General features: G+C 40.7%; 4 protein-coding genes across 12 annotated transcripts in view; 3 read left to right on the forward strand and 1 right to left on the reverse strand.

Moving 5' to 3' along the window:
• The first annotated feature begins 1,477 nt into the window (after positions 1 to 1,477).
• Positions 1,478 to 61,503, forward strand: APC (APC regulator of WNT signaling pathway). Of its 7 annotated transcripts, none has more exons than XM_054397943.1 (15): positions 1,478 to 1,612; positions 11,316 to 11,400; positions 17,148 to 17,349; positions 28,550 to 28,658; positions 32,801 to 32,914; positions 36,199 to 36,282; positions 43,203 to 43,307; positions 46,261 to 46,359; positions 48,806 to 49,184; positions 50,270 to 50,416; positions 51,215 to 51,360; positions 52,630 to 52,707; positions 53,467 to 53,583; positions 54,259 to 54,473; positions 54,906 to 61,503. In XM_054397943.1, the coding sequence occupies exons 1-15, from the start codon at positions 1,478 to 1,480 to the stop codon at positions 61,468 to 61,470; spliced, it is 8,580 nt and encodes a 2,859-aa protein (XP_054253918.1). In that variant the 3' UTR covers positions 61,471 to 61,503. The 7 variants fall into 7 exon arrangements, with proteins under 7 accessions (XP_054253918.1, XP_054253920.1, XP_054253923.1 ...); XM_054397945.1 differs by having other exon boundaries at positions 50,270 to 50,365; positions 51,221 to 51,360; XM_054397948.1 differs by having other exon boundaries at positions 49,109 to 49,184.
• A 12,318-nt stretch (positions 61,504 to 73,821) lies between these two features.
• Positions 73,822 to 80,884, forward strand: SRP19 (signal recognition particle 19). Of its 2 annotated transcripts, XM_054397891.1 has the most exons (5): positions 73,822 to 74,018; positions 75,566 to 75,641; positions 76,600 to 76,671; positions 79,192 to 79,303; positions 80,284 to 80,884. In XM_054397891.1, exons 1-5 carry the CDS (start codon positions 73,975 to 73,977, stop codon positions 80,415 to 80,417), a joined length of 438 nt encoding a protein of 145 aa, XP_054253866.1. In that variant the 5' UTR covers positions 73,822 to 73,974; the 3' UTR covers positions 80,418 to 80,884. The 2 variants fall into 2 exon arrangements, with proteins under 2 accessions (XP_054253866.1, XP_054253867.1); XM_054397892.1 differs by lacking the exon at positions 76,600 to 76,671.
• Positions 80,885 to 91,759: 10,875 nt separating this feature from the next.
• REEP5 (receptor accessory protein 5) lies at positions 91,760 to 115,896 on the reverse strand. The gene is made up of 5 exons (XM_054397453.1): positions 115,742 to 115,896; positions 115,381 to 115,474; positions 98,983 to 99,121; positions 95,373 to 95,541; positions 91,760 to 94,000 (listed from the first exon to the last, which is right to left on the reverse strand). The coding sequence occupies exons 1-5, from the start codon at positions 115,857 to 115,859 to the stop codon at positions 93,951 to 93,953; spliced, it is 570 nt and encodes a 189-aa protein (XP_054253428.1). The 5' UTR covers positions 115,860 to 115,896; the 3' UTR covers positions 91,760 to 93,950.
• A 15,309-nt stretch (positions 115,897 to 131,205) lies between these two features.
• Positions 131,206 to 144,179, forward strand: part of DCP2 (decapping mRNA 2) — a 19,034-nt gene continuing 6,060 nt past the window's right edge. For both annotated transcript variants that reach the window (XM_054397787.1, XM_054397788.1), the window contains exons 1-4: positions 131,206 to 131,288; positions 137,469 to 137,620; positions 138,860 to 138,987; positions 139,286 to 139,384. In XM_054397787.1, coding sequence (XP_054253762.1) covers positions 131,236 to 131,288; positions 137,469 to 137,620; positions 138,860 to 138,987; positions 139,286 to 139,384 — 432 coding nt within the window. In that variant the 5' untranslated portion in view covers positions 131,206 to 131,235. The remainder of the gene's footprint in view (positions 131,289 to 137,468; positions 137,621 to 138,859; positions 138,988 to 139,285; positions 139,385 to 144,179) is intronic.

A 144,179-nucleotide genomic window follows, 5' to 3' on the forward strand; every position in this document is an offset into this window, starting at 1 on the left:
ACCTGCTGGAGAGAATCCAACGAGAGCCAGGAGGACGATCAAGGGACTTGAACACCTACCCTGTGAAGAGAGACTGAGAAACCAGGAGCTGTACAGTCTTCAGAAGACTGAGAGGGAATCTGATCAATGTCTATAAATATCTGAGGGGTGGGTGTCAAGTGGAGGGGGCCAATCTCTTTTTGGTGGTGTGCAGTGATAAGAAACAATGGATACAAACTTGAACACAGAAGGTTTCACCTTGACATGACAGGAAACTTCTGTACAGTGAGGGTGACGGAGCACTGGAACAAACTGCCCAGAGAGGCTGTGGAGTCTGCTTCTATTGAGACTTTCAAACCTTTCTGGATGCATTGCTGTGTGGACTACTGTGCTTTGGCAGGGAGGTTGAACCTGATGATCTCTTGAGGTCTCTTCCAACCTGTAATATACTGTTGACACTGTGTGTTTTTTTGGTTGTTTTTTTTTTTTTTTTTTGTATTTTTTTTTTTGTTTTTTGCAAAAGACTTCATTATTAGTACATTTGATGGTTTTTTTCCCCTTAAAATTCTTCAATATGTACTGTCTTTCGTACAACACATAGTTTAGTGTGTATTTTTCCTAGGAATTTTGATCTTCTGTGCCTGTCTTCCATTTCATAAAACAAGGATGCAGTTGGTGTCTCTATATATGGTTGGTAGTGATTTTTATCGATCCAAAACTGATTACAGTGTGGTCTGTTATTGGCATAGTTTCTCAGTGTTAGAATTGAACTGTGAATAGTAAGGATGCTTTCGTATAATCTAGTGATTTTCTTACATCTGTTCTTGCTTCCCTTAGTACCTAGTGCAGCTGTTAATGACATTTTTTCAATTGCTTACTCACAGCATCATTTTGTTTGGAAAAGAATCATCAGTCCATGCATTGAGTCCAACCTTTATCTACCTGTACCAAGTCCAGTGCTAAGATGTGTCCCTCTGCACTACGTTTCTGTGATCTCTCCTCTCAGGATGGTCCTTGACTGTTACATCACCCACAGGTTCTTCCTGTTTGGAAACAGGAGGTCTTGTAGGGCACATTTCCTAGTGGCTCCCTCATGAGCTGTGTCAGGAAGTTCTTCTAACACAAACTCTAGGAACCTCTGGGATTGCTCCCTCTCTGCTGTACTTCACTTCTAGCAGGCATCTGGGAAGTTGAAGTCCCTCACATGAGCAGTGACTAGTTAGTGTTCATGAGACTTCTCCCAGGTGCCTAAAGAATATTTTGTCTATCTCTTCATGTGTATCAAATGGAAGCCAACTGAAAAAAAGATTTTGAACTGGCATTACTTTTAGGCATGAAGAGTTTGGTTTAATGGATTTAAATTAATTCTTTGGAAAATTGGGTGGTAAATAGGAAAGAGGGAGGTATAATTTTACAATTCAATGAATTTGCCCTTTTTTTACCTCCTATAATGTTTAATATATTCTCTTCCTTTTTTTAGGGCTGAGGGTGGCCCAGGATGGCCGCAGCTTCATATGATCAGTTGTTAAAGCAAGTTGAGGCATTAAAGATGGAGAACTCCAACCTTCGGCAAGAGCTAGAGGATAACTCCAATCACCTAACAAAACTGGAAACAGAGGCATCTAATATGAAGGTATTGCAGGCTTTATGCCTGTATGTATCAGCATTTCTGTTGCTGTCTTCTGTGTCACAGACTGGTAGTTGCTCAACAAGTTTGTGTACTTTCAAGAGTCAGTCGTTTTCCGGGCTGTGTAAGTGAAAGCCATCAAATATACTTAGTGAAGAATTCCACCTTTTTTTTAATCTAAATTTGGAAATTAAACTACTTCAAAAGAGTTTTTAAGAAGCAGCTTCTGAGTTTTGTATCTTCTTTTCCGGTGTGTCATGATAAGCACTTTGCTTTTAGCACTGTTGTACTTACCAGCAAATAAGTAGAGTCTGCTGACATAATTTGACAAATCAAGTATCGTTCAGCTCTTGAAAACACAGGAGAGCCTGGAGGTTCTCAGCTTTTTAAGTAAGGCTAAAATTTTTTCATTTTCTGCATTCTTCTTCATTATCAGTTAACTTCCCAAATGGAAAAGTTCATTTTAAAATAAGGCCACAAGTTCTCCAGCCTCTTCCAGAGGCTAGAGTCATGCTTAATGATTTCACCCAGGTCTGCCCATCTGCTGTTTATTGGCTAGGTCTAGGCCTTCAAAGCCACCTATCCGAGAGGAAACCCTATGCTCAGATGGAATTTATATGGATTTTCATGCATAGGAAGACACAGTTGCATCTCTATGACACTGAATAAAGCAGAATTTTACAGGCATTTTAGCAGCATTAATGTAGAGCTTTCTTTAAGCTGACAAATCCTGCTGCTTTTTGCTAATAGCTAGCAAAACCAGACTTTTTGGTATCTCAGTTAATACAGCTCAGAAATTGTTAGTGTCTTTGTATGTACTGCTGTATATGTCAGGTGTATTCTAGACATTAACATTTGTATGTCCGTCTCCTTGCTTTCCAATCTTTGTATCACAAGACATGATATATAACTAATTATATTTTTTAAGTATGGTAATCTAATGAGTGAAGCAATTAAAAATACTTCAAACTGAAGTTGCTTTTCTTCCATCCTGTAGGTTGGGCCTTGTATATTCACTCTAAGAAAAAAAATACTTCCTGTGTTTGGAGTCATTACTTACAGTACTTGAACGAACCACAGATTTTTCAGTACATTTTAATTTTCACATTGCAGTGTAAAATTAAAATGGCATTTTATCCTAAATTGAAATTAAATTATAGTCCTTTACAACAATGTTGTGAAAGGGATTATTAATTACCCTTACAATGGGTATACTATGGGGCAATTGATCTCAGGCCAATAAATGCCCTTAAGTGAGGGTACACTGTGAACCCTATCTTAAACAAGCATAATGGCTTACGTATCAAATACAGTGGTTTATATTTAAGCATAGTGACTTACAATACCATACTCACTATCTGACCAGTGTATAGAACCACACAAACCATGTAGCAGTGAACAAAGTGTTAGCATAAAACACTGTAGAGAGCAGCATATGCTCTGAGCCCAATATCGTGGTACTCTTTCAATTATCCACCCCCTGACTGGTGATGGGTGTATCTCCGGTATGACACTGACTTAATCAAAATGTCCATGGGGTTTTTAATTTCTTCATTTCCCTCCCCCTGGATGTAAATGGGTTTCTATCACTGAGAGTCATCGTTCCTCAATATCGAGGTGAGGGAGGTTCTTCTCGCATGCCAAGCATGGCTAGTGAAGCTGAAGCAGGAGAGTAAACTCAGCTCTGGCTTCCATCAAGGCTTCTTCCACGAAGCTGTTTTTCCCGGCTGCCGTTCTGATTCAAAATTCAAAGTACTATTCTTTTGACTTGAGACTCCTTTAAACATCTTGTGAACTGCTCTGGCGTTCCCAGGGCAATGCATTCCTGGTACCAGTCCACCGGTGAGGGATCAGAGCTTTCAGGGTGGCTCTGTGAATTTGTTTCCCCTCAGCTACTGGAATGGCTGGAGCAACTGAGGTGTCATCTGCGGACCCTTTCTGCACAGTATCAGTTCCTCCCCAGGCCGGGGCACAGTACAGCAGCCAGGGACATCTGAGAGCAAAGCACTTCCTGTGTCTCACCAGGCGGTGCTGTCATTTGGTGGCTGGTGTGCGCCTCAAAATGGCGTCTCTCACTGGGACTGTGTTTCACAGAGGCATTTTCAAACTTACAGTTTGCAATTTTTTCCTGGGAGCTCATTCTTGGGCAGCAGATGCGCTTACAATTTTTTTCTGGCTCCTCTGCGCTGCGGCGGGTTGTAGTCTCTTTTCTCACTGCCAGCGCAGCTTGGCTTTCTCGCAGGTTACGGCGGACAGGCTCTGATATCAGCTCACAGCTTGAATTTTCGTTGGATTTCAGGAGCGCTTTTCTTTTAGGACCGTGGCGATTTTGTGGACTAAATTCGCGTGGTGCGGGGCTGGATTCATAAGCTGAATCAGTGGAGTTGTTATTCTGGACCGGCTTATTCCTCGGTTTGTGGCAGTTTCTCTGCGAGCCGGGTCTTTGTGTCAGGTTGAGCTCTGTGTGGGCTGCATGCACGCTTTTCCCTTTTGAAACACACAGCATGGAGAATTTCGTGACTGTTGCAGGAGGGCGTCTTTGCATTCTCCAATCAGCAGCGGGTGAGTCGATTTCCTTTCACGTGACGGTAAGGCTACTTTTTGTGTTTTATTTTCACTGGTGCCTTGCACAAGCGAGTTCAGTACATTGTCAGCAGAGTCCCTTTTACGCGGCTGGTCGATCATAGCGACTGGTGGGGGGAAAGTAGCCTCTCTCGGTGTGGTCTCTGTGCCACTTTTGCTTTCCGTTTCAGGCAGCACAGTGTGAGACAAAAGTGGTTTAAAATCTTTTTCTCATGGCTGCTCTGCTGGGGCAGGGTCAAAATTGCTTTCTACCTTTGCGCATCCTCTTAAGGATGCATTTGCCTTAATCTGCAGCTCTAATAATTTGAAAAGCCTTTGCTTCTGAGTCTCCATAATTTCTCAGTCTCTTTCCAGATGAAAAATCCTTTCATCATAATTTTTAAATTCCTCTAGCATCTCTACCATGCATGTGTCCATTATTATAGCATGTACTTTGCTAGATTCGCTGGCACTCTCAGTGAGTTTCTGAGAAATGTGTTCTGGATTTTTGCAATTTTTCTTTGCCCAATCCAATCTCAAGATGTGTTTGGAAAGAGCTGAAGCCTCAGCTTTGACTTGACATGAATGTGAAGAATGGTATGGGTATGATCTTGGACTCTGATTGGAGTCTGTTGGTGAAGTTTGGTGGAGATCGTTTCAGGATTCTCTTTAGTCAGGAGATAATTTTAGTTTTGCAAACTTGCGGAGGAAGTGGTGTAATTCGACTAAGAGACACAGCATGGTTTATATGGTTCCAGTGCTGTAATTAGGGATAGTTACAAGAAAAGTGATTAGAAGAATTACAACTGTGGAAACTGAAAACTCTTTGGCTACCATATAAACTATTAAATATTTTGGAAAAAACAATCCATTGGGGTCATGTAAGTGTCACAGAGCCCTAGCAGCCCCTCCCACCAAGTAATGTCCCAGATATTAATGTAAGAGCAGGGGTGGCAGTGGGGAAAACAAGCTGTGGTTCTGTGGTGGAAATCACTGTTCTTGCACTATGAATTTTAATCTGTGGGCTAGTGCAGAAGCATCTCACAGTGATTCTTTGCACCGTTAATCATAGAGTCATTGAGGTTGGAAAAAGCCTATGAGATCAAGTTTAACCTTCTACCCTACACGTGCATGACAATAGGACCATCATAGAATCACAGAATGTTAGGGGGATTGGAAGGGACTTCAAAAGATCATGTAGTCCAACCCCTCTGCCAGAGCAGAATCACCTAGGGTAGGTCACACAGGAAATTATCCAGTTGAATTATGAATGCCTCCAGAGAAGGAACAAGACTCCACAACCTCTCTGGGTAACCTGTTTCAATGTTCTGTCACCTTCACAATGAAAAAGTCTTGTTTTTCCTTAACGTGTGTGCTTTTGTCTCCTCTTCTGCCTTACATACTTTAATTGGTTATGTAATCTAATAGTTAGAAAGGGCATTTTAAAGACAACATTGTATCCTTAAAGAAATTTATTTTGGAAGTAGTTTCATCCACTTTTTGTCCTTGTCCATCTTCCAAAACTGGAGATAAGAACTGAGCAAGCAGTCTTGTTCCCATGATGGCCCTTGTTTGTCCTTACCTTTTGCAGGACAAGCAGCTTTCCGTCTATTCTTCTTTTTCTGTATAGAGGTGACCAATACTGTCACAGACTGGTTCTCTGCTGCAGCCATGTGTTGTGGTTGTTGGGAGGAATATTATTTAATTACCCTCACAACAATAAATAATAAACGATATGGCCAATGGGTATAAAAATAGTAACCCTTTATTAATGAAATATGCCAAAACTCGTTAAAAGGATCGTTGTACGGTTGGAAGATATATTTACAATGGAAATACGCGGTCTTAGGGCAACTACACGCTATTCTATGCAAATCAGGAGGCAACAACTTGGAAAGAGAAAGTCCCGAAGAGCAGATAGTGCTTGATTACATTGGGGGGAGGCTCAATAAGAACCATTAAACCCAAAGGGCAGTGAATTAGTTACTCACAGCTAGTTTTACCCACACAGGGATGCTGCTGCTGCTGCTGTGTTAGCTTTGGGGTGCTCTTGTAAGGCACAGCACGGCAGATTGCTGGCAAGAAGAGTTTACCGTGTGGTCCCTGGCTTATCTGGCTTCAGCGGACGGCGGGCAGTTAACAACGCTCTTCGCAATGGGTGCTGGCTTGGTTTCTCAGTAAACTGAGGCATGGCATGATTCTGGTGGCAAGGGGAAGCAGGCTAGGTTTGTGGCTTCCAGGCTTGTGGCTTCTCTGGCTTGCATGTGTATGGCTTGTAGCTTTATCCCAGGCTCTGGACCAGGCACTTGAGCAGGGCAGCTCGAGGCAGCTTCTACAAGACAGGTCCAAGTAGGCTTGAAGCAAGGCAAGGTTTTAGCAGGCTTGAGCAAAGCAAGGCAAGGCAAGGGTGACTATATACTTGTATACTTTGTATATACTTGTGTATATACAAAATGCCAGAGGTCAATTGGTCCAATGGGACACTGAAGTTAATGCATAGCTGCCCAATGAAAAGGTGTTCTGCCAGGCTATAACCATAAAAGGCAGAAGCAAGGACCTTGTATCTGAGAGAGCAGTGGTCAGCTTACATGCTCTTACCCCAGATAAACATCTTGTTTACCAGACAGGCAGGAGTCCTGTGCCCTTAGTTCTTTTCCTGCGTTGCCCTGTTTTCCTGCAGGAGGGAGGGGAGAGAAAGGAACACTGTCTAGACATCTTAAGGCCTGTCTAGGTTTGTACTGGGCCATGTCATGGCCCTACCGTAACACCTTGTTGCTGGCCCAGAGACCTTCTCTTGCTCCTGAGCACTCTGAACACTGATGAGAAGGGCTTGATAGGCATGTGCCAGCCCCCAGCACACTGCAATGATTTTTTTTCTCTCAGGAACTCCCAGGCTGACAACAAACTTTCTCCAAACGTTTTGCCAGCTTGTCAGAATTTTGCAGTTGCTCAGGGGTGAAATTCCAAACCGCTGGAGAACTCCACTGCCCTAAGAATTTACTCATACGTTCCCATACACCCTGCCAGTCATAAGTATCCAGCACTAGGGCAGATCTCTCAGTGATATTCTTGAGAAAGTCCTGTATTGTTCTGAACAAAATCTGGCCTGCTGGTATTCAGCACAGGAACATCAGAGCTGTAAGCCATTCCTCTCAAATAAAGCTCGTCACCAGACGGAATATATAGAAAATGCCTGCCCATCGGGGCCAGCTGCCTGCAGAAAGCAGATACATATACATAGTTATAGTGAACACTGCACAGGAATAAAACCACATAAAACTCTCTTAATAAGCTTCAAGCCTTAATTAAATCCTCTTGTTACCTCTCTTTCATTATCTCAATCTTTTTGTCTCCTGATGAAATCTGACTGTCTTAGGACAGCTGCTTTTTTTTGCCCCATCTTGGGCACCCAGAAGAATGTAATGGGTTAACGCAAGGGTTAACCTGTCTGTTCCCCCAACACAGAAGTGAGGGAATAAAGAACACACAAAAAAGCAAACCTCTGCATTGAGACAAAAAAATGGGATAAGACTTTACTGAATAAATGAGGTAACGTGCCTATTTGCAGAAAAAGCACATTGGAAAAGCAGCAGCATGCAGAAGCAAGAGAAGCTAAACACCCAAGCCAGGGAGCTTCTCCTTCACCCCTTCCTGTCCTACTGCCATCTTACTGGAAGAGAGCCAACACCCAAAACTCCAGAACTCAAAAGTAGGAACCAGAACAGGAAGCCTCCCGTGTTACATAGCCTCCATAATATTTTGTTCCAGCTGGCACTTTCCTTTTTGAAACTGGCATGAGGCATGAATAGCAGCAGACTAAAATTCAACCTATGACAGCAGGTGATCACATTTTATTTTAACTCACCATACACCCTTTTATGGTCATACAATCTTCTTAGCTACCATTTCTTGGTATTTAACCTTGAAAACCTACTTTACACTTACTAGCTGTTTATCATCCCCAGTGTTTAATAATCCTTATTGTAAAGCACAGAAGGTGCTAGGAGGTATTTTTGTAACAGGCATGAGGAATTTTATTTCAATATATCATGGCAAGTTAGGTGCTTGAACTTTGAAGCCTGTTCAGCATGTTCACAGAGACCTCTGATATATAGATCTTAACAGAGACCTCTGATATATAGATCTTAACAATTATGTTACGTGTTGTATACATAAGCAGTCTGTATTATCTATCTTTATATGAGGTTCTGCAAGCAGAAATTCCTTTCTTGTGGAGAAGTGTAGCTTACAAGAGTTCTTTTAAGGAACCATTTGAGTAGGAGGTAAGCAATATTGGCACTGATGAGTGTGCTTGCATTTATAAAATGAGTTCAGTAATATCCTCTGTCAGAGACTCCTGAAGAACCCAAGTTGATTTAGGAAGGTTGTTTCATTACTATGCAGCTTTGAGGTAGAAAAGGAAGAGCAGAAGAAACACTCAGGTGTTTTTTATTCTACCACTAGTATGCTGGTGAGATTTCTGATGAGGCCTCTGTTTTTTCAACATAATCATGTTATCTGAAAGAAGAATAATGAGATTTAAAAGTTCAGTGTGGTAAAAATTAACATGAAGTGTGGAAACCTGCAGAAGAATTTTACACTGTTGAGTGGTGGAATTGAATACACAGCAAGTAAAATTCAGTGCTCTGAAGTATTAAACAATCGTGATGGGAAACTGCCCTACCTCTATATACCTAATGAGACATTCTGAATTAGCATGGCAAACATAGAAAGAGGTTTTAGAAGTGGAGCAAAGGAGAGAGTGTGGCAGTAGCAACCATAGCCATGGCTGAAGAAGAAATCCAAAGAAACTGTGGTAGAGTCTCTTTGGATTTCTTCTTCACTGTCTTTTAAGGTGCACGCTGCACCTGTGAGGGTGCAGTAGGCAGTGATGAGGTTGCACTGAGACTCGAACAGGAAATGTGTGTCTTCATGTAACTTTTAAAAATTATTGTTCAAATTGTTAATATTTTTAATTAAATGATTAGATAATTGTTGTGGTTTATGGTTGAGCTTTTTGGTTTGTTTTTAGAAAAATCTGATCTTGTTTGGGAACTCTGCAGAAAGTATTAGTAAGATCTAAGCAGAGCCACCAGAAATCTCTGGCCACCTGAAAAATAGCATGATTCCCAGTCCATCAGTTCCTGTGTTCCTGGAGAATACTTTTAGTGAATAATTTCAGGAAGGAACTTCTGGTGAAAATTAGTACTTTGTCCGTTGGGACTGAAATACTTCTTAACTTTAAAAAATGCTGCATGAGATGGCACTAGGAGAACTTTGTTACATCAAAAAGTGATAGGTTTGGGGCAATGATTTTTGGTTTTGTTTTGTTGTTGGTTTGGTTTTTCTGTTCATTTGGGGTTTTTTAGGAAAACAGAGTTATAGGTTACTGTATAGAGGTCCAGAGAATTTTAATAATTTAGGGTAGCTAATGTGATCACATAGTTACCTTAACAATTTATATAAAGCAGTTGCAAAGTATCATAATCATCTTGTGATATCAGTACTGTGCTGCTATGAAGCTGTGGACAAATACATTATCATTTTTACTGTATTCTTTGATTCTGGCATTTGTTTTTTTTTCTCATCAACCTAATTCTGTCAGCTTTTTGGAGAAGTATCTTGTCTACCTGGATACAGAGGGTAATGAAAGAAACTTCTTCGTCTAAGTTTCTATTAGCAGCAGTTGAACATAAATGTTTTGCCTCCTTAATTGATGTGTCACCGACTGGTGAGGACCTTCTAGTGTGCTTTCCATTGCTCATTGCTATGCAAGTAGTGTACCTCATAAAGTGGTGCCTGTATGGAATCTGCCTGTGTCCTAGCATTATCTCCGTGCATTTTCCAGCCAACTCTAATGAATCAACTTAATTTTTTCTTTACTGATTTTTGGTGTGTTGGCCAGTGTGGCCAGAGTTAAGGTTGGTTTTTTTTATTGTTTGTACTCTTGGCTTTTAGGAGTTACTTTGTGGTACTATATGCTTGGTTGACTTAACAGAGTTTGTTTTTCTTCTCTAGATTTTTTTTTTTTTTTACCTGTCTGGCACACAGTAGAGGCATTATCTTGATTTCTTTGATACTTCATTGAATTTTGTTGTGGCCCAACTTTAGGAGCAAGAACATCAATTAGAATAGTCAGTGAAGGAAAATGTAGAAGGAGCTAGAAGTGGTTGAAGAACTGCTAAAGGTGCAGTAGCAAATGAGGAGTTTGTGTAATAAGTTTTCTGCTTTTGTGGGAGGGAACTAGTGAATAGAAAACAGAAAACCATTATGATACAGAAAAGGCATTCACTAGCTTACATTTAAATTTCTACCTGAATTTAGGCCACTGAGCATTAGGGACCTGGGGGCTTACAGGCCCTTTTTACTGTAGTAGTCATTGTATACTGTGAATCTCTTTGTGCATTAGAAGACTGTTCTTTCAGCTGTATAATTTTATCATAGTTTCAATAGCGTATGGCACTATTCTTGGTTTTGAAGCTTAAGCTGCACGAGGGAGTCCTAAATGTCTTGCTTGTAGGTGTGATGATGTTAGAAGTCATGGCCAAATAATACGATGCTATGAAGGGATCCTAAGTCCTTTCCTCATAGATGTGGTGGTGATTTAGCATTGGTGGTGTAGCGGTAGTAGTAATAAGAGTAATATGATTATCTTTGCTGGTTTACAATGATGCTAAGGCCCGAAGAAAGTAACGCCTAGGGTTTACTTATGCTGTAGTATCTTCGAGATTTAAAAAGTGTGGTATTCAAGATACTTTTGTAACTAGTAGTTATATGTCCAAATTTTATTTTTACAAAGCAACTTTGGATAGACAAATGGAGAAATTTTAACTGATTTTTCTATGCTTTCATTTCTACGTCTGTAAATTAAGAGATAACTGGTACTCACTTTGAGAAGAACTTCTAAATAAGATGAACTGGCAGAGAGGGTGAGTTACTCAGGATGAACTTTACTGCAAGACAGTGCTTGAGGAAATACTGCAGCATATGTTTGATGACAGTTAAAGTTACGACACTGCATCACTGCTCACATGAAATACAATTTACATCAATGTCTGAATTAGCTGTGTAAGTCTAATTTTCCACTCAAGGTTAAAATGTGGTCTGTTTTTGTAAGGATTTCCTAATTAAGCTTAATTTCTTACAGGAAGTGCTGAAACAGCTACAGGGAAGTATTGAAGATGAAGCAATGGCATCTTCTGGACAAATTGACTTACTGGAACGACTTAAAGGTAAACCTAGAATAATGTTCTGAGAGGCTTGTTTGTTTATCAGTTGTTTTTCCTTTTGGATAAAATTTTGTACCTTGGCTGCATCTTCTTTCCAGGGCTGTCTTTGATGATTAGGCATAGTCTCAGTATCTATTGGTTTTGCTAAGCATTTTAAGACACATTCTCAAAAGAAAGTGTGTTTCTATGCTGCCTTTGTGTTTTGCTACTGTTACTTTAGGGCTTCATATTAATATATGATACAACTTGCATTTTTTTCCTTTCTTCAGAAAAAAACACATTTGTTTAATGATGGATTAGTTCCTGTGGTAGTTTTAGGCTGTGTCTAGAAAATTTTCCACAGATCTGAACAGAAAGTAGTAGAATGTAAATTAATCACTATTGGGTGTAAAAGGGAAAATAACAGTAAGTTCTAAAGAATCCCATTGGATAGGTAACAGACATAAAACATAGATCTGTAAACGATCTTTCTCTCTTTTTGGCTTCCTCACTCTGGGAGACACTAACTTGTGCTTCTGCTTGGCTTTGCTGACCTTGTCTGTGTTCTTTGTTGTGGCTGAGTATCTTAACATGCAACTCTCTGCTCTTGTGCCTTGTGTACAGGGCAGGGGGTAGAGGGAAGGGAGCAGAGAAGGGAAAGCTACTAGGAGCCCCCCTGGTTTGTCCATGGGGGTTCTTGTGCTGTTTATAAATAGCAAATACTTGCAAGTATTGTAAATATTGTATATTTTGTTCATATTCATTGCATTTCCAATTTAGATTGTAGTTTTGCTTGTAAATACGGCTTCATCTGCTTCCATCTGAGCTGGTCTGGCAATTTAATGCTGGGGAGGAATTTTCAACTCCCCACATTACAATCCATTGGCTGCCCAACACAAGGCAAGGAAGCAAAAATGAAGCTACATTGGGTTTTGTGGCATTTGGTACACTCTGTCTTAAGTGTGATGCTTTATAAATGGTTTGTTTCAACACTGATTGATCAGTAGGTACGTTGTACATAAGCTGTTGCTTTGGTTTAGATACAAGTTAAGAAGGTTTGGTGATTACTGCCTTGGATTTGTTGATTTGGGGGGTTATAGCAATGTGACTGGGAGTGTTCCTCCTGAGTTTTTTGAATTTAGCATTCCTGTAATTGAAAGTTACCTAGGTGATTTGAATCTTAAGATGGTCTGTTCACTATGCCTAAATTTGTTATTTGTGGTGGTAATAATAGGTCTCTTGATAGCATTGTGCTGAGAGAAATGTGCTGCTAACTGCTCTGTCTCTAACCAGAGGAAAAGACATAAGAGATCTGGGTCTAATGCAGGCAGTTCGAGTAGTGAGGAAGACATGGAGGCAGGAGAAGCTGCAGCGTCAGGCAGTCTATAACTATTTTGGGAATCACTGGTGGATCTCAAGAGTTAACTAAGATGCAGGTTGACATAAGTTTAACTGGGAAAGAGAGGAAGCAACTGTATAAATTGAAGTTGTCTATTAGACCTGAACTCTCAGATGAATCTGCAGTTGTGGGGCAACATGAGGTAGAGGATGTGAAACTGCCAGTTGCTTCTCAGACTGTGCATCACAGGCAATACAGAACCAACCGTGACTCTTTGGTGCCCATTCATAACTTGGTTTGTCAATTGGAAGGTCAGAATGTCAGCAGCAAAACTCATTCACCTTTCAACAGTCCAATTTGGCCTGTGCAAAAGCCAAATGGAGAGTGGCGTCTGACAGTTGACTTCCATACCCTGAATGAAGTAACTCCACCCATGAGTGCAGCTGTACCGGACATGATGAAACTCCAGTATGAGCTGGAATTCAAGGAATCCTAATGGTATGCTACCATAGACATTGCTAATGCTTTCTTCTCTATTCCCATAGCAGAGGAATGCAGGCCTCAGTTTGCTTTCAGCTGGAGAAGGGTACAGCATGCATTTAATTGTTTGCCTCAAGGGTGGAAACACAGTTCAACAATTTGTCATGCAGTGAACCATGATGCTTTGGAGAAAGGTGGAGCCCCAGAACACATTCAATTCATTGATGACATCATCGTGTGGGGTAAAACTGCTGAGGAAGGCTTCAAGAAAGGTAACAAAATAATTGACATTTTGTTAAAAGCCAGTTTCACCATTAAGCGAGACAAGGTGAAAGGACCTGCCAGAGAAATCCAGTTTCTGGGAGTGCGGTGGCAGGATGGTCACCGTCATATTCCAATGGATGTGATAGACAATGTCTCTACCATGGCAAATCCCATAAATAAGAAAGTTCTACATTTCTGAGGTACAGTGGGATTTTGGAGACTGCACATTCCTGGATACAATCAGATTGTTAAATCTCTTTATGATGTGACTTTTGAGAGAAACAATTTCCAGTGGGGTCCTGAGCAACAAGCAGCCTTTGACCAGATAAAGCAAGAAGTAGTCCATACAATGGGTTTGGGAGCTGTTCAAACTGGTCCAGACATTAAGAACATTCTATATATGGCTGCAAGTGAGAATGATCCAACTTGGTGCTTACGGCAGCGAGCTCCAGGTGAGACACATGGAAGTCCACTTGGTTTCTGGAGTCATGGCTACAAAGGCTCAGAGGCAAATTATACTCCAACAGAGAAAGAGATACTAGCTGCTTGTGAAGGAGTAAAAGCTGCTTCTGAAGTAACTGGAACCGAGTCAGAACTTCTTCTAGCTCCCAGATTACCAGTTTTGAATTGGATGTTCAAAGGTAAAGGTTCTTCACCACATCATGTGACAGGTGCCACATGGTCTAAGTGGATGGCTCTGATAACATGGCGAGCTCGAATGGGAAATCTTGAGAGACCTGGTCTGGTGGAACTGGTCACACATTGTCCAGAAGGCACTGACTGCACAAAACCTCCAGAGGAGAAAGTAACTCGTGCTGAGGAATCTCCTCCTTTCTGATGATGAAAAGAAATATCCTTTGTTCACAGATGGTTCCTGTCATCTTGTTGGAAACAAGCGGAGATGGAAGTCTGCACTGTGGAGTCCAACAGGCAGAATTGCAGAGGCAAAAGATGGAGAAGGTGAATCCAGCCAGTTCGCAGAGGTAAAAGCTGTCCAGCTCGCTCTCGATGTAGCTGAACAAGAGAGATACCCAGTGCTTTATCTCTACACTGATTCATGGATGGTAGCCAACGCTTTGTGGGGTTGGCTACAGGACTGGAAAAAGAAGGGATGGCAGAGGAAAATCCTATTTGGGCTGCTGATCTGTGGCAACACATTGCTACTCGCATTGAAAGGAGAATTCCAGTGAAATGAGACACATTCATGCTCACATACCTAAGAGTAAAGCTACTGAGGAACATCAACACAACCATCAGGCAGATTTGGCTGCAGAAGTTTCTCAAGTAGATAGGAACTGTGACCTTGATCTTGAATGGGAACACCGAGGTGAGCTCTTTTTAGCTTGGTGGTCTCGTGATGCATCAGGACATCAAGGCAGAGATGCAACCTACCGATGGGCTCATGACAGATCAGTTGACATTTCCATGGATTCTATCACACAAGTCATACATGACTGTGACATTTGTGCTGCTATTAAGCAGACAAAGTGAAGCAAGCCCTGGTGGTACGGTGAATGATGGTCTAAGTATGGTGAAGCATGGCAGATTGATTCCATCACTCTACTTCATTCTTGATCTGGTAAACAATGTGTGCTGACTATGGTAGAGGTGAGCACTGGATGTTTGGAAACTTACCCAGTTCCCCATGCTACTGAACATAACACCATTATTGGTTTGGAGAGACAAATCCTATGGAGATACAGTAATCCAGAGGGAATTGAGTTAGACAAGAACTCATTTCAAAAACATCTCGTAAAAATCTGGGCCAAAGAATACGGCATCAAGTGAATATACCACATTCCCTACTATGCACCAGCTTCAGGGAAAATTGAACGTTACAGCAGTTTGCTGAAAACCACTCTGAAAGCCATGGGGGATGGAACTTTGAAAAACTGGGAGAAATATCTAGCACAAGTAACCTGGTTGGTAAATAGTAGAGGTTCTGTAAATCGAGCTGGACTTGCACAATCAGATTTGTTCCAGAAGGCAGAAGGTGATAAAGTTTCTGTTATTTGAGAAAAGCATCTGTTAGGGAAAATTGTTTGGGTATTTTCTCCTTCAGGAGAGGCCAAGCCTATCAGAGGGGTGGTTTCTGCTGAAGGTCCTGGTCACACTTACTGAATAATGCAAGAGAATGGTGAAATTCAGTGTATTCCACAACGAAATTTAACTTTAGCTGAGAAAGTTTAAATTCAGAGTGAATAGTACAAGCTGTTAGGAGTTTCTGTTTTCAGGTACAACACTGCACCCAAAAGAAGAATCTGTGAGGAATCTATGGTGCACAAACCCTGAGTCACCTGACAGTCCCTATCCTTTTGTTCATCTCGTATATGAAGATACAAACTGTTCTCTTATTTCCTGTTTTTTGAACTTTTGAATCATTTACATCTGATATAGCTGGAATGGAAGATGAACTGAAAATTTGAACTTTATTTACTCATTACTGTAGATATTGTTTTGGATTACATGGATAGTATTAGCAACCAATAAAATTATTTAGAAGGGGTTGGATTGTGGTAGTCTTAGGCTGTGCCTAGAAAATTTTCCACAGATCTTGAACAGAAAATAGTAGAAAGTAAATTAACCACTATTGGGTGTAAAAAGGAAAATAACAGTAAGTTCTAAAGAATCCCACTGGATAGGTAACAGACATAAAACATAGATCTGTAAACGATCTTTCTCTCTTTTTGGCTTCCTCACTCTGGGAGACACTAACTTGTGCTTCTGCTTGGCTTTGCTGACCTTGTCTGTGTTCTTTGTTGTGGCTGAGTATCTTAACACGCAACTCTCTTCTCTTTCTCTTGTCCCTTGTGTACGGGGTGAGTACAGGGAAGAGAGCAGAGAAGGGGAACCCTCTGGTTTGTCCATGGGGGTTCTTGTGCTGTTTATAAATAGCAAATACTTGCAAGTATTGTAAATATTGTATATTTTGTTCATATTCATTGCATTTCCAATTTAGATTGTAGTTTTGCTTGTAAATACAGCTTCATCTGCTTCCATCTGAGCTGGTCTGGCAATTTAACGTTGGGGAGAGTTTTCAACCCACCACAGTTCCATTGATTTTCTAAACTTGTTTGCATGCCCTGCCCTCTCTGTTTCATTTTACAGAAATTGTATCTGCCATGCTGCAAATTGATGCCCCCTTCTCTAGAGCATGTGTTGGAGTGTGTGCCCATCCCATTGTATGGGATGTGCAAAACAAGCCCAGACTCTCTATAAATCCATTATTTCTACCACTGAACCAAAAATATCATAGGAGATGGCTACATTTAGGGGCCCTGTGACTAAGAGTCGTCAGGATTTCTGTAACAGTGAAGCATCTGCAGGAAGGATCTCTGAGAAGCTATTTGGAAGTGGGCCACCAGAACAATACATAACAATTAATGCAAAACTCTGCCCATTTCTTAAGCCTCTGGAAAAGAGCCAAGCAGGCTCATGTGGGGAGACTGTTCTGATTGTCAGGATTACAGTTTGGCCATCTGCTCAGATTACTTTTGCTCTCGAAGTGTACTGTTAAGATTGGGTTTGTTCCTGTTACATTCTTCTGTGGATTTCCATACAAAACGCATCCATCAAAAAATCACGAATTTGTTCAGGAAATAAGGAATTTAAATAGAAATTTTAGATTATATTTTAAATTTGTGCTATTGAACTTCGGCTTTGAAAATGTCTACTTTTTATTGTCTAGAACTGAACTTGGAAAGCAGTAACTTCCCTGGCGTGAAGTTAAGGCCTAAGGTGTCCATGCGTTCATATGGGAGCCGAGAAGGGTCCATGTCAAGCCGTTCAGGAGAGTGCAGTCCTGTTACCATGGGATCATTTCCAAGAAGAGGATTTATGAATGGAAGCAGGGAGAGCACTGGTTATTTAGAAGAGCTAGAAAAAGAAAGGTAATTTTCATTGTTTATACATCCAGTATCAACAGACTTCAGTTTTAATGTAAAAGTTTACTGACGCACTGAGTATTCAGCTATCATACATACGGTTTTGAGATCAGTGGTGCATTTATCTTGACAGTTCAGGAAATCAGGAATCTGTACACTGAAAAATAAAACAAATGTTAAATACATCATGCAGTTTCTACTGCTTCTTCATATAGGTATTTCTTCATTCACTTTGCTGAAAATTATTTTGATCTGCAGATTGTCAACATCTGAAATATATTTAGAGAGAGAGCATGGAGCATCTCAAACACCTCCATTATCACTTCACCACTGTTGATACATGCTGGTAACACTTGGTGCAATCCTTGTATTTTTTTGCATGGCAGGTTCATCAGTTACTTGCTATTAGCAGACATTTACCTAGTGATTCTGCTCTCAGCAAAAATGTCAACTAAGCAAAAGTATTTGTATTTTCCAGATGTTGTTCCCATCTGATGTTTTGTATTGACAAAATCATGGAATTTCTGTTCTTGGAAGGTAGTGGTATCCATTTAATAGGCCTTGCATTTATGTTTCAAGTGAACTCCAGGTCACTTGGAACAAGTGGTATTAGTTTATAGCAGCTGGAGTTCTTCAAGGTGATTAGCACATCTGATTTATGATCTGTGATTTTTTTCCCACTGTCATTCTAAGATGATTCTAAGATGATAGTTCTTCAGACATGTCAGCAATAAAGACAGCTTAGACAGTGAGCTGGTCTTTATTGCAAATAACGTAAAAAATACGGATAAAGATACCGTCATTTCAGATGGTCTTAGGCTTAGGCAGTGTTACTCTCATAGCTGATGGGCTGAAGATTTGTGCGGGGTAGATGATCTGTATTGTAGAAGCATTGCCAGATCGCATCTGACATCATTATTAGTGAAATGGTGAATAATCTAAATGGCCTGTAAGAGTACAAGTGTACTGTTCCAAAGGACATGTAGGGTATTAATGTGAACCCAGGGAAGCCAAATGGGATAGGGAGGTGTATGACCATGCATCTCAAATCACTACCATTTCTGAAAGAAAACTAACCACTTGTTTCCCTGTACTTTGTCACTGAACTTGTTTGGCATACTTACTAAGCTTCTGTGTTTCTATGTATAAAAACATGATATTTGCTGATAGAATTAAAACAGACTTTCAGAGATCTTGTGGAATTTGACAAGCATCAAAATATTAACATTATGTAGAAGAAAAGCATTTTTTCAAAACCTGCAACAGGAGCCATTTCCACTCAGTATCTTACCACACTGGCATAAAATATGCTGCTTCTGTGCAACAATGTTTGAGCAAGGATCAAATAATGGTATTAAGTTTGTGTGAATTTGACAAACTCATAACATATTAATTAATGTACTAGATGTTTGTTAATGTACAGATGTTTATTAAAGTAAAAAAGAAAAATTGGTAAAATTTGGTTTGTTTTGGAAAAACATTCAGCTTACCTAAAAGTGATCAGAGTGGAAGAGAATTAATCAGTTGATTTATTTACTGGAATGAAGATGAAATTGTCTATTTCTTATTTGCTTAGCTTATCTCTAATTTCAAAGCCAAAAGAAAAGATAAAAAAAAAAGGGGGGTGTATAATTTTAGGTTGCCAGTTTCAAATACACTGTTCATTAAATGTCTCCTGCTTTTTCTTTGGCTATTTCCAGATATATTTGGTAAGACACAACAAAACTTTTCAAAGTACGCTGCAGGTTACTTTTGTGTTGGTTTTCCTTTTGTAAACTTAGTAATCTCACCTTTGTGAGTTCTGTAATGTACCACTAAGAATGAACATCTTGTAATGATGTTTTTAATGAAAGTGTTTGTATGCCATGTTTATTCCTAGTGGTTTATGCCACTCTTTTTTTTCCTTTTTTTCTGTTGGTTTTTTTTTTATTAATGGTGATTTTGAACATTTTTGCTGTCTCATGACTTCTTTTCCCCCCCCCTACACTTACTTTCCTTTGGCTGACAGTACAACTTACCTGTGTCTTTACAGCATCTAGGAGCAGTGTTTCATGTTCAAGTTTTTACTTTATCACCTACCAGCTGAAGTGGAAGTATCAATTATAAGTGTAACTTTAATAGTTTAAGTAGCGTAACATAGTTTGTTTCCCGTCTGCCATTTAGCTGGGAATGACACTGAAAATATGTCAAAAAGAATAAACAAGTTTTCCACATTTATTCAACACATGTTTTTTGAGGTCTTCAAAAATACATTACAGAAGTCTTTCAAAATTACCCTTCAGAAAAGCAGTTCAAGTTAGAAAATTTTTAACTCCAAAATAGTAAAGTTTGCTTCTTTTGCCACACTGCATTCTCACTTGACAATGTATGTCAGATAACAGGATTTGCTCTGATGCTGTAGAAGGCCTGGTGTAAACCATTTTGAAATATGAATAGCTGTGCTGGATTTTTCCATGAACTTTTCCATGATCAGTAATAGCTCTTCCACCTTAAATGCTTTCTTAACCTCAAGGTTTCAGAAGGCTGAGAGTACATCTCTTTCTGGTTGGCCGAGTATCCAACAGTAATGTAAATACAAGGAGCAGCTTATCAGACAGATCTGCATTGACTTGCAGCTTATTTTCAAGCAAACTCAAGTGCAACCTGCTGTAATTGTATCAGCTCTTCAGGCTTTGTGCTGAGAGACATTAAGGACATTGTTAAAACCTAAATTGTCATGGAGCAGTGATATCAAAGAAGGCATTGCAAAGAAACAAACATGATACTATTAAATTAAATTTGCCCTTGAGTGTTTAAGGAACACTCATGGTTCCTTAGTTTTATTGCTTCTAGCATCTGTTGTACGTACCGAAACAGACTCACAGAAATTGAGTACTCTGCATTTTACAAGAGGAACTTAATCACATATTCACTTAGCTGAAAATAATCGCTCTGATTTCTGCTACCAGTTATTTGACACCCAGAGGCAAAATAAGTCAGTCCTTTCACACTTGCGAATACTCACGTCATAAAAATACTTTTTATAAGGATTGCAATAATTACGCTTTTGCAAATTTGATTTCACAAATGGGACACAAACAGTGCATAGGCACACAAAGCTGTAAAATGGAAGCCATGCAGAATACTTGGGTGAACAGAGACCAGGCATCAGGTAAAAGACTGAAAAAATTACTTTCCTTAGGGGCATTCCCCAAGAACCATCTATTTACTCTGTTTAAAGGATTTAAGGGACTGGCAAGAATTCCATCCTTGTGGCTGAAGAATTATTGTTTCCCTTTAATCTTTCTACAGTTACCTGCAACAGTATTGCAGTTGTTTATATGGCTTTTCATTGGTGTTGATTGTAAACTTTTCTGATGTAAAAGCTGTCCAGTAAATGACTTCATGTGCAGTCTCAACATTCTTAAGACAGTTCTATTTCAATGTAACTACTGAAGCAAATCTGGAAATTCATGTCATTCTATTGTGTTTTAAAAACATTCAGCAATTAAATGTGCATAGATTTTTTTCAGTCTTCTGCAGTTCAAGTCACAGAGTCACAGAATGGTAGGGGTTGGAAAGAACCTCTGAGAGATCCTGTAGATTTTCCATTTGAAGACTGATCAGATCACTTGCATTGGGTGTGGAGTATAACTATTAAGTCATCAAAACTGGTTTGAAGCAATTATGTCAGGAGCTAAGTCAAACAGATCCTTCAAAATACAGTGGGATTTAATTCTTGTCTGTGAAGTTGTCATGTGGACAGATTATCTTCATCTTAAATATTAACTGGGATTCATTATTGAAGTAGTCAGGGGAAAATTGTATTTTTGTTGTATGCTGTGGTTTGTTCCTTAATTACTTAAAAGTAATTATCCATAATATGTTTGTGTACTTTATAAAGGTTAATATGGCTCAGACCACAACCTGTGTTTAGAGAGAGGTGTGCAGAAGTAAAGGGATAGGATATAATACTGGCCAAACTTGTATGTATATTTTGTCTTCTGGCTAACTGTTGATTTTAGCATTTTCTTAATGAACAATTATTAAAAATTCAAAAGAAGAATACTCACAGAAAGGTTGTATAAGAATCTAGTAAACCTGTATTTAAAAACAAAACAAACAAACAAACAAGAAAGCCAGAAAGAGTGACTTTTCTGTATACTCCCAGTAGCCAGATGTTACCTCAAAATTTTAATACATATTTTGGAAAAGTGTAACAACACTATATAATTATATTGATAACATTTACAAATATAGAAATGTAATTCATGAAGGATTGATATGTAAAATTTCTACTGTATTTTTTCTTCATAGTCTGCATATGTTAATCTTAACTTTCTCATATATACTACTCACATATGCAGTATGTATGTGCTACCCATTTAAAATGTTTTAAACAACTATAAATGTATTCTGTCTGTAACAGAATAATGAAAATACTCTTAATGTATTTTTCATACTTGTACAAATGGATTTTGTGTGCTTTACCTAAAGTTTGGTATGAGTGATACCCATACCCATCTGCACAGGCAGATGAGGTAATTTAACTCAGTAATGTGATGCAGGCGTGTAATATCCAGGCCTTTTCTTAAATGTAGTTTGGTGCGTTGTAGGAGATTGTCCAGGACATGGACTCAATATGAGTTGAAGTCCTGCTCAGCCAAAGTCAAGACAGAGACCCAATATGAGTTCAGGATCTTGCCCATTTATTAATAAAAGACACAGGCTTTTATAGTATTACATGCTGTCCACGTGAATAACATTATCTCGCTATTGGCTAACATACATTGTTCATGCACCCGTTACTGTACGCTGATTGGAATATGGTATCAGCAATGTTTTTCTGCCTTGCAGCTTCAACACCTGGCTTCATCTCCTGTTTACTGCTCTGCCAAGCTTTCTCTTATCAGCCTCTCAAGGACATGTCAGCCTGTTTATAGTTAGTATAGCTTGGATTGTGCAACTCATGGCCTTTTATCTTCTGGCCATTTCTCTACAATTCCTCTGTCTCCTTTTTGCACAAGCCAAGCCTAATTGGTAATGCAAGACAATAAGCATTTTATACACAACAAAGCACAACTAAGGCATAGCAGACCAATTAACACTATTGCTAATATTAAGAGTCCAGTCTGCACTAACCCTTTCAGCCAAATGCTCAGGCCCAGCCAAACATTTAATCCAAAGTAGACCGATGTCTTGACCAATGCCCTTTTGAGAGTGGGCAATTAATCGCTGAATTTCTTTATGAACAGATTTAGAGTGATCTTGCAGATCCATACAACATAATCCTTCAAATTCATCACACCCATATTCATGAGCTCACTAGTGGCGTTCACCTGCTTGACTACCAGCAAGCTAGTCTTCCTAAATTTGATGTGTTGCAGCTGCTTTGGGATCTGCAAGGCCACTGTTGCAGTCAGCATCCAAAGGATGATGAAGGCACCAGTCAAACCCATCTTGCTGGGAGCTTATGCAGTCCAAAACTTATTGAGACACAAGCATATCCTCCACCCCAGGTTATTAATTCACAGGGATCCGACCACTGACCTGTTTCTAGATCCCAAACTTTTACTTTGACACCTGGTGGCACTACAGTGGTGGTGGTCAAAGAATTGAAATGATGCATCATTGGTGTTTCCTGGGAATCATTCGAGAACTGCAAAAGGTTTAAAACATACATAGCTTTGTTTGACCGGGCCTCTGGAGAATCTCCTGCCATTCCCCCTCTTTGTTTTTGTAAAAGTTGCTTCAATATGCCATGTAGGGGAATGGGGAATAATGGGAACATGAGTGATAGCCCACAATTGCAATAACGAATTAACTTTACCAGATAGGTAGGCTGGGCCATTTGTCTGTTCCTGGGTAAACATTGCTTAACTATAACATTTTGGTGACTTAACATATAAATGCACGTAAACATATTCCCTAATTACATTACATTAAGGCATTGAGGCATTCAGTCCTGAATGAGATGTTTCCTCGGGGGACACTCATGCAGTCAGCTTCAGATCGACTCTTCTGATCTAAGTTAAACAGGCACTGTGGTCAGACTCAGTGGTCAGCTGATTGTCAGCTTCACAGGCACTGCTGTTTGTCCCATCCTTTGAGTCTTGCGCTGGGCTTTGCCATGCTGGTATAAGGCAAAACCTGTAGGTAGGAAAAGATGAATCCCTTTCCTAGCCCTGAGGTTTCCCTAGGGTAAACCTCTGTATCAAAAAAAAGGGGGAAAGGTTTTTTTTTTTTTGGTCGCTTTTCATATTCTTATAATCCTTAAAACCTTTATAAACACAAAAAACCAAAACAACACTCTATAACTTTCCTAAAATAAACTCCTAAGTCCTGCTAATACCAAAAAAGATCCTAAAAACGTAAAAAACTACATGAGAATTAAACCATCAATGTAATGTGCAAGAAAAACAACAAAAAAAGATAATGTGCGCTTTTCAAAATGAAAACTTATTTACAATATATATAGAGCTCTTTTTGAAATTTGCCAGCAGACTCAAAAAAAAAAAGGAAGGTTCGAACCAGAAAAAAGAAAAGAAAAACCTTAACCTATAAACTTATAAACCCAGTAACACTTACACGGTGTTATGCTTATTGATTAGGAAAAATACTTTAACACAACCACTAAAAACTTATAAGCAAACATCATTTCCTATAACAACATACCTTATTACAAGTATCAGATTTGTCATATAAGTGCTTATTGTGAAAACACAATTACAAACACTAAAATAATAAATTTCCCAAATCCCTTGCAATCAGAAATAATGATAAAAACAATACATATATATCAAGTTCGCATGAAATGGCAAGATACCTTTCTTAAGAAAACTTAACACTGTTACTTTAAAATCAGAACACAGGTTTCTGCAGACTGTCAACAGCTGCAAAACAAGGGAGTGAGATAAGGAGGGAGGGGGGAAGGATGGGAATGAAGGGAAAAAGGGGGGAAGGAGGGAGGGAGGATGGGGGTCAGAAGGAGGGATTTGGGGGGGAAGGCACTTTTTTTTTTTTTTTTTTTTGACTCTGTAGAATTCCTTTAATTGCTGCTAACTACAAGTCTTTAAAAGATTTGGAAAAACCACAAAACTGCCAGCTGTTAGAATTGTTCCTGGTTTTCACCCCAGCTAGAAAAGGCTCAGGGAGGTGCAGTGTAGATCAGAACAGGGAATGCTGCACAGACAACCAAATAATTAATTTGACTTCTAAAGAGGGAGAAAAAGAAAACCCCAAAAGTGACATAGATGAGAGCACTGCACCCTGGGAGCTCTGCTGCAGACTCAGAGATCTCAACCATCAACCAGAGGGAATACAGGCCCTCCAATGTCACCCTTATACTGGTGTCACCTCCCACAATAGGTTTTCCAGGTACAGCTATATTTGAGCTACAGCTCAGTCCTCGTGGGCTTTGCAGGACAGAAATGCTCTCATGTAAGTGCCTGAAGCCACTGCTGCCACCAATTCACCTCTGTGGGCAGCTGCAGCTGAGTCCTCACTGATGTTAAGTGCTGGAACCTTTCTTGCCATTGTTGGAGGGGGTGGACTTCCCACTATCCGAGTTCAGCTCAAAGACTCGGAGATCCATTGGTCTTTCCTCTTTCAGAGTCTCTGTCCTGCCCTGCGCTCTGCTCTCCACCTCTTTGAGCTCTGTAGCTCTGCTGGCTCTGAGGATGCTGCTGACTGCTGTGCAGTTGCAGGAGGATGAGCAGATTCTGAGGGCTTTGGCATGGTTTGCAATCTGACTCACATGCTTTCACTGCTCTCAGAGGGGCTCCCCTCTGCTGGGGCTGGCTCTGGAGGGAGGACAGCCCAGCTGTCCTCTGAGGGTCTCTTGGGAGCAGTGGGGTAGCTTCCCTCCAGGTCTGCAGGGGCAGATTTGTTCTCTACTGCTTCTGGAAATTTGATGTTTGCACAAGGCAGGAGTGACATCCCGAAGAGCTCCTCTTCATCCTCTTCTCAGCCTGGCTCCTCTGGGTGAATGCTCTGCTCTGCTCACTGCTTCAGAGCCTTTGAGTAGGGGTCGCAGTGGCTCTAAATCTGATCCACTGCAAATCTCCCATAAGAGTCTGGACATCAGCAAGAGTTTTTAACTCAGTCTTAAACATAGTCTTCTGGGGGACAATGATGCTATCGTTAATAGACCACCCAAGATATTTCCAAGGGCACTGATTGTTGCACTTTTTCTGGGGCTACTTGCAGTCCCATACGTGCTAAAGCATTAGTCAGTTCTTGTAAATCTTGGTCTGTGCGGTTTGAAAATTCAAAGGCTGGGGGGAGAAGCTACAAAAAGCCTCCACTGCCAAAGTCTCTGGATGTTTATGCGTGCAAGCTGTTAGCATCTCATTCACAGCAGGATTTCCCAAGGCACACAAAACTCTTCGGCAATCAGTGTTTCCCGCTTGCTTTTCCAAGGCAACCTCAGTATCGGGCACTGCTTTAATCTCTCTGATCTTACCTTCCTTCTTAGCACAGTCCTGAAACTTAGCTCTGATCTTATCCCAGATTCCTGGGTCATGTTAGAAAGGTGGTGCTTGGTTGCTGAAAGAGCATCTGCTGAAGAGCAGAGGCACCGATAGACTTTTCATGTTGCATAAAGAGTTTCTGAAAGGCCTCTAGGACAGATTTCTGCTCCCAAGCTGTGCTTTTCCCCTGCTCTTTAACAATACCTCTAAGAGCATTCAAAACAGTTTACTTTCTTGCGTGCAAGTCCTGCACAACTCTTGAGCCCAAACTTGGTGATTATACTGCTGACCAGTCCCTGGAGCTGCTTTTTCCACAGGGAAAGCCATGGGCTCACTAGAGTTACCAGAAACACTCATAATGGAGTGCATCTGCACTGGAGTGGTAATCATATGTGGCACTTCCAAATCGCCCCCTGAAGCAGCTTTCTGATGAACCAGCTGCCAAAGTCTCGATGGTGATGGAGGGGTTACAGTTAACCACAGGGAGGTAAAAGTCGACATTCTCCTCCCCCCACAGTCTTTTGCGACCTCACAGCCCAAAGGAGATCTGCTTCTCACCTTCTTCCTCACTGTCAGATGGTAGGGGAGGAAAATTGCTGCTGCTGTTGAGGATTGTTAGGGTAGACCAATGACAGTTGAACAAAGTCTCGGGGACTTTTCCACTTCATAGGGATTTTAAGCTGCTCAGTAGGAAAAGGAGATTTTTACTCTCCAGCGCCTTTTTCCTCTGATGGAGCAGCTGGGGGGTGAGGGGAGGCGGCCTTAGTTATCTCCCTCACACCCAGCTCAATTCCCTTTTATCTCTGTTTTAAATTCCTCCTCCTTCTTATCTTGCTCTTGCTTGGTGTCTTTTAGCGTTTCATTAAGCATTCGCCAGGTAGTAGCCATATCTACAAGTTCTTTATCTCCTTTTGTTAAGGCATCCCATAAATAACTAACCAGCTTCTGCCATGCAGCAACACTAAAGGTGGAGCTGCGAAAGGATTCAGTTCACTGCTGTTTAACACATAAAAGCAGCCTCCTTAAATTATAGTCACTAGCTTTTATACCTCTATGCTTTAGGAACGTTTCCCAGTTCCAATGACTAAATCCTTTTCCTTAGTTAGATTCTGTCCCATTATATTCCTGGTGGCTCACCTTAATAGGTGTCAAGCTACAGGTCCAGGCCAGGCAGATTCCTATGCTGCAGGCTGGAGGGCTTTTCCTGCGGGGCCGCACGCCTCGGGCGTGGGCCGCGGTGCAGTTCTCTCGGCTCAGGCGGCCCCTGGGTCCCTTGCCCGTGGCGGTGGGTGGGCGCTGCCCTGCCCTCAGCTGGACTCCAGCTGCCGGAGGCTGGCGGTGAGGCCATGCCGGGCGGGCTGGGCTGTGGTGTCACCGCTTGTCCAGCGACCTGTGTCTATGTGTCCGTCTTGTCTTGTTTGTGGGGCTGCAATGGGGTGAGTGCCTCCCGCTCCTAGTCCCGTTCGCACTTCAGCCGTCCCTGCCTACCGCTTCTCTGTGATACTAAACATGAGTTCAGGGTCCTTTAAATGTCCTTTTTCTTTTACCCATTGACAGAGCTCTTTGAGCCTCCTCATGCTCACACCAGCACCTTGCTTAGCAAGCAATAGCGTGAATGCCACCTCCCAACTCATACTTGGTAAAGCGGTCTTATCTTTGTGGGTCCAACAACTGGCACACTGAGTTGATTTCCAGCTCTCCCTCTAGGATGCCACCCGCTTCAATCTCCTGTCCCCCATTCACACCTTTTTCTGATGTCGGGTTCCAGGGTCGCAATACAAGAGGTGAGATGCGACCTCACACCCAGCTGCTGCCATCTTTTTGCCTTGCAGCGCCACTCCTGTTCCGGGTCAGAAATAGTCACATAGTAACCTGTTTCTCTGCCAGCTTCTGCCACAGCTTCTCAGCATAGCCTGTCCTCTTGCTGCGATGCAACAAGATCCTTAATAGAGACGTCCTGATCGTGTCCTTGTTTGGGCACCAAATGTAGGAGATTGTCCAGAGTCAGGACACGGACTCAATATGAGTTGAAGTCCTGCTCAGCCAAAGTCAAGACAGAGACCCAATATGAGTTCAGGATCTTGCCCATTTATTATTAAAAGACACAGGCTTTTATAGTATTATGTGCTGTCCACACAAATAACATTATCTCGCTATTGGCTAACATACATTGTTCATGCACCCGTTACTGTACGCTGATTGGAATATGGTATCAGCAATGTTTTTCTGCCTTGCAGCTTCAACACCTGGCTTCATCTCCTGTTTACTGCTCTGCCAAGCTTTCTCTTATCAGCCTCTCAAGGACATGTCAGCCTGTTTATAGTTAGTGTAGCTTGGATTGTGCAACTCATGGCCTTTTATCTTCTGGCCATTTCTCTACAGTGCATTACACAAATCACATTGTCTGAAAGAAAACAGTTATGAGTTAGCCCACAACTAGTAAATGTTTTTTGCTTTCACAAAGTGCCTCTTAGGTTTAGCCTTTAAGGTGGTTTTGTAGACACATGTAGATAACTTCATCTTTTGTAGATGTGGGCCTGATACACAAGAAGCTAGTGACTTAGCATAGAGAAGTTGATAGGTTCTTTAACCAGGGCCAGAGAACTGTGCCTACCTTCTCAAATATATGCTTAGTGCTGTCTTCAAACCTTGTTTCATATTTAACTGTTTTTTATGGATATCAGTGCCTGTTTCTGTAGTTGCATATGGTAGTAACATCTTAATAGTGAGCCATGTCCCATTTCTGTTTTTAATAGATCTCTTTTGCTTGCGGAGCTTGAGAAGGAAGAGAAAGAAAAGGACTGGTATTATGCCCAGCTTCAGAACCTGACTAAAAGGATTGATAGTCTCCCCCTTACTGAAAATGTAAGTATATTCAGTATGCTTGGTCATGTACTTGATGCTATGATCTCTGCTTAGATGCTGTGCGTATTTTAAGAGTTTGATGACATTCTCTACTATCAATTTAAGCCTAAATAAATAATGATATTTTTTCATGTATAATTTTACATGTTTAAATTCATCCCCATCATCATAAATGTTAGTATAAATGTGTCATAATAGAGAGAAACACAGAAAAGTCATTATGACAAACAAATTACATGTCAGTACACTGCTTCTTTAACTCAATACCCCTAAACTCTTTTCTCTCTCCATTCTGTTTAGTGGATTCTTCCAGTTTTGAGAGCAGTATTAGCCTAAGAGACAGTTTACAGAGGAGCTCTTGGTTCATTACAGCAAGTGAAATGGTATTACAGCCTATGTAGATATTGTTGTTTCAAGTTTTTACATAAGCATCTCCAAACTATTTATATAGTCAAGTCACCATTGTTGGACAATGAAGATGTCTAATATGCCAAGTAATAAAGGTTTTCCTGTTGTCAGCTGTCAGCAGCTTGGATATATTTGCATTGCATCCCTTCGCACATACAGTGCTTGGAAGACCTGATTGCCCATCTTTACTCCTGATCAGGAGTCAGTCATTCTTCTGGAAATGAAAACACTTTCATGACTGTGGTGAAGCAGCTGGACTTCAGCAGGTCTAACACTGAAGCTTAGCTTACTAGAGCACCAGAAGCAAGGGGAGAAGGTCTGAAAACTATCTTGAGGAAGTGCAGCCCATTCCCAATGTCACTGGCAGCTGTATCTGTGTCACTGTGTTGTAGGTTTTGTATTGTCTCCCCAGTTTCATAGGTAATTAATTAACTTAGCTCTTCTTACGATTAGAATGTTTTACTTAACATCTCCAATAAATATCTTTGGTAATTTATATCCATAACTACTAACTCCATCCACAGCAGAATGACAGATCCTGTTCTTTTTAGTAGTAGCATTTTATATATTGTAGTTGATAGTCTGTTTTTGACTGAATTGACCTTGGTGAAGGCTTCTGGGAGGACTGCTCTTGGAGACTCATTTACTTGCAAACCGAGTAATAGTCCAAAACCAGTGAAGAGCCTGCCCTGAAAGACTGTATCAGTTGGAATGTCTTCCCTTAAGCCACATTATTGTTCCTAAATTGAATACTTTTGTGGTTTTTTTTTAATAGGATAGTTAAAAATAGGGTAGATAGCAGTAGTAGACCATCCTATATGCAGTATACTTTTCAATACCTCTGAGTATTTTAGAAGGGAGTGATGCATATGGCACGCATAACCATTTTATGGGCATGCGGACATATATTAGTAGCCAGGCATTCCAATGTTGTCATGAATCATACTGTCTTGGTGTTTGTCAGACTGGTTGCGAGCATATGGGTGAAGATTAAAGGGAAGACAGGAGAAGGTGATGTTACTGTAGGGGTCTGCTACAGGCCAGCAGAAACGAGCAGACGAGGCCCTCCACAGGCAAATAGAAGTGGCTTTGTGTTCACAAGCCCTGGTCCTCGTGGGGGATTTTAACCACCCTGACATCTGCTGGAGGGGCAGCAGAGCTAGGTACCAGCAATCCAGGATGTTCCTGGAATGCATAGATGACAACTTCCTCCTCAAAATGGTAGAGAAACCAACAAGAAAAGGTGCTATGCTGGACCCTGTTCTCACAAATAGGGAGGGGCTGGTGACCAATGTGAGGCTCAGGGGTAACTTTGGCTGCAGTGACCATGAAGCAACAGATCCTCAAGCCAACTAGGAGGATGTATCCCAAGCTTACAACCCTGGATTTTAGGCATACAGACTTTGATTGCTTCAGGGATCTGCTGGCCAGAGTATCATGGGATAAAGCCCTAGGGGTAAAACAGGCCCAGGACAGCTGGTCAGTGTTCAAGGATCACCTTCTCTGGACCCCAGAGCAAGTTACACCCACAAAGAGGAAAGCAGGAAAAAATGCTAGGAAACCTGCCTGGATGAGCAAGGAGCTCCTGGACACACTGTCACACAAAAAGAAACTTTATAAGGAGTGGAAGAAAGGGCAGCTATATTGGGGGAGTATATAAGGGAGCAGCCTGAGCAGCAAGAGACCTGAGCAGCTAAAACTCAGTTAGAATTAAATCTAGCCAGGGAGATCAAGGGGAACAGTAAAAATTTCTATAGCTATATTACTGGTAAAAAGAAAACTAGGAAAGTTGTGGCGCCCCTCAGAAAGGAAACAGGTGAACTGATGACAAGTGACATGCAGAAGGCTGAGGTTCTCAATGACTTCTTTACCTCAGTCTTCACTGGCAAGGGCTCCAGCCACACTCCCAGAATAATGGAAGATAATGACAGGAACTGGAAGAAGGAACTGCCCATTGTGAGTGAAGATCAGGTTCGTGACCATTTGAAGAACCTGAAAGTGTTCAAGTCCGTGGGACCTGAGGAGATACACTCATGGGAGCTGAGGGAACTGGCAGATGCAGTTGCTAAATCGCTCTCTGTTATATTCCAAAAGTCATGGCAGTCTGAGGAGGTCCCTACTGACTGGAAAAGGGGAAACATAACTCCCATTTTCAAAAACGGAGAGGGATGACCCAGGGAACCATAAGCCAGTCAGTCTCACCTTTGTGCCCAGTAAGATCATGGAGCAGACCCTCTTGGAGGCACTGCTAAGACAGAAGAATAACAAAGAGGTGATTTGGTACAATCATCACAGCTTCCCCAAGGGCAAATGCTGCCTGACAAAACTGGTGGCCTTCTATGACAAGGTCACAATGTTCATAGATGAAGGTCTAGCAACTGACATAATTTACCTGAACCTGAGCAAAGCCTTTGACACTGTCCTGTGTGACATCCTGGTCTCCATATTGGTAAAGTATGGGTTTGATGGATGGACCATTCAGTGGTCCACTGGCTTGATGGCCGCACCCAAAGGGTGGCTGTCAATGGGTCCATGTCCAAATGGAGGCCAGTGACAAATGGAGTCCCTCAGGGATCAGTGCTGGGATCAGTCTCGTTTAACATCTTTGTTGGCGACATGAATAGCAGCATTGAGTGCAGGTTTGCTGATGACACCAAGCTGTGTGGTGCAGCAGACACACTGGAGGGAAGGGATGCCATCCAGAGGGACCTTGACAGGCTGGACAGGTGGCACAAGCCAACCTCATGAGGTTCAGCAAGACCAAATGCAAGGTCCTGCATCTGGGTCAGGGCAATCCCAAGCACCAATATAGGCTGGCGAGTAACTGGCTTGAGAGCAGCCCTGAAGAAAAGGACTTGGGGGTGCTGGTGGATGAGAAGCTCGGCATGAGCTGTCAATGTGCACTCGCAGCCCAGAAAACCAATCACATCCTGAGCTGCCTCAAGAGAAACATAGCCAGCAGGTGAAGGGGGGTGATTCTCCCCCTCTACTCTGCTCTGATGGGACCCCACCTGGAGTACTGCATCCAGTTCTGGAGTTCCTATTACAGGAAGGACCTGGACATGCTGGAACGTGTCCAGAGAAGGGCCACCAGGATGATCAGAGGGCTGGAGCACCTCTCCTATGAGGACAGACTGAGAGAGCTGGGACTATTTAGTCTGGAGAAGAGAAGGCTCTGAGGAGACCTTATTGTCACCTTCCAGTATCTTAAGGGGGTCTACAAGAAAGGTGGTGAGGGACTTTTTGGGGTGTCAGTTAATGATAGGACTAGGGGGCATGGAACAAAAATAGAAATGGGTAGATTCAGATTGGATGTTAGGAAGTTCTTCACCATGGGGGTGGTGAGACACTGGAACAGGTTGCTCAGGGAGGTGGTTGAGGCCCCATCCCTGGAGGTTTTTAAGGCCAGACTGGATGTGGCTCTGGGCAACCTGATCTAGTGTGAGGTGTCCCTGCCCATGGCAGGGGGGTTGGATCTAGATGATCCTTGAGGTCCCTTCCAACCCTATGATTCTAGTTAGTCATTTAACAAATCTTGCAAGTAGTCTGTAGTTGGAACAATGTTACACATTCTTGTCCTTAATAACGCAGTCATAATTTAAGGCTCTGTTACCATGTTTTGCTTGTTTATGAGGTTTGGTGGGGAAAGGTAATTGTTCTACTTTTGTTCAGAGAAAGACATAGTTTACATATATGTTGTTTACCAAAAGTGCTTCTCTCTACTTCAATTTCAGTTCTCCTTGCAAACGGATATGACCAGAAGGCAGTTGGAATATGAGGCAAGGCAAATCAGAGCTGCAATGGAAGAACAGCTAGGTACTTGTCAGGACATGGAGAAGCGAGCACAGGTATAGTTGGTCTTTCTTTATCAGAAGGAATGGAAAAAGTTTTCCTGCATTTTTCTTAAATTATTGATAGTTACATCTTTAAATTGTGTGTAAACATGGTGATACCTTAAGATTGTTGTTTAGTTAGCTTCTCAAATACAAAACTAGGAATCAGCGTAGGAAATAACTACTCAGTACCTTCCTCTGCATGTTTGAAAAGAAAGCTCATGAGTGGGCAGATGTGGACAATTCCTTCAAAATAAATAATTTTTAGCAATTATTTGCTTATAATCTTTTAAACATCTTAACTTCAAAGAAACATGTATTAGCAGCTGTTCTATTTTGTCTCTGTAATACTGGTTTTATTAATGCTTTTAAATTTGGAATAAAATTAAACCACTGTCATTAAGTTTCTTTAACCAGAATCAATGCATCAAGGAGAAATCTTGGGAAACAAAGGTAGTCCAAGTTGTTTCCTCTCACCAAGAGTTGTTTTACATTCATGATGACAATAGGTACAATTCTGCATGTAAATCATGCTGCATACATGTGGAAGTGTAACTTAGAACGTAAGTGTGGAACTTGTAAATCACAGAATGTTAGAGGTTGGAAGGGACCTCAAAAGATCATCGGTCCAACTGCCCTTCCAGAACCAGGATCACCTAGTGTAGTCTGCACAGGAATGTATCCACGTGGTTTTGGAAAGTCTCCAGTGCCCTCTGGGCAGCCTGTTCCAGTGCTCCGTCACCCTCACTGTACAGAAGTTTCCTGTCATGTCAAGGTGAAACCTTCTGTGTTCAAGTTTGTGTCCATTGTTTCTTGTCTTATTACTGCACACCACCAAAAAGAGATTGGCCCCCTCCACTTGACACCCACCCCTCAGATATTTATAGACATTGATCAGATTCCCTCTCAGTCTTCTCAAGACTGTACAGCTCCTGGTCTCTCAGTCTCTCTTCACAGCGCAGATGCTCAAGTCCCCTAATCATCCTTGTGGCTCTCGTTGGATTCTCTCCAGCAGGTCCCTGTCTCTCTTGAATTGGGGAGCCCAAAACTGGACACAGTATTCCAGGTGTGGTGTCACCAGGGCAGAGTAACAGGGGAGACCCCTGCTGGACACGCTTTTCTTGATGCACCCCAGGATACCATTGGCTCTCTTGGCTACAAGGGCACATTGGTGTCTCATGGAGAACTTGCTGTCCAAGGTCTTTCTCCATGGAGCTGCTTTCCAGCAGGGCAACCCCTGACCTGTACTGGTGTCTGCAGTTATTTCTCTTCAGATGCAGGAATGGAGTGTAATAATCAGCTGGTGCTGGTTATAAAAATTACTCCCTCACAGTAGTAGAACAACCATTTGAATTACAGACTCATAGAATTGTTTCAGTTGAAAACATCTCATAAGATCTAGTCCACCCATTGACCTAACACTACCATGTCCTGATGTGCCATGTCTACACGTTTTTAAGCACCGACTATTTATAATAATTTTTCCCCAGAGACTTTAAATAGCTAGCTTACTAAAATAATCTGGCTTTTATGGTGAATGTTAAAAAAATAAGTCCTTCTGTCATGGGTTGAGTTGAACCTGCTGATGAGTATTAGATACTATGCTGTCATCATGCCAGCTTCAACATAGAAATTCTGTCTGGAGCAAAGTGTCATGGGGCTTTAAGTTGAAATTGTATCATGAGAGGCTTCCTGTTTTGGTTGCTGCTTCCAGTTTCCAATTTGGGGATTTTGGTCTTTTCCACTGAGCTGGCTGCAGGCTTGGGGATGTGGTGGGGGGGTCGTTTTATCACTGGCTTCCACTGCTGTTTCTGCTTTTGCAGAGAGCAAAACTTTCATTAAACTCCTTATCTCAGCTGAGGGCTTTTTGTGTTACTTTCTCTCAATCTGGGGTGTGTGGGAGGGCTTGCTTGTGAGATCAGGACACCTTACAATCAAAAGGGCTCTACTTTCCTTTCTAGGTAAACTCAATACAAAATTTTGCTACATAATAAACATTTCTTAATAGTTTTTTGTTGGTGGGGTGTTTTTTTTTTTTTTGGTAATGAGAAAAGCTACTTTAAATTTTGAAGTCATTTGGTATGATTTTTCAGAACATTCACATGGTTGTAAGTATTTAGTAAAACAAATATCCTGCCAACATCAGTGTAGGGATTTTTCTATGTAGGCACACTCAAACAGACTTAAGTTTGTCTGGATACTAACTGTCTCTGATGTGGAAGCTGTATGGCTGTGTTGTCAAGGTTTATCAGCAGTGGTGATGCCTGCATGAATTTAGCTGTGTTGCTTGTGTCAACCAGTCCTGAGTGAAGACACAGCAGACTAAGTATTGTCTGTGGGTGCTAGGTTAGCCCTGTTACAGAGGAAAGGATATAGCATTGACACTAGAACGAAAGTTCTCTTAGTGCTTACAAGCATAAGCTAGAGTAAGGTGAACAAAGCTAAATAGGTAGAGTAAGCTTCTGGTGAAATTGTGAATGGACTCAGGCAGAGAATCAATGAATTTTTTGAGAGAAACAATTTGTCTAGTTACATCACTAAGGAAGTAATTATGGTGTCCCTGAAGCAGCTTCTTCTCTGTTTGTTCATTTTTAATTTCAAGGGGGGAAATAATGCTACAAAGAAGATGTTGAATTATTTTCTGCAACTTTTATGTGGTATCTGTATCCTGTAAGATTCAGGGGTTTTTTATCATTCTCTGTACTAGCCACAGCATGGTTGCAGTGGGAAAGGAGTAGCATTTCAGCCATAGAAGGCGCTGATTCAGAGATATCTATAAAATCCCAGACAAACCAGAAAACTAGGATGTAATTTTCTTCATACTTAGCCTGTTAAATTCTTTGAGAGTTGTAGGAAGAGAAAATGCTCACAGTCCAAAACATTATAGTAACTGAATTCAATGATCGAAATCATTCATACACCAAAGACCTTCTGCAAATCCGGATTTCTTTCACATCTTGGTAAAGCAAGCATTTGAGGTGAAAGACAAAGAATTTGTTGAAGAACTGCATGACATACCGATTTCAGGAAAAGAAAAATTATGGAAGTCAGTTGGAGTGTTTTTTTTTGCCTTAATATAAACTACATGATGACCTCTTACATGCAAATGAGTATCAGTTCTGAATGTTTGTACTCATGCCTGTGTTTTATTATGAAAACACTGGAATTACCACATGAATTTAATCAGTTTTGTTTGTAGTGAGCTGCATCTACAAAGAAATCTTAATACTGTCATTCTGTGCAGTAAGTCAAAGGGTTGGTTTGGACAAAATCAAACATCTAAATACAATTCATTTCAGGCAAGAGTGGCAAGAATTCAACAAATAGAGAAGGACATTCTTCGTATACGACAGCTCCTGCAATCACAAACAACTGAAGCAGAGGTTAGTGAGCAATTGCTTGTCTTTTTTTTTTTAATATGGTATGTATCTTAAAAGAAAAAAAAATTATTAATTAAGTGGTAGGAAGGATTATTTCTATCAGTGATGTCACACTGAACTAGTCAATACGTTTATGCTGTTACTTGCTCTCTTATCAGTGAACTGAGATTAGAATACTTGGATTAGTCTTCATTGAACTTTCATTACTAATGATTATCAGTTAAAAGGTTAGCTTGAAATTTAAATAAAAATGCCAAAGTCCAATGTATTATAATGACTGGATCTTGAGTTTAGTAAATCATTTTAACTCTCAGTTGTACATGCCTTTCTAAATATGAATCTCTGATAAGCACCTTTATAGTTTGCTGTAAGATAAGATTTTTTTTTTTAAAGAGTGAATATAGCTTTTGTCAGAGTTCATCATAGAAGCCTGGTGTATTTTCAGTGTTTAAATATTGGGTTTTGTACTAGGAAATACAAGATAACGGTTCATGTAAGTTACAAAGTCCATTATAGTAATTGCCAGGAGCAAAAACCACTGGAAGTTAACATAGAAGGTAACTATTTTTCTTGTACTGATGAATTAAATACAAGTTGTATCTTGAACCTGAATATGTCATGCTTTATCTTCATGCAAAATAACTACTGTGAAAGCTCATAGCAGCGTCCAGTTACTAAGGGATAGATATTTTTCCGGTTTGAAAAATAACAGTTTCCTTATCCCAGGATTTTGGGGAAACTCAGGTTTTGTAAGATAAGCAGACAATATTATGTGTAATCAAAGTTGCCTGGTCTTTTGACACATTAGCCAATCCAGGTGGTTAGGCATCCTGGTCATCCTGAGCCTTTTCTTCTGCAGGCTAAGTTGTCTCAGCTCCCTCATCATCTTTGCACGTTAGAAATGCTCCAGTCTCTTAGACACCATTGTGGCCCTGTGCAGGACTTGCTCCAGTAAGTTGCTATCTTTACTTTGCTGGGGAGGCTGAAATGGGGCACAGTAGTGCAGATACAGCTGTGCCAGATAAATAAAGGGGAAAGATGTCCTCCCTCAGTCTGTTGACAATGCCCTTCTTAGTGCAGCCCAAGATACTGTTGGACTTCTTGCCACAAAGGTCTGTCACTAGCATATGTTCAGCTTGTCAATCAGTACCTCCAAGGTCCTATGCAGCTAAGCTCTTTTCAGTCTGGGCAGTCCTCAGCGCATTCTGGTTCCTGGAGGTATTCCTCCCCAGGAGCAGGACTTTGCACTTCTCTTGAACCATGCAAGATTCCAATCAGCCCATTTCTTCAGCCTGTCCTCTCAGGCCCCTATGAGAAGTGGATTAACCACCTTGTATATTAGCTTCCAGTTCTCTGTTATCTGCAAATTTGGTGAGGGTTCACTGTGTCCCAGCAGCCAGCTCATTAATGAAGATGTTGAGCATTACTGCTCCTAGTATTGATCCCTGGGGTACATCACTAGTGACGTGTCTCCAACCGTACTTTGTGTGCCTGATCACAACCCTCTGGTTTTCAAGCCACATACCGTGCACTTACCTAATCCATATACTGTTATCTTGTCTGTGATGGTGGTATGGGAAACAGTGTCTGAAGACATACTGCTGCTCTTCTGTCACTCACTCACCAGTGTAGTCACCTCATAGAAAGGTCAAGCGTGACTACCTCTTTGCATAACCCATCTGACCTGCCCCCAGTCACATTTATTACGTGGTTGGGAAAGCTTTCCATCACCTTCAGTTGCGAGGAGCTGAGGTGAGGTTGACTAGCCCTTCATATTCCTTCTTGCTGTTCTTGAAGACTGTGACATTTGCAGTCCTCCAGTCTTGAACCTCTCTCTGCTGCTATGACCATTCAAGGGTGGCCTTGCAATAACATCATCCCTTTCTTTCAGCATTCATGAATGCAACCCATGAGGCCAGTAAGACTTCGATCTCATTCAGCAGAAGGCCCACATTTCTGCTAGTGTTCCTTTTGCTGTTTATGTAATTACAGAGGCCGTTATATTTTGTTCTTCACATCTTCTCATGATTGGACTGCAGGTCTTTACTTCTGGATCATCTGTTTGCATTTCTACCTCTTGTATTTTTCCTTTTGAGGCCCAGGTTCTGTTAGGAGCTTCTTGCTTATCCATACAAGCCACCTGGTGCCCTTGCTTTGTTACTTCCTTGTTGGAAACTAGTTGCTGCTCCTTTCTTAGCTTAGAGGAGGCGTCAGCCAGCTGTCTTGGGCCTACCTTCTCTGCAGGGCTTGTATCCCATGGGGTTCTTCCAAGCAGATACATGAAGAGGTTGAAATATGCTTTGCAATGCAGGTTTGTGGTCCCCTCCTTTTAGTATCCTGAACCCTAGCATCTCGTGGTCACTGCAGCCAAGACTGCGTCTAACTGTCACATCCTCAACCAACTCTTTTTTTAAGTACCTTTCCTTGTTGAGTCTGTGTCGAGAAGTTGTCATCAGAGCACTCAAGAAATCTCCTGAAATGTTTCATCCTGCTATTGCTCCTCCAGCAGATACAAGTATAGTTGAAGTTCCTCATGAGAGCCAGGGCATGTATACATGAGCCTTCCTTCATTTTTTTGGAAAAGGTCTCATCTGTTTCTTTTTCCCAATCTGAAAGTCTTTAGCAGATGTCCACTACAATAGGACTTAGGTGTATTTGTCTGCGAGTCTTCACCCATAAGATGAACTCCTGACCCATCCCCAAGCACAGCTCTATGGAGTCTAGGTGCTGCTCACATAAAGGACAGCTACCCTTCCTCATCTTAGAATCATAGAATTACTCATGGTAAAAGATCTTTGATATCATCAAGTCCAAACAATAACCTATCACCTCCACATTCCACTAAACTATATTTGTAAATGCCACATTTACAGGACTTTAAATACCATCAGAGACAGTGACTCATCTGTCATACTGTAGCTTTCTGCTGGATTTGTTTGGCCCCTTTGGTGTGATGCTGATCACTGTAGAATCCAAGTGTACTTACCTTGCAGACTGAGACCAAGTATAATATCACACCATAAAAACAGCTTTTGGAAATATGAGCAGAGAAAATTTTTGCTTACATCTTAGCACATTTATAAGGTTTTGGCAAATTACTATGCCTTGTAAAAGCATACTATAAAAAGCACTTTCAAATTTTGTGATACTTTAGTTAGATATTTTACAAGATTTTTATAGTAGGATTTGATTCATTGTAGAGGTGGGTCCCTCCAAAGAGAACTTCTGTCTGTCAGTACAAATCTGCAATTATAAGAAAAAAGCAAAATGCTGACAAGCATTTAATGTGAAGTTTTCAAATTGTTATAGTGATACAGGCCTTTCTTTCACTTTTGTTTGAAATATGTGACATATTTTCCACGGAGAAGTGTTGCTGTAGATTTATTCTGCACAGAGATTATGCACACCAAGCTTTAGACTGTTTAAACTGTGACAGACAGGAGTTCTCTTAACAATTTGCCTTACTAGAATTTCTTTTTATCTGTGTCACAACTGTAGCAAAAATGTTTAATCTTACGGTTTCTTATTTTTGTTCATTGCATTGTTGTCTTAGTTTCTTATTTAGAGTTGTGTTTAATATGAAGTAATGTCAAAATAATAATTCTCTGGAATCTAGAAAGTAATAGTGTATCTGTTTTTGATGCACAGAAAATAACATTGGAGAAAGAACAGTGGTTTATGTATGGAGAAGTCTTCCGTCCTAATAAACAATCAAGGGGTTCCTAACTAATACTGACAAAGTATTAGGTAACATTATTTGGAATTGGTTATCCTAGCATTATTATCAAGGCCTACCGTGTTTGCAAATGTAATAAAATAGCTAGAGATTTATATTTTTTCTGCTAGTAAATACAAGGAAATTAATAATTGATAAGCAATAGCTATTGTTGGCTTCAGAAGAACTTAGAAAACATTGTTAAACAAGATGGAGGGAGTGGCTCTGTGTTTCTGGAGTGGGCATGTGCAGTCTTCCACCATTTTGCTGAAAGAGCAAGCAAACATACTCCGTTAAAGTGACATTTCTAGTGTGATGCCAGAATTCAGAAGTGACAGTGGGCTATAAACTCATCTCAGACCCCTTCAACTATCTTACTTCAAAATAGATGGTGCTGTGTCCTCCCAGGACCTGTGTGCTATTCTCTAGTTGATTTACCTAACGGAGAGGTTACAGATTCTGCTGCTGTTTATATGCTCTGCTTCTTCACAGTTGTGGTTGGTAATTTGTCTTTTCATCTATGTATGTTCAGTGTTAAACAGTAATGCAAAGAGAGGGCATACTCACAGGGCTTGTGCAGTGTGTAGCCACTATCTACAGTCTGTCAGATGAATATTAATTTATTTACAGTATTATATATCTATACAAATATATACTTTAATAATCCGTATGCTTGTTAGCGCCTTTGAGCCAGTGTACATGAAGAGGACAGATTCTGACTTCAAAGTACTTCAGTAGCTGAACCGGTATAAACTCTTCACTGTGAAATTGTAGACTTGACATTGAACCCAAGCCGATGACAGAATGGTATGGGTTGAAAGACACCTATACTATAGATCATCTAGTCAAATCCCTGTTGGTACAAGTATGCCTAGATCAAGTTGCACAGGAATGTGTCCAGGCTCTCCAGTCTGTCCAGGTCTCATTGAAAGACAGCACAGCCTTCTGAGAGTGTCAGCCACTCCTCTCAGCTTTGTATCATCAGCAAACTTGCTGAGAGTGCACTCTGTCCCTTGTCCAGGTCACAGATGAATATGTTGAACAAGATTAGACCCCCTGCTGACTGCTGGGGAATACCAATAACCACAGGCCTCCACCTAGACACTGCACCATTGATCACAACCCTCTGAGCTCTGTCATTCGGCCAGTTCTCAATCCACCTCACCATCCACTCATCTAGCTTACACTTCCTAAGCTTACCTATGCAGATGCCATGGGATACAATGTCAAAAGCCTTGATGAAGTCAAGGTAGACAACACTGACTGCTCCTCCCATGATGACTGTGACAGTAATGCATATGCATGTTGTGAGAGTATACTGGATTTTAAAGTCTGTGTTAGACAAGTCCTGCTAGTAACAGTTAAAATTGCCTCATAAATTGGGTGTTGTGTTGACTAATTTTTTGTAGTGGCACTTTTTGAGAGTGCTGGGGAGGGGGAATAGGAAGCCACCTCATTCATAAATACCTTCTATCAAATAAAATATTTGTTTGAGAGGAGGACAGAGTGCTGAGGAGAGCAGAAGCTTTTTTTTTTGTCAAGGAATTAAATATCTCCCTGTTTGTGCTCTAAATGCATCAAAACTTGTTGATAGATACACTATCATCACCACCACCTCAAAAAAAAATGCCGCAGACTCGGGAGTTTTTGGAAGGACAGTATTGTTCCGCCTCAGGTGACTCTGGGTCAGTGCTAATGAGCCATTCAGCATTTCACCATTAAGTACATGAATACTTCTTTCTTCAGGAGACTGAAAATCAGAGCCACCTAATGTCTGGAAAATCTGCCTTGAGTTATACTTCAATCTTAGATCTAGATGTTGTCAAATTCGTGATTACGCTTGCATTCAAGACAAAGTACTGTGAGACAGGGATTCAGCATGTAGTACATTATATTGTATTCAGTACATAGTATGGCAATGCCTGATCTTGACTGAGTCCCCACTCTTGTGTAAGTTTAGTCTGAAATTATCACTGCACACATATTAATTAGTTACTGGTTTCTAAAATTCTGTTCAATGTTAAATATTTCCCAGGTTTGAGACTACAATGTCTTTATATGAACAAAATGGTGTTAGTATGACACTGATACTGTATGAGTTTGATCAACAGGTAACTAAAGTTTCAACATCTAGACGTTGAAGAGAGGTATGTTTCTGCTGAATGTTAAGGAGAAATTTTCATAAAGCAAGATGAGGCAGACTGTGCAACTCAAGAACATTACAGAGCTACAGAGAAACTGAATTTAATATACCAAATGTAGTTAAACTAATTGAGAGGGATACTAGAGTGTTGTCTGTTAAGGCAGTAGCCTCTGAGTCAGAAAAATTAGGTTTGGCCTCTGATACTTTGAGAATAATTGTGCTTTGGAGGTAAGGTGATAACTTTTCATCTCCAGACTTCAAGTCAGTTTCATAGGCAAGATTATTAAAGTCTTTCTGTAAATCTGAAGCATTTTAAAGAAAATGTTGCATACTTCGTACACTTCATAACTGCTCAGTTGCTCTATTTGCTTTATTAAGAAACTTCAAAAAAGCCTGATTTTCCTATTGATCTCATTATCCCTATCAGTGTAAGACACCAGTTTAATTTTTATGTAGATGCACACAAAATTTGGCCTCCTTAATGAACTGAAACATGTCTGTAGCAGCTTACCAGATAGATTGAATTTTTGAGAAAGTATTAGCTAGATCAGTGTGAGGTTATATACATTTTATTTGTATCAAGATGGTTATTCCTGCACTGTTTGTCCTTAAAATTTAGAAGGATTCTTGAAGTACAGATACTCTTCTGTTTACACAGAAGTTGTCTTTGAATGCAAAGCTTAACTGAACTTTACTAGCTGTAGTCTCCAATAAATGCACAAACTGCATGGCACTGCAGACAAACAGTTGTTTATTCCAGTTCTGTTGCATTTCTGATGGCAATGTGAGCACAGCTGGTGGGAAATAGTGTTTCTGTGTGTCACAGCAAATCCTTTGATATTCAGGGCTATAATCCTCAGAGGACATGCTTCACGTTCATCTTGCAATTTTTCAAAGACACTTGGCCTCAGCTGTTAATTTTTAAGGCTAAGAGTTATGAAATGCAGAGTAGTGTTCAGTGGCTGTGAGGATGCAGCACTGATGTGTTCACAGTCTAGAATGCTTTGAATGGTGTAAAGGCATTTTTATTTCTGTACGTAATTTCATAAACTCTTATATTGACAGAGAGCACCTCAAAGCAAGCATGATGCAGGCTCCCATGATACAGAGAGGCTAAATGAAGGTCAAGGAGCAGCAGAAATCAGCGTGGCAACTAGCAGTACTGGTCAGGTAAATTGATATTTTTGCTTGTCCATAGTATATTTAAATACTCAAAATGTTTAATGATCATATATTGGTAGGTAGTTTATGGTGTTTGTATGCCTGCTTGTTTGAGGGAGGTACATTTTTTTCTTCTTTCCATCTATACATGAGAAAATTCCTGTATTGATTGGAAGAAAATGTTTTAGTAAGATGAAGTATGAATACTTGATAATTCAGGGAGCATTTTTCTTTTTTTTAAACTGTAGAAAATATGTTATTGTTGTTGAGCTGTAATATTAGAAGTATTATTTAATTCTGGAATTTCTAAAAAATTTCACTTTAAAATGTATGAATGAAATATCAGTGATATTTCCTTTTAAAGATGAGAACCAACTGACAAGGTTATCATTAATGTTCTTTAATGCTGTTTTAGATAAAGATTTAAAACAGTAGTATGTATGAGGTAATAATGGAAGTGTGCTGAACGGTAATTTAAATGCTTCAATTATGTTCTTTTTATTAGTGAAGTATTTTGAGTACATTAAATTCCTGTCCTTCAAAACAAATATTTATCAAAATTTTATATTATTTGCCATTTTATATTTACCATTTTATATTATTTACCATGATCATTCCCTTCATGATGTCCAACTGGAGCTGATACTTTCCCACTAGCAATATAGGTTCTTGAAACTTCACACTAGAAATTTCATAGTTGAACACATATGCAAAACACTTCTGTTCCTCCAAGGAAGTAGAATTATTTAAATAGCTCTGAAAGTGTCTTGTACAGGAAGATTTGCCAGGGAAAGTTGTGGATTGGCTATATTTTTCACTTGATTAAACATTAAGCACAGCCCATAATTTTGCTTTTGAAACATGTTTGCTCACCATTTGGAATTAAGTTCTATCAGCCATATCTGAGCAATTGCTTGAGGCTCTGACTTTAATTCTTACAACAGCTTTATTATTTGGTAAGAAAATCATTGCTGCTTTAGAGCTAAAAGCATAAGTTTCTAAATAATTGATGCATTGTGTGGCTGTATTATTCATCTTCAGTATATGAACAGGGAGTTTTTCTGAACATATTTTACTGGGAAGGAAGGAAGAAGGGATTGTCAATGTCTTGGCAGACTAACGCAAGCGGGAGATTCATTCATGCTTTATTTGAGGTCTTTTCTTGAGCACTTGTGCAATTTTGAACTCTGCCTCATTAAAATGTATAAAACATGCATATTACTTCCTCTTGGAGGTGAACAGTGCTGAGGCACTGAATCTATGTTAAAACAGACACCTGGGGATTATTTACTTTCAGTGCAAGTCCATACAGAGGAGATTTAACAGATTTGGCATAACATTTCTGATAAATGAGCTCTATACACTTTGAGCAAACACTATTCAGTGCAGTGCAACCAAAACAAAAAAGGTTTTAACCAAATCATTTGGTTCTAACTGGTTTTGTAGTCATACAATCAATATTGATTGAAACACTGTCAATCAAATCCAGGATTATTCAAGATTGATTTACGTCCTTTCCTGTACCATCTTGCAGCTTTCTTCTCTTTTCTATTACACTCACTATTCTGCTGCTGAAGTAAACTTTTTTCCAACCTTTGTTTTGGAAGTTTTGTAATGGAGTTCAGTATAATTATCTGTTTTGCTAAGAAAATGTATCACAAAGTAGGGAAAATTACCTAGCTGATAAATAACAAGCATAGTAAAACAATGAGTGAAAGCCAGTAAAGTATAAAAGGAGAGAACAAGGTGAAGTAGACAGACAGGAGAAGACTGTGAAAGAAGGTTGTACACGGCAAGGGTCCGTGTAACATCTCAGAGAAATGGCTACACAGTTTATACTAGTTCTTTCATGCCAGTCTTTAGGAGCCAGTAGGAAATAGAGTTACACTTCACTTAGGCATCCTGGTATCGTCAAAGAAGTGAGGCTATGTCATGGCTCTGAAGGAAATAGTTATCCGAATCACAGTTGACACGGCTTTGTGACACAAGGATATTATAGGAAAATTGTGCTATTTCTATCTATACCATGGTGAATTTTAATACGTGATGCTCCAAACTTTGGTTTCTTCTACCTTCTTGGCTAAAATGAGCATAATGAACTTAAAAATAGAGAATTCTGGTGGGTACATTATGTCAAACCAGTAATCCTCTGAATAGAGTTCAAAGTCAAGATGATTTGAAGGGATTTCTCAGTATATAAAAACCTGGGAATTCATTCCTGTATTCCTAGCACTGCAGATTATTTAATTGAATAACTGAGAAAATCCAACATAATTTTCATTCCAAGCTTACAGTTTTGCATTTTTCCTATAGTCTTTTACTCTTTTTTCTATTGATACTCTTTTACTCTTCATTTACTCTGGAATATGCTTGAAATGTTCTGGATTCAAGTGGGAGAGTGAAATTAGTGTAGTAATAATGTGCATTTAAATATTCCAGTATAACTAGATTTTTTTTCTATCTAGACATTAATTTTTTCCTACCTTTTATTTACAGTTACTTTCAACTGCAGATTTAAGGTGCTGAGCTATATGAACAGCAAATACTTGGAGAGGAATATTCATCTTTTGTTACTGGTGCACCTAGAAGGAACATTAACAGTCTTCTGAAGTGTTTTTCATACGTTTTTCTTCAATGTTTTCTGTGTTTTTACTGGGGAAAAAAAAAGATACAGATAGTTTGAAAATGTTGTTTTGCAAATTAAGCTAGTAATTGCATGAATTTTAGATTTTGTAGAGGATCAAAAAAAAGACTGGCAACTCAGCAGAACAGTGTTCTGATACTAAAAATATTTGCTAGTCAAATGTGTTAAGTTCCCCAAAGTGGATGGGAAGGACATAGTAAGTTGACAGCTCATTACTTGCCATATGATTTCATGATCAAGTGCTGAAACTGAATTAGGCAGCAGTTGTTTTTTCACTCAGAGGCTTTTTCTATACTCAATTGTTGTTTAAATTTGCAGGGTTCTGTTGCTCGAATGGACCATGAGACAGCCAGTGTTATGAGCTCTAGTAGTAATTATTCGGTTCCTCGCAGACTGACAAGTCACCTGGGTACCAAGGTAACCGAAGATTACAAACCACAGGTCGCTAATGCTACATTTTTACTAATACAATAACCTCATTGTTTCTGCCAGTAGTACTAATATTAGCTGAAGAATCTATACTCTCATAGTAATTTAATGAAGTTAAAATTTTAGAGTATTTTTCCAACTTTAAAATACATTCACAAAAATCTTTTGTTTTTTCACTTGTTGATGATCAGCTGGGAGTTGTTACACTGAGGAAGAAATTATTGCTAGAATATCTGAAAATCTTTTGATGTTGATTTACAATCCATGATGGAAACTAACCCTTTTAAGAGCAGTTCTTTGAGTACTTTACCAGAGTCCAAATGCATAAAACAGATGCAATTGCTAAGAAAATTAACAGACAAACTAAAAAAAGGGTGTGGAAAGGGGAAAGAAAAAATTGTGTAAGCCCTTCAGAGTGATAAATGTCTGCTCACAAAAGATGATGCTCAAAGTACATGTGCAGCATAAAAAGTGGGGCAGTGGAAGGGCAAAACTGTAACATAAATCTGAGTTCATGAACCACTGGAGTTTATACTGCCTCTGGAATCAGCAACAGTATAGATACTACTGGTGTTATGCTAATTACTGTCTTCTCAGAAGCCAGACCTATTAACTTGACATAGTATTAATTGCTTTAGGCCTTGAAACAGCATTATAATATTGTAATTTCAGTCCTGAACTATATGCTTGTAGCAAATGGAGGGTGATACCAGCTAGTCTTTGGGATTTTTGATTGCAAATTGTAGAATTCCCAAAAGCCACAAAAAGTCAGTGAGCCCTTAAGGCAAAGAGAGAGACTTAAGTGTAGAAGGATACAGGCAAAGAAATAGGTTGAAGTGTGTGTGCTCTGGGGTAGGAAAAGTTTAGTACTAAAGCCTAAGAAGAAGGGGAAATAGTAGAGATCCTAACTAGAAGAATCTATCTAGAGATGCAGAAAGAGATATGGACAGTATTTGTATACAGACAGAAATAGACTGACAAATACTTTCATCTTTATTCTCTGAGAAAAGCGTTACCTTCCATATCACACTGGATTAAAGCTACCACATTGGATTTTCCCAGACCAAGACAGGATCTCTAAACTGGGATGTAGGCTGTCATAAAATGGGCTCCACAACCATTTTCCAGTGGATTTTGCATGTGGTGATACAATTTCACAGATTCTGAGATTTCTATCACTTCAGCAATCCTACAATATTTAGGGAAGTACATATTAACAGACTTGCTGTTTCATCTACTCAACACAATGCAATTTTATTTTCTTTATAACTTGGTATTTGTACTCATCTTCAGGCACATTTGAATTCTCTCTTAAGAAACCAAATCATTCATTGGGCTAGCAACCATTTCAAATACCTGTTTATCAGTAGAAATTGTCAAACAGTCCAAAGTCTCATTTCTTCCTTAATTGATACATTCTGAAGAAACATGTACACTGCTACTTTACAATTCCCTTTTATAGTTTCTTTATATTACAATTTGATTTTGAATCTTCCCGCTTGTCTTGGCATTAGGAGTTTGAAGTTTCTACGTAGTATCTAAAATGATCCTCTACATCCTGTTACTTTACTAAAAGTTCAGTAGAAGACCCAGATGCATTTCTTGATATAAAGCTGTTACTGAAGAAAACAAAATGGGGAAGAAAACCCAAAGTGTGTTGACCACTATATTATGTGATAGCCAAGGAAATCCCTCAAAACTTGCTATTTTTAATGAGAAATTTGGTTACTCCAAGTTAAGTATGTAATGCTGGGTTATCATTGATTTAATCTGACAATGCTCAGTATTTTAAATATATTAAATAATAATTTGTAAGCTTTACTGGTTTTGTCTTTATAAACTTGAAAAAGTGCTCATTTTTCTCACTATTGTATTTTCGGTAAATAATCTGGGCCATATGCAAGTGGGTCATTCTAACAAAAAGTTATTAGTTAATTGAAATAGTTTTAAAGGAAAACTTTAAAATCCATGGATATAAACAAAAAATTAATGTAATCATTTTTACCCTTGTCTAGAATAATACTATTTAATATAACAAGTAGTTTTTCACTGAAGAGCATCTTTAAGTGAGTGTGATTCAAACAGAACATTTTCTGAGACAGAATTAATTTTAAATATATTTTTGATTTCTCCAAAACAGTTTCATTAGTATGTTTATGAAATCTTTTTGTACAATGGAAACTTAGAAGTCTCTGCCATTGGCCTTGTAGATTAATAGGTAGAGCTACCACTCATCTCTAGCCATTTAACCACTAAGTCAAATGTATTAATATTCTTGATGCTAACAAAGTACTTAATGATTTTTAAATAGCACAGGGGTTTGCACATTGAATACAGGGGGTTTGCCCATATGTACCATGTAAAATTAGTTTTATTTTAATTTTATGTGTATTTTCTATGTGTAACTGTATTTTTAAAATTACTCACCCTGCAGGTGGAAATGGTGTATTCTTTGTTATCAATGCTTGGTACTCATGATAAAGATGACATGTCAAGAACATTGCTAGCCATGTCTAGCTCTCAAGACAGCTGCATAGCCATGCGTCAGTCTGGGTGTCTTCCTCTCCTCATCCAGCTTTTACATGGCAACGATAAAGACTCTGTCTTGTTGGGAAACTCTCGTGGCAGTAAAGAGGCCCGTGCCAGAGCCAGCGCAGCACTGCATAACATCATTCACTCTCAGCCTGATGATAAAAGAGGCAGGCGGGAAATCCGTGTCCTTCATCTTTTGGAGCAGATCCGTGCTTACTGTGAAACATGTTGGGAATGGCAGGAAGCACATGAACAAGGCATGGATCAAGACAAAAACCCAAGTAGGTTCTGCAAGATTTATAAAAATGTTTCAAGGGTGTATTGAAAACAGTGGATTTACAGAAACTATAGCTTTAATCTGACTTTTGTTGCATGTGAGTTTTCTTCTGCGTATATTTACACATACGATAATACCAAGTTTATATACTTAGTATATAAATTACAGAAATTGGTGCATTTTCCATATAATAATTGTAGTCTTCTATAAGCTGTAAATTAATATCAAATATGTATTCTGGTTTACATTTTAATGGATAGTAAAACATATCTTCCTAATGCTTTTCATGCACAGCTATTCAGGAGGTAGCACATTTTATTCAGGACAGAGAGCCCAAATTAAATACAATCTATTCAATACAGTATTGAACTGTTACGTTGCATCTAAGAAGTATTCCATTATTAAAATATGAAAGACATGACAGTATAAGTGAATAGGACTTTTCTCAGACAACGGTTAGGGAAAAAGACATTCTGGATTGCTTAGCTTCTTTTCTGAATTTTGTAAATTCAGGCTGCAGGTGTTTGTGATTGACATCATACCGAGATCTGTGAGCAGCATCACCAGTGTTGGAGTTTACTGCCAGAGCCATTAGGGGGAGTGAGGCTCAGAACAAGATATGCTAATACCATTTGTCTGTTAGCCATGATCTATCTCACAAAAATAGGAACTTAAAACCTTATCAGTTATGAAACAAAGCATTTAATTAACATGAGGACATAACGCCCAGAGAAAGAGCTTTGTGTTAGGTGACATATTACTTAATGCCACCAGAATATTTAACTGTATTAAAAATACTTGTTTCACTATGATCATTAATTCTTACAAGTGGTAAGCTAGGTTTTTTTTGTACTAGGAGTCATATTTCTTACTTAATACGTACATTCAGGATTCTCCCTAACTACTTCTTCAGCATTAGATCTATTTCTAATACACACATTTGTTAATAACATTCTTATCTGTCTGTTCATGGATTACTGGGAGGATACAAACCCTGAATAAAACTGCAACTGATTTATTTTAAGATAAGATTCGCTTTGGAAAACTTAGCACTCAGGAAATACTAATTGTTACCTCTTTCTGGATCAGTGCCTGCCCCAGTAGATCATCAGATCTGTCCTGCAGTATGTGTTTTGATGAAACTTTCATTTGATGAAGAACACAGGCATGCAATGAATGAGCTTGGTAAGAGCAAATGTATTTCTCCGATTTTCTTTGACAAGCTTGGTGGAAACACTAACACTCTTTAGGTACTTTTCTACTACTAGTGAAAACAGATCATAAGTTCATTTGTGTTAGCTGCTACCCTTGAATATGAATATGGTTTAAATTAACCAAACCATTTCCAAGTAGCTGAATTACTGTGTCAGTTACTCTCTTTTTCTGGCATGAATTGTGAATTTTGGAAGAGGATTATTTTTATTGAATATTTTCAATTCTAGAAGTATTGGACTTACGATGGACCCTGCTTTCTAGGGGGAGAGGGGAGTGTTTGTTGGTTTGGGTTTTGCTGGGTTTATTTTGTTTCTTTTCTTGTCCTAAGTTGGCTCCTGTTTGACAGCCTGACTTTTCGTCCATGCTCAGTAAATTCTGTGCATGAGATTTTCATTTGTCACTTTTCATTACCAGTGAAATATTGTACATATTTTTCTCAGAAAATAACATTCAGTTGCAATAATCAGTAATTTTCAAATTTACTAAACAGGCTTTTGTGTAATTGGTAGAGGTTCATTGATCAGGTGTGATTTTTACTGGGTGGAAGCACTGGCTGTGCTTCTTACTTCCTCATAATTCCTCCTGTTCCTATTTTCCCCTGAAATCTTAATGGCATGCTCTGCTACCTTTCAGCTGCTTCCAAGCATAGGATTCAAGATTCAGAGTCAGTGTTTATTTATTTAAGTAATCTCTTTAAGCCTTCTGGTTTTCAGATGTTTGAGATTCGCTCTGTACCTGTAAATGCAATTTGTTCCCTGGTGTATATGTACTGTACTTGTGATAGAGTATAGTTATTATCTATTTTCTTACTTGTTCTTTTTAAAGGAGGTTTGCAGGCCATTGCTGAACTGTTGCAGGTAGATTGTGAAATGTATGGGTTGACAAATGATCACTATAGTGTTACCTTAAGAAGGTATGCTGGAATGGCTCTGACAAACTTGACTTTTGGAGATGTGGCAAACAAGGTAAGAGTAGAATTTTAAACGTACAGTAATTTCACTTCATAGCTACTTTTGAAATTCAGCTCTCAAGACAAGTGTCAAATCTCCAGGACAGGATATTGAGTCTTAGCTCAATCAAAAATTCAAAATACCTCTGTCATTCCATCCTGTTCCAGACAGCACCACAAACTGAATGTTGTATCATGCAAGTATATCAACTCTCATTAGATTAAATCACCTTTAATTTGTCCCTGAAAGTAAGGATTTTATCTGTCAGTTTACTTTTTATGAGCATTAGGTTGGCATAGCACTGACTAAACCTAATCAAGTCACGCTTTGTTAAGTTCTCTATTATTCAACAATGCTATTACTGTCTGGTGAAATTTTGAAAACCTCTTTAGGCTGGAGCTGAGGATATCTGCTTCATAAAGGGCGCTACTGCAAATTATAAGAGAAAGTAGGTTTCCTAATTTCTGACAAGGAGCTTGCTTTCAAAGATAGAAAGTCTCAGTAATTTTGTGCCGTAGTTTGACAACCTATGGATTTTAAAATAATGCTGTACTGAAAAGACCTTTTCCTCTTTCTACTCTGGGGAAAATATTTCAGGAGTGAATGGAAATAACAGGCTTTATGAAACTTGGTTTTTTGTTCCAAGTTCTAGAGAAGAGTAAAGCACAAATCCTTGCTGCAGATCAGTTGCTTCGCAGCATATTGCCTTTTTACATCATCTAATCATTAACGCTACAGGGCTACAGTTACTGGATTTATAGTGTAAACTAAACTACTGAGAGATGTAAATGTACATGCTGCCCTGCGTGGACATACTTTTTGAATAATTTTCAGTTGTTCTTTGTCACAAAAAATTTCTAACCTAAGTTTTCCAGTTGCTATTGCATCCTTAGGAAGTTGTTCTTCAGATGTCAGAAATGTTACATTTGTGTCAATTGAAAGTATTCCTAATATTGTCATACTATGTGTATTTGAAAGAAAAAAATGCTATTGTGAGACTCAGTAGGCAATAGGTAACAACACATTACCAGCTCAAAGGTCATTTGTCTGTAGTGTAGAAAAGAAGGCTTCTAAGGTAGTAATGTTCTAGATCAAATCCTAGACTTCTGACTTAACTTTTTGATAGTTGTAAACCATATATTTATTGTTGGCAATGTATTTTAGTAAGCTTTTATTGAACTTAAGGTGTGATTAATTTAAAATACCAGAACATTGTTCAGGAGGAAACCACCTAACCAATCATTTAGTACTATTCACTTCCTTTTTTCTTCTCATTCTTAATAGGCTACGTTATGTTCTATGAAGGGCTGTATGAGAGCTCTTGTAGCCCAATTGAAATCTGAAAGTGAAGACTTACAGCAGGTAATGTTCTTTGAGATGAAATATTTCTTGGACATTTCCATCATTTGTATCTCATGCACTCCATTAAAATACTGAATTTCTACTCTCTTTTCATAGTGTTTGCCTTCCTTCTACTCATTTGGCCTCACCACCAGTTATTTTTAGTCTTGACTCCTGTTATCTTCATGAAGTTTCTACTCTGCTGTCCACACAGGCTCTGTTTCAAAAAATAGGCTTCATTCATCCCAGCTGATTTTTAATTTTTTTTGGCTACTCAACTTCTGTAGATAAATATTCTTACTGTAAAAGACACCATATTTTAAAAAAACTTTAAAGAGCTATATAGATGTTAATCAGAGTAATCATACCATCTGAGAGACACACAAGTTTGTTCTATTTCACTATCAGAAAAGCTGAAAAAAAAGATGATGTGAGATACGTGATCTAGAGATAACAGTGCAGACATTAGAATATGCATAAATCTGAATTTTTGGACCACTTTTTCAACCAATACGGAAAACTGAGAACTTTATTGCAAGTCTTTGTTTTAGGTACCCACACACAGAAGCCAGAACCTTTGAACAAACTTCATACTGAAATGTTAGAACAGTCTAGCTGACAACACAACAAAAAAAAGATTTTATCACATTTTAGTTCAGTAGCTGAATACGGCCACTGTTAATTAATCCAAAGCATTCCAGAAATCCAGAAGGGCAGTCTGATAACCTGATAAAGAAGCAGCTGCATTGAGATACATTATTTTTCTTCCGTGTTTTGCAGGTCATTGCAAGTGTGTTGAGGAACTTGTCCTGGCGAGCAGATGTAAACAGTAAAAAGATTCTAAGAGAAGTTGGAAGTGTGAAAGCATTGATGGAATGTGCTTTAGAAGTTAAGAAGGTATCCTGTATAAATGATGAATATTGGAGAGATTGCATTTATTTTACACAAACCAAAAATATTTTCCTTTTTAGCAAAAGCAGTATTTGGGGTAGTTTAGGTAACTTGCTTTGAAGGAAGATTGTTGCTTTGAATTTACGTAGCAGCAGACCACAATGTATCAATGACATCTCAAAACTAGTAGTATTTCTGAAATTGTTATTTATGAGGGTTGCCAAGCTTTTGCTCTTCTGTTTCATGAACTATGCTGTTGAAAAGGCCTTTTTTTATAATTTTGTAATTTAATAAAACCTCTTATAAGTTAGTGAATAGGTAGCTACCACTTCTATGGTTTTCTTGATACAGTTTTTTTGTGTACAGACAGGATTATATTCCATCCTATAGTCTCTCTTGTTACTTAGTCTTCAAGCCATATTTACCAGTATGGCAGTTAACAAGTATTGTGGCACATATTTCTGAAAACTTTGGGGTAAAGCAATACCAAATTCAGAGCTAAAGAAAGCAGAAGAACAAAGAGAAGTATTTACATATGCACTTCTGCTTACATCTAGCTTACAAGCCCAGGAAGCAGCAATTGGAACATACATAACTCCTTGAAGCGAATATATGTATTTTGGGTAGATTGTGATCAATAGTCAAGAACTTTTCTAATTCTGTCATTTTTTGTTTTCTTAGGAATCCACCTTAAAAAGCGTTCTGAGTGCCTTATGGAATTTATCAGCACACTGTACTGAGAACAAAGCTGATATATGTGCCGTTGATGGTGCTCTTGCATTTCTAGTTGGCACACTGACATACCGGAGCCAAACAAACACTTTAGCCATCATAGAAAGTGGAGGAGGAATATTACGAAATGTTTCTAGCTTAATTGCTACTAATGAAGACCACAGGTGAGTATACATACTTTCTTTTAACAGTTTTAGCAGTTCCACATAATGTATTTAGTGGATGGTTTCTGTGAATGAGTCTTCATATCAATGCTTATATTAAGTATAATAACTAAGTACAATTAATTTTAATGCATTTGATAAGGCAAGAATTCCACTTACGTAACAGGAATATGTGAACAGGTTAATACCTACTGCTTATTAATGATGAACTATAGTAAAAGCTAAGTATTCTTGTTTGTAATAGGATTTGATTAGCATTCAGGTGAAAGCTAGAGGACATGAAAGCTAGGGGTAAACTTGCACTGGAGAATTCATGATTATTCTTTCTTAGGGCAAAACTTGCCTACAGCTTGTTAGTTTTCTATTTTGCTTTGTCTCTTTTCCTTTTGAAATACTACTTACTGATGTTTGTTTTCAATTCCTCAACACCAGGCAAATCCTGCGAGAGAACAGCTGTTTACAAACCTTATTACAACACTTGAAGTCACACAGTTTGACAATAGTCAGTAATGCATGTGGGACTTTGTGGAATCTTTCTGCACGAAATGCAAAGGATCAGGAGGCACTATGGGACATGGGAGCAGTTAGTATGCTGAAAAATCTCATTCACTCAAAACACAAAATGATAGCCATGGGTAGTGCTGCAGCTTTAAGAAACCTCATGGCAAACAGGCCAGCAAAATATAAAGATGCCAACATTATGTCTCCAGGATCAAGCTTGCCATCTCTTCATGTCAGAAAACAAAAGGCACTGGAGGCAGAATTAGATGCTCAGCATTTATCAGAGACTTTTGACAACATTGATAATTTAAGCCCAAAAGCATCTCACCGTAATAAGCAGAGACATAAGCAAAATATATACAGTGAATATGTCTTAGACTCCAGTCGTCATGATGATGCTGTGTGCAGATCAGAGAGTTTTAATGCTGGTAATATGACTGTACTTTCACCATATTTAAATAGTACAGTATTGCCCAGCTCCTCCTCTTCCAATAGAGGAAACATAGAAAATTCTCGATCTGAGAAAGACAGAAGTCTTGACAGGGATCGAGCAGTAGGTTTAAATACTTATCATCTGGGTGCAGAAAATACTGGGAACTCATCTAAGAGAATAGGAATGCAGATTTCTACTGCTGCAGCTCAGATCGCCAAAGTTATGGAAGAAGTAACAAGCATGCATATTCCACAAGAAGACAGAAGTTCTGGTTCTACTTCTGAAATGCACTGCTTGACAGAAGACAGAAATGCCCCAAGAAGATCAGCCACTGCCCATACTCACTCAAATACATACTTTCCTAAGTCTGAGAATTCCAACAGGACATGTCCCAGTCCTTACACAAAAATGGAGTACAAGAGAGCTTCAAATGATAGCCTAAATAGTGTCAGCAGCAGTGATGGCTACGGTAAAAGAGGCCAAATGAAACCTTCCATTGAGTCCTACTCTGAAGATGATGAAAGTAAATTTTGTAGTTATGGTCAATATCCAGCTGACTTGGCACATAAGATTCATAGTGCAAATCATATGGATGACAATGACGGAGAACTAGACACTCCTATTAATTACAGTCTTAAATACTCAGATGAACAGTTAAATTCTGGAAGGCAAAGTCCCTCTCAGAATGAAAGATGGGCAAGGCCCAAGCATATAATAGATGATGAAATGAAACAGAATGAACAAAGGCAGCCAAGGAGCCAAAATGCAACTTACCCCGTGTACAATGAAAACGGAGAGGATAAACACATGAAATATCAGTCACCTTTTGGACAGCAGGAGTGCGTTTCTTCCTTTAGATCAAGAGGATCTAATGGTTCAGATCAGAGCAGAGTAGGCTCAACTCTTGGGATGAATCAGAAGGTAAACCAGTCCTTGTGCCATGTTGATGATTATGATGACGATAAGACAACAAATTATAGTGAACGTTATTCTGAGGAGGAACAACATGAAGAGGAAGATAGACCAACTAATTACAGCATAAAGTACAATGAAGAGGAACATCACATCGATCAGCCTATTGATTATAGTTTAAAATACTCAACAGAGGTTCCACCTTCATCTCAGAAGCCATCTTTCACTTTCCCAAAGAGCTCTTCAGTGCAAAGCACTAAAACTGACCATATTTCTTCAAGTAGTGGGAGCACATCAGTCCCCTCAGCTGGTTCCAAGAGACAGAATCAGCTTCATCCAAATTCTGCACAGAGCAGAGGTGGTCATGTGCAAAAGACTGCTTCATGTAAAACTCCCTCTATTAATCAGGAAACTATACAAACTTACTGTGTGGAAGATACCCCAATATGTTTTTCGAGGTGTAGCTCTTTGTCATCTTTGTCATCAGCTGAAGATGAAATAGGACGTGATCAATCCACACGTGTGACAGATGGCAATAACACACTGCAGATAGCAGAACTAAAGGAAAACAGTGGGGCATTATCTACAGAAGGTGCAGTAAGTGAAATCACATCAACATCACAACACATCAGAACAAAACCCAATAGACTTCAGACTTCTAGTTTATCTCCTTCTGATTCTTCTAGACATAAAGCTGTTGAATTTTCTTCAGGTGCCAAATCTCCCTCAAAGAGTGGTGCACAGACTCCTAAAAGTCCACCAGAACATTATGTGCAGGAAACACCACTCATGTTCAGCAGATGTACTTCTGTAAGTTCCCTGGATAGTTTTGAAAGTCGTTCAATTGCTAGCTCAGTTCAGAGTGAGCCTTGCAGTGGAATGGTAAGTGGCATTATAAGTCCCAGCGACCTTCCAGACAGCCCTGGACAAACAATGCCTCCAAGCAGAAGTAAAACACCACCCCCAGCTCCAGGAGTTCAAGTAAAGAGGGATGTACCCAAAGGTAAAGTACCAAGTGCAGAAAAGAGAGAGCCTGGTCCTAGACAGGCAGCTGTAAATGCAGCAGTTCAAAGAGTTCAGGTTCTGCCAGATGCTGATACACTATTACATTTTGCCACAGAAAGCACACCAGATGGGTTCTCATGCTCTTCTAGTCTGAGTGCTCTGAGTCTTGATGAGCCATTTATACAGAAGGATGTAGAATTAAGAATAATGCCTCCTGTTCATGAAAATGAACATGGAAATGAAGCAGAACCTGAACAGTCAGATGATACAAAGGATAACCAAGAAAAGAAAGCAGAGAAACCTGCTGAAGCAGAAAAAGACATTCTGGATGATTCCGATGATGATGATGATATCGAAATATTGGAAGCATGTATTATTTCTGCTATGCCAACGAAGTCTTCACGTAAAGCCAAAAAGCCTTCTCAAGCATCTGGTCAAAAAGTACCTCCTCCCATAGCCAGAAAGCCCAGCCAGTTGCCAGTTTACAAACTTTTGCCTTCACAAAGCAGATTGCAATCCCAAAAGCATGTGAGTTTTACACCAGGAGATGATATGCCACGGGTATATTGTGTTGAGGGTACACCAATAAATTTTTCAACAGCTACATCTCTGAGTGATCTCACAATAGAATCACCCCCAAGTGAGTTGGCCAATGTAGACAGTGTGGGTACAGTAACAGAGTCAGGGGAATTTGAAAAGCGAGACACCATTCCTACAGAAGGTAGAAGTACCGATGACTCTCAGAGAGCAAAAAGCTCAACTGTAACTCCCCCAGGCCTAGATGATGACAAAACAGAAGAGGGTGATATTCTGGCTGAGTGCATTAACTCAGCTATGCCAAAAGGAAAAAGTCACAAACCATTTAGAGTGAAGAAGATAATGGATCAAATTCAACAAGCATCTTCATCGCTAAGTAATAAAAACCAACCAGAAGGTGAGAAAAAGAAACCAACATCACCAGTAAAACCTGTTACCCAAAATAATGAATTCAGAGCACATATAAGAAGAACCACAGAGTCTAAAAGTAGTATCAATGAAAGAAGTTATGCGGACAGCAGAGATGCAAAGAAACAGAATCTGAAAAATAATTCAAGAGATTTTAATGACAAATTGCCAAATAATGAAGAGCGTGTAAAAGGAAGCTTTGTATTTGATTCCCCTCATCATTACACACCTATTGAGGGAACTCCTTACTGTTTTTCAAGGAATGATTCCCTAAGTTCTTTAGATTTTGATGATGATGACGTTGACCTTACAAGGGAGAAGGCAGAATTAAGGAAAGGAAAAGAAGCAAAGGAAACAGAAACTAAAGACTGCACTAATTCAGAACAGCTTTCAAATCAGCAGCCAAGTAACAGGACACAAGTTTGTCAGAAAAACCCAACAGGCAGAAGCCAACCTAAATCTTTCTCTCAGTCAGCTAAAGATATTCCAGACAGAGGAGCAGCCACAGATGAGAAAATGCAGAATTTTGCTATTGAAAACACTCCTGTTTGTTTTTCTTGCAATTCATCTCTTAGTTCCCTCAGTGATATCGATCAAGAAAACAATAACAAAGAAGAGGAACCTGCAAAATGTACTGAGGCTCCTGATTCACAGATGGAATCAAACAGACCACAGACTTCTGGCTATGCACCTAAATCATTTCATGTTGAAGATACTCCAGTATGTTTCTCTAGAAACAGCTCTCTGAGTTCTCTTAGTATTGATTCAGAAGATGACCTTTTGCAGGAATGCATTAGTTCTGCTATGCCTAAAAAGAAAAAGCCCTCAAGAATGAAGAGTGAAAGTGAAAAAAATAGTTCTAGAAATATAGATGATGTATTGGCAGAAGATTTAACACTGGATTTGAGAGAGATACAGAGGCCAGATTCAGAACACGGTTTTTCACCTGATTCAGAGAACTTTGATTGGAAAGCAATACAAGAAGGTGCAAATTCTATAGTTAGTAGCCTGCATCAAGCTGCAGCTGCTGCATCACTATCTCGACAAGCTTCATCAGACTCTGATTCTATACTTTCATTAAAATCCAGTATTTCTCTAGGGTCACCATTTCATCTTACACCAGACCAAGAAGAAAAACCCTTCACTAGTAATAAAGGTCCAAGAATTCTTAAGCCAGGAGAGAAGAGTACGCTGGAGTCTAAAAAAGTAGAGTCCGAAAGCAGGGGAATCAAAGGTGGAAAGAAAGTGTATAAAAGTGTAATTACAGGAAAAGCTCGCTCCAATTCAGAAGTTTCAAGCCAGCTGAAGCAATCACAACAGACAACTGTGCCTTCAATTTCACGTGGTAGGACAATGATCCATATTCCAGGAGTACGGAACAGTTCTTCAAGTACTAGTCCTGTTTCAAAAAAAGGTCTTCCACTCAAAAACACAAACTCCAAGAGTCCCAGTGAAGGCCAAAGTCTGACTAGTTCTCCAAGAGGAGTCAAGTCATCAGTGAAACCTGAGCCTGCATCTGTAGCTGGGCAGCCATCAGGGTTGAATCCAAGTGGATCAAGCAAAGGACCTTCTAGGTCAGGATCTAGAGACTCAACTCCATCTAGACCTCAACAGCAGCCATTAAGTAGGCCTCTGCAGTCTCCAGGCCGAAACTCAATTTCCCCAGGAAGAAATGGTATAAGTCCACCTAACAAACTTTCTCAGTTGCCAAGGACATCATCTCCTAGCACAGCTTCAACTAAATCTTCGAGTTCTGGTAGAATGTCATATACATCACCAGGCAGGCAGGTGAGCCAGCAAAACCTTACAAAGCAAACTGCCTTACCTAAGAGTACCAGTAGCATTCCACGAAGTGAGTCTGCTTCAAAAGGGTTAAACCAAGCTCTCAGCAATGGTGGATCAAACAAAAAGACTGAACTATCCAGAATGTCATCCACAAAATCTAGTGGAAGTGAATCTGACAGATCCGAGAGACCTGTTCTCGTTCGTCAGTCAACTTTCATCAAAGAAGCTCCAAGCCCAACTCTAAGACGGAAATTAGAAGAGTCAGCTTCATTTGAATCTCTCTCTCCTTCCAGGCCAGATTCTCCCACACGGTCCCAACTACAGACCCCGGTTTTAAGTCCATCTCTTCCTGATATGTCTTTATCTGCTCATTCAACTGCCCATACAAGCAGTTGGCGAAAATTACCACCTAATCTGAGCCCTTCTGTAGAATATGATGGGAGATCAGCAAAACGTCATGATATAGCTCGTTCTCATTCTGAGAGTCCCTCAAGATTGCTGATCAACAGATCAGGTACTTGGAAGCGTGAGCACAGTAAACATTCCTCGTCACTTCCTCGTGTAAGCACTTGGCGAAGAACTGGAAGTTCCTCCTCAATTCTATCAGCTTCCTCAGAATCCAGTGAAAAGGCAAAAAGTGAAGATGAAAAGCAACATGGAAGTTCTCTTTCTGGACACAAGCAAAGTAAAGAAAGCCAAGCACCGGCAAAAGGTACTTGGAGAAAAATAAAAGAAAATGAAATCCCTCAGATAATGAATGATCCTCAGCATACTTCCTCAGTTGCCACAAATGGCTCTGATTCCAAAACTCTGATCTATCAGATGGCACCAGCTGTCTCTAAGACAGAGGATGTGTGGGTGAGGATAGAGGACTGCCCAATTAACAATCCTAGATCTGGAAGGTCCCCAACTGGAAATACTCCCCCTGTTATTGACAGTGTTTCAGAGAAAGGGGCTGTGAATGGTAAAGATTCTAAAGAGATTCAAGAAAAACAAACCTCAGGAAGTGGAGGTGTTCCAGTTCGTACCAGTGGTTTAGAAAACCGTCTGAACTCCTTCTTTCAGGTAGATAGTCCAGACAAGAAAGGCACTGAGACAAAGCCCCTGCCAAATAATTCCATTCCTGCACCAGAAAATAATGAAAGTACTGTAAGTGAGCGTACACCGTTCAGTTCCAGTAGCTCAAGCAAACATGGCTCTCCTATTGGTGCTGTTGCAGCAAGAGTGACTCCTTTCAACTACAATCCAAGCCGCAGGAAGAGTAGTGTGGACAATAGTTCTGCTCGGCCATCACAGATACCAACACCAGTAAATAACAGCACAAAGAAACGTGACTCCAAGTCTGAAAATCCAGACACCAATGGAACTCAGAGCCCTAAACGTCACTCTGGCTCTTACCTGGTAACTTCTGTTTAAGTGCAACAAGAAATAAATAAACTGATGTATTATATACAGCAGCTATTTAGAACTTTTGTTTCAAATGAAACTTTAAAAGATTGGGGATTGATTTTTTTGTTGTTGTTGTTTCTATTTGTTGTAAATAGGTTTGATTCTTGTTAGAGGGTCCTTGTTCTGGAAGCCATATTTGATAGTATACTTTGTCTTCACTGGTAATATTTTGGAGGAATACCTGATTGACAGTTTGGAGTAAAATTGCTAATGCAAGTATATTTGTACAGTATGTTTAACATGTATTTAATTAGCATCCCATCCCATAATCCTTTAAATATTGCTTGTTGTTGAAATCATGGAACATTGCAGATAGAGATGATACAGTCATACTGCTTTATCAATCATTTCTAGATTACAGACTGACTAAACTACATCGGGAAAGAATTGGTATTATTTATGCAAAAAAAATTCTCATATTTTAGTATTTGTGAGTCCATCTAACCCAGTAATTACTCACGTGACTGTGAAATTCACAGTAATATGGTTTCTGCTGAACAAGCTCTCCAAGCCTGCTTTTCTGCATGAATGGAACTGATGGTTCATTTTCTGAAGTAACGATTAACATAATGTGCATAGGTAGTTATGGTGTAACAATTTACACTTTATTTGTGCTCTTACAAAAGATTAAAAAAAATTTAAAAAAAAGAACTGTGTAATCGTAAAACCTTGAACAAAATTATTTTACCTGAATTAGATTTTATCTTAAAGTAGGTAGAATTTTTTTGCTATGCTGTAACTCGTATATCATGGTATTTGAGGTGAGATGGCTGCTCTTTTATTAATGAGACTTAGGGGATGTCTCAACAGAGACTAAAATGAACATTTCAGAATAAATTATTACTATATGTAAATTGTGTGTGTTACTTCTGCATTACATAAAAATACAGTATTTTATTTTGAGGTGTCACCATATAATGTGTTGTAAATGCACTTACACTTAAGGCCTGATCCAGCAGAATCTTGCACCTCAAGTATTCATTTCTCTTTACCACTGACAAATGCAAGATGCTTAAAACATTTGCAGGATCAGGCCATAGGTCTTCTGTACTATATTTGTAATTGAAGCAGTTTCACACATCTCAGGTGCACAACAAGGCTAAAGGCAGGGTATTTCCATTATCCAAGAAGTATAATTGTTTTCATGACTGCAAGCCTGAAACAATAATGTATCTATAAAAATAGCATTTTTTAGTAAAACAAAAGTTGATTTTTTTTTAATTTCAGGAAGTATAGAATATAAAATAGTGACTATATGATACAATTCTAATTCTGTTCAGAATCTTAATGCCTTTTTCTTTTAATGATGAAGGGTAAAGTCACAAAAATGCCATGGCAGCAAGAAATGTGGTGTAGTAGAAAACCGGTTTTATACACAAACCAGGACATTTGCTGCCTCAGGCTTTTTTGATGCAAATATGGTTTGTGCTAGAACAGTGCTGAAAAGACAGATTTATACTTCTAAAATACAACTGTAGTCTGGATTTAGATGAGAATTGGTTTAATTTAGAAACATGAGAGAACACCATTCTGTGCATGATTGAACAAACCATGAAACAGTAACAGTTCTGTGGTATCACAACTGGACTATTTTGAAGTTAGCACCCTAAATAACTGATGTTTAGTATTTGAAATGCCCTGAATCCAGGAAGCCTTGAAATAGAGCAATTTACATTTATGGTAGCATTAACACAGCTGCAGAACGTATCTTATCTATGGCTTTGGTACTTCATCTGTTATTGAAATGAATCAATTTTTATATTGAGCTCACCATAAGATGTGCACTGATTATGAACAGAATTTTAGATAAAAGTTAAAAGCCAATACCAAAAATACTTGTTTGGCAGAAGTGGTATCTTATTTGCTCTTTTGTTCTTTGCTTCCTGTCAGATTTGCTTTGAGACATGCCATGTTTCTATATCATCTGATGAATGTTAACAAGCACACTCCTGATGTTCACATTTGAAATATTTTGCATATAGTATCTTCACAAAAGTTATTAATGTCCTTTTAAAGATTAAATAGAGACAGATTATATGATATGTTCAATGTCAGGACTTCCCTTTGGAGTAGAATATGGAACTCTATCCTTGAGTTTAAAATGCAAGACCACTTTTCTTATAAGTGATACTACTTTTTGTGCTGGGCTTTTAACTAGTAATACGAAGAACCACCACATAATCCAAGATGTTCAACACCAGCATTATATTTACGTCCTGTTGATTTAAGAATGAAAAGGTAAACTCAATCTCAGTAAAGAAATTCTGATTTCAGTTTTGTAACTGAAGGAATTGGAAGATAAGTGGAATAATAAACAATTGTATGTGCGTGAAACACCAGAATGTCTTTGAAAATTGTACTGGCTTCTCTAGATAGTCTTGGAGGTACTTCATGATCATTATAATTGCAAAGTTTCTCTTAATATCATCATAAGTAACCTATATTTGTAGCAAAGACAAATGAGAGAAACTTTCCAACTATAAGGTAGTGATACACTGAAATATGCTTCCCATGGGAGTCGTTAAATTTCCATTATAGAAGTTTTAAGAAGAGGTTTATGAAACATCTTATAGGGATGGACTATAGTGTATTTCGTACTGCCTGTGCACAGAGATGGGCTTAGGTGATCTTTTGAAATCCTTTCCAGATCTACCTTTCTCTGATTCTTTTTCCAAAAGACTTAGTGTCCGCTAAGAGCCTTTTAGAATATTTAAGGACATCCGTGATGCTTGATTTATGTGAGTGATGGGGATACAAAGCTATATTCTAAGCTTAACTATAAAAACAGCTCCCAGAAGTGGTTTGGGAATTTGTTAATGATGTCTAGATTCATGATAGATTTAATTTATGATACTAAAGATCTAGTCACGTTCCTTAGTTTTCCTTTTATGAAATAATTTGCCACAGCAGGTGAAAGGACATTATTTATGCCAAGGCAAATGACAAGCAAGGAGCTAAGGAAACCAAGATTCATTTTACTATTCTTCTGGGATGCTCTGCCTTTTTTTCTACAGATTTTGGTAGAATTTTTGTGTGTAGTGGTTAAACCTTTAGTTGTCCTTGAATTAGCTTATCATATTCAGAACATACCAAGTTTGTATTTAAAAATCAGTTTATACTGAAAACACTCATAAAGCTCATTTCTGACTTAGAGCTTTGAACTTTTGATGTGATAAGCAGACACATGACCTCCCCCACAAACAGTAATTGGTCTACTTTTTTAAAACTGTATTCATTTTAGTTTCTTGCAGTGTTGCAGTTAAGGTTAATGTTCCATTTCCCTGAAAACCTTTCTGATTAAATATTGCAGAATTTAAAGGGCTAATCTTTTTCAGTTTTTAATGTGCAGTTCTTTATCAGTATTTTCTTCTGAAAGCTTAAACATAATTCTTGAAACTTTGTCGGAGATGACATCTTAAAAATTGGAAGCCTTGTCTGGATTTCCTGGTGAGATCGGAATATTGTTTCATGCAAGATTTGGCTGCAGATTACAAATACAGTTTTTGCTGTCGACTTCGGTAAGCAACAGTATACTTCAACATAGACTAGTATCTTTAATGGCCTTGGGATGTTAGCTGCTGTGTCTTTGGTATAGGGGGAGGGAAAGAAAGGAGACCATTTAGGAGATTCATCCGTGTTGTCCCCAGAATGTATTTTTGTATCTTCACCAGTGAATTGCATAAGATGCAAAGGAAGAGAGAACATTTTATCCACAAATTAATGAGATTTTTTTATCTTAAAAGTATACCAGTGGACCATAAAACTGCACTTTTGTTTGATAATCTGACAGCTGAGTTCTTTGATGGTTACTATGAAGTACTTTCTAATTGCCCATCCTTCCATCCCCCTTAAAAGAAATTCAGATTAACAAGAAGATAACAATGTACTGGTTTGTTCATTCTCCTTAAAGATCCATATTATTTCTAGAATCAAAGAAAAAGCACGCACTGTTGAAAGGCGTTTTCTTTTTCCTTCCATGCTCCTGGCTGTGAATCCTGGCTCTCAATCTGACCTTTCAGTGGACTAGTTTACCTCCTGTGTAGCAGAATTGATGGGGGACTAGGATTAGTGCTGCATTGAGTATGATGGATTTGCCTTAGTGCAGAGTTGGAGAAGTGTGGCCTGAGCCAGCAGAAAACAACTTTAACAGATAGGGCATTTGAAAGAGGTGAGAGTAGTTTCCTTTATGGGTGGTCTGTGGGTTGGATCAAGCCATTACAGGCAATTTTAAGCTTCACACCTGTTCTTTTCCCTTTTTGAGACTGCAAAAGCAAGTTAAAGTTGGAGGTTTTCTAATCTTAACTATTATTCACTCTGAACTTCTGGCTAATGGCCCCCAGCACTTTTCATTAAATACATTATGTTTGGTCAACTAACTTCAGAATGATTATATCAGTCTGTAGTTTCTGTGCTTGCAGAAAATAAGTGTTTCTTTGAAAATACACATTGAAAATTTTTTCCCACCATATGTAAACTATTAGGTGACAATTTTTAAATTTGCAATATTAAATTCAATGCAGTAAATCAGTAAAAAGATGTATTGCAATTACTTGTTTTCTGGAAGAGGCTTGAACATCTCACTTTCCTTAATGAACACAGTGCTACTTAGAAGGGTGATCTGGAAAACGTTTAGGTAGGCTCATACAAGCATTTCTATTCTCTTATTAGTAGATGCCTCCTAAACTGTCTTCTCACATTTAGCTTTCATTAAATAATTTGAAGAGCCATCAGAGTATCACCAACAGTCAATCACATGTAGACTTCTACCTAAACAACTTCATGTATCTACTGTAATGCCTTGCAAAGTTGCATTCACCTGTCTGACAGCTTTGTTCTTCATGAGATGTGCAATTTGGATGAAGCTGTGAAATCAGAAGTGACATGTCAGTTAATACAAAGCATGACTTCATCCACAGGTTTAAAACTTCAAGGACCTTCTTAATACCAAACTACCCAAATGCATTCACTCTTTGGTTCTACAGCCTTCTCCTTTGCACTTTTACATTTAACCAGAAGAGATGCCCACATTTTATTTCCATGTCCATATACAATTCCTGCTTCATAGTTTCCTATATGCAGAATAACAGATTGTACCTGTAAATGTGTTTATAGTGAATGTTAACGTAGTTACCAGGTTAAGTTTTTAGTTAGAATGGTAAGTTAACTGGTTATGTGTTGTGTTTGGTTACATATTGGAAGTGCAAGGGGATTTGGTGTGGTGCTCAAGAGTTCACAACTAATTAATGTAGGTGACAATGAATTTGTGATGCCAGGATGAATATAAAGTATGTATTTAATACATAGGTTTTCTGCTGTTGACTTTCAGTTTACCAGATGTGCTGTTTACTTACTCTAAGACTGGGTAACACTTCTCTTGGCATAGTTTTGCAAATCACCTCTCTTAGAAATTTCCACATAGTTACAGGCTTATGTACTTAGGAATTTCTGCCACTTAAAGATTTCAGGAAACTACTCCAATTTTGTTGTTTGTGAAAGCATCCTTGAGTGGCTGTGGATTTGCAATTAGGACATCAGGAATGTAGAGGGAGCGTTTTCACTCAGTAAAATGCACTTCTGTCCAAACCACATGTCATAGATAAATACAAACACTATCTTAAAGGCCCTACATTTTGGTGGGATTTAACATGCATAAAGCTTGTGCTGGTTCTCTGCAAGAACTTAAGATGGTCATCCTCTTGAGATCAGATGTGTTTTCCCACCTATGAATGTTGTTTTGCTTGAACAAGCTCAGCCCACAATTATCTTTCCTTCATTTTGTTGTTTGCTTCTACCTGAGATGCATTACTGTAACTCTGTAATTCTTTCTTCCACTATTCTAATGTATTTTGTTTTAACAGTATACTTATTCTCAATTTAGTCTTGCTATGCATAATTTATTTATTACTTGCAGTGTTATATAAAATTTTCTGCTGATTGCACCTTGTCAGAGTGGAATTGTGGTTTTTTGGCTGCTACTGAAGGTTAGGTGTCTGTTTGCTGTATTAACAATATTATTTCATTTAAAAAGAAAACTGCTGTTAAGACACTCGAGCAATGATTCAGCGTACCAAAAGGAACACCCTAAATAAAAACCCATGCAGTTTCATTTTGCTGATAGTCGTGTTTCAGATAAATAACTGGAAGAAAGAGACATGTAGTTCACCAGTAGCACTCTCTGATCTCTCCAATACTTCATTTTAGAACAAACTGCACAAATGAAAATGTCGTTCGAGTATACTGTAACTCAATAATCTTGTGTTGCTCACCAGAATTTCACATGATAGCTTACTTCATTGTGACTTGTAAGCACAGCAAAGATTCCCTTAATTCCAAAGTCTGTACTTTCTGTAACGAATGCATTCTTTAGTCTCTGATTAGAGACTGTTAAGGTACCTAGATTGATCAGTTCCCAGCATATACACAAACATATATTTATATATACAAGTATATTTTGCACTCTTATGCTCACTTTAGGCTTTGATGTAGTGGGACTTAAGTTTTCTAAAAAGCACTATAACTGAGGTATTAAGTTCCTTTGTTTCCTAATATTTGTAGTACTCTTTCATAGTTTAGAAGACGAGTTCTAATTTCAGAAGAGATGAGCTAGTACCTTCTTTTTGAAGTGTTTTAGAGAAAAAGATGCACTTTTTAAGTCTTGATTTATATGCAGAAAGGGGAATACTCTTGCTAGTAATTGAAATATTTTTATTTGTAATAAAAAACATTATTACTGTTACCTGCAGTTTAAAATCAGCAGGTGTCTTGAAAACATGGTTTTAAGTTACTATATTTAATACAAATGAAGGTAGATGATACTTAATTCTGTCCCTTCTAACATTCCTCTGTTCGAAAAGCAGGATATAAATGGCAGTTTGGATACAACATAATACAGAATTCAGATTATCTTGTGCATTCTACCTAAATTATTGGTAAGGTCTGTGGTGACACACATTTGGAGTGGAAGTAGCTATGGAAGAGCAGAAAAGTAGTTGTAAAAAACAAGCCATAATATGAATGGTAAGAAAACTCAGATTTTTTCATCTTTTTGTTGTCATTATTCCATTTTGTGTTGAAATAGAATTAGTATCTTTATGTTATTTAACTATAATTGAGCCGTTTAATAACTAATGGATTATTTTGGCACTTTTAAGTGTTTTAAGTCATTTGGAATTCTTACAAAAGAGAAATCCTCTAGTTTAAGTGAATGTTACACAGTGCAAATACTGTATTACTGTGTCATACATATGATTGAATATTTTGATCTTACAAACTGATTCTACACAGCTGTGACTTTACACAGCTGCCAGCTGTTCTATAAGGCTGAAACAGAAGGACAAAGAATGATTGGGTATAAAACTGAGATCTATACTTAAAAGACAGTGTTTTTGCAAGTACAAAGGATTGAAAGATGGGTACAAATTTTTCTATTTCGAATTTGCCAGTTCTGTTGTCAGCTAAACAGGGGCTGGATAGACTCTTGGCCCAGACAGTTTAGCCTGTATCTCAGGGAAATACCACATATACTGTCTGCTATACTTCCTAAATTAATTCATGTAATTCAAAGCTTGGGTCTAGGTGACTGAATTCAAAAGATCTAAGTCTGAACAGCATGCAAGATGACAGGATGACTGTTTAAATGTCACTGTATGATTGTCAGCTGCCCTTGTACACAACTTGAAACAAGTTCACCTATATCTGCAGATGTTTATGTCTTTTTAAATACATTTGGGCTATCAAGATTGTTTGCAATTGAGAAGAACAGAAGTGGTGCTAAAGGGAGTTGTGTAGCTGTTGTCTCTGCTGGATAGGCATGAGGCAGTGCCTCTCCTGAAAATACTTACATAGAAGATAGGATTTTGGATTAAGGCAGAAAGAAATGGAGTACTCTGTAGGTTCAAAATTACCATGGGGTGGGGAGCATGGTGTATGCAGTCTTTTTAAAGTTGCATACACCAAGAATGGTATGGCTAATTCTGCATGTTGAAGTTTCATGGTAAGTACCAGTTTTACAAAACTGAAGGCAGGACAGCATTATTTTCTGTCTTCTCCGTTGGAAGTATTATGCTGGACAGACCTAGTTCACACCCGTCTATTAACTTCCACCCTAAAAGTCATGTATCGCATAAAGCTTCCATTTTGAACTGTTTTGTTTTTCTAGCTTCTATATTTTATTTCAGTTTGAATCTTTGCTTAGAAAGATTGTGAAGAAAATCTTTTTCAGCTTGCCTTCTTCCCTTCTAATGTCAGTTGAGCTAACCGAGATTTCACTTGATATCTACCTGCAGTCCACTGCAGAGCTGTTTCACCAGTCTAGGTGAAAACACCTCTCAAGTGATTTCACTAGTCCAGTTATGTAGGCATTTCTACCATGTTTAGACTATGCAGTGTAACATCAGTTAAGAGCAAACTAAAGCTATGTAAACATGTAAAAACATGTAAACTAGGTCTGAATAAGCTGGCACAGGTACACAATTCCAGTAAAACACAGAGGAATTCTGTTGCCTCAAACGATGTATATTCTTGAGTCCCCAGTTCTAATTAGGGAATCTGCATTTATTCCAGGTGAAATGTGTAGCCTGTATCACAACCACTTTGAATTTCTGTTTCATACTTGTGCAGCGCTCTTGTTGCTGGGTTGTTTGGTTTTGTTGTTGTTTTACTGTTTTTCTTCAGACACCGTTAACAGTAACATCACAATCTGACTAAGGACACCTGAGTTCTGACTCTGTATGCAGAGAGGAAATTCTCTGCTCAGGATGCTTGTACTGCAGTGCTCGTTCCCTGCCACTTTCCACTGTGGTTACAGCAAAAGGAAAAAACCTCATCAAACTACATACAGCTTTCAGAGACCAGTATCTCAGTATATGTGCCAAAGGCATTACTTGCAATCTTGAAATTTTGCTGCAGATGTACATTAAGTCCTATCCTCAGCAGCAATTACACCTTCTCTTCATATTTCTTTAAATGTTCAAAAGCTGTCAGGTTTTTATCACTTCAGCACTCAGTTTCTGAGGTCTGTGACAGCAGATATCTGGGAAATGCTTGCAGCAACAACATACCTGAGTTAGTGTGCTTTGTGACCTACTTTTTTCTCTGAATTCTGCAGGCTACAAATACGCAGAATTCAAGTTTGAAATTTATTTCTTATGGCACTAGAACAAATGCAGTGACTGGATGCCATATAGTCAGTGAACTTATTCTACAGTGGTGATGGGGATCAAATTGACATGTCTGTACCCATTTTCAAGATGCTGTAAATTCTAGCACTAATAAAGGAGACTGATATGTAATAACAGTATCTTCAGAAAAGAAGACATGCTTCCCCTACTGTGGTCAGTCATGTATGTCATATGATCCAAACTGTTAACTCCACAAATTCCATTTCCAACAGTTTTTTAATTGTTCCATCTGAAAACGATGCAGAAAATAATTTGTCATCACCACAAGTACTGGTAGGAGCTATGCAAGCTTTTTTCTGTTACAGTAAGTTTAAACATTTTAAAAGAGAAGCCATTCATATGTCAGCAATAAAAAGCTATTTTTATAGGAATTCAAATTTTTTTAAAATGCAATTGGCAAATACTATAACATTAAATAAAAACACATTTTTTGCCAGTGTCCTGGATTAAATGGACTGAGAGACATCTTAATATGCAGTGATGGTACTGTGCCACCCACAGACTCTAGCTGTGTCAATGCTGCCTGACATTTCAGTGCCACTGACATACAATAAAATGAGATGTAGTCTGTACACAGTTTACATTGTGTACTGTCATGGAGGATTAAATAGTGTAAACGGTTCTTAAAACCTTTTTAGTTTTAAGACCACCTTCCTGGTCACAGGAACAGGGACTACAGCCTGGTGTTTGGAAAGCACAACCCTACCACTTTGGCAGACAGCATAAAGGTGAAATGTTTGTAGGCCAAGGCTACAGAGGCTGCTGACCTGTCCACTCCCCTCATTTCCTTCCCTACAGCCTAGCTCTGTTTTGCTTGAATGCAGGTGACAACTGTTGACAGAAAAAGCTTCTGCCACTGTGGCTGATGTTACACTTTCTAGGTGGTGCAGATCTCACTGGAAAATCATTTAATAGTCATGAGTGTGTGAATGCAATGGAGATTTAAAACACTGCGCAAAGAAAAAATAATACAGGAAACCCTTTACCAAGTTAGTCATAACAAGATGAGAACATTAAGCAACAAAAATTTCTGACATAATTTGTAATAGATTACAATTAAGAGAAGCTTAGCTCTGTACCAGACAGCTTAATGGTAGTGAGATAAGTCTCCAAAAATCTGTCTTTAGTACTGGACAACTGTTGTATTAAAAGCTTGCTTCGTAAGTCGACACATCTGGTTTACATAAACTTTCTTTCAGCTGAGGAACTTGCTGAGTCATGTTTGTGGGCTGCTGACAAATCACTGACTTGTTACCACGCAGCTGCAGTCACATTTTGGAAGCTCAGGTCACACAGTTGTACTGTTCATATTTTCTGTAGTACTTTGTACAGTATATTCACTTCTGACATGAGAACAAAGGCAGAAGACAGACAAACTCTCCATCATTCAAAAGACTGAATAGACAAATACCTTGCTAATCAATTCCAAATGATATCCTGACTCTAGTTTCTAAAGTTTCTCCCTAACTCTTAACTCTTCCAAGCTTTCATGTAATTGCAGATCTTCCCTGGGAATATCTGCACTGTATTGCACTCAAAACCCTCCTATTTCACAATGGGGAGCTGCATGCTTTGTGGAGCAGGGAAAAAAAAGGGGGGGAAAGGTATTTCATAAACACCTTCTGTTTTGTTGGGTGTTTATTGTTGTTGGGTTTGGGGATTTTTGTTTTGGTTGGTTGGGTGGGGTTTTTTTGTCCTGGTAAATAGCTGCTGCATGAAGTTTACCTGGTAACAATACACAAAATGTGAAATTCAGACTGACTCAGTTGAAGTCAGCAGATCATCTGGTTCAACTGCCTAGCTCAAGAAGGGCTAGGGTACCTGGGATCATTTCCTGCTTTTTAACATCTCCAAGAAAGGAGGCTGCACAGCCTCTCTAGACAACCTGTGCCACCCTCACAGGTGGCACCCTCATGGTAAAAAATGTTTTGTTGATACTCAGGAAGAACCTCTAGTCTTTCATTGTGTGCACTTAGACTCTGGTCCTGTCACTATGGACCACTGAAAACAGCCTGCTTCTGCCATACTTGAAGCCAGTTATATACATTGATGAGATCCCCTTTGAGCCTTTTCTTCTCCATGCTGAATAGTCCCAGCTCTCTTATCTCATCATCCTGGTGGCCCTTTGCAGGACTGTTTCCAGTATGTCTACATCTATTTTGTACTGAGGAATCCAGCACTGGACCCAGCACTCCAGGTGCAGCCTTACTATGTAGTGGGAATCATCTCTCCTGAACTACCTGCACCACTCCTAATGCCGGATACTATTACCCCCTTTGTTTGCAAGGCCATGATGCTCAGGTTCTTTTTCACAAAGCTGCTTTCTGGTTGTGTGTCTGCTAGCACCTACTCGTGCCTGGGGTTATTCCTCCCCAAGTGCACGACTTTGAACTCGTCCTTGTGGAAATAATGAGATTATTTTTGGCCCATTTGTCTCTCCAGGTCACTCAGGCTGGCAGCATGACTCTCTGGTCCACCAGTCACTCTTCCCAGATTGGTGTCATCCAGTTTGCTGAGGGACTCTCGACTTTATCATGCAGATCATTAATGAAAACGTTAAATAGCACTGGACCCAGCATGAACACCTAAGGCACACTACTAGTTACTGCCCTCCAACCAGACTTCATGCCACTGATCACCAGCCTCTGGGCTCGCCTTTTATGAATACCCGTAGTCCATTCAAGTACGTAACTGCCATCGCTGCGGCGCTCTCCTACACCGATCCGATCGCAGGGTTCACCCGCGTGGCAGCCACACCTAGCCGCTGCTGCCAGATCTGCTCTTTTCTGCCAAGTACAGCTCACGGCACTGAGCAGAAGCAGCCACCTCTAGCGTGCACAGCGTGATCTTCTGGCCATTTGTGACTCCTGAGACATCAGTCAATCTGTCAACGACTCGCTGAAATTCTTGAAGTGGTTTTTCTAAGCCTGTACAGGCAGCCCAGCCAGGAGTTACGGCCTACGTCCCGTGACGTTCGCCTCGCTGCCACAGTATGGGATCAGTCTCGCATCCCGTTTCCCGGCATCCACCGGAGCGCTTCCCGCGTTTCCGGCGCCTGGCGTCAGCCTGGACTACCTGCCACGCCCTCTCCCCGCCACGCCCCGCGCTCCCGCCGCAAGGGCGCACGAGCAGGCGAGGCTCCGCCGTGCCCAGTGGAGCCACGTAGGGCCTCTCAACAAGCTGGTGCGCTTTACAGACAGCTCCGTCTGCCAATGGGATTCCCGGGGGCGGGATTTCTTGGCAAAGAGGAAGAGTGTCACGGTGGCTTGGAGGTTTCGGTGCAGAGGGTAGTATGGCTGGTGCGGTCACCGCCACGTCTCCAGCTGATAAAGAGAGGTAACGTAGGCCGTGCCTTCCGAGGTCGTGGCGTGCTCAGCTAGTGCCGACAATATCGGAGGCTTCATCGGCTACGCCTGGGAGTGCGTTAGGGCCGAAGCAGGGAAGAAGCGGGGTGGGTGGCTGCGTGTGATCCCAGAGGTGGGCTGGCAGCCCGGGGGTTAGGGACGTGCCGGATCGGATGTCGGGAGGTGGGTGGGGCCTGTAGTACTGTAACATTTCTGAGTACGTGCGATAACACGACAATAAGGCGTCACATAACATGGCCGCACGCCGAATTTGATGTAACTGGCATGGTGAGATTCTCACGAGCAGCCCGCGTAGCCGTGAGCTGGGGCCGGTTACTCGGGGAAGCAGCTTGGTTTGCAGTTCGCAGGCAGTGCGGCAAGGCGAGGGTCTGCCAGTGTCCCCTGCCTCCGTGATTTACGCAGCGCGGGGGTCTTACAGGAAGGTTACTACAACGCAGGTGCTGAACTGGGAGTTTGAGATTTAGCAGCTGCCGAATCTGGAGTGCCTGAAGCTGTGCTATCGTTCGTTTAACGTGTTATTTAAAGCTCAGGAAAGAAACTGAGCAAGAATTGGAGGTGATCAGTGTCATGGTGATGGTTATGAACGTCAGTAACGAGACTGAACGTTTCTTTTGCGGAACTCCTCCACTTACACAGAAGTACTGGTTGATTTGTAAAGGGGATGGTAGCTAATAAGGGGGAAATAACAGTAAAAGGTATTTAGAAGGAGAAGAATGATAGAGTTGAGATGACTGAGGCTAATTTCAGAGGCCGCAAAAAATGTTTCCGGGGAGGCTGTAAGGATCAGTGGTCCTAGTCTCCAGGATCCAGTTTCAGATTATTTGTGCACTTTCTGCTTCCTTATTTTCCTTCTATATTTTCTTTCCCTGTTTTCTTGATAGCACCTCATTCAAGCGTGGGCATTCTCCAGTTTCTTCTTGTAGGCTCTCACCTACTTGGGGTTTTATTGTTTCACAAATGTGATTCAGTTTCTGTCATTCTTGTACCCTGGATGGGCTTGAGGGGTGTAAATTTATTGAAGAGTCTTAAAGTGTAATTTTTCACAGGCTTTATAACTGTGTAAGTAGAAGAAAATTGCAGAAATAAAATACATAGTGTAAAAAAACCTCTGCTTTTTGGTTCTGTCAGGAACTTAGCAATTTGTGTTCAACCTTTATAGAAAGTTTTTAATTCTTTTCAGGCAATTATTTTCTTTCTAGGTTTCAGGGGTTTAAGAAATCTCAAAACATTTAACCTTATGATAGATAACAGTGCTGTCTTTTGTACACACTGTGCCTCCAAAAGTAATGTCATGCAAGCAACATTTTAGCCAAGTGGTCATACAGCATCCTGGATAATCAAAGTTAAGGTTTTAACATCTTAATAATTGATCTAGGAAAAATAAATGGTGGTTGTAAGCTGCTCTGGGAGCTTTTGTGTTGTAGCCATGAGCTTTATGCTTTTGTTTTATTAAGAAAATATTGCATAAGCAATAAAATAAATGATATTACTTACTAATTCACTATTTTCTCATTTTAGATTTATCTGCATTTACCCAGCGTATTTGAATAACAAGAAGACAATAGCAGAAGGAAGAAGGATACCTATAGACAAAGTAATTTTGTGGGTGGCAGGAAAGTAGGGTGTTCTGTTGTGCTATGCATTCATGTGTAGAGAATTGGAAAATAAATCTCAAAGCTGTTCATCTTTCCTATCCCTCATGGCAAGTAGCTCAATAACTGGAAATTACGGTGTATTTGAAGATAACCATCATATGAATTTTGGTACAAGAGTAACTGGGTTTAAGCATCTACTTTCATATGAGCAGTACCTTTGGCAAGTGGGTGAAATAATGAAAGACTTAATGCACTCGATATCCTACATGAGTAGTGTGCCACATTTGAAAGTGGTGCAGAAACTAGTAGCTATTTAATGATTGGGTTTTGGTGACTGACTGTATGTTCTGTGCCCTGTCCCCTTTGCTGCTATCAAAGTTAGAACTTAAAACAAATGTGGCACATAGACTTGGTATTTGCTATTGAACTGTCCAGAAAACGGTTTTTATCATCAAGAAGCAGTGCTGGGAATATAAAGGGCATTGCTTGGGGTTTTCTTCTTGGTTAGAAATAAAATAGTTCTTGAGCATGCAAGTTGTCTGTGGGAGGAATCTACTACCCTGTGCCTAGAAAGTCTCTGTTCTCTTTCAGTCCTTGCTGCAAGTTTTCTGTTGCTGATTCATGGGTTTTGGCTTTCATTTCTAAATGAAATGAATATTATTTCATTATAATTCATTTTTGTAAGCAATTCTTCTATCTGTTCCCTTGTCCTAATTAATTCTTTCTCATTGTGTTTCCTGGTTTACTGATGACTATTCTCTCTTTTTTTTTATTTTAATGTTTTCTCTACCATAGGAGCACTCACAGATTACTTCTACAGTAAATATGTCATAATTTGAAGTACCTCCTCTTTCCCCATGTGCTTTTTTCTGTATAGTCTGTAGGGTGGGAATCTGTGAACTATTGCTGTGTAGGTAGTTCATTGAAAAATAATCGACTAACACGTTGTTTCAACAGGCTGTTGAAAATCCCACATCTACAGAAATCCAAGATGTATGTGCAGCAGTTGGATTCAATGTGCTATTAGAGGTAATCCTTTAAAAAAAACTCAAAACATCAAAAAATCCACAAACTTGGTATGTGTCTCTGTTCTTTTACTACATCTTTTCTTACAGATAGAATAAATTACAATTGAGAAGTTTTCATTAACCAGTCAAGAAATTTGCTTGCTTTGAGTAATAACTGACCATAATGATGAAGTAGATATTCAAAAACTATTCCAGGCAGGAATAACACAGATCTCTGAGACAATGCTGCTTTTAAGCCTATAAAAAGACTACATTTATTTGACTGTTCTGAGAAGACTACCTTAGATGCTTAAAAGTGTGTCAGAATAAAAGCTATTTTTGTCAGCTGCAACTCTGCAAACTAAGCTTAAAAAAGGCATATTTTTAATGAAAGATGTTTACCTTTTGGAATGAGTGTCCTTTAGGAATAGGATTCTGATGCTTGAAATGTTCAGAGTACTTTGGAATTATACTTTAGCCAGAGAATTAATTTTTTACTGAAACACCTGTTTGCTCTTTACATTTATAAAATCTGTCAGGTCTTTTCTTAGGGAGTGAGTCTGGGTTTCCGGAGGTAACTTTTTTTGCAATTCATTTTCCGTGGCAATTCTTTATTAAAAATACTGTTGGAGTTTCCAAAGAATTGCAGAATCCCAAAATGCCAGGTTGGAAGGGACCCCAAGGACCATCTGGTTCAACCTTTCTGGGTGATAGTGTAGTTTAAATGAGATGTCCCAGCACCCTTTCAAGCTCAGTCATACAACTGACCAATGTAGGGGAATCCACTTGTTCCCTTGGGAGATTATTCCAATGTCCAACTGTGCTCATGGTGAAAAGTTTTCTTCTGGATTCCAGTCAGAATCTCCCCAGGAGTAACTTGGAACCATGTCTTTTCCATGTGACTCCTTGTAAAAAGGGAGTCTCCATTGTCCTGGTAGCCACCCTCTGTGTACTGGCACATGGTAGTAAGGTCTCCCCTAAGCCTCCTTTTCTCAAGGCTGAACAAACTCAGTTCTCTCAGTCTTTCCTCATATGCCAGGAAATTTCGAGGTGCTCTTGATCCCAGCGTCCAGATCGCTAATGATAATTAAACAGCATTGGGCCCTGGGGGACCCCACTTGAGACTGGCTGCCAAGATGAGAAAGAACTGCCACCCTCTGGGTACAGTCTGTCAGGCAGTTCCCCACCCACCTCACAGATCACCTATATGGGCCATAATGTGTCAGGTTCTCTAGCAGGATGTTGTGGGGGACTGTGTTAAAAGCCTTGGAGAAATCCAGGTAGACAATGTCAGCTGCTTGTCCTGCATCAACTAAATGAGTTACTTTGTCATAGAAGGCAATCAGGTTTGTCAAGCATGATTTGCCCCTGAGAAAATCCATGTTGGCTTTTCCCACTCCCTGCTTCAGCTGACTTGGGACAGTCCTCAAGAGGATTTGTTCAATAACTTTCCCAGGGATTGAAGTGAGGCTGATGGTTCTATAATTACCAGGATCCTCCTTAGAACCCTTCATAAAGATGGGGGTGACACTAGGCTTCTTCAAGTGTGAAGGGATGTTTCCTGATCTCCATGACTTCTCATAGATACAGAGTAGCCTTGCAGTAACGTCAGCCAACTTTCATAGCAACCTTGCATGGATGGCATCCAGGCCCATTAATTTGTATGCATCAAGCCTACAGTCTCTCCCTGATTCTACTTCTTGTTTATGTGAAGAACTCTTGAAGTTTTTGACATCCTTGGCCGATTTCAGTTCAAGCTGAGCTTTTACTTTCCTAACTGCATTTCTGCATACCCCAGTAATGGCCCTGTAATCTTCAGTAAGTAATGCTCCACTTTTTCATCTCTGGTACATTTCCCTTTAAGTTTGGAGCAGACCCAGAAGCTCAGAGTTAAGCCAGGAAGGGGTCTCATTTTGCCTACTTTCATTGCCTGTGGAGGGGATGAACTGGTTTGTGTGTCTAGGAGAGTGTTTTTTAAAAACTCCGTGCTCACTAGCTCTATTGTCTTTCATGGAAGCTTCCCACAGGATCCTTTATCTAAGAATGTGACTCATTTAAAATGGTGACTGGTGTCCAAAACCAAGTACAAACTCACTTTTGTTTTCGGAAGGATTCAAATACATTCGTTAGCACACACCAGCCCATGAAATAGCCAGTGCCAATAAGAAATCTCTAACACTTGTAACAGAAATAAAGATTATGAGTATCCAAAAGCATGGGCTTTTGACTTACTATCTGTATTTGTGGCTGTGGGGATGAAACAAAACTCTGTGTCACTGTGGTGCGCACTGGTGGGAAAGTAAAACAGTCTCTGCACCCTAAATTGTTCAGTACCAGTTGCTGGCTGCAACAGCACTACTGGAAAAGTTACGCTACAGCTGTGGATACTACTGGAATGGCTAAATGGTGGACCCTTGGAGAGCTACAGTTAGAGTTTACATCTGTTCAGAATTCCAGACTGCTATGACTTGGCTCTATTGCCTGACAAACTTTGCAGAAAATTATTCTGGTACTTATGTAGGTTTCTCCTTTTGTATGACAGAAAAATAAGATGTATCCGAGAGAGTGGAACAGAGACATGCAGTACAGAGGCAGAGTACGAATCCAGCTCAAACAAGACGATGGCAACCCCTGTTTACCTCAATTTCCAACACGTGAGTGAAGTGCCTGGGTTAAGCGCTTTATCTGTTAATAAAACAGACTTTATGTTACCAGCTTGTTAAATTATTTTTGCCATTACAAATTTTGCAGCTTTACACTTAAATCTCTTTGCCAGTATAAGAAAACCAAATCTGTCCCTGCTTGTAAGTCAGCCCAGTCAAGCTGGGGTGTGAGCATTGTCCAGAGTTTGTAAGATGCTGTTGTCTTTGTTTCTTCTGTTTCTTCAGTGGTTACATTGGAGGAGATTGTGGGGAGTGTTGTGTGATTGCTATGTTGAACAATGCAGATGTTTAGTTTTGACGTACAGAATTTTTGTGTTAAATTTTGTATTAAAATGGCTACATTCCACCTGTTTTTTAAGTTACATACATCAGGTAGGCACCACTACAGATGCAAAATGGTTAAAATACAGTGCTGGGTTCAGCTGAGTTTTCTGCTGGATTTTCATAAATTAAGAATGGAGCAACTCCCTTGAATGACAAGTAGTTTAGTCTTTCACATTTTTCCTTAAAATCAGTGTGTAAAAGAGAAGCAAATGTGTATTTGATCAAAAGGAGGCAATTCTGAAGGAGATGATTTGAAACCATATTCTTGCTGGGAGGTTGCTGTGCCTTTCTACAAATGGTTATAGCTTTTGCCTGGTTATTCTGTCTCAGGTATTTTAGGCCATTAAGAAGTGAAAGGAATGAGTAGCAGGGAGAGTGTAGATATTTTAGAGATTGTCATGTTGTATGCCTGTTCCAGTCTGCTGTGATGTTTATCAGTCTTAAAATTTATTTTTTAAATTAAAACATTTTAAAAGTTGGAAGAGTTTTTCACAGCATTACAGCTACATGTGGAAAGGAAGTAGGACTCATAAGTTTTATGTCTAGTTTAACAGAAACCTAAAGTGGGACTGAAGTTTCTAACTTTGAAAATGATGTAAGTGTTCTTAACGTAGTAGGCATACATTGATCTTTTCCTATAATTTTAGGTAAATCAGTGATGCTGTATGCTGCAGAAACTATTCCCAAATTGAAAACAAGAACCCAAAAGATGGGAGGCAGTGATCAAAGTGTTCAGCAAGGAGAGGGAGGCAAGAAAGGTAAAGGGAAGAAAAAGAAATGAGCTCACATCTGGAATAATTGTCCTGAGTTGTACTTAGGACAAATGCAGATGGACACACAACTTGCTGCAAGATTGAAGTGAGAGATACAAGCAAGAAGTAAACACATGATGCTGAAGAGAACTGCCTGCTGTTCTGGCAACTGAAATGCATGTAGATGCCTCTCATCTGTGTAACAATAAATTTGTCTTTACACACAACCTGCAAACGTGCAGCTAGCATTCACTTTTAGAAGTGGGTGAAAGAATTACTCTTTCCAGAAGAAACGTGGAGCTTTTGATAAATATTCTTATGCAGACTAGGTATTTGAAAACTGGTTGCCTTAGTAAACCTTTATCTATGCTAGTCAAGTGACTGTCTTAATTCTGGAGGGTCTTTGTCACTAATGGAAAAACATTAATCAGTGGTGTTATGGCTCTGTAAACTTCCCTTGCTAATCATCTTTCACAGCAGTCAAGTGTACTAATAAAGGTAACAAAGTTAATTTAAAAAAATAGTAATCTTATAGAATACTTTTCCCAAAAGTGTCAGTTTTTCCTTGACGGCTAGTTGTAAAGAAGTCAGTGACTTGCATTGTAAGGATAATATTGTAAAGTTTTAAGACAATAGCTCCTTTCATGTCTTTTATAATATGGGATGCTCTATTACCCTATTTTGGGTTGTTTGAGAGCTTAGGAATCATTGCTTTATATTCCACTTGTTTCACATGTCTGAGCCTTGCAGTATGTAGTAACCTTTGTGTGTTTTGGGGTTTTTAATGTAGTTCACAGACAGGGACAGAATGTTATTTGGAGAATACAAATTGGTGAGAACAGCTGTCCAGTAGCAAAGTTACTTCAAACTAATTCAGAATGTACTGTGCAAGATAAATTGAGGGATAGCTCTGTATAAGACGACTTGAGAAAAAAGCAGCAATACCTGGTTTAAGTTTAAAAACAAAAATCCTGCATGAGTTTTCTAATACTCACTACAGGAAAAAGGTAGTTTGAAAGCTTTCTCAGACCGGAAGCAAGTTTACAGATCAGTTTTGATAACCAATATTGCCACATGAAAATTTTTTCAGGATTCATGTTGTTTGTCAGGTGTGCTATTCCATTTTAAGCAGCACTCAAAGTGCATCTAGACATTTAATGTCTATTCTGAAGTAATGAAACTTTATACAGTTCTTGATGATATCCCTGTTGAAATCACTTATGCTTGTAGTCTGTCTTCTCCGTAGCAGTACGTGTGCATTCTCAAATAGAGTGGCTTGGGAGAAGAAACCCTGTGTGCTAAAGGTTGTAAGCAAATGTCTTCTGCTGATGAAGTAGTTTACACAAGCTACCTGTGGAGTATCTGGCATTGAAAATACCTAAATTTTGAGAGGTTAGCTAAGTGGTATCTCTGAGTTGATGGAATGCCATTGGGTGGGAACAGTGGGAACAGGTGCCACCTGAAAAAATTTTTTAGGTACAGAAAACAACTGGGTATGGTCGGGTTATTGATTTCATCCAGTCAGTTTTTGGGAAATCCTACATGTTGTTTGCAACATGGGGGAAAATACCAAGTGAGGTATACAAGCAAGAATGCAAGATACACTTATAATGTAAAAGGCCATAATGGCCTCTGGAGTGTGGGACTCAAGTTATTCCTAACTTTTCCTGAATGCTGAGTAACTTTTCTGAAGTGAGAGATCTTTGAAAATTAATTGGCACAAAAATAACTGGGCTCCATGATGTTAACTGGAGGGGAATGACTCCAGCCAAGTCACAATTGCGTTATGCCCAAGTATTGTATGTCAGCACTTTACACTTCGTACTTAGCGCAGGCAGAAATTAAATGACGTAAGTACTCCTCAGTGCTATGTGTGCTAAGAAACTTAATGCATTGCTTACCAAAACTTCCCAAAGTACCCAAAATAGTGAAGTTATTTTAAAGTGCAAGGATCTTACAAAAACAATAAATCTTTGAAAAAGAGTAATGTTGACCTTAAATTTATAAAAATCTGATTTAATCATCCCAGAAAGCTCTGCAGGTACTTTCAGTAAAGCTTTTTTTTTTAAAGCAAATTGTGCATTGCTGGGAGATCAGATGGTTATTACCATTAGGAAGTTTAAGTCTTAATTTCCCCAACCCCTGCTTATCTGCACACATCTAAATGGGTTCGTTGGTTTCATTTTTTAAAGTTTTTATGTCTTTAGAGTACGTACACCGTGTGAGCAATATTTGTGTAGAGGGATGGTTGAAGCTCAGTGACAGAATGAGTTTCCTCCACATTTTTGATTGCTTTGCCTGAAATTTTACTTGTAAGCAGTCTTTCCATTATCTGTCTGTTCTCAGCATTAATTTGGAATGGGATGAGAACAGTCAAAGACTTTAATGAAGTAACCTAGCTAATGACTACACCATTAAAATGTTGGAGTATATGAAGATACAGCTAATATGGAGGCGAGGGGAGGAAACCAGCAACTTTACATACGATTTATTGTTCTTTTTAAACACTCTACATAAATTTAGGATTTGTATAATTAATATACATTTTACATTTTCAGTTTTTTAGTTATTTAAATAGTTCTGTAGCTTGAACAATCCAGAAAGCATCTTTCATTTGCTGAGAAATGAAGGGCTGAACAAGCACAATACCCTTGAAATTCTTCAGTCTTCATATGGCTGGGACAGCTTTTCAACAACAGGATGTAAGATGGAAGATACACAGTGCTACACAGCCAGCAAGTTTGCAGATTTATTTTGTTCAGTGGCCTAGATTCTGTAATGTTGAGTACACTCTTGTAATTTTTTACGTGGGTTCTCTGTATGGAGGCCTGTCCTTGTAAACATGCAGATGAAATCATCGTTGAAAAAACAAATTGCAGAGGATACTTGGAATCGTAGGATCATAGAATTGTTTCAGTTGGAAAAGACCTCTGAGTCCAACCTAACACCACAATGGCCATTTAACCACGTCCCAAAGTGCTAGGTCTACAAATTTATTTCTTTCTTAACCACTTCAACAGGTGCTAACTCCACCGCTGTGCTGACCCTGGGCAACCTCTGCAAAATGCCTGACCACTCTTTCAGTGAAGAAATTTTTCCTAATGTCCAACCTAAGTCTTCCCTGGCAAATTTCAGGCCATTTCTTCTTGTTCTGTCACACAACACAAGGGAGAAGAAACCGACCCTCACCTCACTACAACCTCCTTTCAGGGAGTTGATGAGACCAAGAAGGTCCTTTCTCCAGAGTACATCCCAGATCCCTCTGCTGCTTGATCTGTAGATCTTTCAGCAGCCTTGTTACCATTCACTGGACATGCTTCAGCAGCTTGATGTACTTCTTGTAGTGAGGGGCCCAAAACTGAACAGTTTCTGAGCTGCAGCCTTACCAGTGGCAAGTACAGGGGCATGATCACTTCCCTACTCCTGGGGGATACAGGCCAGGATATTGTTGGTCTTCTTGGCACAATGCTGGCTCATGTTCAGCCAACTTAATGAACATCCCCAGGTCATTTTCTTCTGGATGCCTTTCCAGCCACTGCCCCTAGCCTGTAGCATTGCATGGGGTTGTTGTGACCAAAGTGCAGCACATGGCACTTGGCTTTGTTACATGTCATAAAATGGACCATGGCCCATCAATTCAGCCTGTCCAGATCCCTTTGCAGAGCCTTTCTACCCAGTTTAGTGTTATGTGCAAACTTACTGCCTGGGTTTAGCATTTTGATACACACAGATGACACACACACACACAGAATCAGTAAGTTTGGAAAAGACCTCAAGGATCATCAAAGTCCAAACGGTCACCCAAGACCTCACGAGTACTAAACCATGTCACCAAGTGCCACGTCCAATTCCCTCTTGAACACCTCCAGGGATGGTGACTCCACCACCTCCCTGGGCAGCACATTTCCAACGGCTAACAATTCGTGCCGTGAAGAACTTTCTCCGCACCTCGAGCCTAAACTTCCCCTGGCGCAGTTGAGACTGTGTCCTCTTGATATAGCTAAATAGCAACCAAGGGACCCATTTTACTGGGCAAGCAATGGCAGAAAAACTCTGCAGCCCTACAGCTGGAACCAAAGTGTTCTTGTGCCCGTCATTCCAAATTCAGTGGGGCTGTAGAGAGGAAAGATTCTGATGTTAAACTGATAACAACCTTGTGCAGACTCAGCATGAAATACCTCTCATGTGTTTGTCTCTCCCATCTCATGGGATTTCAATGGGCAAACCCAACAAGTTATGAACATGTACTGACAGGATAATGGAATTGTCAGCCATCCCGTAGAATGACTGGGACCTTTGGAGGTCTCTAGCCCACCCTCTTGTCCAAAGTAGGACCAGTCCTAGGGTCTAACCAGGGTACACATGGCTTTGTCCAGCCGGGGCTTGAAACCCTCCAGTTTCAGACTGTTCTCATGGGAGAAACATTGTCCCAGACTCCATTCCAAGCTCCCTAGCTTCAGCTGATGCTGTGCACCTGTGAGAGTTGAAAGCCTGTTGTGACCACGAGGTTATGGAGCCTGAATCACTGGGCAGTGGATTGTAATGTCAGTGACCAGTGGACTGTGACCTCATGTCCCTCACTGCTTCTGGTATCAGCAAAGCCTGGGCCGGTCTGGCTCATGCCCTGGGCCCGTCTGGCTCATGCCTGGACTTCTGCTGAGCATACCAGCAAGGTCTAGAGGGTTAAGCAAGTGTTCTGGTGGTGCTTTGCGGGGCTGCTCTTGGCAGGTCTCAGAGCTCATCACAGATTCATCCCCTGGCTTTCCTTGGCCCTGCCTGGTTTGGGCAGCTGGGCACCATGGGACATGCTTGCAGCACTGTAGATGAGCTGTGCAGGGAAACACTTGCCCTGAAGTGGCAGTGGGGTGGGTTATGGGGCTCAGGAAGCTGGGAAGGTAGTCCTTGTCATGGGACTTGGGCATTTCTTTCTCCCCTTCTCAGGACAGGACATAAACATGGCTTCTCTGCATGTTGCAGCATACAAACCTTAGGACTGCAGTGCTTGTCAAGAAGAAGCAGCTCCTTAATCTCTGTGCTCCCCAGCCCACTACAGCACACAGAAAGTACAGCAGCTGGAAGTGAGTGGAGATGCTTCACCTGCTGTGACTACCGCAATGATGTTGCCTACATGTCAGCCTACATCCACCAATTCTGCTTAGGCTGTGCTTTGTACTGGGCATAGCAGAAGCCAAAGTGCCCCCTGGGCAGGTCAGTGACAACAGCTCTCTTGTTATCTATGGTATAGGATGATGATTATTTGACATTCAGCATCAAAGGCCTCCCAGCACTATCAACTGAAAGCAACCTCAATGAGGCCATCCTGTAGAATGTGTCAGATGATTTTTTGGAGTTAGATGTGCCATGCCCTGCAGGGCTATTGGCTGAAGACAACATCAATGAGGCCATCTTGTCAGAGCTGTCAGAAGATGATTGTTTACACTTAGATGTACCAGGCCCTGCAGACAGCCAGGATGAGCAGGAGAGGGCTGTGGAGCGGGTGCCTGAGCCTCAAGTGGGTGACTTCACTCCTGTCCTAGTCAATCCTGTCACACAACCTATATCTTGGGATTATTTGTTCCAATAGTACCTTGGCAATGCTGTTAGCTGTTGCTCACATGGTAGGGATCGCTTCCACTCAACGAGTTAGGTAATCCACAATTACCAGAAGGTTATTTCTACCTTTGTACCAGTGGTAATTCAGTAAAGTTCACCTGGATGGCCTGAAACAGACATAGGGCCAGAGGTCTTCCACCAGGAGTCATTTGTCTTAATCTTCTGACATTCTCCAGCTGTTTTACCAACTACATACCCCAACACACCCATAACTTCTCAGAAATTGGTCGTACAATGCCTTTGTTTCCACAGTGCGTGCTCTCGTGGAGTTGCAGGAGCACCTCTTGGGAGACTATTTAACAGTTGTCTCCCATCTGGGAATACCCACTTCCCATCAGCTGTCTTGGTTCCCTCAATCTTTTCCATGTCCTTCTCTTCTTCAGGGGAAAATATAGGAAGCCGTTCCACTTCCTTAGTTTTTGGTATGACAACACATATTATAGTAGGTTTCCCTAAGCTTCAAAAGTAATTTCTTTCTGGTGTCCATTCACATGTACTATTGCTACTTCTTCTGTTTCCATTAGTGCCTCTGATATTTCTAATTGTTCATAAACCAACCATTTTCCCAGAGAGTTTATCATTCCCCTTTCCCTCCAGATTTCCAAAAGTAAGCACCACCCCATATGCATATTTTGAATTAGTATATATAGTCCCTTCCTCTCCCTCGAGGTGGTACAGGGCCTGCTTCAGGGCATACAATTCACAGCTCTGAGCTGCCCATGTTTTTGTCAACCCTCCTTTCTCCAGTACTTCCCCTTTTATCCCATGAATCAGTGCATATCCACTAAACCTTTTACCATCCACACACCGTGAGGACAAATCCACAGTTTCTCTCCATGGGGGAGGGGTGTATCCATCAAATCCTCTCTCACCTTCTCAACCCACCGCAAACTTCTCCAACCCAACTCAAACTTCTTGTGTCGGTGTGAGCTGAAATTCCCCCCCCACCAACAAGTAACCAAGCTAGCCCAGTCTGGAAGCAAGTGAAGGCTGTATTTACAAGCAGAGAAATGCAATGAATATGTACAAATACACAAAATTCACAACATTTAGAGATATATACAATCAACAGAAAAGCACAACCGATCTCCCTTTGCTTCCTCCCAAGGGGACCCTCCCAAAGGGGCCTCCCTCTCCCAGGAGCTTCCCCCCAGACCTCCCCTGGACAGAGAATCAGAGTTAGTTAAGCAGAAAGTTGTTAACTTAGCTGCCAAGGTCAGTACGTGTTATCTTCAGCCAGAAGAGAAGAAGAAACAGCAGCCAGACAGCCCAGCAACTGCCCCCACTGCAGAACACAGAATGTGCAGAGTGCCCACTTTGTTTTGGGTAATAGTTCTTAAACATTTCTATCTATCCAATGGAAGTGTTTAGAACAATTGTTATTTTGCTCTCTTACATCCAATAGTGATTTATTTACACTCTTTCACTTTCTCTGTTGTGAACTTTGCAAGGAAAAATTAAAAAGACAGTTTCAAACCATCACACTTCTCCAACCCAACTCAAACTTAAAACCTTCTCCTCATTATCCTTCATGCCAGGTCTCCTTTGTCTAGATACAGGGTATTGTCTAACTTTCACTATATACCCTTCCTCTTTCAATTCTATTTCTTTAGGAGTTATTCATAACTGTCCCCTATTCCAGCCCATACATATAGGATAATTTCTTGTTCATCCTTCTTGGTCAACCCCAGGGGGCCAAGGCCAGGCTCTCTCTATTCCAGACGATTCTCCCAACAATGTTGCACCACATATGTCTGTTCACTCAACACTGTTGGGGCTCATAAGAAAAAGCAGAAAAATTGCACAATATGAAACTGTAACAATCATACAAAACAGAAGCAACTATACAATATATACAACTGTGACTTGAGGGTCATGTACAACCTGTACATGTTGTGGTGGGTAAGAATCACAGTATTAACCAACAGCCAATCTACAAAGCCAGTGCTTATTTGCCTTTGCCCAAATCTGGGAAAGAAGTTTCTAGATACAGATGACGTGTGCATTTGGCTGAAGGAGGTGTGGAAACTGATTTTCTTACTGCTAACACTAATCTCAAGACTGGCAGACCACGGCACCAGACTGCATGGACCACAAGGGCCAGTATTGCTAAGCCTAATCACAACTGCTTAGAACTGCATTGCCAAAATGATCAATATGAGTGTGCTGATCCCCCTTTTCTTTGCATCTACAGCTCTGTTGACCATCACTGTGTTTGCATTTGCAGTAATTGTTTCTTGTCCATCCTAATGTCTGCTACACAATCCACTTTCCTCTTCCCCTTCTGTTCCCCCAGAACCTTAAAATCTGTCCCTGGTTTTGTAAAGTTAATTGTTAGCTATAATGCTGTTGATGGTGTTTGGTGTTAGTTAGCTAGAGTTACCCCTACCCACACTCCCTTCCTTTCCCTTCTCCATCTCTATCATTCATGCCACCATGGACCCCATCACCAGGGCAGCAACAGCAAGGCATGGGGTGGATCCAAGAGACTGTGTTGGCCTTCCTTGACATCACTGGAGCACAAAACCACCAACTGGTATCACCACTGTGTTGACATCACCATGGACTGTAAGACCAGAGGCCTCCCGCTCTTCTGAGAAGCTTGACCAAACAAAGAAAGAGAAACCAACAACTGATGAAGGGAAAAGTAAATTTTTTTAAGGGAATGTATGTTTTAAAGGGAAAATTAAATGAAGGGTGACTAAGCAAACAAGGATCCTGTCCTTCGGTAGTAAGATCCCTCCTGGCCTCAGGGCATCTTCACAAAAGCTGGCAGGAGAACAACTGATAAGGACCAACAGTAACAGCCACAAAGTGAGAGACCACTGATAAGAGAGATAGCATGGGAGGACCTCTGTTTCTTGAAGGAACAATCCTGTTTTGTGAGCCCCTGAACAGGTATGGCTATATTCCAAGAAGAGGAGGACACCTATGAGTTCCTGAAAATGAGATGGGGGGGGGGAGAACACCTATATTAACGAGTTCCCAAAGATAGTTTGCATTATCTACATCTATCCTCAGAGACCTGTTGAACATGTATACTTCTCCTGTTGAATATGTATAATTCTGTAACTTAAAAGCCAGCATGTGCAGGTAAATGTTATGTGAGATTTATGGAATGATCCTGCTTGCATCTGGCACTGTATTAAAGCATTATCTCTTCATAACTCTATGTGAGTTATGAGGTCTTTTCCACATGTCATAACCTCAGATGGAATGCACCCCACTGACCCAGAAGAAAAACCAGGATGTTCCAGGTTCATGGTGGCGGCCCCTTCCTTCTTCTCTTTCCCTGCCCCTCCTCCTTTCCTATACTTCTATTAAAGTGCCTCAATTAAATACTCGATTCTGTCTCAGTTTTATTTGGGGGATCTAACTCAATCTTCAAGGGAGGGATGTTCAACCGTCCACTTTTGCACCTATTACTGTAGTATTTTTCTGACTCAATCTCCTACCTCTGGCCAGGGTGGTCACACACATTCTTTCTGCCCCTCAATTTACCAAAAAGGTAAATCCCTCCTCCTGGGGTTCCCCTAATTTTAAATTCACCAAGGGCTCCTCATTCTTCTCTGACCCCAGGAGGTAGAGCCCTTGATACCCCTATTCACTGTAACAGTCTTCCTCCTGCACTACCTTGAATACTCTCATGTCCCTTCCATGTTTAGGTCTTAAAATGACCTGCCTTCTGTCCACAATCATATTTTGCCTCTGCAATATAAAACAATATGGGTGATACGCTCTACATACCCCTGCCATTCTTTTAAGGGATTATCCAAACAATCTATCAAAGCCACCTCCCAAAGAGTAAAAGCCAGCAAGTAACACCATCAAGCTAAATTTATTCTATCATGTGCAGAGAAGGGAGGACTTGCAACATGCATGGAGGATCAGGACACTGGGACTGCTTCAGAGGACAGCTTATTAAGGAACTCCTGCAGTCCAGGACCCCAGGCCTTCTCCACTTTTCCCATGATCCCAAGCAAGGAAGGATTCTCTGCCAAATGGTGTTTTGGTTTTTTTTTCCTGTAAAAATATATTAAACCTCTTTCAACTAATTCCAGCATTTCAGGGAAAGCATAAAGAAGCAGCAGGTGGAGCATCTCAAGTGGGATGCAGCCCGACCACGAGAAGAACCCCATTTCCACCTCAGCCAGGGCGCCGGGCCAGAGAGGCAAGCGGTTGCCGAGGCTACCCGCAAGCCAGCCAGCCAGCCAGCCCTTCCACTGCCGAGTATACCCCTCCTCCTCAGAGCAACCACCGTCCCGCTGGGCCCAGGCCCGACGGCAGCCCACCGCAGCAGCGGCGGCGGCGCTGCTGAGAAGGAGTGGCTGAGCCTCGCCGTCGCCACGGCAATGCAACGGACAAAACCCGCATTAGGGGCACGCAGTGGCGGATGAGGAACAGGCAGAGTTCATCCGGGAAGTACTCTCCTCGGTAATTAACGCGAAGAGCTGTGTAACAGCCTGGTCTGGCCGCCCGTGCAACACGGAGCTGACTCGACCATTCTGGAGCAGGGTGTGTGTAGGGAGGAGGATGGGAGGGGGAGTTGGGGTGTTCCTCATCTGCTCTGCCCTCTGATCTGCCGGGAGGGAAAAAGAATCGAGGGACCATCCCGTGCGGGGAATAGCACTCTCCGCTTCTCACATCTCTTCTCCTTAGCACTCCCGTTGGGTAGGACGGCCCGACCTCTACACACACACACAGAGCGGGGGTGAGGAGAACTTGTGTGGGGTCTGGTTTTAGGTGGAAACCGGGCAACGTCGGTGGAAGTGCCGGAGAAGGGGCTGCTAGAGGAAGCCTCGTCCCCATTTACGTGGCTGTCGTTTCTGCTTCTAGCCAGCAATGCGTGATGACCCTCTTCGGGAGCACCTTCAGCCTCAACAACCGCGCCCGTCCGCTGCGGAAACCCGCCTCTCTCTCCAACCTGAGCTTGGTGAGTCCCTTGCCTGCGACAATGCATGGAAATGCAGCGCTTATGCAAACAAACCCAAAAGCTACAAAATGCAAACAATCTCCTTCAGCTGAAGGCGAGTATTGTGCTGAGATGGTGAGTTTGCCCAGCTGTCACCTGTCCAGGGCAGGAGGAGACGCTCTGCTCTCCACGTGCTGCCCGGTTTCTGCTCTCTAGAAGCCACTGCGCTAATGCATACTCCAATAAAGAAACTTTGTCCCAGGTGGGACAATGAAAGGGAAGGAGAATGAGTGTTTATCCTTTCTTGGCAGTTTGCCCAGACGACATTGCATTTAGTAGGTTTTCAATCAGCAGAGAGCTACAGATCAGGTCTCGTAAAATAGCTACAAAATGAGCTTGTCTTTTAGTGAAGATTCTGGAACGTTGGGGAAATTGAATATATTGTTGCGGTTGGTGTAAGGGAGAGGGAAGGAAACTGACAATCAATGGTAGTATGGGAGCTGGGAGAGAGTACAAGATGTTGCAGGTAGGAACTGAATAGCTGGTACTGTAGTGCCCTTGAAGCCAGCATGTGTGTATTTTTTCTGTCAAGGTCCAGAGTTTTGGGGTGGGGGGTTTGTTTGGTCACATCTTCATCTTCTTACATCATTCACCAGGCTCTAAAACAACTCAGCTGCAACCTGAGATCTTGTCTCAGAAGTACATTCTTCACGCTTTTAGTGAGGTCTCTACTAGTTCTAGAGTAATGAAGTTTGGGCAAAAAAGGTGAATGACCTGTATAGACCTTCTGCCACCTTAAACTAAGTAGGTTTCTTAAGAAATACTGAGGCATCATACCAGTCCTGTAATAGTATCTTTATTTGTGTCTATTTTTATTTAGCACATTACAACCTCAGAACAAATATGGAGTAAATGTGTGTACCAACATTTGTGAAGACGACTCTGCAAAGAGCACAGATCTGTGGGTCCAGCTCAGTGAAGGTACCTGCAGGAAAGGGTAACTTGCTGCAGAAATTCAGTCATTTTTACTGGCACAGAAAGGTAAACAAGATGAAGTTCTGGTAACAACAGATGGTCAATCTATCTACTGCAAGTAGAAATCTGATAAAGGAGCACTGAATTTAGCTGCTGGTTAACATAAGATGTTGTTTAAAAGCTTAACTTCAAGTCCTAAAAGAGATGCAACAAAATGTTTAAATGCTTAACTATAAAGGCTTTATCCCCATTATTACAGTGGAAGAACTGTTGAGTAGTATGAGAAATGAAAAATAAGTCCTGTCTCTACTACAGACCTTGTGAGGCTTGGTAAGTCTTCTCAGCATCTTTTAGAGAAGAAAATTATGTAGTACTATGTACCTAAATCAAATAAAGTATTATTTCAAGAGGTGAAACCACACTACACTGGCCACATGGCTGCTATATAGAGAGTTACTGGTATTTAAAACACAACCTATGATTTCCTATAGAAAATGGTGCAGTGGGTCTTCTGCTTCCTTGTCCAAATTAACAGCTGTAAGGCCTGTGTTTTCCAGCTTAAAATGCTTTCTTTTCTCTCAGACACTTACACGTCTGCTTACAATACCTGTCTCTCAAACTTAAAACTGACCTGATGAGTTGCAGAGTTTCATTCTTTTGCAGTTCTTACATGAAAATTTACAGTGAATATTTATATACCGACTTCTAACAAAACAAACAAAATGCCAAAGAGCAAAAAAGCCAGAAATCTGTTTTAAGGTAAAAATATCTTCTGAATTTAGGACTGTGGACTAGAAATCACTTTTTATCATATTCAAAATCTTAAACTTACCATTTGAATGTTTTGTGAGTTAAGTTAAGAACTGCCACAGTATTACTGCAAGCTTTAAAGAAACAGAGATCAGTCAGATTTCAGTAACTGATGCTGAATGTGTTGACAATCCTGTAGTGTGAAGGAGCAAATACAGATTCAGGTCTTAAAAAAAAAAATATTGTTTTCCACTTCTTGAAAAAAGTGTTTATTCTCTTAACAACTTACTTTGTATTGGTGAGGAATATATCAAAGAATGACAATAGCATCTCTATTCAGGAAATTTCACTGCTCATGCAAAATTATTCTTAGTACAGTCAAAAGGAATTGCAGATTTTTATGAGCAGAAAAAGTTCATGTGGTTTATAGACTATCCCACTAATATTGTGGTTCTGGGGAATGACACCCAAGGCAGGTAGTATTTTAACAGGCCTTTAGGAAAAAAGTATTTGCAAGATCCTTAGCATAAGCTTGTGCTTTGGAGTGTAGTCTTAAAAGGCACTCTAACAATTTTAGATGATAGCTTTATTTAGCAAGAAAAGGCAAGGAGTTGTACTTTTGTCATCTTATGCTAATATTGTGCTAATTTAATGCATCAATTTCTGGCAAATTACTTCTGGTAATATAAGATTGATCACATGAATGAAGTTACTCTTTCCTACATTTAGTACCTATCCATTTAATACACACTCTACTAAATACTGTGTTACAGCGAAACATGCAACAGTGATATAATCTCTATCTTCAGGTGTCTAGACTATGTAATTTCATTATTTACAACTTCATTGGTAGGTAGTACATCTGTTATGCTATCTCTCACAATAATTCCCTGTACATTCAAGAAAACCTCTTCAGATAGGTATTTTCTGTATACAATATTATATAATGTTACCAGATGCGCAACTGTCAAAGTGTTACCAGTAATTACACACACAGAGAACTGAATTGCAGAGGCTGTCGGATATATACTTTTTATTTATGTAACTGGAGAAAGAGATTACTAAAAGATGACTTCTGCATGAAGATGAATGAAATATTTTCGTTAAACTTTGGATGCTGCCCACTGCGCTGTTTTTAAATAAAAATGCTTACTTTCTATACAGACACAGGAAAGCAGTAAGCACACTTGCAACACATTCCTTTAATATATCAAAATGTTTCCAAGGCAATATTATTAAAATTATACCGCAGTTCCCAGTAACATCAAGCTTCATATAGGAGGTGGCAAGGAGACTTTATCCAGTTGATAGTTTAAGTGCTCTTCTTTTCTTCACCCAGTAAATTCACTGTTGCTTTCTTGGCTTCAGGAAAATAAATAAAAATTTAATCTCAGATGATTACAGACTAAGTGGCTTATTCACTGCTTGAGCTGCACAGAAGAGTAAATATTTTTAGGCCACAAAAAAAAAATCACAAAAGAATGGCACAGCTTTTTGTATATACATACACATGGGTAGAGCAATAAAACTGACCATACAAAGATTTTAAAAAATAAACCATAAGAAAGAAGTAGCATAATAAACAGCACAGACTGATTTGCAACTATTATAGCAATAAAATAATGTGTTTAGGACATACAGTTTTAAAGTAAGAAATATACTGAAATATACTATCAAGCTGATGAAATAGGGCTGGAATAAGGATAATGTGTCCACGTGGGTGTCTATGTGCATATGTGTGCGCATGATTTCTTAAAAATATGTATGTGGAAATCTTTTTATGTAAAAACAGGAAAAAAGAATAAGTGACAGAATGAGGACAGAGAAACGCCATGTGCGACATGAAAGAAAATTAAGATACCTGTCTAACAATAACGATTCAGGAAGGGTCATGCAGCAACATTTCCAAGCATAATTGAGAAAGGCAGATACTTAAATTCCAAAAGGAAAACTGCTTAGGTTGCTAAGAGGAAATGAGACTGCATATATTGTTTAGGGGAAAGGATACTTGAGATGCTTTGAAATATCTTACAAATAAATACCCTTTCAAAAGAAATTGAAACAAACCTTTATTTTAGCTACTTAATTTCCTTCTATTCATAAAACTTATCATCAAGTATTTTAGATTACAAGGGTCCACTACAGAATGCAAGGAAATTAAAGCAAAAATTAGGCAATCTACAGCCTGCTGTAACTTTTATTCTAATAAAAAAACCTCTAAATAATTTCTTTAAAAGTGGTCTCAGAACCCTTTGATCTCCAGAAGGAAAATTAGAAAAACTTAGAGATGGGAAGACTTCCTATCACATGTTGCTATTGATTGGAGAGTTAAAGGATTTGCCGTACCACACAACTGAGAGCTCTTCTGTCAGGTATTTGTGACAGTATTTTAGGAGATATAAGAATATAGTGAAATAGTAACTTGTGAGGATGTTTGGACCTGCCTCTACAAAGAATGTTGATAGTGATATGTATGGTGAGATGACATACAAAGCAAGTAGCCATTTCTTCTACTCATACAGCTTGCATTGTAGCATAATTACACTCCTAGAAAGTAAGATCCACTACAATCATCTTCTCCCGGCACCTTCACCCAAATTTAACTTCTCCATTATAATTTACATAGTATTCTTAGATTTCCTTGCCCCCATGATGAATATTAACTGTTATATTACAATTGCCCACAGAAACTCCCTCTGCTTGGTTAGCAGTTAGTGATTGGTCTTTTCCTCACCTTCTTTAGTGATGGTATCTGCAGTCTCTGCAGCCTTGTCTTTCAGGTCTTTAACAACGCTGTCAAGCTGAGCTTCGTGCTTCAGAAAGAAAGGTCGGATAATTCGGTGATAGAGAAACTCTGCCCCATTAGAAGGACTTGGAGCCATGCACCACAACAGGAAGGCACACTATAAGGAAGAACAACATCTGCATTAAGTAGAAGAAATAAGTAGGAGACTAGATATTGTGTTAATTCCTAACCCTGACACAGACTTGAGCATACTTAAAGCATTTTGTATCATCACAGTATGGTAAGTATACAGATAGTATAGTTACATACAGTGAATCTTTAAATTGGAATAATTTCACAGATGCCATTAGGATAAAGGAAGAGGGATGTAGTAGTAAAGCTAACCTGGTAACAGATGTATTAAAATTATATGTTTTGGGTTTTTGGGGTTGTTTAAGTATAAAACCTGCTTAGACAAACATCTGTCTCTCTGGCTACTTCTAATAATTTCATATAAATGGCACAGGCCTGACTGAAGGTCTGCATCCCTAAATCCCTTAAATTCAGCTAAAACACATTCCTGTCCTCCCTGCCATAAAAATGCCTTGGGGGAAAAGAATGGGATTGTGTGCAGCTCAGAGCTAAAGAAACAGGGAGAAATTATATACTTGGGCTATGCACAGCACACAGACAAGGGTTAATGCTTTTGGATTGCATGTTTAGATATAACTTTCATAGCACAGTGGACTAAAAACAAACACCACCACCATGGTTTGTGGAGTAGTGTTTCTGCACCTTACTAGTGGGATTGGAAAGGCAACTATTAAATGTATCACTAATACCTCTCTTTAGTGCTGAAGCACCTTTATTTGGGTTTGGTTCCACTGTTAAACACAATACAAAGACAGCTATGAAAAACAAGATTCAAACATTTATGGGACAGGAAGTGAATTTGCTTGTGCTCTGAAAGTATATATAAAAAGATTTAATAGGGTAAACCAGCAACAAAATTAAGCAAATTTTATCAGCAATTCTACAGTTGTTTCCAGATACAAGTAATATAATTTTACTCTGTGACAAAAGACTCTTCAGAAAACAAGGGTGGAGTAGCTTTTCACAGACCACCTTTTCTTTAAACACAAAACCAAACCACCTCAGGCAAAATGTGCTTTGGTTTGATGTTAGACATAATTATGTTTGAGTACTTCCACTCATCTCTTCCTCCTGAAAAAAAAATCCCACCACACAATTAGCTAAGTTAGGCACCAAAAATCAAACTCATTTATACAATAAGCCACTTAAAAGTTTGCATTTAAATACACTAGCACTTATTTAAATAGGTTAAATTTCTGAACTCTACCAGTTTTCACAGCAGTGTCTGCAGAAACTGAAGAGATGTTTCAATACATGTACTAGGGCTTCTGAAAGTCATTTATAAAACATAAGCAAAATCTTACTTATTTATGAGGTTTCCAGTACACTGCATAGCACAAAAGCATTTTCTAAAAACTAGTTTGATCACAGTATCCTTTCAGAATTTCACTGTGCCTAGCCAGACCTTTCTGCCTTCTCTCATTCCCTTCATACTTTTGATATCCCAGTGTAAAACTGTACAGATAGAACCATATCCAAAGATTGATTTTGGTGTTGTGTAAGAAACTCCTAAATGATAATTTAATCAGTACAAGGTGATTTAAGTCAAGAGAGTTTATTTTCAACTAAGAAAGGTTCTGATTTGAGGGAAAAAAAGAAAGGCAAAATAGTAGTAATAATAATAACGGACATTTCTCCATGGCGTCTGTCCTTTAGAGCAACTGTTACACGTGTTAAGAGTCCTGCTTCCTGGGGCCAACGATGGTCTGCTGATGGGAAGTAGAGAATAACATCTCTCTTTGCTTGTACTTAGTATTGTTCAATTGCTTCTACCTTATTACTGGCCTTTTGTTACATTTTTCCCTCTCCCCTGTCCATCTAAGAAGGAGAGTGATAGAGCAGCTTTGGTGGGAATTTGCCCCCAGCCAGGGCTAAATCACCACAATAATAATACAAAAAAAAAAAAATTATAATTTTAAGTATGAAAATTTCATCACCTTCTGCAGGCAAGCCTTTTAGATATGTTGGATTATCTCCCTTCTATTCTTCCTCAGATAAAGGATGTTGGCATTAAAGGTTCTGTACGTTCTGTTCTTCCTACCTGTAAAATTTTGGCTTTATCACCACTGTGGTGCACCCTACAGTGAATCCGATCCCCTGGATGCACATCAGTTGAAGAAAACACATACTGTTCTTGGAGGACATTGCTATGCATTTTTTTTCATTTAAGGCCATTTCCAATTCCTCTTGCCCTACAGAAAATCAGTATATTTGGAGCTGAAGAATTATCTTGTCAGGCTGTCTCTTTGAAAAGAATCACTGATGCCTAGGGATAACAACAATTTGTTGACTGTTTGCCCAAAAGATACAGAATGGTTTTTCAGACTAAGTGTCCACCAGTAAGAATGCCTACCAGGTACATTTCAATTAAGTAAAAGAAATAATTCAACATGAAATAAAGTTTTGCACCAATAAGCAGCAACTGATGCAGTATCATTAAGCACAAACCAGAGAAAATCAAGGCAAAAAGTGATGGAATATCAATTTTCAAGAGCTTCTATTTTTTGGAACTTAGAACATAAAGAATAAATTTTATGTTGTTATCTTTCATTAAACACTGAGAAGTATAATGATTTTATTTCCTCTTAAGCAATATATAGCAAATTACTGACAGTTATTCTACTTTTCCCAATATAAAAGATGTTACTTAGCTCTCCTTTGTTTTAGAAATCCCTCAGCTGTAAGTCAGACTTCCTCTGAAGCCAGAAGAAATTGGAAGTTTCCCTTTCCTTGCCTAAGAACAAATTAATCATTCTGACTGTAAAGCTTTGTCCCACCCTAGTCAAGAAAAAAAAGTCTTTTACAATTCTGTATTTTATTTCAAATACTTTTGAAATGTATTGAAACAGATGTTTATATCATTTTCTAGAGGACAAATACCAAACCTGCAAATCTCAGTCTTTTAAAAGCTTCAGAATGTCACACTGCTAACAGTTTATGTTTCCTTTGTCTCTCATGAAACTGACTATTAAAATGATTTGTAAAAAATGTCCATAAAACTCAGTGATAAAATTGTTAACTGGAACAAAACAAATTTTCTTTGTGACACTCTAGACCAGACAGAAGAGGGAATGGAATTCATGCAATGTGGTGACTTCATTAGGCAGACTCCTGAGCTGGGTCTAACCCACTTGGATCTGGTGCTAGCAGCAGTCCTCAACCTGGCAGTACAAAAGGAATACAGATAGGTTCACCACCACTGCAGCTGAGAAACACCGTGAGCATGCTCATGGCCAAATCCAAGCTTCTACCAAAAGTAGACTATCAAAACTGTAGGGTTTGGGATCATTTTACCCAAATTTACCTGAACACCAACACAAAGAACTGTCTTTCCACAGTACAGCTACACTGCATGACCCAGAAATTATTCCAAGGGAATCTGTTGTCACCTGTCCATTCTTGAAGGCGTTAAATCAGTTATATCAAAGGTATCAGTTTAGAAGAGAGGTCACATGAACTAACATACCTTTATCATGTAGTAGAAAGGAAACCATGACAGAAAGATATCGGAAAAGAATTCTGCTATGCTGAAAACACCATACACAACCCAGTAAGTCAGCCACTGTGTGTCATCATCTTTGTTGGGACTTTCAATGGCCTTGATTCTGCAAGAAAAACAAAACAACTGACCATCAGTATTACCAGTCTTATCTGTAACTGTAAAGTTTTTATGATTCAGATTTGTTGTTGCATGTAAATCCTCATAATTTAACTACTCTATATGCCCTACAAAAGAGAGTAAGTAGTATGTATCATATAGACAATGCATCCAAAATCTCCAACAGCAAAGCTTTTCCCTATATGTCAGACTTCAAAAAGGTATTCAACCTAATCCTAGTTCTCCAATTACAAAAACACTAAACAAAAAATGTTCAGGAATTCATTGTGCATCTCAAATACCTTTATTCATAATGTACTTGTGATAGATTTCTCTTTGAAAATGTAAACCATAATACTTGTTCTAACTACTAACAAGCACTTGGGCTACAGAAGCAGAAGATATTCAGTACTCTGTACAGTGAGGACTATGTACCTGCAATGCCAATGGTTTTGCTCTATACATCCATTCCTACAGGTCTTGAAAACTCTGATTTAGACTATGGTATTCTGAATAGGATGGAGCAACCTCCAGTAAAATCTTGGGCTTCCAGAGTTTTTGACTAACTGGGTTTTTGTTCTCCAACTGCTAGGATAATAACATTTCAAATTTATGCAGTTCTAAAAATAGGAAACTGAAAGAAAGGTACACGTGTGCTTCCTTCAATAATAGTAGTGAGGTGGAGACTCTGACTTGAAAAGTTCCAGATCAGCACTGCAAGAAAATTTAGAAGGAAATGCTAGCAATTGTGAGTGTGATACTGTGAAACTTTATTAAAAAGCATTTGGCCTCTCCATTCATGTCATGGGATTAAAATCTGTAAACTTAGTGTAATGAATTTAATTTTAATTATTTTGTAACATATTCCTTCAGTATCAGTGTATCAGGTTTGGCTGAGCTGGAGTTAATTCTCCTCAGAGCATCTTTCTAGTGTGTTTTGCAATGCTGTAGCTGCCTGTTGTGTTTTGGCTACTGCTGAACAAGCACCCAGGCTGTGCTTTTCCAACGTTTCCCCATTCCAGGAGTATGCTGAGGGGTATGCAAGATCCTGGAAGGGGACACACCTGGGCCAGCTGACCCAAACTGGCCAAAGGGAATGTATTCCATGCCATATGACATCAGCTCATATGTAAGAACTAAATCAAATAAGGAAGTGTGGGGACATTCACCCATAGCGTCTGTCCTTCAGAGCAACCGTTAAGCATTTTAGACCCCAGCTTCCTGGGACCAAAGACCATCTCTCTTTGCCTTTGCTTCTGCGTGCAGCCTTTGCTCTTTGCTTGTGCTTAGCATTATTCAATTGCTTCTACCTTATTACCAGCCTTTGTTATATTTTCCTCTCTTCCCTGTCCATCTAAGAAGGGGAGTGATAGAGTGGGTTTGGTGGGCATTTGGCCCAAAGCCAGGCCAAATCATCACAATCAGCCATATTATTTCTGAAACAGCATGTGTGGGATATATCAGAGGTGTAATTTTTTCTGTTAGTCCATAAAGAAGACTGAGACTTTGGGAGGTTTACAAAGTAGAAACCAGGTAGTTGCCTGGCTGTGAGCGCATCCTGGTTTGTGAACTGAGAAAACCCTTTGGACTCTGTCACTTCTTAGTTCTGTAATTTAAGGCCGGGGGGGAAATATAATCAATCATGTGACATGTCCTATATGCTTTAGGAAAAGCACAGGCAAACTCACCAGATAAAGAGAGAATGGGTGTAGCCACTGGACTAAATTACTTTGATATACAATACAAGGATCTGATACTTAATTTATGCATTATTTCTGTTTGTGGATTGTCAGCAGAGTCCTGCAGCAAGAAGAGCAAGAGCCTTTGTCATATACCATCAAATAAAATAAGGCACTGTTACTGAGGTACAACCAGAAGAATGGGTTTTTCCACAGGTGGACAGCAACAGGTCAGCTTACTGCTGTTTCTAACAACACAGTGTAAGGAAACAATAGTCCAAGCAGTCTGCTCAAATGTAGTGGCAATGTCAGCTGCTCCTGCCCTTCCACTTCAACTGTATTTTTTTCTAAGCCTGCACCTCTCGTGTATTCTAATACTGCAGGGTGAGGGTGCGCTACAGAAAAGAAAAACACACAAACCCAAATAACATGGGAGGTAAGGGAGAGAGCGACTGATCTACTTTCACAGTGTAAAACTCTACTTCTGGTGAAAAAGTGCAAGTGACTAGTAGGGAAGTTACGGGAGTGGATGAACAAAGGAGAGAAAGGAAATAATTGTAAAGTTAGAGGTTTACCATGTGAATTCTTCTGGTTCTGTCAACAACCTCTCTCCATTAAAGATATGGGGGAAGGCTTATTACCACAATAAGCATGGTAGCTTGGTATATAAGAGAGAACACTGCAGTGGAACCACTAGCAGTCTTGCTGTTTTCCAATTGTCTGAAACCATCCCTACATTAAGGAAGCATTGGTTGGGGGTTTTTGGGTTGTTTTTATGTTTTTTTTTTAACATTACTGAGATATCTTAGTAATCATGGCAATAATTTCTTACAAAAAAAACCTCAGAATGTCCAATTTTGTGGCAAAGGGCAGATGGCATACCACGATAATGAGGCATGCTTTCCTGTAAAAATGGATGGCCTTCGAGAGTTCTCAAATGCAGTGCCATGGGTAGTGTTCCCTTTGAACATTCACCATCTGCTGCTGTAGCTCCTTAAGGTGTATCTTGGAGGGAATACATGAACAATACATGTATAGAAGCAGCAATACTTCAAGTAATCAAACCCCCTATCTGATCTAACCAGCTGATAATACATAGCATTAAATCCTCAAGTTTTCTTGCACACTGTAGAAAACAGCACATTCCTCAGCTTTCTATAATGGTCTGATCTAGGGACAGGCTCAGCTGCAGACATCAACCACAATTACTAAGGTAAGAGTCATGTCAGCTCTGAAGGAAGAGCACAAACTGCATCAGTTAGCAATGAATCCAGTCCCATTCAGTGGGAGCGAAGGGAACAAAAAGCAGAATATAACAGGGCTATCAGTGAATTAAAGTTTTAACTGAAGTCAAGGAAAGGCAAGTATATTACAAATATTCTGCTCCAGAATAAGAAATGAATCCATCAGCTGAGAGTGTCAGCTGAAATCCAGTTTGCCCTCTTAAATAAAAGGGCAAAAGTTATCTCCATCATTTGCTACTTACACACTACTTCAGTAGTAAGTCACAAAAAATAACTCCTTATCCAAGGAGTACAAGTGTAGTTAAGCTATGCACAGTTTCTGAACAGATAGGGGGTTTATCCATTTATAACTATCCTCTTTTGAACATAAGAATCCTACCCAATTTTGTATTCTTTTAAATGATTCTGTAAGTTGTTAGATATTATGCTGCTGTAATGCTCTACACAATTAACTTTAGGAGACATATCATACATGTTAGTTCAAGCCAAGAACGTTTTATTCGTCATGTTCAGTCATGAATCAATTACTTTGATATGGTAATGAAATCTCCATCAGTAAGTGAAGATACAGATCAAGGGACACTGGCAACTTTACAACCAACTTTAGGATAGCGTTCTTGTAGTGCTTAATTATACGTCTGCAAGAGCAAATAAGTCAGGCTCATTAGTATGTAACATTAAGATTTCCTAACAAGGGAAGGAGTATCCAAAGCCTAGATTTTCAAATTTTAAAAGAACAGAGATACTTGGATTTCTTGAAGTTTTTTTCATTTGACTAAATTTCACGTTAGTTATGTGTAGCAACTGCACATCACAAAGGACTTTATATAGTCCTTACAGACTAACTGCAGAGGACATTAAACAAAGCTTGAAGCAAATACTTGGAGTAGTTACTGGAGGTAAGAGCAGGCACTAGGAATAGCTTCCAATGGACTGGATGGTAAACAGGACATCTCAGTCATTTTAAAAACAGATGCCTATCCAGACCTGAAAATTACCTGCCATGGGTCAACACTGTAACTTGTGCAGGCAGCTGGGGAGCCAAGGAAAAATTTAATTTTTTGAAAGATCTGTTCTCTGATAATTCCTCTAGCTAGTGATGCCAACAAGGGAGAATGGAGGCTGCCATGCTCTCCAGTAGCAACAGTATGTATGTATGTATGTATGTATGTAGCAACAGTAACAGAGTACTGGCTCAGTTTTGACTGTGTGTGTCCTAGAAGCTGTAAAAGTGAACTCTAGATCAAGTATAGCTTTATCCTGTTTATGTGACAGTAACAGACACCGTTCTAATTTTAGTAAGTTGCCAAGTTGCGTTCTTTCACTTAAAGCATCTTAGTCCTTTTAACACAAAAATCAGCTCTTGTCCAAGAAAACGACTGATCCATACTTGTGAATTATCTCTGACGTACAATTCTTAGAATTCAATTCACTTATACAGTACACACAGACTAAGTATACCAGTCACAAGCTTGGGGTGCGTTGTTTTGTGTTTGGGGTTTTTTTTGAGCTGAGTCCAGATGTGTAAACCAGAAGTACAGAAAGAAATGCCAAATTTTATTGCTCTAGTCTCATGGGAAGGGAGCATGGAAACTCCTGAAATTTACAATTCCTGATGACTCCTGTATGAATAAATCTATGAGCTTCTGTTAAGCCCAGTGCTCATGCTGTAGTCAGGTAAGACTGGATTATTTTGTGCATCCTTCCTTCGGTTATCTAATCAGTGCCATACTAAATGCACAGGTAGGCAGATGTGTGGCCCTCTTAACCAAGCATAATTCTTCCTCTGCCTCACATTCTCCCCCCAACACTTAACTTTAAACCCGTGAAATTACCCATACTTCTAAAGCTTATATTTAATGGTCTGCCCCAACTCTTCACAGCAGGTTACAGTGATTAAAAAATAATTTACTTCTCGTTATCTGTCCAGACACCCTTGTGGGATCAGCACTCCACTGTACCACAGACCTTCTAAGTTTGGTGCCTTCCTGTCATTTCAGAATCATCATAGCAGGCTGCCTGTGTGACATCTCATATCATTTTAGTGCAACAAGGATCTGTCTTGTGCGAAAAACAAAGCCCTATTTCTGTTTGCTTTATTATTTTGTCTTCTGCATTCTCATACATCAGTTAAAAGCCTTCTTTCATCTTTCTTTCTCCTTACTAACTCCCAACAGCAGTTCTGCATTTGCAGATACCGAAAACATCTTCCTGCCAAATGCACTTAGACGCCCTCTGCAGTACAAGTCCATCATCTCTCAAAATCTCTCTCTCTCAAAATCTTGTGTATCCAGAAGATGGCAGCAGATAAATTCATGAAGGATATCAAATGCAGCTTACTGTCCATGCAAGGACAACAAAGAACATGAAGTACTACAAAGCATTATATTGTCGTTTCTTCCAAAGTAAGGGAGACTGAGCCAACAGACTGAGCCACCATTTTGCTCACCACACTGGTTGAGTGAGGTGAGGTGAGTTCTACACATTATGTAACACATTACAAAGCTAGACTCCTGCAATAAAGCAGCAATATTCTCATTGTTCTCTGCTCATTTGTGGGCAGAACAAGATTTCTAGGGCCACATGATGGGTCAGTTCCCCAGTTCTGACTCAAGGGAAAAGCAGCTTCCCCCAAACACACTCCCCCACACATGCAGGCTTTTCTGGCTGGAATTAACATGTGTCAGAGCCTCAGCCTACCCTGTCAAACCACTCAGTTACTATTTGTTCTGCTACGTAGGCCAGGGTGATGCAGCAGGAGCTCCAGCAAGCTTCAGGTCACCACTACTTGGCGAAGCTGTCCACACACTCTCTCTGGAAAGGAGTTTTCTTACACTTCCACCCTTAGCACAGGTAGGTCTAGTGACTGTGGCCTTCAGTGCAGCTCCACTGTATATGCAGTCTCAGGTTAAGCTTTACCAACTTTACTGTTGGCCGTACTTGTCCACATTAGCAGCTAAGTCAGTACTGCTACACTGCCTGATACAGTCTAAACGCCCCTTTTTGGAATCCCACTTTACATTAAGTAAGTCTCCAGGTTGTCTTTCCTGAAGGTATGGACAACAAAGAGAAGCAATGTACAGTGACACTTTTGGAAAAGCCCCTTTCACCTGCGTGGTGCAGACATGCTACATCCCACCAGAGGAAGCCTATTGCTAAGGATCCACAACAGAACAACTCTCTACTAGTGACAGCCAATTTTGTTAGTGGGGAAAATGCCCTTTCACATGCTTTGTTGCCTCTCCACAGCTGTTACTGTTTAGGGTGCAGGCACAGAAATCAAACAGTACTGTTGTGACCAAATGTAGAACTGGGTCCCTGCTACATGCTTCCAATAATACAGACAGAATTAAAGTCTGATTTTCCTGTCAACCTATACTGCACTGTGGAGGCTGTACATCAAGTGTTATTCTGTTACAGTTTCACTACTGTTTTTCAGTTGTATACTGCAATATTGACAAAAGACTTAAAAGTACAGCCTTAATTTTTACAGATGTACAGTAAAACATGAAATCTTAGTGCAGTATTTTCAGACCTGTCTCAGTAAAATGTTGCTGTTTCAAGGTAATCACTGTAAAACGTGTTTCTAGACTAGAAGTAAAAATCCTAAACTTTAATTACTAAATATAATTTTAAAATGGCTCATCAGGGAGTATAAAAGAGCTTCAGGTTTTAGGCTGAGGACTAGCTTCTGGGTCAAGACTGCTTTGCAAAAAAATGAAGATGTCCTTCATGAGTGCAGTACTATTTGCTAAGCTGTATAGCAACAAAATTTGGTAATTTAAAAAAAAAAAAAGAAAAAAGTGTCTAGTGTGCACAGAATCTCACATGATAGTTTGCATTTGTTTTCCTAGCAGCTGAAGACAGCTTCATTATCCTTATCTGAAAATTATGTACCTTTCTCATTGTATGCATAATGACAAGATTTCTTCATTTTGTGATAGGCAAGATTTTGCCAGCTCTCCTATGTCCAGATAGTCTCATAGATGTGAAGAAATAATTTCAAAATATAAATTAAAGAGTCCAGCACCACAACAAAACAAACAGGAAAGCAAGAAAAGCAACAATAATCCGTATTTTTTACTATCACTTTTTGACACCAGGTCTCCTTTTTGGCATTTTGGACTGGCAATGCTACATGTTAAATGCTAGAAATATAATGACTCACCAGGAGGAAAGGTAGTTAAAAAATACATTGCATCAAACCCCATTGAGATAAATCTATTCCTTTAACATATATAAGCCTGTATCAACAAAGTCACTAGAGGTAAGAGAGAAGAGGAACACAAGCAAGGTGAAGTACTGCAGAGCATCTTGATCCAGAAGGTCTGGTAAAATGCCTTCTTTTATGACTCAAATATATGTGTAGTCCCTAAAAGTAGTATCTACACGAATTATAAACTTGACATCTTTCAATGAGTTTAACTCAGATTGTGGGGCCATCTATATAGCGAAGATCTTTATCTTTTTAAATTTATGATACACAAGATAAATTAATCAAGTTTTCCTACAGTTACAATATTAGACTTTTTCCTTCACCTAATAACTTGTGACCTCTAGAAAGGAAAGCACATCATTTCTCCAACCAACAGGTAAGATAACTTAATTTAAATATGACACCACAAAACCTAACATACAAACCCCAAATATATTTGGAGAAAGTGATCTCTAGAACACACTGGGGGGGTGGAATAAAATACAATTTTTAGGGTCTGAAGCCCCATGAGAACAGCTGGGAAAGGAAACAGACTAAGTGGACACAGGTTTGGACACTTCCTGCTCATTTATACTGAGCACGATGAATCTGGTTAGATAAACCAGCTCTCTCAAATGTCTTCTACAAGCAGCAGTGGAGTGTCACTTGTGACCATCAGCATATCATTCAATGCTTTCCATAATGGAATAAAGTAAGCATTCTCCTCAAAACTTAAGAGAAAGCAAACTTGCTGCCCTGACTCTCAACAAATACAGGAACTATGTTACATTTTCTTAAGAACTGTGACCAAAGAAGTGTTTCTGTTTTAGAAGGAATAGACAACTAGACGATGAGCTCAAGACATCATGACAATATTCAAATGAAGACTGAATTGTATGTTTATACCTCTCTACAACTGTCTCCTGTTTGTAAAATGCCATAAGCAGGCCTTGCATAGTGAAAACTGATGAACTTAAGTAAACTAGCAGTTTATGCTAATAGACACGAGTAGTAACTGCAGACATTTTATTGCCTAAAGCTATTTTCAGCCTTGCTGAAAGCTATTTTAAGCCAAACATGACAGCACTTCTGAAATTTCCAACCCTTGTCATGAAAGGCTCCCTTCCTGCTTGCACACCCTCTATTTTTTTTTTTTTCCCCACCACCACTGGCTATGGGTGAGCTACACTTAAAAAGCTCTGGAAAGTTTAGAGAAGCAGTGAAAATACTGACAATGTTATTTACAGACTGCCAGCACTCACTTCTTCCATCTACTAGTCTGAATATTGCCTTGTGCAGTTAAAATCATTAAAGTATAAAAAGTTTCTTCTGTCATCTGTAGTAAACTTCTCAATGCTGGTCTACTGCAAACACAAAAGCCTGCAAAGAAATACTTGATTTCAACTTAAAATTATTTATTGTTTCATCACATAATTACCAAAGTTTTGGGGGGTGAACCTAGGGTTTTGTGACAAACTTTCACAGTAAGTCATACAATCTGGATTAAAGTGCCAGATAATACTTGGAAAATTATTGCTTAATTTTGCCTACACTAAGACACTTACATGGGTTCTTGCTGATGATGAGCACAGAAGGTTTGGATTTTTCAGAAGATTCTGTATTGCCAGAGAAGAAACTCCTCTGTGCATAAACCTACTACAGCAAAACTGAAGGTAAATATGAAGAAGGAGAAAGAAAGGAAACAGCTGTGCCTGCCTAAAACTCTAACAGGCATTAACTAGTGAGTTGACCCCTCCTCTCATGCTGGCTTTGAGTACCAGTACTGCAGTGATGTAACAACAGGCAGCAGTGCAGCTGCAGCTGTGCCACTTCATGTGCACAGCCAGGCACACCCCATATGCTAGGTCCAACCCAGCAGCTACAGCCTCCATTCTCCATTGAAATTCACACCTGTTCCATGGCAGACTTTCAAGTGTGAACAGACCAAAACCGAGTATCCTTCCCTGTGTTTCTTTTTTTCCCAATACATTTTCTTTCAGGCAAGCGACATCAGAAGCGTAGAGTTAAAAGCCTGTAGACTGAATAAGTTTAACAATAAAAAACTAGTCTGAAGCAAAGATAACAAAAAATGGAAGGCCTTTAAGACAAAAGGTTGGGATAACCTCAAGGACTCAAATAAGCAGAAATAAGACATGGTAATTAAGAGCACTATCTGAATACAGTAAGATTCTGTCAGTTTTTGTAGCTAATGTCTTGTTATGGTTTCTGGACATAAACCAGAGATAGATTCAGACAAGAGATCAAACCATGGCGATGTACACCTGTGGTGATTTTATCACTGAAAACCACACCCCTGGGAGGAGAACTTCTATGTAAATGCAAGGACATCTTATTATAACCAATTAGTAAATAGTACAATGAATTATGTAACTGATGTAGCATGCATACAAAGATTTATGTTATATAAAATCATATACTCAAATATATATATAATGAAAAACAATGTCACTCCCGCCTTCAAAAAGGTCAAGGAGGAAGACCTGGGTAACTACAGGCCAGCCAGCCTCACCTCAATCCTTGGAAAGGTGATGAAAAAGTTCATTCTTGGTGCTGTCTCAAAGCATATTGAAGAAGGGGTTATCAGGAGTAGTCAGCATGGATTCACCATGGGGAAGTCACAGAATCATAGAATGTTAGGGATTGGAAGGGACCTCGAGGGTCCACCCCTCCTGCCAGAGCAGGATCACCTATACCGGATCACACAGGAATGCATCCAGGCAGGTTTTGAGTATCTGCAGAGAGGGAGACTCCACAACCCCCCTGGACAGCCTGTTCCAGTGTTCTGTCACCCTCACAGTGAAAAAAATTTTCCTCATGTTTACATGGAACTTCCTATGCTTCAACTTCTACCCATTGCCCCTTGTCCTGTCATTGGGTATCACTGAGAAGAGCCTGAATCCATCCTCTTGGCACTCACCCTTTGCGTATTTACAAACATTAATGAGGTCACCCCTTAATCTCCTCCTCTTCAGGATAAAGAGACCCAGCTCCCTCAGTCTTTCTTCTTAAGGAAGATGTTCCAGCCCCTAAATCATCTTTTTGGCTCTTACAAGCAGTTGCCCATCCTTCTTGAACTGAGGGGCCCAGCACTGGACACAATATTCCAGATGCGGCCTCACCAGGGCAGAGGAGAGTGGGAGGAGAATCCCTCTTGACCTACTATCCATACCCCTTCTAATACATCCCAGAATGGCATTGGCCTTCTTGACCACAAGAGCACATTGCTGGCTCATGGTCAATCTTCCACCTGCTAGGACCTGTTCCCCTTCACTGCTCTCCAACAGGTCAGTCCCCAACCTATACTGATACCTGGGGTTGTTCTTTCCCAGGTGCAAGACTCTACACTTGCCTTTGTCATCTTCATTAAATTTCTCCCTGCCCAACTCAGCCTAAGTCTCGCTGAATTGCAGCACAACCCTCTGACATGTCAGCCACTCCACCCAGTTTTGTGCTGTCAGCAAACTTGCTGACAGTGCACTCTGTTCCCTCATCCAGGTTGTGATGAATATATTGAACAGTAGTGGTCCCAGTGCTGACCCCTGAGGGACTCCTCTAGATACAGGCCTCCAACTAGACTCCATCCCACTGACCACAACTCTCCAACTTCTTTCCTTCAACCAGTTCACAATCCACCTCATTACCCAATCATCCATGCCACAACTGCCTCAGGTTAGACACAAGGATGCTGTGGGAGACAGTGTCAAATGCTTTACTGAAATCAAGATAAATCACATCTACTGCTCTACCATCATCTATCCACCTGGTTACGTCCTCATAAAAGGCTATCAGGTTGGTCCAACATGATTTCCCCTTGGTAAAACCATGATGACTGCTCCTAGATCAAGTCATGCTTGATCTGATAGCCTTTTGCATAACTGGATAGATAGATGAGGAGAGGGCAGTGGATATGGTCTGCCTTGATTTCAGTAAGAGTTTTGACATCGTCTCCCACAGCTTCTTCACAGCCAAGGTTACGAAGTGTGGATTTGATGAACAGTGAGGTGGATTAAGAACTGGTTCAAGGACAGAGAGCTGAGAGGGTTGTGGTCAGTGGAGCACAGACTAGTTGGAGGCCCATCGTTAGTAGTGATCCCCAGGGGTCAGTACTGGGTCCAGTCCTGTTTCAACATTTTCATTAATGACCTGGATGAAGGGATAGAGTGTACTCGGCAATTTTTCTGATGATAAAATACTGGAAGGAGTGGTTGACACACCAGAAGGCTGTGCTGCCATTCAGAGAGATCTGGACAGGCTAGAGAGTTAGGTGGGGAGAAACCTAATGAAATTCAACAAAGGCACATGTTGAGTACTGCATCTGGGGAAAAACAACTCCCACTACAGCTTGGGAGCTGACCTGCTGGAGAGCAGCTCTAGGGAAAAGGACCTGGGAGTCCTGGTGGACAGCAACTGACCATGAGCCAGCAACGTTCTCTTGTGGCCAAGAAGGCCATTGGCATCCTGGGATGCATTAATAAGGGAGGTTCCCCTCCCTCTCTGCTCTGCCCTAGAGAGGCCACAGCTGGAGTCTTGTGCCCAGTTCCGGGCTCCCCAGTTCAAGAGAGACAGGGAACTACTGGATAGAGTCCAGCAGATAACCACTGAGATAATGAGAGGACTGGAGCATCTGCCTTACAAGAAAACACTGAAATAGATGCATCTCTTTAGCCCAGAGGAGACTGAGGTGAGATCTCATTAATTTTGATTAGTATTTTAAACAATGAGTGTGTCAGGAGCATGGAGCCAGACTCTTCTCAGTGGTGTGCAGTGACAGGATAAGGGGCAATGGACACACACTGGAACACAGTAGGTTCAACATAAACATAAGGAAAAAAATACTCATTTTGAGAATGCTAAAGCCCTGGAACAGGCCTACCAGTGAGGCTGTGATGTTTCTGTATCTCAAGGCATGCAAAACCTTCTTGGATGCGTTACTGTATAATTTACCCTAGGTGATCCTGCTCTAGCAGGGAAACTGGACTTGATAGATCTTCAGAGATCTCTACCAACCTTTTTCTGCACAGAACTGGAATAAAGAGAATACTTCTACTTTGCATGTATATCGGTTTTGCACACTGCATAAACAATCCTGCTTTTGGGATAATGGCTTCTAGCGACCTAGGTGGGACTGCACTGATAGTCTTGCCCAGATCGTATTGCCATACCCAACAGGAAGAAGTGGATCAACTGGACCCCAGCACGCACTAACCTGTTGATGAAGGACTCCACCAGCTCCTCTCCTGCAGTCAGGTGGTGAGTGATGCAACAGTGCAATGCTATTCAAAGCAGGTATTTAAAGGGAAAAAAGAAGCAGTCGGAATTTTAATGCAGGGAAGAAAACACCCTCACATTTTGTATTGTGGGGCTCTGCTTAAGACGTAACAGGAAAAATATGCACCAATAGCATATTTTTTTTTCCCTATACTTTGTAAGACAGGGAAGAAATCCCTCATTTTGGAACTCTGAAGTAGAAACATTGGGTTATGAAATTATTTTTCAGTACTGAATTGGGTTCTACTGTTTTCAAACAGGCTCCCCTTTGCTCTCCTTTAGGATGCATCCAACAGAACTGGAATACATTTTAATGCTGTGTCTGTTTTCTAGATGATGTTTAGCATGATTTGGGTGGAGGACAAAGTAACAATAGTCATATACGTTTAGTATGTAGTCTGTTTGGCTCATTATCACACTGAGGGGCGTCAACTTTAACATGAATTTTGTAGTTAACTAGGCAAAGTGCTTGGGCACTAGATCCTTCAAAATCTGTTTTGAAGTTGCATGTTTTTGTTGTTTTATCCATATTTTGGTAGTTTTAGCCAAAACAGGGCCATCTTATCTTCGCAAGACTCCCTTCAGCCATTTGACATGCCATCTTTGTGGCACTAAATTAATCTGAATTCCTGTTCCAGTGGCAGTTATTCCAGAGATGGTAGAAAAAAATGGTAAGTGGATTTTAAACATCTGAATAGAATCTAGCTGGAACATTAGCTGAGAAAAACAGCAAGAAGGAAAGGTGGAGTTCGTGTTGTACTGACTGTAAACTGGGAAGGATTAAATGACGAGAAATGGAGGAGGATCTACAGCTGCTGGGCAGGTCTGCCAAGTCAGGCAGAATTAGAATCCTCTACTGATACTGAAACTGACAGCCCCATATTGGGATAACACAAGGGCAAAGATAACCACCATAATGAAGGTAACACAGAACCAAAATCCTAACAAAACCCCCAGATTTGGAATATGCCTAATGGGTCACTCATATGGTAGCCTGTTTATGACTTTAAACAACTCTAAAGACAGAAGATAATCTCTCTTGCAGAACAGACATTTGTCTTACTCCCTTGTAAGTGTCTTTCTGCTAATGGGAAGCCTAACACAGTAATTAATTGTTTTTCACTTTAAACACTTCAGTCCCTGCTAGTGTAGAAATGATACAGTGATCTACTGCACAGTGTAAGAAAGTTGCCTGAGGAAAAGTAATCTGCTATTTCTGAGACATTTTAGACTTGGATCCATAGTTGAAACACCTGTGTAAATATTAAACTAAATACTCTACATAATGCATTCTGTTTATGGCTACTGACTTTTTTCAAAAGCTGCAACTTTTACAGCAAAAGCGATTTGAAGGTATTTGCAGATGATGCAAACAGCTGAAAAATGCTTTTGCCCAATACTAGTAAGCAAATATCACTACTGTTAATTCATATAGCCGGTTCTACAGCTGTCTTTTCATGGGGAGGAGACCACACAGATGAGAGGAACAAACCAACCACCCTGGCTACCGTTCTTCTTGCTTTAAGTCATTATGCTTCACAAGCATGGGTGACAGCACCTGGCAGCAGCCTGCATGTACAAAATCCAGAGCAGCAAAAAATCAATGCAGGAATCACTCCAGCAATTCAGCTTCATCATTTTGCAGGTCAGCTCTGCATTTGGATAGAGATCCTACAGTAGGTATGAGGAGTGGCATGGTAGCACCCGAACAGAAAGCCATATGGAGGACAAAGGGTAATCAATGAAGAGGATTCTTGCTTTTTCCTAGTCAGGCTCCAGAATGAAAGTCATCCTGGAAGACAGCATAGATGTCCTGGTGTGTTGCTGTCAGACTGACCCCAAAATACTGTACAGGCTAATGAAGACAATATTGCCCATCTTGCGTTCACATACCTCACTCCCAAAAAAGGGGAACATGACCATGAAAAATGGGCACTAGTGCACATCCTGACTTGTCTCCTCTGTACCCACACTGCTGGCTCTGCAGGCCTGCAAGCAGAGCAACATGTGGGAGAACACTACCTACCAACTCTGTGCTTGGGAAGGAAGTGAAAGGGATCAAACACACCTGTCCATTATGAGCTAAAACCTGCCTACAGGCTGCCTCTGAAAGACACTGGCTTGCAGCACATCACATGCATTTCGAATTAGATTTTCACCTAAGACTGTAACTTTTTTTTTTTTCCTTAAAAATGTTTCAGCATCCAAAACACAGCTAAAGGGAAAGCGCTACCTGACCATGAATTGGAAAAAATAGAACTGGCATTGTATTCATCCATCATGTTCTTTTTTTTTAAAGTTTGTTGCCAGGCAGAATGCCATTACTAAAATAAAAACAAACAAAAAAACAACCCCCCACCCCAAAAAAGCTAATAAAACAAACCCCAAAACACCCTACAATACTAACATTCAGGAAGTAACTTTAAACATTAAGACACATTTAAAGCCACTTTCCAACATAAAAAGGGTAGACACCTCATAGAAAGATTAAAAAAAAATTCTGTATTTGAAGAAAAAAAACTGGAAGAGAAAATCTTGTAGTCATATTTGATTTGCTGCTGTCTTGCCTGTACAGTTCTAAGAGCTTTTGTAATCAATTTATTCAATACACTTGCATAATGACAGATTTAAAATCTAATCCCAAACAAATTTTAAAACAAATAGAATTTTATAAAGTAATTATGTCAATTTAAAAATTATCTAAGTCAGACACAAATTATTACATAATTACTACACAACTTAAAGGCTTGGAAGCTTTGTTGTCTGAGAGTTTCACATTCAGATTTTAATGCAAAAAATATCTTTTAACTAATCTATTAATTAAAAACTGCCTTGCAGAAAATATGTTTCTCCAGCCTATAATCTCCTAAATCAGTGCTCACTGGAAACAGCATTTAGAACATGGCACTTAAGTTTTAGAAAAGCATTAACAACCAGAAGATATTTCAAGGAAACCTAAGTCGATCTCCCATATGCAACAAAAGAGAAATAACCTGTTTTATAGTGCCCAGAAACTAATTATAGAGAACGTATTTCTGAAACGTGCTAACTGTATTTTAAAAGAATTACATTAAAGTCTACACAGGTCTTACTTAGTACATTTCTGAAGTCTTTTGGAACATACTCCACCGAGGTCTTCCCTAACAAGAAATCGATTTTGGTCTAATAATAACATAATGCTCATGACAGACACCAGATATTCCTGAAAACAGAACACCTTTCCTCCAAAAAATGAAGTGGTTTTAAATATTCTATACCAAAGAAGAGCCACCGTATCTTCCTTCCCACCACCTCATTAGCTAGGTGGCTTTGGGAGGAAACGCATCTCTGCATCTCTGTTCTGGCCCATTACATTATCTTACGCTTTGTATTAAACATATACTGACACTGCACCACCACCTTCCTGCACATCTCTGAAAGTCATCAAATAAAGGTATCAGCGGTGAGTTTTTGCAAGTACTGTTACAAATATGATTCTTCCTCCTGTTACAAGCAGCAGGTAAACTGCGGCAATCCAGCTTCTCCGTTTCCTAGTTTCTGAAGACGACAAGGCTGGGAACCTAAAGACGTAAAGCCCGACAGGAACTGGTTTACAAGTGTGGAAATTACCTGGCATTTTCCATCTGTTACTTAATACATAGCACCTGCCAGATGGAAGAAACCTAGTTCATTACTTAGCACCTCAAACCTACACACACTAAGGGAAAGAGGTTGGTGGGAAGCACATTTGGGATCCTGATCCTGCAGTGACATCATTGATACTGTGCAGAAGTGCAGGGCTGTGATTTTGCAACTGTATTCACTCCCCCGTAATAAATGCAGCCATCACAGTATAAGGGGCAAGAGTCCCGACACTCACGAGACGTAGGCAGGGTAGCCGAAGCCGATGACGTTACAGAGCAGGGATGCGCCGTAGCCAACCACCAAGTACACGGCCACCACGCCGACGATGGCTGCCAAGGGAGAGATTAGAGAGCCGTAAATGCGAGCAGCCCCTCACCCCGCGGTACTGGAAGGGCCCGTGCCCCGCCCTCCCCTGGGTGCCCCAGCGCCACCGCCGACGGAGGGGCGGAAAGGGCGCGGCCGTTGCTTCCGGACTGCAATGGAGCATTCCGCCGCAGCTCTCCAGTCCTTGTTTGAAGCACTTCTGCAGCCCCATGGACCTCAGGGGACCCGGCGGCGAGGGCGGGGGGCATGAGGGGCAGTAGCCGTAAGCTCACCAGTGGCGATGTAGGTGCGGTTCACGCCCGTCTTGCTCTCGATCTGCTCGAGCACGGCGGTCATGCAGTTCTTCTCGTGCAGGAACCGGTCAAACCTTTGCCTCATCGCCGCGGTCATGGCGAGGCCGTCGCAGGCACCTTCTACTCCCTCCACAACTCTGGGCGCACCGCAGCCGAACAACAGGCTCCACCTCTGGTACCGCCCGCCCACTCGCGGCCGCGGGCACCGGACGCGGGAAGCGGCGCGGAGCAGTCGCTCAGCCGCCAGGAGGCAGTGGCAAGCAGCATGGAGCCATGTTCAGCTGCCCCCTGCAGCCGTGCACGCGTCGTGAAATGGAGGTCGGGGGGCGCCGCCTGGCCTGGGCAAGGCTCCCTCCCTTATTTGGAGGAAGTCCCGAACACAAAGCCGTGCTGCGACACGAGGGTGGAGGGGGTGGACGGGGTGAACTGCCGCCTCTTTGCTGCCTCCTGCGGTCCTCGCCCCACGCGCCGGCATTACGATCCGCCTACGGCCTCGTCCCTGCAGAGGCGCCGGAATGATTTTTAAGCATGCTGCTTGAGACATGCCTGCAAACGAAAGTGATCGTTATTTAAGTGAACCGGGAGCGAATCCTCTGCGTAAGTGAGTCTGAGGAGGAGGCGGGGGGGCACACATAGCCAGTTTCAGTTCCTTATAATTGCTCAAAAAGTTCAAAAAATAATAAAAGGTAGTATGTATTATCACTAATTTCAGATATGATGAGCAAAAGTCAGATACGGAGGGCAGCAACCGACATGATGTAGAAGAAAGGTTATGACATCATTGCATGGATGCCTGAAAAGTGTGTGACTAGGCTGATAGCAATAGCTCCTAGTGGTAACTGTACCCCATGATGGGATTAAGAGTAGGTAGTGTCGTTACAAAGGAAGAATTGTCTAAGAGGGAGTTGGAAGAGAAAGGGAGGAGCCAGACAGTTTACTCTATGTGTATGTAAACAACAACGAGGGCCCTGCTGGGTACCTTACCTTGAACCTTGCTGTAAATCAGTAGGGGTCTGTCAGAAGATGACAGACACTGAACACAGCCTGAACTTCTGAACTTTTAGGGCAGAGCACAGGCATAACAGACTACTGAATATTAACTTCTCCACCCAGAGAAGTGAAGAACCTAATTTAAATGAACATACGATGTATGAAGCAGGGAGGTTGCATGTGAAGGGGGACATGTAGTAGGTGTTTCGGTAAAGACTGTAAATCCTGAGTACCTTAGCCAATGGGGAAAGGGAGGGGGAAAGGGAGAGGGAAATTCGCATCCGGGAATTTAGGATAAAAGGGGAGCTGCATCTTGAGAAACCCCAATTTGAGAGCAATTTGAGAGACCCCACAGGGAACTGTCCCGTGCACTCTCCCTTTATTCAAATAAAGTTTTAAAAGACTCCTCTGTCTCTGTTGTGAACAGGAACTTCTAAATCAGATTAATTTTTCCTTACACCCAGAATTTATGGTGCGTGCAATATTCTTGACAAGTAAAAATAATTTTTTGGCTCTGATGCAGTCCTGGAAACTAATGTGGCTGAGCTGACCTTTCCCAGCAAATCCTCTTGTGATGGTTTGAAACTGTCTTTTTAATTTTTTCCTTGCAAAGTTCAAAACAGAGAAAGTGAAAGAATGTAAATAAGTCACTGTTGGGTGTAAGAAAGCAAAATACTGATTGTTCTAAACACTTCCATTGGATAGATAGAAATGTTTAAGAACTATTACCCAAAACAAAGTGGGCACTCTGCACATTCTGCGTTCGGCAGTGGGGGCAGTTGCTGGGCTGTCTGGCTGCTGTTTCTTCTTCTCTTCTGGCTGAAGATAACACGTACTGACCTTGGCAGCTAAGTTAACAACTTTCTGCTTAACTAACTCTGCTTCTCTGTCCAGGGGGGTCTGGGGGGAAGCTCCTGGGAGAGAGAGAGGCCCCTTTGGGAGGGTCCCCTTGGGGGAAAGCAAAGGGAGATCGGTTGTGCTTTTTCTGTTGATTGTATATATTTGTGAATGTTGTGAATTTTGTATATTTGTACATATTCGTTGCATTTCATCCTAGATTGTAGACTCTGCTTGTAAATACAGCCTTCATTTGTTTCCAGACTGGGCTAGCCTGGTTACTTGTGTGTGGGGGGGGAATTTCAGCTCACACCGACACACCTCTGCATCTGACTCAGCATTAAAACTAGTAACATTGACTCTATGCCTTCTTCAGATTTGTGTCACTCATAAATGCCATAAAATACAAATCAGTTTTTAAAAGATTTTTATCTTCACCTAAGAAAATTTTATATGTAAAGAACACATTGTGCTTTTGAATGGTTGTTGTGGGGGAAAGCATCTTGCAAAGAATTTAAAATAATTGTGGAAATACCTTTTCATCTTCCAAGTAGCTATCTTATTAAAGGCAGAAGTGAGGACAAGAGGGAAAGCAATACCTAATCCATAACAATACCTAATCCATAACCTCAGTTTACAGATTTGACCTGTAATTTCAAACTTTTTTGTGACAAAAGTTTTCAACTTGTTGAATGGAATCATAAAATACAGTTAGAAGGGGTGTCTGGACGTTATGTAGTCCAGTCTTCTGCTTAAAGCAGGGTTAATGCCAAAGCTAGACCATGGTGCTCAGAGTTGGGACAACTGGGGTCTGAAAATCTTCACAACTAGAAATTCTGCAGCCTCCTTGGAGCCCATTGCTGTGCTTTACTGCAACCGCAGATATTTTTCTCATGTCCCAAAATGAAATTTTCTTTGGTATCACTTTACTGTTTGATCTTGTCCTTTGCCCTAGTTCTCTGTACCTCTAAGGAGAACCTACTACTCTGTAACCACCAAATGGATAGCTGAAGGTAGTTTCCAATGTCCCCACTTAACCTTTAATTTCTAAGAACGAACACCACAGTCCCAGATCCCTGTGCTTCCTCCTATGCCATGTGTTCCAGGCCCTTTCCTTTTCTGTCCTCTTCCATATCCATCTGATATGTCTTGGGTGAGTGTTGGGGTCTGCTGGGACAGGTGTTAGACAGCATGAAGGGGTGCTGCAAGTTAATAATGACTAACAACAATTCCAGATATCTTTAAGAAATGGCCTTTAACAAAACGTGTGAGAGATTTAATTCTCAGCTGTAGACAGAACAAAATTCTGTACCTGAATTTAAAACGTTGCAGTATTTAGCACCTTCACTCTGCCATTTTTGTCACATACAAAGACATTGCTGCATAGAAAATTCCCCATTCTGATGTCCATAAAAATTATGTAAGGTGAGCATCACCAGAAGATGCAGGGGTTTATGAGTATTCTGGGATGTGGAGAAATGACAGGACCTACAGTTCTAAATGAGCAATTACCAAACTGAAAAGGGATTTGTGGACTTAGACCACATTTGGGTTTTGTTTTCTTTCCCATGCTTTCTCTCCTCACACTTAATAAGCTCCTGCTAAAAAACCTGCATTTCTGTTCTTGTATTCAAAAATGTACTCTTACATGCGGCATTAATATCTCCCCCAGCTGATCTGTGCTAGAAAAAAGTTTTCAGAGTACTACAATGTGCTGCATACATTTCTTTTAGTGATAAGGTGCATAATGGTTTTGTTTATGATGCTTTAATTGTTATGGAGCAAGAGAAAATGGGTTGTTTGAGAAACAAAACAGGAAGGCAAATAGAAACAGAGGTAGTGTACTATACTAGAAAATAACAACACTCTTTGAGCACAATATGAGAACACACAATATCGGGTATTTTTCCCAGAAAAGCCTGAAACTAAGAACAAGGAAGGAATACTGTAACCTAGGAGCTGGCCTAGCTAAGAAGGTTAAAGGAGGATCACATGACCTGCTTAAGATGCTTCTGATGGAGATGAGGAAAAGCAGAAAAATGAGACTATCCCATGGAAGGCCAAGAGGCAAGGGCCTTCCCCCCTTCTCAGTTCTGAAAGTACTGGTGTCCTAGATATCAGAACTGAAGCATATGCAATAGTAGCCAGTTTCTCCAGTCTGCTCTGCCTCTGGCTGTAGATTATCATGAAACACCAAAGATGGCAACAGGTTGTTTGGCAACAACTAACATCCCAGGCAACAGGACACACCTGGGCAGGGAGAGGAGTTGTGCCCTTAGATCACATGTAGACTGGCAGGTGGCGTGTTTTGCCAATTGAGGGTTGCATTCTGAAAGGAACTAAAAGAAAACCACATATTGTCCTCCATTCTTAATTTTCCTTTTTTTTTTGTACCCTATTTTTTTGTCTGCCTTTACTTTTTAGTTAGTGCAAATTAGAATTAGTACCTTTCCTCTCCATTTTTTTAAGCTATTTCGTCTGATTTATGATCAGGATGGCCTAGGGACTAGATACGGTCATTGATGTCTTTATCTGTCTTCTACAGTATATGTCTTTACCCTGAGCTGTAGTCCACTCCTATCATCCATCCAGAGTAAAGCATTAGCCTCTGGCTTTAAAAGCACAGGTGCATAGTTCCTAGAACAATCTGCATAACTTGGGAGTTTTAGGTGATAGTCATGCCCAAAGGATGTGTAAATATGTTACCTGGATCAGCTAGTTAAGCTTGTTTGAGTTTACTGTTGCCTTAAGTAAACCAGGCAGTTCATGCCCTACACTGTGCTTTATTGTGTGTGTTTAATGACCTGTATGAATACTGATGCACGTTATTCCCATTAAATTAACGATTACCTGCAAAATCTTAAATCAGAATGTTATTTGAATATAGTACTGTAGTGTAAGGAAAAGCCTAATGCAGATTTTTCTGTGCAGGCTCCCTATACATAAAGTAACTACATAATCACTGACTTCTTTTTCCACAAGTTTCCTACCTCCTCTGCAGGATTCAGCTACCAGGCTTTATTGCCATACTTCATCCAAATCTACTGAATGCATCTTATTGTTAAAATTTCTTGTGCATTACTACACATGTGGACCTTTTTGTAGTGCTTCTTTAATAATGAAAAAAAAATATCACAAAGCCTGGCAGATTATTTTCAGAAGATCTTTGTAGTTAACTTTCCTTAACAAGGAAATAAGAAAAATATGGATTTAAGCCTAAATGTTCAGTAACTTTGTGTGGGTGATTTGCTATACCTACATCTTGCTTCAAAGTATTTTAACTATTTTTCTCATTATGAGATATATAGTATATCTTCCATCCACCTGAGATATATGCCTGTGTGACCTCTCCTTGTAGCTTTTATGGAAATTTGTCTCAAAATACCAGCTTGCAGTAGCTGAGCTCATATTGTATACCAAATTTAAGTCAATGCTTTTCAGCCCTCTTCCCCATTACCTCCACTAGCTATCCTCTATTGGAGATTTTAGTATAGAAACAACTTACTGAAGGGCTGAGAGGAATTCATCTCTTTTTCTGATGACCCAGGCAAGCTTCAGACCAGCCCATGTGGTTGCAGATTCTCCAGGCTTTTCTAATTAACATAAGCAGCAAATAAATGTTTACTGAGCTCTGAGTTTGGCTTCTGAGAGTGTCATCCTGCTCAGTGCAATTCTATCCTCCACTTTGGTCAGCTTTTTCAAGCAAAATGTTCTTCACCTTCAACTGCTGCATTTCCTGTGCAGTCTAGCTCTTCTTCTGAGACTCCTTTCTGTCTGCACAAACAGCTGACCTTTATTTTTTGTTCATTATTTTCTGCTACCTTCTTTCCTCGCCCCAGTGCAAACAGAGAGCAAACATTTTCCAGTATCCTATTGTTGCCTATCTGACTGGCTGCCAAAGCTGACTCATAAGGAAAGATTTAAAAAAAAACCCAATTGGCTACATTGCTAGGTGATTCTGCAGGTTGCTTGGAGCTGTTGTGCATACTAGGTAAACTTCTCAGTGCTACATCTGACTCTCCTACTATCCTTACTACCTTTGCAGCTGGAAAAGAGGTGTTGACAGTTTTGCCCTCACCTCTGTGCATGGCATATTCCCTAGAAGGGCCTACATGTAGATTTACCACTGGAGAAATAGTACTATCTCAGTGTGTCAGCTTTAACTAAACTGTTTTTGCATGAGTTAATGGGTAAAAGGAGTGCCCATTAGTTTAACAAAGAAATTAGAAAATGTTCAACAAGTTTATAAATGAAACCACAATGATACAAAGTTCCTGTTGTGAATGCATTTTTTCTTACATTTCTGCTCTGGCTAAGGTAGAATCTTGCAGCAATGTCTCATGGAGCAAGCAGAAATGGTCAGATATGTCTCTTCTCTCTTCTGGGGGCTCTAGACCACTGTCTATAATTTTTCATTATGTTCCTCAGTTAGTACATTTCTCACAAGTAACATATTATCAAAGAGTTCCATAAATTAGGTTACATTTGACACATTTACTTAATGTCTCAGTCTTTTTTTCCCCTGAAACTATGAATATTAGCATAGATTACATAAGTATAATTTAAAAAAAATTTCCCGTTATCAGTTGTAGGAACTCAGGGTAGCACATCCTCGTGGGGGAGAAAACCAAAATTATACCATTTTGCACCTAGGCCCTTCCGTGTATATCTTGTCACCATCTAACCTTACTAGTAATATTGTAAGTGCTTGACATTCCTTCCTCGGCCAGAGTACTTCTGTTAGTCAAGACTGATGTGAGCTACCCAGCATCTCAGGTTTCACAGCAGTAATAATTTGGCAAATGTGGTTGCCAAATACCACTGCGTGGGATTTGCAGAAGAGAGGTACCAATAAATGTGAATATGCTGTTTCTACTAAGATTGTGCTACAAAGTCTTATTATATTGCTCTTTCCTATACCTGGCTGACTGCCCTTCCCTTGGACTTCTGAGTTATCAGGGAGTCTCTTGCTCTTTAAACTTTTTCTTCTGCAAAGACTGAAATTTGAACTGGGGAGTTAAATTTGCTCAGCATAAGGCCAGAGGGAAGCACAACACAACATCCTCCTTTTGGTGCTTTCAGGAAGTTATACTGTGTAAATGCACTACAAACGATTAATGCACACCGGGCTGGTGCAGCTATTACCCCATCAGCCTGCCAATCATCTCTTCTATCCTCTCTCTTCCGCTGATACTGACTTAGCTGGTTTTGCTAGTTCTAGTAGACAAAGTAATAACTGTTCAGTGTTGTACACATTTTTGCCCCCTACCAGTTCTTTCCCTGTAGCTTCCTGTGTGCTAGTGCAAAGGAGGATGGGCCCACAGCAGTGGTAATCTCGGTGAAATTGACGTGGAAAGGCGGCCTGAGGAAGCTCGGGCACTTTGGCGAGGAAGGGGGGGGGGAGAGGATACAGCCAGAAATGCTTCAAGCATCCACTTCTAACTGAAATCAAAGGCAGTGGCGGCAGCTGCAGCAGCCCTGCAGCGGGTGAGGCAAGGCCACACTGCAGCTACCGGCCACGGCGGAGTGAGCGGCGGTACCCTCTCTCGCTGCGGCAGTGAGGATCTTCCTGTCAAAGGCAGCCCAAGACGTTCGCATCGTCCTCGTGTCTTTGCGGCAGTTAAAAATGTCGTCTGTACTTAGTATATTATCCGAGCTTTCAGTATTTTCAAGCACTAAATTTCATGACTTCAGCCCAAAGCCCCGATGCTAACGAAAAAGAATTAACAGAAATACAGCACTAGAGGCTTCGTCGTTGTGTCGGTGTGAGCTGAAATTCCCCCCCCACCGACAATAACCAGGCTAGCCCAGTCTGGAAGCAAATGAAAAGCTGTATTTACAAGCAGATGAAATGCAATGAATATGTACAAATATACAAAATTCACAACATTTACAAATATATACAATCAACAGAAAAACACAACCGATCTCCCTTTGCTTCCCCCCAAGGGGACCCTCCCAAAGGGGCCTCCCTCTCCCAGGAGCTTCCCCCCCAGACCCCCCTGGACAGAGAAGCAGAGTTTAGTTAAGCAGAAAGTTGTTAACTTAGCTGCCAAGGTCAGTACGTGTTATCTTCAGCCAGAAGAGAAGAAGAAACAGCAGCCAGACAGCCCAGCAACTGCCCCCACTGCCAAACGCAGAATGTGCAGAGTGCCTACTTTGTTTTGGGTAATAGTTCTTAAACATTTCTATCTATCCAATGGAAGTGTTTAGAACAATCGTTATTTTGCTTTCTTACACCCAATAGTGACTTATTTACATTCTTTCACTTTCTCTGTTCTGAACTTTGCAAGGAAAAATTAAAAAGACAGTTTCAAACCATCACAGTCCACCCCTTCTAAACAATTCCATTGGCTGCTACTATCATTTATCTAATCTAAAATAATATCTACAACACTAGGTGAATAAAGACCATAGTCCATTCCGGCTATCTCAGATGTAGATGATTCAAAAGAGTCAAATCACAGGAAAAACAGCAAACAGCTTGTTTCCTCGCAGATGGAGCGAAGAAAGGAACAGGGACTCTCAGGTGACTCAGGGCTCTCAGGGTTCGTGCACCGTAGATCTCATGAACTCTCCTCTTGGGCGCGATGCTGTGTCTGCGCAACACTCTGAATTTAACCTCTCTCAGCCAAAGTTAGATTTCTTTGTGGAATACACTGAATTTCACCATTTTCTTGCATCACCCAATAGGTGTGACCAGGACCTTCAGCAGAAACCACCCCTCGGACAGGTTTGGCCTCTCCTGAAGGAGAAAATACCCAAACAGTTTTGCCTAACAGATTCTTTTCTCTGATAACAGGAACTCTATCACCTTCCTCCTTTCGCAACAAATCTGATTGGGCAGGTCCAGCTCGATTCACTGAACCTCTACTATTCACCAACCAGGTTGCTTGTGCTAAATGTTTCTCCCAGTTTTTCAAAGATCCACCCCCCATGGCTTTGAGAGTGGTTTTCAGCAAACCGTTGTAGCGTTCGATCTTCCCTGCAGCTGGTGCATAGTAGGGAATGTGGAATATCCACTCGATGCCGTGCTCTTTGGCCCAGTTTTTTACAAGATTGTTCTTGAAATGAGTTCCATTGTCCGACTCAATCCTCTCTGGAGTTCCGTGTCTCCACAGGATTTGTCTCTCCAGACCAAGAATGGTGTTACGTGCAGTTGCATGAGGAACTGGATAAGTTTCCAGCCATCCAGTGCTTGCCTCTACCATAGTCAGCACATACTGCTTACCAGATGGAGAACGAGGTAGAGTGATGTAGTCAATCTGCCAGGCTTCACCATACTTGTACTTGGACCATCGGTCACCGTACCACAAGGGCTTGATCCGCTTTGCCTGCTTAATAGCAGCACAAATGTCACAGTCATGGATGACTTGTGTGATAGCATCCATGGAAATGTCAATGGATCTGTCACGAGCCCATCGGTAGGTTGCATCTCTGCCTTGATGTCCTGACGAGTCATGGGCCCACCGAGCTAAGAACAGCTCACCTCGGTGTTTCCAGTCAAGATCAGGATCAGGATCAGAGTTTGTGTCCACCTGGGAAACTCTTGCAGCTAGATCTGCCTGATGGTTGTGTTGTTGTTCCTCAGTAGCTTTGCTCTTAGGAATGTGAGCATCGATGTGTCTCACTTTCACTGGGATTCTCTCAATGCGAGCAGCAATGTCTTGCCACAGATCTGCAGCCCAGATTGGCTTTCCTTTCCTCTGCCAGCCATTCTTCTTCCAGTCTTTCAGCCAACCCCACAAGGCATTGGCTACCATCCACGAGTCAGTGTAGAGATAAAGCTTTGGCCATCTCTCACGTTCAGCTATGTTAAGAGCTAGCTGGACAGCTTTTACCTCTGCAAATTGACTGGATTCTCCTTCTCCATCTCTCGCTTCTGCAACTCTGCGCGTTGGGCTCCACACTGCAGATTTCCATCTCCGCTTGTTCCCAACAAGACGACAGGAACCGTCTGTGAACAAAGCATATCTCTTTTCATCATCAGACAGATCACTGTAAGGAGGAGCTTCCTCAGCACGAGTTACTCTCTCCTCTGGAGGTTTAGCACAGCTTGTGCCTTCTGGCCAGTTTGTGATCACCTCCACCAAACCAGGCCTTTCGAGATTTCCCATTCGAGCTCGCTGTGTTATCAGAGCCATCCACTTAGACCAGGTAGCATCTGTTGCATGATGTGGTGAAGAACCTTTGCCTTTGAACATCCAATTCAGAACTGGCAATCTAGGAGCTAGAAGAAGTTGTGACTCAGTTCCGATCACTTCAGAAGCAGCTTTCACTCCTTCATAAGCAGCTAAAATCTCTTTCTCTGTTGGAGTGTAGTTTGCCTCTGAGCCTCTGTAGCCACGACCCCAGAAACCAAGAGGACGTCCTCGTGTCTCCCCTGGAGCTCTTTGCCATAAGCACCAGGTTGGACCATTGTCACTCGCGGCCGTGTACAGAATGTTCTTAATGTCTGGACCAGTTCGGACAGGTCCCAGACCCATCGCTTGGACTACCTCTCGCTTGATCTGGTCAAAGGCTGCTTGTTGCTCAGGACCCCATTGGAAACTGTTTCTCTTTCGAGTCACATCATACAGAGGTTTCACAATCTGACTGTATCCAGGAATGTGCAGTCTCCAAAATCCCACTATGCCTAAGAAACGCAGAGTTTCTTTCTTGTTGGTGGGATTTGCCATGGTGGAGACTCTGTTTATCACATCCATTGGGATGTGACGGCGACCATCTTGCCACCGCACTCCCAGAAACTGGATTTCTCTGGCAGGTCCTTTCACCTTGTCTCGCTTGATAGCGAAACCAGCTTGCAAGAGAATGTCAAGGATTTTGTTACCTTTCTCGAAGACTTCTTCAGCAGTCTCACCCCAGACGATGATGTCATCGATGAACTGAATGTGTTCTGGAGCTCCACCTTTCTCCAAAGCATCATGGATCACTGCATGGCAGATGGTTGAACTGTGAATCCACCCCTGGGGCAAACGATTGAATGTGTACTGAATGCCTCTCCAGGTGAAAGCAAACTGAGGCCTGCATTCCTCTGCTATGGGAATAGAGAAGAAAGCATTAGCAATGTCTATGGTAGCATACCATTTGGCCTGCTTGGATTCCAGCTCATATTGGAGTTCCATCATGTCTGGTACAGCTGCACTCATGGGTGGAGTTACTTCATTCAAGGCACGGAAATCAACTGTCAGACGCCACTCTCCATTCTGCTTTCTCACAGGCCAGATTGGACTGTTGAAAGGTGAATGAGTTTTGCTGATGACCTTCTGACTCTCCAACTGACGAATCAAGTTTTGAATGGGCACCAAAGAGTCACGGTTGGTTCTGTATTGTCTGTGATGCACAGTTTGAGAAGCAACCGGCAGCTTTACATCCTCTATCTCATGTTGTCCCACAACTGCAGATTCATCTGAAAGCTCAGGTCTAATGGACAACTTCAATTTTCCTCCATCAATTTCTACAGTTGCTATTCCAAAAGCCCATTTGTAACCCTTAGGGTCTTTAAAACGCCCTTCTCTCAGAAAGTCAATTCCCAAAATACAAGGTGCATTAGGACCTGTTACAATAGTATGTTTCTTCCACTGCTTCCCAGTTAAACTTATGTCAACCTCTATCTTAAACAACTCTTGAGATCCACCAGTGACTCCCTGAATAGTTATAGATTCTCCCCCTTGATAATTTGATGGTATTATGGTGCACTGAGCTCCTGTGTCAACCAAGGCCCTGTACTTCTGAAATTTTGAAGTGCCAGGCCACTGGATGTACACATCCCAATAGATTCTGTTATCTCCATTATCCCTTACCTCCCCCTGGCGGAAGGCAGGGCACCCCTAATGGTGGGGATTACCTCCACATGTACAGCTGGCACAACGTCCAGCACCAGAATTAGGATCACTGTTGGAGCTATCAGAGTTGTTCTGGGAAACTGAGGAAGCGACAGCTACCCTCCTGGTATTGCTACCTCGGGATCTGCCCCTCTGCAGCTCCCGTAACCTCTTGAAAAGATCAGAAGTTGGTTGACCATCCCATCTGTTCATGTTCTCACCAAACTGATCACGCAGAGTTATCCAGATACTGCCACGTGATTGCCTCTGCTGTCTGTTTTGGTTTGACCTATTCTGGAATGGCCTTCTTGGAGCACGTCTGTTCCTAACAGCTGAAACTTGTATCCATCTGGAGGAAGAGGAATCAGAATCATCCCCCTTCATCAAGTTGGATATGGAGGTTTTAAATTCCTCCTTCAGCTCTTTCATGCAATTCTCAATCTTTCCAGACAAAGTTTCAATGGCTGAAACCAAAGAAGTACGTGCAAGACTATCCTCCAACTGCCTCATTTGGTCAGTGAAATAGCCAACAGTGGGAGGCACTCCACCATAATTTCTTGCCACAATCCTGCTTGCCAGAATAGTAGCATAATTAGGAGGAGCAAGCTTAATGAGCTTTTTGGCAAGGCCTGTTCCAACAGGAATTTCATCAGGATTCAGAGTCTTATGATCTCCGTATATTATTTCTCTCACAGCAAATTCTCTCAGACGCTTGATTCCCTCATCTATTGTGGTCCAAGGCTTAGGGTTCCATGGTAAATCATCTCTGCTGGGGTACCTCAGCGAGACTGCCAGTAGGAGGCGTGCCCACAGAGAAGCTTTACCAATGCACTTGCCTAGATGCCTGTCTATGCCTGTATCCTTTGAGAGCATCCCCAACTGAGAGGCCGACTTGTCGCCTACCACCAATGCTGGGGCTCCCATATCAAAACACCTGGCTAGCCAAGACAGGACTGGCTCGTTATCTCCTCTGATGTAATCCTTCCTCACATGTCTAATTTCCTGTCTGGGTGCATTAGCTGACTGTATGTCATCCTCATCATCATCATCATCATCATCCTGAGGTCGCTGTCCCCATAATCCTATTTTAATCCTCCGTTGAATTTCCTTGAGTTCAGAGGCACTGCCTGCAGTTGCTAATTCAGCAGGGTCTACATCTCCATCATCCATGTGGGGTCTCAAGAGGTCTGCCAGAGTTTTAAGGCTAACCTTCTCTTCCTCACCAGAAGGATCTTTCTTAACAGAGGGACCCTGAGTAGAAGGACCCTCATCTCCATCTGCACCATCTCCTGCAGCATCTGCATCTCCTCCTATAGCTCCTTTGCGCTTTCTGGTGATAGTGGCAACCAAATTCACTGGATTGGCTTTCACATTCACAGCAGAGTTGGAGGGAGTAAAGGAATTTTGTGCAGGGTTAGCAGGAGCAGAGGGAGTCTGTGTAGGGTTGGCAGGAGGTGTGCTTTGAGATCCTGCAGCCACTGCTGCGTCCATCTGGGCAGCAGAGGGAGGAGGAGGAGACTGTGCCTCGTTAATGGCGTCTGCCTGCACAGCTATGTCTGTCTGTGCAACCATTTCTCTCTGCGTAACTATGTCTGTCTGCGCATCCATTTCTCTCTGTGTAACCATGTCTGTCTGCACAACCATTTCTCTCTGTGTAACTATGTCTGTCTGCGCATCCATTTCTCTCTGTGTAACCATGCCTGCCTGCACAACCATTTCTCTCTGTGTAACTATGTCTGTCTGCACAACCATTTCTCTCTGTGTAACCATGTCTGTCTGCGCAGCCATTTCTCTCTGTGTAAGTATGTCTGCCTGCACAACCATTTCTCTCTGTGTAACCATGTCTGTCTGCACAACCATTTCTCTCTGTGTAACTATGTCTGCCTGCACAACCATTTCTCTCTGTGTAACTATGTCTGTCTGTGCATCCGTTTCTCTCTGTGCAGCTGTGTCTGTTTGTGTACCCCTGTCTGCCCGTGTATCCCTCTCTGCCTGTGTAATTGAGTCTGTCTGTGTAACTATGTCTGCCTGTGTACCCGAGTCTGTTACCTCAGATTCTGGCAAAGGTCCCGCAGCTACTGCTGCTGGCTCCGAGTCAAAACTATCGGCAGCTTTCTCACAAACCTGAACTGTGATTTCCTGGTCACCGTAATCAGAATCAGAAACCAATTCCGAACCTCTCTGAGCTTTTCTATGTTTCCTCTTACATCTACGCAGGTCGGAAGAGTGAGTAGCCTTACGTCTTTCTTTGCACAGTGCTATCAGCAGCCATATGATTATTCCAAGAAACAACAAAATTAAGGCTAGCACAAGATATCTAGGGTACCACTGGTTCCAAAGACCCTCTGTAGTTGTAAGAGGAGTAACAAACTCAAATGTGTCTGCTAGCAGATTCATAGTTGAGTTACCATATCTTCTAAGCCCAATAAGACCACAACAGAATTCAACAGCATTCAGTAACTTGTTCTTAACCCAAAGAAATGACTTATATGCCACATATCTCACAATCTTGTCTATCATGCAGGAAACAGCCCATCTGTAGACAATCACACTGATAACAGAGGAAATAAAATTACTCAAAATCCAAAACAGCTTCATTTTGCTTCCTAATCTGAGCAGGAATAAATCATACAAGCAATCAAGCCCTGAGTTGGAGCGCCAAAAATAAAAAGTGTGTCGGTGTGAGCTGAAATTCCCCCCCCCACCGACAATAACCAGGCTAGCCCAGTCTGGAAGCAAATGAAAAGCTGTATTTACAAGCAGATGAAATGCAATGAATATGTACAAATATACAAAATTCACAACATTTACAAATATATACAATCAACAGAAAAACACAACCGATCTCCCTTTGCTTCCCCCCAAGGGGACCCTCCCAAAGGGGCCTCCCTCTCCCAGGAGCTTCCCCCCCAGACCCCCCTGGACAGAGAAGCAGAGTTTAGTTAAGCAGAACGTTGTTAACTTAGCTGCCAAGGTCAGTACGTGTTATCTTCAGCCAGAAGAGAAAAAGAAAACAGCAGCCAGACAGCCCAGCAACTGCCCCCACTGCCGAACGCAGAATGTGCAGAATGCCTACTTTGTTTTGGGTAATAGTTCTTAAACATTTCTATCTATCCAATGGAAGCGTTTAGAACAATCGTTATTTTGCTTTCTTACACCCAATAGTGACTTATTTACATTCTTTCACTTTCTCTGTTCTGAACTTTGCAAGGAAAAATTAAAAAGACAGTTTCAAACCATCACAGTCGTTATCTCCAAGGCCTGTGAATGTCAAAGCGTTACCCCAGCCGAAGTGCGTTTAGCGCTTGGACGAGGAGCGCGAAGCAAAGGCTGACTAGGGGAAGCTGGGTCCTCGCAGCTGCCGTGGAGGCGCACTCTCGGCGTGGTAGCGACCTGCATCACTGCAGAAGCAACAGTACCGCTCCCGGCGCTGGAGGCAGCGGTCCACACAATAACCGGTCGCCACCAGCGGCCGCCACTGCATGCTCTGCAGTTAGCGTGACTTGTGACGCAAGCGTCCCTCCCCGCGCTTACGCGACGACAACGCCACAGGCTCGCCGCAGTACCCATTGGCTGCCTCCTGCGATCATCTCAGTGTCCCATTCCCGCAGAAGCTCTCCAGCTGATTGGCTCGCCGCGTCGGGCCGCGTCGCCAGGCGGGAGGACCCTGGAGTTACTGGCGCAAGGCGGTTGGTGGAAGAAGCTGCCGCTCCTGTGCTTCCCTTCCACGCTCCGCTCCCCCGGGCGGCCACCACGGAGTTTCTCCTCCGCCTCTGTACCGTGGCTCAGGCATCGTCGTGTCGGGATGAGCCGCGTTTCTCCATGGAGACAAAACGGGTCGAGATCCCCAGCAGCGTCTTGGATGACCTGTGCAGGTAGCTGTGGGGCGGGGGCGTTCCCAGGCCCGTCTCATACCCACCAGCCTGGGGCGGCGGGCACCTCCTCGTTCTCCCGCGCGGCACCACGGCGCTTTCCAGCGGGGAGGCGGGGTGGACACCGTCTCCACATTCCGCCCTGTCACGCTTCCCCTTCCCTCTATCCTCTCCTGCCTGTTGCGAGCAAGCGATGGGGCCGTTGGGTGGGTATGGCATGAGGCCCGGCTTTCTCGGGGGTGCTGTAGGTGGTCCGCGGGCTGGTGGGACCCCCGAGGAGGGAGAGAACAACCCCGGGTGGAAGGGGTAGTGTCGGTAGTCCCGCAGCGACCGAGAAGCGGAAAGAAGGGGCTTGGCACCGCGCCTCCCGTGCCTGTGTGGGCTGAGCCCGCCCTGATCACGGCACATGCGCTGCCCGCTTCGAAAAGCTGTCCGGGCGAGAGTGGTGAGCCCTTACGCTGTTGGCAGCTATGTCAGATAAACCGGCGGCGAGGATGAAGGCAAGGAGGACAAGGCTTTGTGGTTTTGTGAGTTTTTCTTACGGTGTTTAGCAGCTCATCTTGTTTGGCTGAGGAGGGTAAAACTGTCGCGGGGTTTGTATGGTGAAGTGTTAGAAGCGTACGGTTGACATGGTGTGTGGAGTGGTGACCTGAAACGATGCTTACTGTTTAGAAGTCCACTCTCGTTGAGAATGGGTGGCGGGAAGTCCCTTCCACTGATTTAGCTCTGTTGAAAGAGAATGTTCCATTGAGACAGAAAATGAAGAACCAAAGGAATATCCTTTGATGTGAAACTGTCCTATCGCATTTATTGGTCTTCCAGTTTGAAATGGTTAACTTTCCTTATCCTAAATGCTGTATGTTTAAATTTTTATAAAACATGGATTCTGATTTTTTAGGGAGGTGCTTTTTTCCATTATGATCTCAACTTCTGATCATCTGTGGTACAGCCCTTAGAACTGAATTCATCTCTTATCCTCAGAATATGGTGCTCAAATGGGATGTGTTACTTGACATGAAATAGTCCTTAGTATTTCAAAGGGACCCAGTTAAAGTATTCATGTACAAGAGGGAAAGGTTGTTAGAGATGAAGGGTAGTTCACTTATTCGGTTGTATATTTTGTACAGAGGTTTGTAATATTCAAGTAAATGTGCAATTCTCAAAATCTGAAGTATGTTTGTGTTTCCATTGTGTCTCCTTTGGGCTCCTGACAGAGAGATAGCACTTGTCTTTTAGATTCCTGCTCACATATGAGCCAAGGCGTGTGGCTTCTTCACAAAACTCCAGAAGGGATTGTTTACAAAATTGAGATAGCTTATTAGTGTCACTCCCATAACGTGACTGAGTCACCAGCTCTTACACTGTTAAAATGTCAGTCCCACTGTCTTACTGTGTTCTTCTGAGTTGCTGTGGTCTTTTGCCTTTGCAATGATGTTTGTTTTATAATTGTATGAATGTAGTCATGTGGCTTTACTAAAAAAAAAAAAAAAAAAAAGAAAAAGAACTTCATGATGTTACATCAGGAGTTTGTAGTTATCATCTGTCTCACTCTTCAGCTTTTCTTTATTCATCTTACTGACTTTCATTAGTGCTAGCAGATTAGCCCTGCTTCAAATACATTACCTTGCCTAGACATGGACAGAAGATGTGAAAGGAACAAAGAAGTAAGGCTTTCCCACGAGGGAGGATTCTGGTGTGGACTGGAGGAGGGACAGGGCCTGATAAACCTCAGCTCAAGAGAGAAAATAAACTGTAGAATAAGTCGATGATCAGTGGTGCTGCACTTAAGGTGTTAGCTGTATATGGGTTTATTAAACTAACTGTTACCTTACGTATTCTTTACTCTACATATTATATTAGTGTGGTAGAAAGAGCCAAGCAACTTTTCATACTCAGTTACTGAGAAGATTCCAAATGTTTTCTAGCAAACCCAAATTTGTGTTTAATCTTATTTTTCAAAAAAATCTGTCAGCAAATAAAACTTCAATGCTCAAAAAATTTTGGGATACAAATACTCTAGTATCTTTTTATATCTTTTTTGTAGGAGTGTGAGCTGCAAATCTAAATAACTGTTAGTGAATTTTTAGGAGATGGAAAGCATTCAGATTACTCCTACTAAGCTAAACAATGAAATTAAGCTGAGGGAGAGTAGGTTTAGACTGGATCTTAGGAAGAATTTCTTCAGTATGAGGGTGCTGGGACTCTGGAATAGGTTGCCCCTTGCAGGCAACAGCACGGTGAGACTTTCCAAAGCTGCACGGACCTTTCCCAAGCCCAGTGCTGACCGCTTCCAGCCGCGGCCCGAGGCTAATACAGATGCACACCACTCCCCCTGAGCGTACGCATGCCGAGGCATGGAGGCATCCGGCCACACAGCCCTCCCCCGGAGAGGGCGTGGCTGCACTGCAACCCGCCGAGAAGAGAGGCGGAGCCAGGTGCTAGGCGCCATTTTCGGAACGCGTCCGAAAATCAGGGGAGAGATAACAGCGGCCATTGCCAGATATACGGAACGACAGAACCGCCGTCACCTCTGCAGCCGCGGTACAGATCCAAACCGCCGCAACCGTCGGGCCACAAGAGCGGCTTTTCCAGCCAAAGCTACGCTCGCTCCCTGGGTCCTCGGAAGCAGCTTTTGAACTGGAGCCACCGCCCGCCTTCTTGAGTTGCGGGAGCCACCGCTCACCTCCTGCTGCGGCTAGCCCCCACCGCCGCGGGACAAGCCGACCCTGGTCTGCTTCCGACTGTCCCTCCCCTTCCTCGGCTCCGCGCCGCTCTGCTCGCCGCTGGCGGCGCGGGGAACAGAAGGGAAAGGGACAGGCACCGTATTCTTAAGCTTTCCCCAGTGCCTGTTGCTGTAGAGTCGCCGCTGCCGCCTTAGAACAGCAGACCGGATTCCACGCCACGGCTACGCACCAGGGAGTCCCCTCGGAACCCATAAAAGTCCCACAGGGTCGCCCCAGCAAAAAACCTTGAGCCCAACCACCAAACCCAACAACGCCCAGATAACATTTTAACTTTTCCACCCCTGCACTTCTCCAGTCCAATTTGCAGAGTTCCGCAGCAACCATCCTCTGCTACCAAAAATCTGTGCTGGTTTGAGGCCAGACAGATCGTCTCTTGCCCCGAAAGGGACAAAAGAATGACACTCACACAAACGGATTGGAGAGTGATGGAAAGTTTAAATGGAAAAGCAATTGGTGAAGCTACAAAAGACTGCAAAGGATAGTGCCAAGAATATCCCAAAAGCATACAGAACCTCTCACAGAATTCCCAAAGCTTCCCAATCCTTCCCTTCTCCCCACCTGAGGGTAAACCCAAATCCCCAGAGCTCTTTCTTCACCCTCCCACTGCTAGGCAAGTCTCAGGCTGGCCAGGTCTGAGACTGCTCCCCCCCTCCATTCTCCTCCTAGCATTAGTGGCCTTGAAGATATTCCCCCAGCATTACCTGATAAGAGAGGACATCTCCCATGGGAGCAGAGAGGGAAGAAAGAGAAAGATAATGGCTTTGCAGCTGGACTTACAGGGCACAGGGTTTATGGGTAGAAATACGCCATTTCCTGTGTCCAGTCCTACTGAGGTGTATCTCATGCAGCAGTGGCAGGGGGCACCCAGCCTAAACTGCCACATTTAGATATCTGCAAAACAGAACTATTGGTTTTATTTGTATAAGAGTGATAGAATATGTGTCAGACTTCTATACTTTGTATTTGAACAGTACTGTTTTCCTTTGTCCTTAAGCAAAGGGCTTCTATTCTTTGCAGAAAACTCCCAGTTGCTAGAAGTTTGTGCATGCAGGAAATGCAATCGTTAGTACTTCTCATTATATGTGCCATTTTATTTGCTGGATACATTGCCTTATGATAGAAAAATCACTGTGAGCTGGTACATCAGTATAATGCACTGTTAAATTAAAATGTGTTTGGATATTACTTCAAGCTAAACCTCACAGGGGCTTCTGTCTAGCTAGAGACTCAGGAAGGTTCCACACAGAGACTGTTCAAAGTCACTCATGATCACTTGCAGTTGTTCCAACTATTCAAACTGATAAGTCTAAATAATAGTATTCTGTTTGGGGCAGCTACAGATGTTTCAGTCTCTGCAAGTAATTCTCATGGATGTTGGTAACTCCAAAGGTGTACAAAGGTGCCTTAGTTTGTCTCTTAATTTTGTCTTGAAGGGAGGGTGTGGTGGTCTTTTTGTTTGGTTGGGGTTTTTTTTGAGCCCCAATAGATTAAAAAAACTCCCAAACATTAAGTTCTGCTGGGTAACCTTTATCCCGTCAGTCATTTTATTTTTGCAATTGTGAGTTAAAACTTCTAAGTTGTTAGGTACTGTGCAGTGGGTTTCTTTTTGTAGAAATCAGTTTTGATATGAAATGACACATGCTGTTTAATTGTATAGTTAATTGGGCTAAAGCTCCAAATTTTTGTCTGTAGTCACTTAAAGCAATGAGATGTGTGGACTTCTAAGAAGATCTGGGTTCACAGAATCATAGAATTACAGAATGTTAGGGATTGGAAGGGACCTCAGAAGATCATCTAGTCCAACCCCCCTGCCAGACCAGGATCACCTACACCAGGTCACACAGGAGTGCATCCAGATGGGTACCCCCCTAGGCAGCCTGTTCCAGTGTTCTGTCACCTTCACAGTGAAAAAATTTTTGTTCATGTTTCCACGGAAATTCCAATGCCTCAACTTCCACCCATTGCCCCTTGTTCTGTTAGTGGGCATCACCGAAAAGAGCCTGACTCCATCCTCTTGGCACTCTCCCTTTACATATTTATAAACATTGATGAGGTCATACCTTAGTCTCTTTTTCTCCAAGCTAAAGAGCCCAAGCTCCCTCAGTCTCTCCTCAAAAGGGAGATGTCCCTGTCCCCTAACCATTTTTGTGGCTCTGTGCTGGATTCTTTCAAGCAGTTCCCTGTCCTTGAACTGAGAGGCCTAGAATTGGATACACTACTCCAAATGTGGCCTTACCGGGGCAGAGTAGAGGGGGAAGAGAACCTCTCTCAACCTACTATCCACACCCCTTCTAAATACACCCCAGAATGGCATTGGCCTTCTTTGCCACAAGAGCACATTGCTGGTTATGTTCTTATTCTGAGTTTCTGGCTTGGGAGCCATACTGGTACTTGGGGGAGATAGGCATGTGCATATGCTTGTGATCCTGAAGACAAACTGTGTTGATCTCTTATGTGTGTCTATGTCCCTGGAATAAGTGCTGGGCTTTGCTACTGTTGAACCTGATGGAAGGAGAGAGCGACAGCTGTGTCTCTCAGCCTGAGCAGAGATCCTGAAGCTGGACTCCAACAGCCAGGCAGGAGACAGTCCTGGACCAGAGTGTCAGGGAGAGGCAGCCATTTTTGACATCCCTGAACAATTTATACTTGTCAAATTTTATGTAAAGATGTCTTAATTTTTTTTCTGTTCTGGCAATGATATGTGCTTTTGGAATTTAAGTGGTGGTACTTGGGAGTTGAATGTGAAAGATTGCTGTGAGATGGTTTGAATTCAATGAGGTGGATGACCTCAAATTTCTAAAAAAAAAATCTGTTGTTGTTGACCTTACAAATAAATAACTAATGTTTCTACTTAAGCTATCATGTACTGAGTGCTGCTTACACTTACGTGTTTATGACTCTATATTTGTGTTTCTGAGAAAAACTATAAAGTAGATTTGGAAAATAAACCAATTGCCCACGTTCTATTTCAGACTAAGTATTGTATTGAATTTTTAAAATCCACAGAAATTAATAACTTACTGCAGTTTTAAGTGAAAATAAATAGCTGAGTTTAACTCATGTCTGGAAAAATGTACAGTGACATCTGTTATCAGAATGCAGATATTCTTTACTGGAAATGTAAAATACTTTCATTGCTGTAATATAGGCATTCCTATAATATAGCCTGTAATATAGCCATGTTCTTGCACGCTCTATTTTCACTACAGCTGATTTGCTTCATTGTAATTGACTTTTGTGAAAGAAAAAAAAAAATCGTCATTCATTTTCCTTGACATCAAAAGTTAGTTTTACTTTGATGTGAAAACCTGTGACCACCAGGTGGAGTGTTGCTCTGTGATAATTGATCAGGAATTCCTTTATTGCAATGCATTTTTGTTGTTAGATTTATTTAAATCAATAAATTCTACTAACCCAACTCTTCTTTCTTTCCTGGCAGCCGATTTATTTTGCACATTCCAAGTGAAGAGAGAGACAATGCAATCAGAGTATGCTTTCAAATCGAACTTGCCCATTGGTTTTACTTGGATTTCTACATGCAAAACACACCAGGATTACCTCAGTGTGGGATAAGAGACTTTGCAAAAGCTGATATCCATTTCGTTACTGGGATTGTTTTCTGTGTCAGTTTATAAATTGCAAACTGAATATTGTTAATAGAATTTCATACTTGAAGCAGGAAAATGTCCATTCATGCATTAGTAATTAAAACTTAGTATTACTAGATGTGGGATTTTACATATTCATTGCTTTCATAGTTTTGTGGCATCCACAAAAGAGCTGTTTCTCACACTGCTAAAGAGCTATGGAAAACTGATGATTTCTGATCTTTGAGGACTTCTTGTGGTTGTACTTTGTCACACTGAGTTTCAAAGACGAGCTGTTGGTGCTCTTAATAGTGTTTCATTTCCTTAATTTAATCTCTTTCCAATTAAATAGTGACATAAATGTTAATGTATCTGAAGGTGGTATGTGTTTCCTTGAAGTGGGATAATTCTCTTTGGCCAGTGGTGTGAGGCCAGTTCTCTGTGGCTAACTCTCTCCTGAATAACTCTGCATGGCCAGCTCTACAAAGGGAGAACTTTGTGAGCTTGTTCCTTGTCATGCCTGGAATAGGCATTATACTTGGCAGGCAGAGGGGTATGTGGATGAAAATGTGGGAAAGAACAGCTGTGGACACAGTTCAGAGTGTTGGTGGAGAATGCAGCTGTGGATAGGATGCTATTTTGTTGGCCTTGGCTTGTTTGTTTTTTTCTATTTTTGGAGTGGTCTAGGATAACACATTGTCACCAAGCTGAACTGTCCTAGACCTGCTTCTCTCTACTGCAGGCATGGCAGGAACGAGGTCACATGTGGTCTCCTTTCCACCTTCTCTGAGATAACACTGCCAGGCAGTTGGGGCTCCCAGTGGCACCATTCAGGACCCCTGCCAACATCCACAGGGTTTGTAGAGACCACTATGCAGGTGGGAGGACTGGTGGAATCCGCCATCCCATGGCGAATCACCCATGCAGAGTTGTCGTAGACTTGAAAATTTACTTTTGTCTGTCTTATTCACTTCAAACTGAAAACAACAACCACAAAAAGTGTTTAATACATATAAAAATGGCCACTATATATTTTTCAATTTAGGGTTCCTTCAAACAAGCAGCCTTGTGCCATCTGTTTTTCTTGTTTGTTAATGGGTTATCCACATTATTTTTTACTTTCAGGAGAATATATCTTGGAAGCATTTAGGGGGGTGTGATTATCATTAATGATTGAGTATTTTTGGTACGTCTGCCTGTGATTTGAGACTATGTGTTTGTCTTCCTTAACATGCTGCTGTACTCTTCAATCACTGCCCTTTTTTACTGCCTCAAGGTGAAGATGTACAAAAAGTTTTAGATGAGTGGAAAGAATACAAAATGGGAGTGCCGACCTATGGTGCAATCATTCTTGATGAAACACTTGAAAATGTAAGTATGGAAATAGTTGTGAAGGGATAGAAGGAAGGATGGCATGTGATGGCAGAGTAATCTTTTTGTTGTTTACATGTTTCATCTGGAGGTAAAAAGAAGTGCTTCAGATTCAGAAAGACCTGGCAGTCACCTGACACTTCTCACAGTTCTTGCTAAAATACAGAAAACCTAATGGGTTCCTTCCTCCAAGTTCAAGTATCCTTTTGGAAAAGAAGAAGATGGGGAAGGTAACACATTTAATGAAATCAGTTAGAATAGTGTGTGTTTGATAGACACAATTCCTTGTATTTTGCAGGTTCTTCTCGTTCAGGGCTATTTAGCAAAGTCTGGTTGGGGATTTCCAAAAGGGAAAGTAAATAAAGAAGAGGCTCCTCATGACTGTGCTGCTAGGGAGGTAAGTGATACTTGGTGTCCTTAAATTTAAGATAAATGACAGTTTGCTGAGAGCAGGATATATGCGTTGGATAAGAAGACGTTTTCCTTGGGTATCACTTTATTGAAAGAGGTAAGTAAATAGTCTGTTTTTGCAAGAGTCTTATGCTGTCACTTGTAGTCGTTTTCTGAGTTCCAGACTCATAATTAAGGGTGTGGTTATATAATTTTAAATCACTCTGATGTTTTTAGTTGTTTTGCGCTAACTTGCTAGGCTAAGTGAGTACTATTTTTTTTTTAAGTTTTCTGCTAAACTATCAATTTACTCTTAAGGATTTTTTGGTGCTTGGGAAATCTTATGGACCTGTTGCTTTTGAAAATATGAATTTCAAGGACCACCATAACTATAAAAAGATAGGAGAATGGGAATTGCACTTATGTATATGTCGTGGGAGGGGGTGATTAGGGATGGAGGATGACGGTTATTAATTAGGAATTATGAAAATTATTTATTAGTTATTAAAATTATGAATAACGATTAATCACTGTATATATATTGATTCGAATGCACGGTTGTAAAAATATAGTCCATAACTGGTTCAGTATATACAATTATACCCAATTATAATATTTACAGAATTGATTTCTAATTAAGGGAACGAAAAGGTGCAGTTCTGCCGCTTGTCCACTAGACGGAGACTTGACAAGAGGCTTTGCAGCTTGCAACTATGTACACATACATTTATGATGTTATCATGAAGCAAGTTAAGCTAGAAATATCACATGCTACGCGTGGGTGTTTTGAATAGAATGTTACTGAATGTTGCACACATGGAAAGATACATTTTTTTCTTTCTAGCGAGGCAAATTGCTTGATTACAGAGGCTTGCTGCTGCTGCCGGCTTTCTGCCTGGGGCTGGTCCCATCCGGGCGGCAGGTGGGTGCAAGGCTTGCTTTCTTCTCCCGTGGCTGTGGAGGGGTGAGGCTTGCTTTCTCCTCCCGCGGTCGCGGGGAGGTAACGGTTCCCGGTAGGCAGGGTCGGCCCTCGTGATCGAGGTGATGGTTTCCGGTAGGCAGGTTTCAGTGGGAGGTGCAGTGAAGCGATGCTTCCCCCTCGCCTCGGCTCGAAGTGAGCTGACTCTGCTTTCCATTAAGGTTACAACGCTGCAGTCTTTGCCTTGATCTCAATGGAGAGGCTATCTTTCGTGCTCTCTCCCTTGGGGAAATCCCAGGTGCTTTGCCCTGACGGCACAGAGCTGTGGAGCAGCTACAGCGCCTTTTCTCTCCTGCAAACGGCGGGGGTCATGCAAGATGCATTTCTGCTTTTGGCTGCTTATGGCTGTAGCAGATCTGGACTGCCAGGCTTGGGCTTAGTCCTTCCCCTTCTGGGCTAGAGCTTACCCTCTCTCGGGGCTTTTCCTCAGTCCTTTTGACTGGGCTTATGATGCCGGTTTGGCGAAGGGATCATTCTTTGGTCGTTCCTCGAGCAGCTCAGTGAGCTGGCTTTTTTCTGTGGTGCAGACACTTCTAGTATGCTTATGGGTTACGAGCTTCAGTAGCTCAGCCAAAGCGAGAGAAAGCAAAAGGAGTACTTACAGATTTCTCGAGGCTGGATCTGGACAATCGGCACACTTGTCAACAACCTGCTTCGACCTATAGAAAGGGTGAAGCTAGAATTATGCCCTTAGATGGCAAGAGCGTGAGCATGCCATGCGATGGATGCATATGCATGCAGTTGTTTACCCCTTAGGAGACAGGTTGGCACCTGGGCCTTTGTCCTCCTCTCCTGAAAGGAGGGTGGAAGGGGGGACTTACCAAAACATGTTGGGACAAGTTAGCTGGTATCTGGGGGCATAATTCTGGGCATATGGTGCCTTCACTACAGTATATTGGGATATGTGATGAGGCTGAAGAGTTGTCTTGGAGGTTGTAGAAAATTACAAAAATTTTGAAGAACTTTTCTATTTTTCAGTAATGCAGGAGCATGGATCAGTGTAAAAGGCAAATAAAATGGTCTGTGGTATTTTTTGCTGATGGATAATTAGATATGTATTGAAGTTGCATATTTAAAGTTGCATGTCAAATAATATTACTGGCATTAACTCAATCGTGTAGCATATTACACTCAGAATTTTCAAGAGGGGATGTTAAGGTGAGGGAAAGTTGTAAGATGCATTAGTTTTCTTCACAGTTGGACTGAATCAGTACCTGAAAAATGACTTCTAATACACCCGTACAAGATGCATGAATGAAAAATTTCTTATTTCTGATTTCCTTGGATGGTGCTTTTCATACAACTCATCTATTTAATAAGAACTTGGAAAAGCGAAATAAGATGTTAGATCTTAACGTTCCACTGTTATACAATGGACATACACGAAACACACTTTCATATTAGCAGTTACTGATTTCTGAGTGTAGAAAGTTATTTACATAGTACCAAATCACTTGTCAAAGAGTGAAAACACCTGAGCTGCAGATGCAGACTCATTGAAGACCTCAAGGGATGGGGAAGGATGACTTACTGTGTTAACTTGATTATTCAATGCATAGTTCTTTCCCACTACCCCATAAATAACTTGTTCAATTAAACTTTTACTACTGAGGTGCTTCTAGATTTGGTCTAAATGACTGAGCACAAAGGAGAGGAGACCATAAAAGTTGATGGGCACAGGGAATAGTAACTGCTTAGGGAAGAATGACATGCAGTGTGCTTTATTCTTCAAGTTATGTTAGTGAAATCATTAAGGTTGGCACAATTATACTGGGGAAAAAATCATCTATTGGTGTTTTGATTTTGGAAGATGTATTTAGATTATGTTAGTGAACAACTTTGTTATTAATGATGTTTTTCCATCAAGTTAGATGTTGCTGGGAAATTTCTGAAGGCTTGCATGTGGTCAGAATCAGGGTGTCTATATCATATGTGCCTAAATATTTTAACTGCTTTTACTGGAGTTGGCACAGATCTAAAACTGTAATCTGCATCTGTATGAAGTCTAATTAAAGAGGTTTTCACTGGGCAGTGCCTATACATAGTTCAGTAGTGTTTTGGAAGGTGCTGAGGGCAGAGCCATACTAAACAGGTGATTGCTCTGGTGAAAAGATTTTCTACAGTGAATTCACTTAAATCACCTAGGAAGGTCATTTAGGAAACGAAAAAATTAGTAGTAGTTAGTGGTAGATATGGAAGAAGAGCATATGTTCTCTTAACAGAGATAGTGTGTGTTTTGTTTTTTTTTTTTTGGGGGGGGGTTTGGTCTTTTTTTTTTTTTTAATTCCTCTCTAAACTCTACTGTTCTTACTGTAGCTAGCTGTGAAGAGGGAGAATGGCTTGGGGTTTTTTTTTTTTGGTATAAGGGTTGTATGTGTTAATTTGAAGAATAACTGGTGAATTATTTGCCTTGTATTGAAGTCTCATTTTTTCTCATATTTTGCTTAATTTCCTCTTAATTGAAAAACACACAACTTAAACCAAATTTGCTGATATGAATATGTCCATTGGTATTTTGCATAACATATTTTGAGTATTTCTTGCTATTATTATTTTATGTGCAGTTATTTGGTTCTATTTTTATTCTGTGTACCTACAGGAGGTGGGTATTGAGAAGAGATTTTACTGAAGATACTGTCCCTCTTTTTAATTGTAAATCTGGTCTTTAAAATTAAATTTAACTGAGGTCTTCTGCTTTGGATTATTGGCAATGGAGTTTGGTAACCCTGGGGGTAATACCTAGTTCAGAGTGAGTCTGCCTTCATGTTGCATTGTCGGGGCAGTGTCACAGGTTTAGCTAGGATAGGGTTAATGGTCTTTGCTAGGAGCTGGACCGGCCCACAGCTTATTCCATACCCTAAACGTCATGCCTGTTACATAAGGGGTGGGGGAGGGGCTGGAAGGGGGGTGGTTCATCTGAGGCCTGGCAGTGAGGCTGTTGGATTCTGTGTTAGTGGCTGTTAAATATTACTTCTTTACTTTTGTTATTGTTCTTGCTGTCCATTTATTCTTTGTACTGTTCTTTTAAGATCTCCTTATTGCAACCCTCAGGGTTTTACATTTTAATTCCAATTTCTCCTTTCGATCCTACTGGAGAAGAGGGAAAGGCAAGGGGGGCGACACAGACACAGTTGTGTGACTGGCCACATGGGGGTTGGCAGCCCAGTCACAAACATTTTGGACACTGGCATTGATCTTGCATGTTTTCTGAGTAACTTGTGTTTCCTATGCAGATTTTGAGGACTAGGAAGTTTCTAAAAAGATTAATATTTATTTAGCTGCCATAGAGGCATGATCTGAATTAAGCTATTAGCTGTGTTTGATATGCATCTTATTCAAATATACAAGATTCATAATACAAAATGTTGTCAAAGTATTTCAAAGCAGGTGTTTGAGCATCCTCATCAAGTTGAAAATGTCAGGGAGGTTGGACTAGATGACCTCTAAAAGTACCTTCCAATGCAGACATTCTGTGAATCTATGATTCTTCCCTGCAAGACCATGAAATATGGAAAAAAAATGTTCTTCTAAAACATGGTTGCCTTTCTATTAATTTCCATCAGGCAGAACGCTCCTTTTTTTTTTCTTCAGAGTAGCTGACAGTGTAGTTTTAAAATGGTTTTGTCAGTGTGAATATGCAATTAGAATTTTGTAATAGAGGTTCTGGTACCCTGTAGCTTGGTTTTGTTACAAATGTAAAAATGACTGTATGTATTAGAGTCAGAAAATTCATTAGTAGAAGAATTATTGAAATGGAGAAATTGAGGTGCAAGTAAACCTTGCTAGAATTTGAAGATGTTTTCACTCCCCAAATTGTAAAGAT

The sequence above is a fragment of the Indicator indicator genome, chromosome Z, assembly GCF_027791375.1.
Source record: "Indicator indicator isolate 239-I01 chromosome Z, UM_Iind_1.1, whole genome shotgun sequence".
Lineage (NCBI taxonomy): Eukaryota > Metazoa > Chordata > Aves > Piciformes > Indicatoridae > Indicator > Indicator indicator.

Excerpts from the sequence above, each read along its gene's own strand:
- SRP19 (XM_054397891.1), top strand. The coding sequence starts at position 73,975 with ATGGCTGGTGCGGTCACCGCCACGTCTCCAGCTGATAAAGAGAG. Across the intron at positions 74,019-75,565 it reads TCTCCAGCTGATAAAGAGAG|ATTTATCTGCATTTACCCAG; the intron begins GTAACGTAGGCC and ends TTCTCATTTTAG. Across the intron at positions 75,642-76,599 it reads GAAGGATACCTATAGACAAA|GCTGTTGAAAATCCCACATC; the intron begins GTAATTTTGTGG and ends TTGTTTCAACAG.
- REEP5 (XM_054397453.1), bottom strand. The coding sequence starts at position 115,859 with ATGACCGCGGCGATGAGGCAAAGGTTTGACCGGTTCCTGCACGAGAAG. Across the intron at positions 115,475-115,741 it reads CCGCACCTACATCGCCACTG|CCATCGTCGGCGTGGTGGCC; the intron begins GTGAGCTTACGG and ends CTCCCTTGGCAG. Across the intron at positions 99,122-115,380 it reads GGCTACCCTGCCTACGTCTC|AATCAAGGCCATTGAAAGTC; the intron begins GTGAGTGTCGGG and ends TTTTTCTTGCAG.
- APC (XM_054397943.1), top strand. The coding sequence starts at position 1,478 with ATGGCCGCAGCTTCATATGATCAGTTGTTAAAGCAAGTTGAGGCATTA. Across the intron at positions 49,185-50,269 it reads GGATCAAGACAAAAACCCAA|TGCCTGCCCCAGTAGATCAT; the intron begins GTAGGTTCTGCA and ends TTTCTGGATCAG. Across the intron at positions 53,584-54,258 it reads GTGCTTTAGAAGTTAAGAAG|GAATCCACCTTAAAAAGCGT; the intron begins GTATCCTGTATA and ends TTGTTTTCTTAG.